This window comes from Antechinus flavipes, chromosome 1, assembly GCF_016432865.1.
Source record: "Antechinus flavipes isolate AdamAnt ecotype Samford, QLD, Australia chromosome 1, AdamAnt_v2, whole genome shotgun sequence".
In the NCBI taxonomy this organism is placed as follows: Eukaryota; Metazoa; Chordata; class Mammalia; order Dasyuromorphia; family Dasyuridae; genus Antechinus; species Antechinus flavipes.
This window is the reverse complement of record NC_067398.1, coordinates 308,406,258-308,510,568: the sequence shown is the minus strand read 5'-3', so window position 1 is coordinate 308,510,568 and position 104,311 is coordinate 308,406,258. Positions and strand designations below refer to the sequence as shown.

Here is a 104,311-nt window from a genome sequence, read left to right as displayed (position 1 = left end):
CATGGAGCTTATATTCTTTTTTTTTTTTTTTTTTTTTAATAACTTTTTGTTGACAGAACCCATGCCAGGGTAATTTTTTACAGCATTATCCCTTGCACTCACTTCTGTTCCGATTTTTCCCCTCCCTCCCTTTACCCCCTCCCCCAGATGGCAAGCAGTCCTTTACATGTTAAATAGGTTACAGTATATCCTAGATACAATATATGTGTGCAGAACCGAACAGTTCTCTTGTTGCACAGGGAGAATAGGATTCAGAAGTTATAAATAACCCGGGAAGAAAAACAAAAATGCAAACAGTTTATATTCATTTCCCAGTGTTCTTTCTTTGGGTGTAGCTGCTTCTGATGGAGCTTATATTCTATTGAAACAATATATACATATGTAAGTATATGTAGAATAAATAAATTCAAGATAGGCAATGGCTGGTAGAATAAGGAATGGCTTCACATAGAAGGGTTGTTTGATCAGAGTCTTGAAGGAAGAACTTTATGGATTCACCAACAATATCCTTGAAATTATTTAATAATTATTTTGTTATTTATTTAGGGAAGCCATTGGGGTTGAGTGACTTGCCCAGGATCACATGGCTAGCTGAATTTGAACTCAGGTCCTCCTGACTCTAGGGTCTATCCATTGTGCCACCTAGCTTCTCCTTAATAGCTATTTTCTATATATTTGGAATTCATTTACCATTGTAGAATTCATGTTTCTTGAGAGTATCCTCCTTGTTGCTCAATTAAATACAGGAAGTTATAATGACTTCCTTGCTGGGAGAGAAATAGGGTTTTATGAGATAGAGGTGAGGAGGAAATGTATTCTAGGCATGAGGTACATGTGACTGATGCAACATCACCAAACAGCAATATGGACTTTTGTGTACAAGGAATGGCAAGAATGCAGGTTTGGCTAAATTGTAGAATGTGGAAAAGAGAGCAGTGTATCAATAAGCTAGAAAGGTAGGTTGGGCCAAATCATGTGCTTTAAAAAGCAAACAGAGGAGTTTCCTTATATCTTATATTAGAGACAATACAGAACTACTGAAGTTTATTGAATAGGAGAGTAACCTAGTCAGCTCTGGGCACTTTGGCAATGGTATATAGAATGTGCCTCAGACCTGAGTCAGAGAGAGCAATTAGAAAGCTATTTTTGTTGTTCATTTGTTTTAGTCATGAACTACTTTTTGTGACCCCATTTAGGTTTTTCTTGGCAAAGATACTGGAGTGGTTTGCCATTTCCTCATCTAGTTCATTTTACAGATGAGGAAACTGAGGAACATAGGGTTATGTGACTTGTCCAGGGTCACACAACTTGTAAGTGTCAGAGGCCACATTTGAATTCAGGAAAAAGTCTTCCCCCCTCCAGACCTGGTACTCTATCCACAGTATCCCCTAGCTGTCATAGCAGGCTGTTATCATAGAACAAGTAAAGACTTGAACTAAGATAGAAGTTGTGTGAGTAGAGATATGGGATAGGTATGAGAGATATTGTGGATGAATAAATGGTAAGAAAAGGCAACTGGTTAGATATGTGGGGATTGAGAACTCGAGACTGTGAATCTAGGACGCTAGAAGAATGCCAGAAATAGGGAAGTTTGGGAGGGTGGAGGGATATGGGAAAAGATAATGAGTCCTGTTTCAGTCTGGTTAAATTTGAGATTTCTCTGGTACATCAAGTTGGAAATGTTCAATAAGCCATTGGTAATGTAGGACTAGAGCTCAGGAGAGAAAATCTTGCTGAATATATAGATCTGTGAGTCATCTGCATAAAGATGATAATTAAACATTTGGGAACTTATGAGGTCACCAAGGGAGAATGTGCAGAGATGGAAGAGATAAACTGGTGCTTTGCCTTTCTGGCTTCCTTTCCCATGTTCCTGCTAAACTGGCCTGTTTGATGTTTCACCTACATGACATTACTTTATTCCTTCTTTGCACTTGTGCAGATTGTCTTCCATGGTCTACATCCTCCTATACAGTTACCACAGAGTATATGCTCCTTCCTCACTTTTTTTTTTCTGAGGCAATTGGAGGTTAAATGCTTGCCCAGGGTCATACAACTAGGTAGTGTTAAGGGTCTGAGGTCAAATTTGCACTCAAGTCCTCCTGAATTCAGGGCTGCTACTCCATTCATTGCACCAACTCTCTCCTTTACGTATGTCACCTTCTTTAAAAAACTTTCCTGATTCCACCAGTTGTTAGTACTCACCCTCTGCATCCTCAAAGTTACTTAATATTTCTTTTGATATATTTGGATTTACTTATCATTATAGAATATGAGATTCCCTATTGCTCAGTCAACTGTAGGGAGTTAGAGTGATATGGTTACTAGAAGGGGAATTAGGACAAAAGTCATCAATTCCTTTTTGTTTTCTCCTTCTCTTTTGATTTGAGTGGATTTCATTGTCATCATGAGTATGGAAAAGAGTTAGAAAGCAATTTCTCACTGAAAGTCAATAAAGGTTTAAAAGGAAAGGACTTAGTAGGAGAAAAGGAATTCAGAAGATAGTTTTAAAGGGCAGTTAAGTGGCACAATGGATAGAGCAATGGTCTCAGAGTTAGAAGGACTTGTGTTCAAATCCAATCTTAGACACTATACTTACTAGCTGTGTGACCCTGAGCAAAATCACTTACCTCATCGCCTGGATTCCCCCCTTCCCCCAAAAAAGATAGATTTATAAAATCTTTGTTATCTAACTGGTTAAGTGCAACTGACTGGGGTATAGATCTTTAAAGAAGAAGAAAGCCATTAGGGTTATAAACTAAAGAGTTGACAGAATTTGTTTAAGAGGAGTCCACCCCTTGGTTGACCATAAGGTGATGATTTTTTGGGGGAAAGGAAAGGCACTGCTTCTATGGCAGAAATTTTGCTAAGCACTTTATAAAGGTAAAATAGGCACTATTTATCATCTCTATTTTACAATTGAAGAAATTGAGGCAGCCAAGGTTAAATGATTTGTCCACTCATTTAAGTATTTGAGATTGGATTTGAATCCAGGTTTTCCTGACTTCAGACTGAGTTCTATCTACTTTGCCACCCAGCTACCATGGGGCATAGGAACTCTTGAAAATCATTCACTAATTTGTAGAGAATTTATGATGTGTATTTTTTAAAAAATTTGGTATTTAAAAAAAATCTTTTATAAAGATTGCAGGTTGAATTGAAGGGAAGAGGGTAAAGGGGGTTCATTTACTCTTAATTTTCTGAATTACATATCTAATTCTGAGCATCTAATTCTGTTCTTTTACTTCAAGTCTTAAAGAATCAAAATGCAATGTTTTCATCTAGATTCTGCTACTTGTTAGCTGGCTAACTTTAGGCAATCCATTTTGTCTCTCAGGACCTTCTATTAAATGAGGGAATGGGATAGAAATGATCTGTAAGGTCCCTTTCAGCTCTGACATTATGTGAATTCTCCTTTGCTTCCCTTTCAGCCCTTCTGTTTGCATTCCCTCTCTTTGGCCTCCAGGTATCTAGGGACCCATGTTGCTCCTCTGACTGTGCAGGCCCCAGCAATCAGTTACTAGGTGTTCCTAGGCTTATCTTGCTCAAGCAATATCCCAAGAGAAGGATTAACCTTATGAAAGCTTGTTTCCAAGTTGCTGTCAGTTGGATAAAGTCTAATACAATATGTTCACCTTGAAACATTAATAACTGACGTTGCTTATGTATTATTTCTCCAGGTGCTTGGTTGAATAACATTAGCTTCTTTTCAACAGGGAAGAGTGCATTAACCCAAAGGCATAAATCCAGGTATCCAAAGTGACAAGTTTGTTGAAGACAGATTTTTTTTTTTTGGAGGGGACTCTCAAGGGTGGGGTTTTTTCCCCCTTTAAAGTTCACAACATAGCCTTATTTCACTAATGTTTCAAAGTAGACTCATTAAAAATCACACAAACCCCAGATCTTCAGGGCCTTTGAGTTCATCCTGACCATCATTGCTACCATGTAAGCAATATTTAGCACTCTATAAATGTTAAATACTAATAATAGTAAGGATTTTATCTTTATGTTTTAAAGAAGAGAAGAAGTATTTGTAAATAAAGGCCTGAAATGTGACAAAGCACCTGGATTGAGTGGTAATGAAGTCTACAAAGTCATCCATAAGTAGTAATATTCATTTCTGGTTAGAATTCCTAGGGAGGCATATCAATTTTGAAATGAAGAGCTAGTTCTTTGAGGTTTTGTACTTAAAGAGGAAAAAAAGAACTTTGTTTTATTTAAATAAATATTTTGTTGGATTTTAATTTCTATTTTAAATGGCAGAAGAGAAGGAACTAGGTGGACATTTAACAAGTGCCATGAGATTAGATGTATATATCACTATGCATGTTTCCTTTATTTTCTGGAATGAGGAGATTCTCAGAACATGAGCAACACAACTCTGATTCCCACTAATGACAAGTATGACATCATCTTTTTACATGCAGCTGATAGAGTCCTGTAAGGCTGACAGGTTCTCTTTAGTGTGTTTGATGTATACAGATCCTGCCTTTAGGCAAGAGGTCATGGGCCGACAAATGTGTCCTTTTGTTTTTGGGCTGTAATTGTGTTTCCTGGTACATAGTTTAATAAGTAATATTTGGAACGCTGGGTCTTAGTCTTTCCTGGAGCTTTACTCTCATATCCAATAGGCTGAAAGTTAAAGACTGAAAATAAGGACAAATGTTAGGACTGGATCTGAACATACAAAATGATCTTAAAAACATCTGATAGAGATGACAATTTAATCTGCTTCTCTGAATCCACAGGCTTTCTTTGGGCTTCTGAATATTTGAAGAAGACTTTCCCGATGGAATAGGCAGCTGCGAAGAATTTATTTCAATGGGCCATGAAGGTGGCTGAAGCTCAAAGACACCAAAATCATGTACCTGATGCCCTCCTGAGCCAACACGAGTCCTCTTGATCTTTGTCTTGCCGTTGGATTTTGATAACTCTAAAATATGCTATTTTCTCTTCTTTCTAGCCTTTGCTTTGGATACCAATTTCCTTGATAATTGTCCTTGATAATTGATAATAGTTCAAAAATCATTCTTAAGGATTATTTCCGTAAGATCCTTGACAGCTGGAACATACCTAGAGGTTGGTAATCAGAACAGTGAGGGGATTCAAAACTTGCCACAGAAGGATCCGTTGAAGGAACTGGAGGCATTTAGTCCTGAGTTGGAAAGGGTCAGAGTCAAAGACTTTTTGCCTCATGTCAGGCACCAGAAATATTGGGGTACATCAAAGATGTTGGGGTACTGGGCATGGGTTGTGTTGTCATTTTGGAAAGAATTTGGGCTCAATCTCCAAATCAAGCAAGGGCATTTATTGAAAGCTTTTAAGCAAAAGATGAGCCATGTTGAAAGTAGCTTTTTAAGAAGATTAATCTGGCAGTGCTGTGCAGAAGTGATGCAGAGGGTGTGTGTGTGTGTGTGTGTGTGTGTGTGTGTGTAAGAGGGAGACTCTTGTTAGGAGGGTGTTAAAATAGTATAGGTGTGAAGTGATAAAGGTTTAGGGGGATGGGGTGATGTCTTCTGGCTAGCTGTTTCCCTTTAAGCCTCGTTCCCATTATGATGTATATTAGGTGGAGAGAGAGTACTCACACAAAGAAACCTACAAATCTTTGAAGGATGGTTATCTAGATATGTCTCACATCACTTACTGTATCTACACTTATTAGAGTAGATTTTGTGTTTTGGCTAAACTTTGCTATTGCCCCTCCCCTCACTCCAGCACAATGGTTTATCATATAAAATCTTTAATAAACATTTATGTAATTGAATCGAGTTAGTTTTGAAGGACAGGAAAAAAAAATTTCTATTCCCAAGCAGGGGAACTGTCTGTAGCAAAAGCAGATAAGTAGAAAAGGGAAAGTTATGTTTGGGAAATGATGATAAAAGCAGTTTGATTGAAATGGTATAGTGACATTTACTAGTTGTGTGACTCTGGGCAAATCAGTGAACCCCTATTTATTTCAGCTCCTTTTTTATAAAATGGGGACATACTGGAAAAGGCAGTGGCATTTGCCAAGAAAACCCCATGGACAAAGCTGTGTTAGACATGATTGAATAAATAACAATGAAGGAGTTTTCAATTGGTTCTGCATCATGGACACCCTTGGCAGCCTCTGAACTTCTCAGAATAATTCTTATAAATGCATAAAGTAAAATACATAAGATTGTAAAGTAAAGCAATTATGTTAAATACAGTTATCAAAAATTTTTCCCATCCATGTCATAATCCCTATAAAATCTATTCATAGATCCCTTTGGAGTTCATGGACTCCAAACTGAGGACCCTTGGAATTCAGCTCACATACAGTAATTGGGGGGAGATAAAGCTGAAAAGGCAGGTTGGGGGTCAGAATTTGGAGGGTCTTGAATGCAAGGTGAAAGAATTTGTTACTGATGTTATAAGCAGTGGGGAATCATTTAAGCAAAAGATGTGACATGTTGAAAGTAGTTTTTAAAGAAGATTAATCTGGCAGCTCTATGAAGAATTGATGCTGAGGTGGTTTGTGGGTGTGTGTGGTACAGGTATGGAGATTAAAGGGGGACTAGTTAAGAGGGTGTTAAAATAGTATAGGTGTGAAGTGATAAGAGGCTGAATTAGGATTGTGGCAGTGATAATGGAAAGGGAGGAATGGATTTGGGAGAGGTTATGAAAAATCTATTGATTTGAATGTCGAGTGGAATAAGGGTAGAAGAATCAAAGATAACTTCAAGGTTAGGAGACTTGGTGACTAAGAGCATGATAGTATCATTAACAGAAATAGGGATGTCAGGAGGAGATGTCAGGTTTTTTCTGGGGGAAGATAATGTTTGGCTCTGTTTCTAATGCATGACATAACTTTGCCAGCTTCCTGTCCTCAGAACCTACGCATTCCCCTCTGGCCTCTGGATACTATGGGCAGAATTCCCAGTTCCTAAGCTTGGTCCAGGACCCATCTTGGACATCAATTTGCCGGCCTGGAGGGCCTTGACAATCTAGCTGGAGGAAGGTCCATTCACTAAGGACCACATTTTTTATGTCTTGAAGTTTGAATTGATAGGGACCCTGAGGTGTTGAAAACTTTTTCCTTATGGTTGATCAATAGGAGTTTTCCCATTTAAAATTCCTTGTGTTAACATGGTTAATATAGAAATATTTTGCATGATTGTACATGTATCAAATTGCTTATCTTTTTCAAAGAAAGGAGAAGGTAAGGAGGAAGGGAGAGACTTTGGAACTCAAATTTAAAAGATGAATTTTAAAAATTGTTTTTAAAGGCAAGTGGGAAAAATAAAACATTACTTAAAGCTGATAGAATTCCCTGTGTTCTGTGTTCCTTTTGCTAGATCATTCAGATCTTTGGTATCTCTTTTGGGAGTCCATCCTAGGAACAAGAGGTTGGGGGTAGTGAATATGGGGTTTGGAAGGTTTAGGTATTTGCTATGATATGAAATCTAGCTAAAGCATTTGTGCTATGTTGAGATAAAGTCTCTAGTACTTTGAAAGCCAGAAAAGAGAATTCCAAAGACTAACCTACAGAATAAGGCAGGATCCTGCTGCATGGGTAAACTGTCCTTCAAAAGCTAGTAATTACTGTTATCAGAGGATCATAGATTTAAATTTGATGGATGAATCAACATTGTTATTTAGCATTTAGCACTAGTATGAGCCAGCAGTATACTAGCCCAATGAGGAAAACAAAAGAAGCATGGTTTTTACTCAAAAAGACATTAGAATCTAGTTAGGGATTTATTATTTATTATATTATTATATATTATTTATTTAACACACATGAAATAATTAGAAAATCATTCACTGTTAAGCTTTGAATAACTATGTGCAATTTGGGATAGCAGTTTGATGTGATGTGACATCAAAGGGCACTGGACAGGGACTAAGGAGACCCAGGTTCTAGTCTCAGCTTTCCCACTAATTTGGTATGTCAATTTTTCTATCTGGGCCTCAATTACCTTATCTATAAAATGGGGGAAGTTGGATTAGAAGATTACCATAGTTCCTTCTAGTAGTAATTTAATTTAATGCCACTTAATTCAACAAACATTTATAGGCTGTGAACCAGGTCCACTTGAGGAAGAGAAGACAATTATAATTTATAACACTATCTACATATAATAGAGAATCATAGAACAAAGGGCTGTTTGGTCTAATGGAGAAGGTGATTACAACTAGGACTAAAGAAGTCATTTAGAAAGTGGCATTTGAGCTAGTATATAAGGATGGGTAGGAATTTAGCAGGCAAAGAAAGAGAGGTGAGAAAGTCTAGGGGACAGAGTAGTTAAATATACCTGGAGTGTAGAGTATAGCATGGAACTGGAGTTGTAGGCTGAAAAGATAGGTGCCATCCACATTGTGGAAGGCTTCAAATTCCAAGCAAAAGAGTTTAAATTGCACTTGAAAGATAAGGGAGAGTCACTGGAAATGTGTGAGCATGCTTAGACTGTGATTCAATAGTATTTTAGTATATCTCATTATTTTTGAATTATCTCATTGACACTATGTGAATTGGAATGTCATTTTATATCTCTGACTTTATTTTCCTCATTTGTAAAAGGGGAGTGTTAATATTTGCTTTATCTATTTCACAGGGTTGTTATGAAGATGAGAAAGAAAGCTTTAAGGTGATATGTAAGTAATTATTATTCTGGAATTCAGAGAAGAGATAGATCTCTTGGAATTATTATAATTGCAGAAGGCTTCACAAAAGAGATGGAATTCAAACAGGGCATTGAAGGAAAGCACTTTGTAAACCTTAAAGTAAGGATTCTTAATTTGGTCTTTGTGAACTTATGTTTCTTAAAAATATTTTGACAATTGTATTTCAGAAAAATGTTTCCTTTGTAATAATAACAATATATTGAATTTGGAAACTGAGAAGGGATCCACTTCATCAGAATGTCAAAGGAGTCCATGTCACATAGAATGTTAAGAATTCTTAACTTAAAGCAATTTGTAAATGCTAATTAATTAATGTTACGTAATAATAAGCTTAAAAATGGATGGAATGTTATATCTGCAGTCAGAAAGTCCCGAATTTAATTTGCATCCTATCTATTTGCCTCTGAGCAAAAATCTTTTAACCTTCTTCCTCATCTGTAAAATGGAGATAACAGCACTTTTCTCCCAGGATTGATATAAAGATAAAAGGAGATGTTCATAAAAGGAGATGTGTGGGCCTTAAAGCGATATAAATGACGGATACCTATGAATAATAAATCTATTACTATTCCTCCAATTCCTAATTAAAACACATATTTTTGTTAAATATTTACTCCTATGTTTCTATTTTCCCTCTTTGTTACAATTCGTCCTCCTACTAATTCAAATACATAGATCTAGTTTTCCACTGCTAAAATATTTTACTCCTATTCATATTCTATTTTTCTTTTTTCTCTTACAATTCGTCCTAATGCTAATACAAATAATGTTAAGAAATTGAATAGCCCTAACAGTTTGAAAGACAATTCGGAGGAACCCGTGCCCTGAAGGCTCGCGAAGCAGGCAGGCAGGAGTTTGCAGGTGCAGGACCCGGCAGGGCGCAAGTCGCTTGGAAGGCAGCTGGCTTCATCACCCACCAGCTCTCCAGTGACCTCTGGCGGTTGCGTGATGGGGTACAAGGAGGAGGAGCTGGGTAGAACGGAGAGATTCTGAACTAAGAGAGAGGTGGGGATGAAGGAGGTTCTGTAGGGGCAGGTCTAGGCGGAGTGCGGAGCAAAGAGCCAGCCTCTCTAGGCAGGAGAGAAAGCCAGCCTTGGAAGGGGGCGTGGATGTGTGTGCGTGTGTGTGGGGGGGATGAGAGTAGATTGGGGACCGGAGCTCTGGAAGCTGGATTGGATGGGGGTGTGGCTAGATTGAGGGTCTGGAGGGGCGGGGTTCTACTTTGGAACTCCATTCCTGCTGACTTCTGGGGCTGATTCCTTCCCCCTGTTGCCCCCAATACCCGCTTGCAATCTCCAAGAGTTTGTTTTAGGGTTCACGTCTTCCTTTGCCCCAAATGGGCGGACAGACTTGGGCGGGGGCGGAGGCGGAGGCGGAGGTAGAGTGGGGGCGGGGGCGGGAGCAGGGGGGCTGGGCTGGGGCGGGGTAGGGCGGTCCCAGCTGCAGCCGGGAGCGCAGCCTGGCTCCGCGCCTTCTGCCTCTCTGGGGCCGGGCCAGGCGCTGCTAGAAATAGCAGAAGCCGGGAGCGGAGCCGCGGATTTTCTCCGCGTGGAACTGGGCTCGGTGCCCGGCCGCGGGACCCGGTAGGAGGGATAGGGAGTTTGGGGGATCGGAGTTCGGGCGCCTCAGGCGCTGCTCACCTGCTTTCCGTGTCCCTCCCGGAGAACTTTGCTTTGTCGAGAGCCTTTCCCTGCCGCTGGGAACTGCCGCTGTCCAGGATCGTGGCGAGGGAAGCGTTCAGCCCGGGCTCTGGTCCCTCCAGGGAGGACGGCGGCCCGGGCAGAGCATTGAGCACAGGTGGAGGCTTGTGTGTGTGTGTGTGTGTGTGTGTGTGTGTATCAGTCCGTGCACGCGCGCTCGATCTTTCCGGGGTATGTGCTGGGGGCGTCTTGTGTGCAGGGACACGTGAGGGTTTCACTGAGGGGTGTTGTGAATGCATAGAGGCTTATATGAGACACGAGTATGCATGCGGTGATGTGTGTGTGTGCAGGGATATTTGAGAGTTTGAGGGGGGCTGTATATACATGCAGGCTTAATGTGATGTAGGCAAATAAGGAGAGGGTAGTTGTTCCTGTTTGGATTTGTAGGTGAGTAGTAATTTTTTTTTCTCCCTTGGAGATGGGATCCACACCTGTGATTTCATTGTTTAGGGACCATCTCCCAATCAGGAAACTATCAGTGTAGATAGGCAGCTGTTCTGCAAATTACAGTCTTAGAGAGCTGAGCCTGGGGCACCTAAAGATCAAGCCATCCCATAGTCACTAAGTCAGAGACCCCCTGGTTTTACAGATTCTGAGACCAGCTTTCTATTTACCCTATCCTAGCTGCCTCAGATTTAGAGCTAGAAATTCAGTTCAGTTACTTCATTTGTGACCCAAAGAGATGAAGTGGCGTGACTAAAGTCACAAAGATATAAGGGGAAGAAGTGAGCCTTGGACTCGAGTCCACTGACTCCTGAGCCGATCTTTTTCTCATTATCCCTGGATGCCTTACTATAGGTGTGAAAGGATTTGAATGCCTGTTTTATGGGCATGCTCATCCTTCAGGGTAAACATCCACCTTGGGGTAGTGACAAATTGATGGTTAGGTACAAGGGGCTCCAGAGCCCCATAAGTAGCTCAACATTTCAAGAAACTTACAATTTAATGCTAGTGTCTTCCCTTTAAGATCATCTCCAGTTTATCCTGTGTATCCATATTTTCCTATTGTCTCCCTCAGGAGACCGTGAGGTCCTTGAGATAAGGGATTTTTTTTTTTTTTTTTTTTGGTCTTTTTTTGTATCCCCATCACTTAGCACAGTGCCTGGCATATAACCAGTCCTCAATAAATGCTTGTTGACTTGATTTGAGTGGCTGGAGTCCAGTGTCTGTTGTTTCCATACCACTGCACAGCATTTAGAGTGTGAAACATCCTATTTTCAGAGTTAGGAAGCTACAACTTAATTTAATTAAAAATAATAAAACAGTTCTCTATGGTTTGGATTGCAGGTTCTAGGGGAAAATGGTCCAGAAATATCAATCTCCAGTTCGAGTCTACAAATATCCCTTTGAGCTGGTCATGGCGGTAAGTACAGACTTGGGTACATGTCAAGTGAAGAAAGGTGACCATCTCGGACTCCCTCTCTGGGAAGAGAAATCCTAGAAATCAGCTTTGGACATGCAATCTATTATTTATATATTTATTAAATCCCTGTCAGCTAAACCAAGAAGCTTAGCTGCCCTTGAGACTTTTTGTCCTCCCTGAGCATCCTAATGGAACTTGAGCTAGACTGTGGTGAAGGCAAGGTGGTCAGGTGATTTGGACATTGGTATTCAGTTTCCCGGTTTTAGTTACCATTTTAGGATCTTGAATAAATTGACTACTCTTTCCTCAGTTTTCTTGTCTTTGAAGTGGTGATAACAGGGTTAAAAATGAATATGTGGTGATTTTACAGGGGGATACACTAAGAATTGTTGCTTGGATGAGAGTTATAAGCTTTGCAGTGTTACAAGAGTTTTTAGGTGGAGTTTTTGACTCTTTGTATAGAAATACTCTTTGTTTTGTGTATGGGTGTATGTGGGAGGGGAGAAGAGGGAATAGGAGAGAAGGAGAGAAAGGGAAATGGAAGAGAGGGAAAAAAGAAGGGGAAAGGAAAAGGAGAGGGGGAGGGAGAGAGAGATGGAAGAAATGAGAGAGGAGTGAACAGGAGGGAGAGGGGAAAAGGAAGGATAAAGAGAAGTAAAAGGAGAGAGAAAGAGAAAGTGGGGTGAACAGGGAGAGAGGGAGGAAAAGTGAGAGGAGAGAGGGGAGGAAGAAGAAAAAATGAGAGGGAGGAAAGAGAAATGGAAGGAGAAGAGGGAAAGAGAAAGGTAGAAGAAGGAGAGAGAGAGAAGGGGAAGAAAGAAAGGAAGAAAGGAGGAAAATGAAGAAATGAAGCAGGAGGAAAAGAACATTATTTTGAGTAAATATCAAGACATCTCCTACCTACTTATCGCCTTCTCTTTCCTACTTGTTGCCCTATCTTGTGCACCAGAATTTTAGGGTGTGTGGTGTGGTGTGTGTGTGTGTGTGTGTGTGTGTGTGTGTATGTGTGTGTGCGCTTTGGGTAAAAGGGTGTTATTCTTAAACTTTGAAAGACATTATAACTTGTTATTCTAAGGGTTATAGATCTGGAAGTGGACCTTTGAGGTCTTATGGTTCATTCCTTTCATAGAATCATATAATTTCAGAATTGGAAAGGACCTTAGAAGAGCCAATTTGTTATGAACTAGAAATCTCCTCCGCAACTTGTTCAACAAATAATCAAAGAACCTTTGCTTGAAGACCTCCAAAGAAAGAAAACTTTGCTTTGTCCCAAGGCATAATATACTGTTTTTGAATAGATCTAATCATTAAGAAGTTCTCCCTTATGTTTGGCTAAAATTTGCTTCCATGTAATGTAATTGGTCTCAGTTTTGCCCTTTGGAACTAAGAAAAGCAAGTTTAATATCTTTTTCATCTGGTGGCACTTCAGATAGCTGAAGACAATTATATGTAATATATATACTCTCTCTCTCTCTCTCTCTCTCTCTCTCTCTCTCTCTCTCTCTCTCTCTCTCTCTCTATATATATATATATATATATATATTAAATGTCCCATTTCCTTCAGCAGATCCTTGTATGATGTGGTTTCAGAGTTCTTTATCATCCTAGTTATTTGCCTAAACATAATACTCCCAATGTGAGCTTAACAGGTTAGGATATAGTGAGACTATCAGTTCTTTTATTCTGGACCCTATAGCTCTAAAAAGGAAGACTAAGACAAATTGGGTTTTAGGGGCTCTGTTGTCACACTGCTGACATTGAGGAAAGAAGGAAGGAAAAAGCATTTATTGAGTGTCTACTATCTGCCTTGCACTAGGTTCATGTAGCACATTAACATTTGCAAAGCATTATATCTCACTTGATCCTTACCATGACCCTGGGAAGTAGGTATTATTTTGATCTGTATTTTATAGTTGAGGAAGCTGAGGCAATTAGAAATGAACTGACTTACCAAGTATCTGAGGCTGATTATGAAATTATCTGCTCCTAAACTGAGATTGTGGTCCACTAAACCTTTTGCATAAAAACCCCTCACACCCCTCATAAGAATGGTTTTCTAACAACTTCTCTATCCTATACTTCTGTAGGATATCTTTATCCAAGGGTAGAATTCTACATATTTCCATAAAGTCCTTCCCTGCTATATTTTCACTGCAGAGATGAAAGCGGCTGAATCTAAGTTTTGTCTGGTCCTACTAACCTGGAATGGTTTGGCTTATGATTCAGAGGCAGACTATGTCTATCTTCTGAGGACTAATCTAGTTAAGTTAGTACCAAAGGTTGGCCAGTGGGTGAGGAATATTTCTTGACCACAGCAATTCATTAGACCATCTCTGAAGTTATTGAGGGATTGTTATCTGCATTAATGCAGGAATAGCTACAAAAATGAAATCATAGAATCTTGAAATATATTTCATCTTATTCAATTTGGCTCTTTGTTCCAATCTATTTAGATAATTTTGGATCCCAGTTCTTTCATTTAATTTAGTAGCTACCCCTTTCAGTTTTTAGTCATCTGCAAATTAGATAAATATATCATCTATGCCTTCGTCCAAATCATTGATAAAAATGTTGAACAGAACATTTTTTTTTAAATTGTCTCTTTGATTTCATTGACATAGAAATCTCCAGGTGAGAAAATCCCCTCTCCCAAATTCATATTTAAAATTACTCTTCAATTTACAGTCTTAGAGAGCTTCTAGAACTTCTGTGAGTTTTAGTGATTTGCCCAGAACCACAAAGTGAGAATGTGTCAGTGGCAGGGCTTGAACTCAGGTCTTCCTGAAACTGGGGTTAGCTCTCTACACTGTGCCACACTGCCTCTTGTCAGGTTGATGGTGATCACTGTTCTTTAGGTCTGGTCATTCTTCTAGTTTGAATCTACCTAATGGTGGATCTCTACCATGTTTGTTATCTTTTTTACAAGGATAATGAGAAAGAAATTGCCACAAATCTTTCTAAAATCAAAACAAACTCAGCCTTTACCACATTCTCCTGATTGTACCAGTTTAGAAGCCAGGGAATATTGTGGAAAGAATATTGTATTTTGAGTTAGAATACTTGGGTCTGAATATCATTTTGGCTATAGATGACCTGTGTGACCTTGAAAGAAGCATAATCCAAAGGCCTCAATTTCCTTATCTGTAAAATGAAAGCTTTGAACACAGTAGTCCTCAAAACACCCTTACAAATAATCCATTCTAGTATTATTGACTAGGAATTAAGGTCAAACTCATTGACATATAGTTTTAAGAACCCAATTTTCCATTTTTGAAAATGGACACATCACCAATCTTGTGATGTCTCTTTCATTTTCATCTCCTTCCCTCCCCCATTTTTTTCTTAATTATCCCGGAGCGCAGTCACCTATTCAGTCCTTGATTCTCTTTTCTACAAAGATAAGGCATTGTCACATGTCTTTCTGAAATCTGGACATATTATGTCTGTACCACATTTCCCTGGTTGTTTTGGTTGTATTGATATTTTAGATTGTATTTTATCTGGACCTTTTAATTTGAATTCATTAAGCATGGTTAGGTGTTTTGATCTGAACTTCCTCTTAAATATTAGTTTCATTGTTCTCAGGTTGGAACTCATTCTTCTTGGTCAAGAAAAGAGAAGCAAAGCAATAATTGAGTAGTGATAGTACCATTTTCTTTCTGTCATCTATTTTCATTTTTCCATCCAGCTCAAATAATGCTATCTTTTCCTTTATTATCCTGATGTCTTTTTTTTTTTTTTTTTTGATCTTAGCATTCAACATAAACTCTAACTTCTTCTAGGCTTCAGTTTTTCTGACATATTCTTACAGGATCATGTCATTCTTTTGTCTATATTTGTTTTTGTTATCTACCCCTCTCTTTCTCTTGTACTTTCCTTCTCTTTCCCTCTTTCTTATCTTCATTTTCTATTTGTGTTTTAAAAAAAAATAAAATTGAGTGTACCAATGAGTTCCCTGTGTACCATATCAGCTTTTTTTTTTTTTTAAATGTAGTTCTCCTTTTCCTTCCTTATGGTGATTATTTGCATTTCTGTCTTTCTCTTTCATGCAAAAGCTGAATCTCAGTATGAGAATGAGGATTGGACTATCCTATAATTATTAAATTATCTGAAGATACTTCCTAGACCAAGAAGAAAAGTCTTATTTCCTTTTTTTCTTGTCTCAAAGGCCCTTGAGATCTAGCTTTCGTCCTCTTCCACTGCCATCAACTGACGTTGAAAAGTTGCTCCCTCCATCCAGTCTTGGGCCTGTGATAGTAACACCCCCTCCCTTCCCTATGAAAAATAAATACTTCAATGATCAGCTAAGAATTTAGGTTAAAAAGGCCACCATCTCCCATTGCATCCAAGGCCATCTCCAGTTCTAATAATCCATATCTTGCCACTGGACCCTTCGCTCTGGAGGAAAAAGTGAGGTTGATAATTTTGCACATCCTATGCTTATTTAAATCCAAGTCATATGGCCTCACCTTCTGGATGTCATGGTCCTCCTTGAGAACAAAGGACAAACAACAACAAATAAAAGCTTCAAGGGGCTACCCAAAAATATATCATAGGATGAAATTACCCCATGATGGATGTAAATCTGCATCTGAGAAATAAGTGGACCTTGTATTTGCTTGTGGTCAATGGAGAAAAACCTTTTAATATGAAATGGATAACATTTTCTTGTATTTGTATAGCATTATGTATTTGTATATGCATTATTCCATTTGATTTCTTAAAATCATACTATGAGGCAATTAGGCTAGATATTATTGTCCTTAGCTTACAGATGGAGAAACAGAAGCATAAAGACATTCAGGAATTAATCCAAGACCTTTGAACAAATCAGTGGTAGACTTAGCATTAATGTTCCTGAGTCCAAGTATTCAGTGTTTTTTTTTTCCTACTATATCACACTCTTTTTGTACATTATCATATTAAAAACATGTTTAAATTTATGAGATTTTAGTTGTATTTCTAGGAATAATTATGGATCAGAGTCCTGTGATAGTGGACTAGTAGCCATTTTTCATATGATAGTGTAAAGAAAGTACATACTATTTTTCACCAAGGGCATGTTTGCATTTCTGAGATGGCAGGCTTGGGCTGGCAATGTAGTCTGTGGTTGTGAAAATGGTTTATATGTGGATTAAAGACACCAGAGGCAGTTGGTGGCTCAATGGATAGAGTGTTGTTCTTGTATTCAGGAAGAATGGAGTTCAAACCTGGCCTTAGATGCCTACTAGCTTTGGGACCTCGGGCAGCCACACCTGTAAATGGGGATAATAATAGCACCTCCCTTGTAAGGCTATTGTGAGGATCAGGTGAGATAATGTTTGTAAAAAAATGCTTAACTTAGTGCCTGGAACATAATAGATGCTGTATAAATGTATTGTCCCCTTAAATTTTTGGCCTTCGTCTTCAAAATGTGAAATTAATGAGGCACAAACTTTTGTTTTTTGTTTTCTAAATTTAAAATGCTAATGGTTTTATCATCTTTATTTCTAAATATATCCCTTCTTCTAGTTATCCCTTATAACAAAGAATAAAAAAAAAGAAGAAAAAAGCTGTTCAATAAAGCTAATACACAGATCAATTGAGTATAAGTGATATTCCATACCTGTAGTCTCCTATCTCTCAAAGTAGGGATGGAGGTGTGTGTGTGTGTGTATGTGTATATATATATATATATATATATATATATTTTTTTTTTTTTTTTTAACGTTTTCTTTAGGGCTAAGCCTAGTCATAATTATGCAGCATTCAGTTGCTTTCTTCCCCTTCTTTCCATTTTCATTGTGTATTCTTTGTGTGTATGTGTGTGGGTGTGTCTACACATACATATATTTATATAATTCTGCTCCATTTTGTATCAATTCATATAAATAAGTTTTCCATACCTTTCTGAATTCTTCTATATTAATGTACCATCATTTGTTTAGCCATTTTTCAATAAATGCTGCTTTAGCTTTTAATGTTAGAAGAGGATTGTTCCACTATATTAATGTACCATCATTTGTTTAGCCATTTTTCAATAAATGCTGCTTTAGCTTTTAATGTTAGAAGAGGATTGTTTAACTCTGGGAAGGAAGTGACTTGACCTTTCTAGGCCTCAGTTCCCTGATTTGTAAAATGGAAGTTGGGTGAGGGTGATTTTTGTAATGTCATAATTCTTCAGCTCTTTGTAATACTGTGGAGAAATATATATAACTCTAGAATCTTCATATAATACCTAAATAAATCATTATGCTTGTAGTTTTGCTTAAGTCACTTAACTTCTTTCTCAGCTTCTCCATCTGCATAATGATGATAATAAAACCTGACCCACTTAGCTCGAAGGTTGGTTGTGATAAATCAAATAGAATAATGTATGTGAATTAAGTTATAACTATGTGAGTTAAATGTAAACTTAATTAACATTGACAAGGCACTAAAAATAATTTATGTAAAATTTCAAAAACGTGTGCTCTCAAAATTGAAAATGCCTGCTACTGCAAAATATATTAGAACATAATAATAATTAAAATGTTAATATATCATATTGCCTATGGTAACTTTTAAAAAAAGTTTTATTTATGCCTTTAAAAAATCAGTCATTGTGCAGTGTGTCTTCCCCTTTAATTTACTTGTAATAGAAAAAAAACAATTAAGATCATAGAATCGTGAAATTAGAGCTGGAGAGGCCCCTAGAAGTCATGTAGTCCCACTGCTTCATTTAACAGAAAAAGAAACTGAAGGTGTTTTCCAAGGTCACAGCAAGATGGTATTTAAAACTACAAGTTCTGCGTCCAAATACCAACTTTGTTTCTGAAGAACCTTATGTTCAGTATATATAAAGTGCGAGGTATTGACTTGACAACTTACAATTTATTTCTTGGTGTTTGTGAATTGAAGCTTGAACACTTAGTAAGGAATATTCCATTTATAAACTATAAAAAGTGTCCAAATGATTGTTGCTTTAACAATGAATATTTTTTTGAGCACCTGCTGTTCTTAAAGCACTGTGCTAGTTCAAGGAATCTGACTTGTTAATGCTTTTCTAAAAAGGAAGAAAAATAAAATGCTCTCAAGTATGCTAGTACAGTATTTCTCTGTCCACCAATCCCCTTCAGGAAAGTAACCCTGAGTCATATCAGTGTAATCATCAAACTAGTCTTCTAGCTGTTTACCCAATGCCATTGTCACCAAAATAATTCTTTAACTCCCCTAATGTGAAATTGCATGCTGTGTGTGCAGTGTGTTGTCATTTAAGGTCTTTTAGGGATTTCTAAATTAAGCATTTTTCTTCAGCTAGTTTTAGATGTTAGAGTATCAAGCTTACTATTGACTTTTTTTTTTTTAGTATTATCTGAGGAGCTAAAGGAAGACTTTAAAAATTCTATTTAGTATGAAAAAAAATCCGTCATCCTTCCAAAGTTTCCCTGTTCATAGCCACTCATTGATATTTTATGGAATATGTTGTGGGAGGACAGTCACAGTTGGAGCAGTGAATTGATCCAACTATTCTGGAAATCAATTTGGAATTATACCCATGAAGTCAATAAATTATGCATTCCTTTTGACACAATGATAACACTACTAGGAATATACTCCAAAGAGATCAGTGAAAGGGAAATAACTCATATGTATAAAACTATTTACAATAACCGTTTTTGTTGCAGCAAAAAATGGAAATTAAGGGCATATCCATGATTTGAGAAATAGTATGTTAGTAGAATAGAATAATTCTGAGCTGTAAGACATGATAAAAGAGGTATATTAATAGAAACCTGAGAGAATCTAAATAATGCAGCATATAACAATGTATAAAATGACTATAATACTGTAAAGTCAAGTCAAGGAGCATTTATTAAGTATTTACTATGATGCAGGCACTATGCTAAGTGCTGGGGATGCAAAATAAGTCAAAAACAGTTCCTGTCCTCGAGAGAGACAATGTGAAAACAACTATATAAAAGATAAGAACAGGAAAAATTGGAGGTGATCTCAGAGGAAAGGCAATAGAATTAAGGGAGATTAGGAGAGGCTTATTGTAGAAGGTGGAATTTTAGCTAAGACTTGAAGGAAACCAGGCTAGAGAGAAGGGAGAGAATTCTAGGCTTGGGAACATCCAGTGAAAATACACATTCAAAAGATAAGAGTGTCTTATGTGAAAAGCAAGGAAACCAGAGTTACTGGATCAGAACAGAATATATGTAACATGTAAGAAGACTGGAAAGGTAGAAAGACTCAATTTTATAAAGGATTTCTAAAGTCAAAAAGAGAATTTTATATTTAATCCTAGGGGTATTAAGGAGCAATGGGATTTATTGAATAGAAGAGTGATATGGTAGGAGCTGTACTTTAGAAAGGTCATTTTGATAACAGAGAAGGATGAAAGGGAGTGAGGAGTGACTTGAGACAGAGAGATTATTGTTGTCATTGAGGTATTTATTTTCAGTCACATCTGACTCTTTGTGATCCCATTTGGGGCTTTCTTGGCAAAGACACTGGAGAGGTTTGCCATTTCCTTTTCCAGGTCCTTTTATAGATGAAGAAACTGAGAAAAACAGGGTTAAGTCACTTGCCAGAGTCCACGCAGTAAGTGTCTGAGTCCAGATTTGAGCTCAGGAAGATATCTTCTTGACTCCAGGTCTGACACTTTCTCCACTACACTACCTCGCTGTCCCATGGGGAACTCAACAAGCTGTGATAGGGTTGCGAGGTTGCAGTGTAATGGCTTTGTCCAGGGAGAGAAGAGGGCATAATACAGGAGAAGTTATTAATATGGAACTGATGGGACTTTTGAGACTGGCTGACTGGGAGGATGATGGTACCCTGGACAGAATGGGAAAGTTTATAAAGGGGGAATTTTTTTTTTTTTTTTTTTGAGAATGAAGAAATCGTGGAAATGTTTGTAGGGGAAAGAGAAGAAACCAATATATATAGGGAGAGACTGAATATTACTAAGAGGGTGAGGATGATAGAGGGGGTAATCTGCTGAAGAAGATGGAGTGGATTGGGATCACTTGTCACACAGTGCGATTTTCCTTAGCAAGATCAAGGACCACTTCTTCATGTGAGATAGATGTTAAAGGAGAAGGTAGAGGGAGAAGATATCTGTGAGATAAGGAGGAGGGGAGAAGAGGGTGTTCTTCTTGACAAATGGTCTCAAGTCTTTTTTATTTTCAGGCAAAGTTTTTTTTTTTTTTTTTTTTTTTTTTTTTTTGAGGTAAAGTTCTCAACTGAGAGGATGAGGAAGTGTTGTCATGGAGGGTTGAATAGGTTTGTGGGTTAGCGAATTAGTTAGGAATGTGTGAAAAGCTTACCTTGCCATAGTGAAGGGCCTAGCTGAGATTATGTAATATAATTGTTAAAAGACTTAAAAACTCTAGTCAGTGATATGACCAATCATGATTTCAAAAGATTGATGAGGAATCATGTGTTTCACCTCTTGGCAGAGAGGTAATAGACTAGATGTGTAGTCTAGACTATATGGTGTAGAATGAGATATAAATTTTTAGATTTGGGAAATGTGTAGAATTATTTTACTTGGCTAAATATTTGTTATAGGGAGAGATCTTATTTATTTTTATTTGGGATATGTGTGTATGTGAGGGAAAATTAAGGGAATCCCTGGAGTAATAATAATAAAATAACACAAAAAAGAAAGAAAAGAATAGTAAAACTTTTAAAAAGAAGAAAATTCAGAAGAGAACAGGGCAAGCAGAGAGAGCAGTATTGAAATTACCACATTAAGTTTATTATATACTTTAAAAAACCAAGTAAGTAATAGAGATTCTGAGCTTTAAGCATATACAATATTTGTTTTTTATTCTTTTTTATATAAGGAAATGTTCAATGTAATGAAAAAGAAAATTAAAAATATTCTTTGGAAAAAAGGAAAAAAAAATTAGAATTAACAGTGAAATATATACCCCAAGTAATTTTTCTAGAATTGAATATCCTCACTTCTCCTCCCAAAGTCTCATTGCTTTTCCTTTAAAACAGCTAGCATTTAATAACATTTATATAGTTCTTTATGGTTATATATGTATATTTTTCTCTAAGGTAAATGGTTATGCATTAAAAATCTCATTGAAGGGAAGCACAATGTCCCGAGATGAAAGAGGTCCTTGGTTGCGTTCAACAATTAAATCTGTCAAGCATTGTGTACAATGCTAGAGATACCAAGACAAAACCAAAACTTCCTTCCCCTCAGTGGATTATGTTTTTCGGGGGGAAATAGAATTTCCTTGATTCCACATTCAGCCTGTTTTCCTTTAGACTCTTGCCATTCAAAGCATTCACCTCTTCTACCTGATTTGTATGTTGTGTTTTGTTTTTAATATTCCTATATGAAGAAAACAAAAGTTCCTTGTTTCTTGGGTTATAGAATTAGAAACCTATGAATAGTGTTTCTTTACCAGGCCTGGCACTATTGTTCCTAGAATTTAGGTTCTGAGTATAAATGATATATGATTTCAGACTGGGGAAATTGTAGTTGTAAACTCCCTAGCAATAACCAGTATTATTCTTGATACCAACTTCTCCAAAGAATTTTCCTTTTCCCTAAAGTACTTCCCCAACACAACTTTCTTTCAAATATTCAGAAGTAACTTTTCCTCTTAGAAGTCTCTGTGGAACAATTGAAATGATTAAATAAATTTCTGGGTAAAGCATCATTCTTGGGCAAATACTGTGAGGATTTATATTTTTACTGTTGGAGTACAAGCTACCCCCATGCTCCAGCCTTCTGTAAGAGAGACGGAATAGATTGACAGAAGCAGCTTGTAAGAAAAAGCTGCTGCCTACACATCCCTTGGGGACCAGAGAGTACTGTGATTTTTCAGATGATCTCTGGTTCAGCAAATTGAAAGAGCTTCTTGAGAAAGAAAGAAAAAGGGGGACAGATTTTTGTTAGGAGTAGTCTTTTCATAAGGATAGAGGAAGCAGAAGGAGTTATTCTTAAATGCAAAACTGTATAAAGGGATAGAAGTTTGTTCCACTCAAAGGTTTGTGGAGGCAACCTCCTATTCTCTTCCCTTGCCTTAGTTGATTGTTAAATTTTCAGTGGGTGCATTTACATGTTGGAAATTAGCAAATGTGACAAATCAGGATTTGATTTATTTGTTGATTGTATAAACTTTAAAAAGTCTGGAAGAATATGGTAACAATTTGGACTAAACTTATAGGTGTGTCAGATGTACATTTTTTATTTTTATTTTCTGGAAAGCTGATATTAAACATTTATCAGTACACTGCTGGTTACACAGAAAGGCATATTTTGACCCAAGTGCACTAACTATAGAGTATACAAATGGGTAGGGGATAGCAGACAAATGATATGTGCAAAAATGTGTATTCCATTTAAAAATTGGATATCTTTTGCTTCTATTCCACCTTCATTTCCTACATTCTCCTAAGTAATCTCAGTATATTCATGTTTCTCAGTATATGTCTATTCTCTCTGTCATCCAGAAAGCCTCCCTTATGACAAATAATAAAAAACAAAAAAAATCAGCTAATTCAGAAAAATTAATCAACATAATCAACCAAGTCCAACATTATACCTAGACCTTATTTCTGTTAAGAATCTCTTCTTTGGGGCCAAATTTATTTGTGACCCTGCATTTAGTTTTCATATTTATTGTTGTTGCTTATTGTCATTTCTATTTGCATTATCTTAGGATAGCTAGGTGGCTCAGCGAATAGCATGTCAGACCTGGTGTCAGGAAGACTCATGTTCCTGAGTTCCAATATAACATCTGATACTAGCTGTGTGACCCTGGGAAAGTCACTTTTCTTAGTTTCTTATCTGTAAATTGATTAGGAGAAGGAAATGGCAAACCATCCCAATATCTTTGCCAACAAAACCACGAATGGATCATAATGAGTCAGACAGTACTGAAATGACTGAACAAAAAGCTTGATTTATTGGATCAGTTCATTTACGTGTTTGCATGCTTCTCTATATTTTTCATATTCATCATTTCTTATAACAAAGTAAGAAGGCATCACATTTAAGTACAACAACTTGGTCATCTATTGCCTGGATGATGGACATTTTCTCTCTCTTTTTTTATTAAAGCTTTTTGATTTTCAAAAGATATGCATGGGTAATTTTTCAACATTAACTCTTACAAAAACCTTATGTTCCAATTCTCCTTCTTCCCCTCATCTCCTCCCCTAGATAGCAAGTAATCCAATATGACATTTTCTCTTTTTCCTTTTGCTACTTCAAAAAATATTGCTATGAAAATTTTGGTCTATATAGAATCTTTTTTCCCCCTCATTTTTGATTTCCTTGGTGGCATATGTCTAGGAGTGGGATCTCTGGGTAAAAAAGTAGAGACAAAAAATGTACATTGTTATTTTGTAGACTTCTAATAAAAAGACTGATTTGGTAATTGTTTTTTTTTATTATTTAATTTTATTTAATAATAACTTTATATTGACAGAACCCATGCCAGGGTAATTTTTTTACAACATTACCCTTGCACTCATTTCTGTTCCGATTTTTCCCCTTCCTCCCTCCACCCCCTCCCCTAGATGGCAAGCAGTCCTTTATATGTTAGATATGTTGCAGTATATCCTAGATACAATATATGTTTGCAGAACCGAACAGTTCTCTTGTTGCACAGGGAGAATTGGATTCAGAAGGTAAAAATAACCCGGGAAGAAAAACAAAGATGCAGATAGTTCACATTCGTTTCCCAGTGTTCTTTCTTTGGGTGTAGCTGCTTCTGTCCATCATTTATCAATTGAAACTCAGTTAGGTTCTTTGTCAAAGAAGTCCACTTCCATCAGAATACATCCTCAAACAGTATCGTTGTTGAGGTATATAATGATCTCCTGGTTCTGCTCATTTCACTTAGCATCAGTTCATGTAAGTCTTGCCAGTCCTCTCTGTATTCATCCTGCTGGTCATTTCTTACAGAACAATAATATTCCATAACATTCATATACCACAGTTTACTCAACCATTCTCCAATTGATGGGCATCCATTCAATTTCCAGTTTCTAGCCACTACTGATTTGGTAATTGTTGTCATTATTCTCTAATTTCATTGGATTAACTCAATGGTTCATGAAATCCAATCACCAACAGATTGAAGGAAACAATATTTTACAACCTAAAACTACTTGTATGTCCTGGATTTTTCTTGATTTGGAATGTAGATGCTGGGGTCAGGTACTGAACTCAGTAAAAGGCTCTGTGTCATAGTTGAAAAACTGGATTTGTAGTCAATCCAAACCTGGATTTAAATCTGGGCTTTTCCACTTACTAGATATATGGCTGTGAACTTCTGAGACTTTCCTCATCTGAAAAATGGGGATAACTATGCTCATTGTACTTCCTTCATAGGATTATGGTGAGAGATAATGTTTGTATAGTGCTTTACAAACCATTACAACCTATGTAGTTGTCACTTATATCTGGATTTTAGTGCAGTCAACATAAGTTTTTGTTCTTATGAATTGTTTTACTGAAATCATTGGGAAATTGAACAGCAATTCTCTTTGATCATACACGTCATGTAAGTGTCCAAGACCCTGGCTGGCTTGGTCCAGATTCATCCTGGATGCTGAGACCACCAGGGAGGGACAGCCGATTATTGCAATTTTCTGGCACTACTTTCATTCTTTGTAGAAGAAGAGAAATTCCTCCCCCTACTCCATGAGAGTGGGTGAGACTTAACAGCAGAGTTTCTGTATTCAGACACATGGAGACTAGGCAGCACTTTAGCTGACACATTCTGCTAATGCCAGGGCTGCCAGACAGCGCTATTGGAATGTCCTAAAGAGAGAGGACAGAGTACATAGGCTTCCTGAGCACAAGGGAATATGTGATTTAGTGTGAGGAGGCTGCTGTGGTTGGGATTCAGAGCATGAATGAATAATAGGTGAACCAGGGCTAACCTCTCCACCCTATTTTCAGTGTGGGAAGTGAAGCCCATTAAAAATAGGGTATCTGTTTCTTATCATTTTTGTTCATGATAGTCAGTAAATTCTGTGAATGTAAGTTTAATTTCCCCAAGTACTTTGGTCTTTACTGCTTGTAATATGATACCTGTGGTTTTCTTTCGTGGTTGTGTAGAGGAAAGAATAATAGATCTGGAGTCAGATGACTTAGATTTAAGTCCTTTCTCTTCTACTTATCTGAATGACTTTGGGAAAGTCATTTCAACTTAACTTTCCTCATCTATAAAATAAGAAGATTGGACTATGTTTGGGTTCTTTCCACAGAACAATCTTAGAAATGCCATCAGTAATGGCATGTTTCAAGACAATTTCAATAGACTTGGAAAATGCCATCCACATTCAGAGAGAACTATGGGCACTGAATATGGATCAAAGCATTGGGTTTTTATCTTTATTTGTTTTTTCTTTCTCATATTTTTTCCCTTCTGGTCTGCGTTTTCTTGTTCAATATGGAAATTTATTTAAAAGAATTGTACATGTTTTTGTTTTTTTTTTTTAAATTATAGCTTTTTATTTACAAATATGCATGGGTAATTTTTCAGCATTGACCCTTGCAAAACCCTCTGTTCCAACTTTTCCTCTCCTTCCCTACACTCACTCCCCTAGATGGCAGGTAGTCCAGTATATGTTAAATATGTTAAAGTATATATTAAAGGATTATACATGTTTAACCTATATCAAATTGTTTGCTCTCCTGGGGAGGGGGTGGTAAGGAAGAGAGGGGAAAAATTTTGGAATACAAAATCTTATAAAACTGAGTGTTGGAAACTATCTTTATGTATCTTTGGAAAAATAAGATATTATTGAGGAAAAAAGTGCTAATTTCAAAAACAAAACAAAACAAAACAAACAACTAAAAACAAACCAAAAAAAAAGTAAGAAGGAAGGAAGGAAGACCATTAATATCAGTCATGGACCAAGAATAGGCAGAAAGTTTCTGCAAATATTAGTTACCTTTGTGCTTTGGACTTACTTGGAAATAATCTTATTACTCACTTAATACTCACTGGGATGCAATAGACCTAGAATTATCTACCATTGGTTTGATTGGACTCAGAACTGCTCTGTGTTCTTTGACTTCCTGTCACCTCTTAGGCTGTGGTTCAGATTTCATTTCTCTGTAACCTGACTAGTAACTACTATATTACTGACTGACAGGAGTTATCTGAGTAAGTATAGCAAAAAGAAGGCTGGATTTGGAGTCACAGGCTGTGGTTTGTAAATACTATTGGACAAGTCATTATCCTCTGTTTCTTCATCTGTAAAACTGGGGTGGGATGGGAAGGATAAGTATTGGAGCAGATAGTCACTAGTTTCTGGTCCTTAATCTGTGATTCTTGATCCAAGTGTCTTGTATTTGGACTTCTGAACATTCTGCAGCAGTCTGGATAAAACTGGTTGCCATGATAATTCTGGTTTTGTCTCATGTGTATTGCAATCTGGCTTCTGCCTGAATATCAGAAGCTTCTTCAACCATTTGGGAATTAGGGTGCCTGTTAAGCCAGTTCTTATACAAGAAGCAAAGAATTGGATATAAAGTGAGGCAAATTTTCAGTCCTTCTTTTGGAGGAATTGGGAAACTGCCTCAGTATGTTCTTTCCTAAAACATATGTGTTGGATTTTATCAACATTTCTTCATTGTATTTGTATGGGAAATTGTCTTCAGCAAGACTAAATTATGATCTTTTTGAGGGCAGGGATTGTATCTTGCCTCTTTTTTTGTATTCCCTATACTTAGCACAATGCCTAGCACATTGTAGGTACTTAACAGAAATTTACTTATTGATTATGAATTCAATTCGATTCAACAATTATTTATTAATTATTAAAATGTGTCAGACACTGTGCTCTCACTGGAGAGGGAGGGAGAAAGAAGAAGGGAGAGAGGAAGGGATGAAGAGAAAGACAGAGAGAGAGAGAGAAGAAGAAGAAGAAGAAGGAGGAGGAGGAGGAGGAGGAGGAAGAGGAAGAAGGGAAGGAGGGAGGGAGGCAAGGAGGGAGGAAGGGAGGAAGGGAGGGAGAGAACATTTTTACCTTAAAGATCTTATATTCTAACAAGGGTAAAGAATATTAAAAAAATAGAAGTGAATACCAAATACATACAAAGGCATTTTGGGAAGAGGTGAGAGGAAGATAAGATGAGGAGAATCACCTTGAAAGACCTGGAACTTGAACTTGGTATTCCCAGAGACAGAAGTGAGGAGGGAGTACATTCCAGGCATAAGACTGGCCTGTGAAAATTCCTAGAGACTGGAGGTGGCTTGCTTAGCAAGGAAGCTACAAGGAGATCACTCCTACTAGAACATATAGATAGCATGAGGGGAAAGTAGTGTGATAGTTGGGAGCCAGGTCAGGAAAGGTTATAAATGTCAAACAGGAGTTTATTATGGAAATAACTGAGAGATGCTGAAGCATCATGAGAAGACCTCTGATCTAAAAATATCAGTTTAGCAGCTGTATGAAAGATGAATTAGAGAGAGGAAAGACTGGAAAGTGGGAAATCAGGAGATAATTGCACTGTTTCAGATAGAAGGTGATGAAGACCTAAGAGCCATGGTCTTAGGCTTCTTCTCTGGAACTTTACCCTGTTTTTGGTATGTGAAACTTTCCCCTCGCTTAAGATTTCATGTTTCATCACAATCTGATGGGAAGTTCTTAGCATTAAATTCATGTGTATGTGTGTATACCTATAAATGTGACATAGGTACATATATGTACCTATGTCTATCTTCTATAATTACATGAGACTCATGGGAATTGAGATTCAGCATATCTTTCTGAGAGATCTCAAAGATACTTTTGAATAGAGAGCTTGTCTTACATTTAACTCATCTCAAAATGCTTCCTGACTTAAAAGACCTAATTAGATTCAAACCTGATGTCAGTAACACATCTTTGAACTGAACAGGCAGAATCAGCAATGCTTTGGTATTCCTTAACCATTTACTGTGGCAGGGCTGTGTGCACATGAAGTCAAGCTTCCTTTAACTTGTACAAAAGGCTTCTAGAGATTGGCAGTGTGATGCTCTGTAGCCAGAAAGAGAAAGGAGGGTTTTTCTTTTCTTCTCTTTCTTTCTTTTCTTTTTTCTTTTTACAAATACAGCTTATCTGTATTTTATAAACCCATGAAAAGGCAGCATTTATCTCAGAAATACAATATCTTCTTGTCTGGGGACTTTTGGTGGAGAGAAATGAATGAATTTGGGCTTTTTTTTGGGGGGAGGGGTTATATCTGGATCCTTGGTTGGCATATAATATCTCAGTAGGAAGTACTAGAATATCACCATTATATGTGTAACTTTGAGGAATTTATTCAACTTCCTTAGGTCTTAGTTGTTCCCAACTGTAAAGTGGAGTTGTATGGCAGTGGAGTAGCTATACTCTGAGGTCCCTTTTAGCCGCTCCATTGTCCTAAGATTACCTGTATAACAAGTGAAAAAAAAAACCCTTATATATCACTGTGGAGGATGATCTCACGTGGAACCCTGCTTGTATTGCTGCCCTCACACCAGCTATTGCAACCCTGTTGTGACTTGTTCTGGAGTTTGTGCCAGATGCCTTTCTGGAGTGTAGGGAGAGGCTCATGTGTCCCTCTCAGATTTTATAGCAGGAGGGGCTGTAACCAAATACCCAGAGCTGCCTTCCAGCCCTGCAGGCACCGGACAGCTCCTGACTGAGCTGTTGCCCGCCTGTATTTAGACAGCATGAATAGGTTTGTGTCTTACTTGTGTTTAAAGCTTGGGTTGGGATCCCAATCACTGTGCTTACTATGAGGCAGACACTGCATAGAAAATAGGAGCATTCCTTCCTCATCCAGATTTTTTCTTGGATCCTTTTCTTTTTTTCCTTTCCTTTTCTTTTGCTTCTGTGATATCTCTCTTGGCCTGTTGAAATCATGTTATCACTCTTCAAATTTTCAGAGTATTTTGCCTAGGTCTCTTCTTTTTTCCACATTACAGAGTCACGGAATTTCAGAGTTGGAAGAGACCTCAGAGGCTAGCTAGTCTACTGGCAGTAGGTAACTCCTCTGTAAGAGAAGTTATTGAGGAGGTGTTCCCTCATGTCTGATCTTTTTCTCTGGAATAGTTACATGCTCTAGTTTCTTGTTGAAGGGCACAAACTTTGGGATGCCCCACTAATTCCTTAATAGTTTTTGTGACTGAGTGAGGGGCCACATGGAGGATGTCAGTCTACTGAGCTTAGAAGACCTCATTCAGTAGAGGCTATAAGAAAAAGTGGGGATAAACAGCTCATCTTCTCTCCTCTTTTGACGGCTTTAGCAACTCTTCCAAGTGTTCTTCATTTGTAGTGAAGTAGGAAGAAGGATTTTTTCTTCTCTTTCCTCCTCTCATCTTTGCTCCCTCAGCAGCAACGAGAGCTTTGTCTACCTTTATATTTCCTTTCTCCTTCCCTCTTTTCCCTCCTTCCTGCCTTCTCTTTTCTTACCTTCCTCCTACTCTCCTCCTCCCCTCCATCTTCCCCTTCCTCTTCCTCATTCTCCTCTCCCTCTTGGTCCTCTTGGTTCTCTTTCTTCTCCTTCTCTTCTTCCTCTTCCTTCTTCCTTTTTTCTTCTCCTCCTTTTTTTTCTCTCTGTCCCTCCCTTCCACTCTTCATCTCTCTCTCTCTCTCTCTCTCTCTCGCTCTCTCTTGCTCTCTCTCTCTCTCTCTCTCTCTTTCTCATTTTCTCTCTCCCCTCCTCTCTGTCTCTGCCTCTCCTTTTTCTAACTTGCCTTTTTATAACAAATAGATGTAGTCAAGGAAAGAAAATCATTATATTCACCACATTCTGAAAATGAATGTCTTTCATTGTGAGTTGTCACTCAATGCCCAGCATGGCATATTGCTTGTGGGCACTTTATAAATGTTTTTAGAATAATTGAATGGTTTAGTGAATGTGCAAAAGCAGTTGAGGAACACATACAATTAAAAAGAAATCAAACCTTTTTTTGAGGGTAAAAAAATCACTCCACAGCCCTCTTTTGAAAAGAAGTAGCGCAAATCTATTCAATATATACAAGAAATAATCTTTTAAAAACTCACAGTAGTTCCATATTTTGGAAAGAAAAGGAGGGGAAAAACAGTGGTAGTGTAGAGAAAATAAAGGAGAAGGCAGGAGTGAGGAACATGCATGAAGTGGGAAGAGACAAATAAATGGATGAGAGAAAGAAAAGGCAGGGGCCCTCCTTGGGTTTTAGAATTGAGTGTGTGGGTTGGAAAGGAAAGTGTTCTTTTCAAGCCCTACTGTTCACTGGTGCTGAGGACACTAAACTAAGCTATTACTTTCCTTTGAATTCTGATGAGTTTTCTGACAGTTCAAAATAGTTCTTTCTGCCTTTTTCTTTTTTTTCCCTTCAAATTTTCAAAGTTTTATTTTTGCTGTAAGAATTTCTTTTCCTATGGAATTCTGAAGACTTTATGTGTAGGAAGGAATGAGAATAAGAATCAGAAATTCTTTTTGGAATCCTGGAGATGCTGGCTAACTTCACTTACTGCGTGACTAGCACATGATATCTTATTGTCTTCTCTTTGTAATTTGAGAGATCAAGGCTGCCTCATTCTACAATGCCTGAAGGTTACATGGGAAAACAATATCTTTTGTTAGTACTGGTCTCAGGCTAGCAGGTCAGATGAAATTAAGCTGAGGGCTACAAGGCATAAACTATAGGCTCCCCTCCCAGTTCTAGAAATAAAACTCTAGTGGAGTGATGGGACTGGCCAGAGGCTGAGATCTATTGACTGACCTGGGGTTTTAGGAAAGAAATAATTGTCTTTGAACGTTTTGCTTTTATTAAAGGAATTCTGGGAGCTTTAGGATATTTTCCCCCCAATTTTTGTAGGTCTCCAGATGGTCCAGCATGTTGAATCTGGGATTGCCAAGTGGAATATATTACTATAATGGAAAAAACATGGGACTTAAAGGGTCAGAAGTTCTGTGATGTAGGCCCTATATAACCTTGTGATGTAGGCTCCAACTAAAATTTCATATTTGTTTTATGCTTCTATTATTCATCTCTTTCCATGACCATTACCCAAGCCTCTATCTGTATATCTTCACAGAGGCATTTATTTGATGATACTTCTTTCTGAATCAAGGGATATAAAGTGGCATGTCACCTTGGGGAACAAGATGGAGGACAGGAGCATCAATCAACTGGACAAAGTAGAGGTTTGAGATTCCTACTGTGGACTATATGAGGGAAACTTTAGCTCCAGGTCTCTTCTCAAGTCTACAAAGCTTAAATTGTGGATTGTGATCCCATATGGGGTCATATAATTGAATGTGGGGAGCCACAAAATTTGGCAACAGTAAAAGGTATCAAAAATTCCTCCAAGATTCAATTCTTTATGTAAAAATAAATAGGCTTATCTATTTTATTAGTATAAGTGGTAGAATTATTAATATATCAAATAATCATTTTAAAATAAAAATTTTTATGATTTATTATTAGTAAATGTTTCATTTGTGTACCTATTTTATATACCTATATTCCTGAGGTCATGTAAAATTTCCTCTAGTGAAAAGAGGTCCTGAGTGGAAAAAAGTTTAAGAAGCCCTGATTTAAACTAATTATTCACTCCCAACCATATCCGTGGATTTTAAATTACCCTAAGAGGGACAAATTTCCATATTATCAATATTTGTATTATAAAATCAAGTCATCCTTCATTAAATTATAAGAAATTAAATATTCCAAGGCTCTTAGAGACAAAGAAAGTGAAAGTAGTATGTGTCAGTCTACATCCAAACTCCATAAGTTCTTTGTCTGGATGTGGATAGCAGTTTTCATCATGAGCCCTTTGGAATTGTCTTGGATCATTGTATTGCTGTAAATAGCTAAGTCATTTATAGCTGATGGTACATCATTTACAATTGTATATGATGGTTTCCTAGTTCTGCTTACTTAACTTTGCATCAGTACATGTAAGTCTTTCCAGGTTTTTCTGAAATCTGCCTGCTTATCATTTCTTATAACACAGTAGTTTTCCATTACAATTATATACAACAACTTGTTTAGCCGTTCCCCACTTGATTAATTCTTTGATACTACATAAAGAAATACTATAAATATTTTTGTACATGAAGGTCATTTTCCATAAAAAAAAAAAAAAAATCTCTTTGGGATATAGACCTAATAGTGGTATTGCTGGATCAAAAGGTATGAACAATTTGATTGCCCTTTGAGCATAGTTCCAGATTTGTTTGCCAATTTCTGAGTTACAAATGCTCATGCTGGAAATTAAACAATCAGTTCTAGCTAGCTTCTGCATAGCCCTGCCTTGGACAATTCCTTAACTTCTGTGGGCCCCAGTTTTCTCATTTGTAAAATGGAAGGATGATGGTAGTGGACCAAATGACTTCCAAGGTCCTTTTTACTTCTAAACTGATGATCTTTTTTTTTCACTTAATAGTATTTTATTTTTTCTAATTATGTTTAAAGGTAGTTTTCAACATTCACTTCCATTGAAAATTCCTTGCCACCACAGAAAAAGGCTGCTACAAATGTTTTTGCACATATGGATCATTTCTTCTCTTCAAAATCAGTCAACATGTATTTATTGAGCGCTAGACATTGGAAGTTGTGACTTGTCCAAGGTCCAGTGAATTAGAGATGGGATTTGAATCCCAGTATTTCTGATTTCAAGTTCAGCATTCTATCCATTATGTCATTCTGCTTGCAGAATATTGTGGTTATTTTTTAATCAAAATGTAGTACAGGCTTCTTTGATTATAATCATTACTATATATCTTATACTACTGATGCTTTTTCTATGGACTAATTAGAGGCAGCCTTATGTGGTTGAAACAGAGCACTGACCTTAATGTCATATGACTTGAGTTCAAGGTTCTGCTACTTAACTGAACAGTATAATTCTTGGCAAATCAGTTCATTTTACCTCAATTTCCTTATTTGTGTAATAGGAAGTGATAATGCCTTTATTACTTTCCTCCAGGGTTATTATGAGGAAAATAGCTTTTTGAATCCTAAATTGCTATGTAAGTGTGAGATATTTAGTTTTTGTTGACCCTGAAAAATAACTTTTATTACCTTCTTAGCCTTTTCTTACCCAAATTATATATATTTCATGTTGTCTCTTGTTTTTTTTTTAAAGTCCCAGATAAAATCCCACCATCTACAGGAACCTTTTCATTATCCTGTGTAATGCTAGTGCCTTTCTTCTGTTGATTATTTCTAATTTATTCTATATTCATCTTGTTTGTTGTAGTTGTTTACATGTTGTCTTCCCCATTAGATTGTGAGCTTCTTGAGATGAGGTACTGTATTTTGCCTTTTTTTTTTTGTATTGCTAGCATTTTGCAGTGCTGATCACATGATTGGTGTTTAATAAATGTTTATTGACTAAACCCCAGGTGGCTATTTGTGTGGGAAGTTCATCCCAGGCTTAGCAGCTACTCATTATATTGAAAAGACTTCCTGCTAGATAGAACTCTGCCTCAGTGCCCATCACAACTCACAGTCCCATCTCTTGCTGATAGGTCAGTCCCATGCCATTTACTCTTATCTTGACACTACAGATGGGGCTCTCTTTTTAAGAGAGTTTTGTTATGAAAGGAAATGATTAAGCTAGAGAATGGGCCTTTAGATAGTATGATTATCTCAGAATGACAGCCCTTACTGGCTGTTCATTTCTTTAAATGTCCTTTTCCCCACATTGCTTCTATCATATAAATGTCTTTACTTATATTTTTATACCTCCTGTCCATCAATACAAGCTGGTCACTTAGTTCCTTTGAGACTTAATTCGGAGACTTAAGAGTATATAAAAGAATAAGGTCTTAGAATAAAATTGAAATACTGTTTTCTTTTGCCATGCTCCTATGGTATTGATGTTATGTGTTAATGCTAGTTAGAATCCTGGAATGTTAGACCTGAAGGGAGTTTTAGAGGCATCTAGGATGGCTCTTTTATTTTATTGATGAGTAAAATGACTTGTCTAAGTTAGTTATGGAATGAGTGAGTGTCAAAATCAGAATTAGAACCTAGAGTCTCCCAGTCCAATGCATTTCTCATTTTATTAGGTCATTTCTACTTAGTACCTTAACATGTATTACCTCTTCATGATCTCTTACTTGCTTTATATAGGAATGAGTTACTCTTCCCAAAAAGTTAAGTCCTTTAAGGGCAGGGACCATGTTTTTCCCAATCCAATCCTATAAACATTTATTAAGGACCTACTATGTTTCAGGCAGTATTTCAAGTCCTGGGGATACAATTAATTAAAAAGAAAGACAGTTTCTGCTGTCAAAGAGCTTACAATCTAATTGAAAGGGAGATATCATATAAAAGGAGGCTGGACAATGGGTGGGGGGATAACCCCAAAAGGTGCCCAACACAGCAGCATCTTCTTCCACAGAGCTGAAACAGTGTAGAACACAATAAAACCAAGAATCGAGTTTCTATATTCTACACAGGAAAGCATTTGGAAAGAGCATAGTACTCTATTCTTCAGCTTTCCAAAATGAGGGGAGAAGAGGCTGAGAGAAGTGGAGTAAGTCATGGCTTTTGTTGGGTTGGTAGTGAGATTAATGGTGATGAGTTTAACTTAGAAAGTGCATCTTCAGAATGGAATAAGCCAGTCTAGTTTTCTGTTCTCTTTTAAGGAAGGCATTGGGAGGAGTTTGGTTTTCCAATTTCCAGCAGTCCATATGGAGAGGAGAGAAATCCTTCATTCATTCAGTGGTGACTCCATGAACATGGCACACCATGTCCTTCTATGCTGTACTATCTCTAAAAGTCTGTCCAATCCATGTTCATTGTTTCCATGACACTATCTATCCATCTCATCTTCTGCCATCCCATTTTCCTTTTGCCTTCAATCCTTCCCAAAAACCTCAGGGTCTTTTTCAATGAGTTCCATCTTCTCAATATGTGACCAAAATATTTAGACTTCAGCTTTAATATTTGCCCTTCCAGTGAACAACATGAATTCATTTCTATAAGTATTGACTATTTTGATCTCCTTGCTCTCTAAGGGACTCTCAAAAGTTTTCTCTGATATTACAGTTTGATTATGTTCGTTCTGTGGCACTTGGCTTTCCTTACAATCCAACTCTCACAGCCATATATTGCTACTGGAAAAACCATAGCATTGACTATATAGACCTTTGTCGGTAAGGTGATTCTGCTGTTTGATGTGCTGTCCAGATCTGCCATAGCTTTTCTTCTAAGGAGCAAGTGACTTTTAATTTCATGGCTGCAGTCACTGTCTGCAGTGATCTTTGGGTCCAAGAATATAAAATCTGATGCTTTTTCCATTTCTTCTCCCATTATTTGCCAGGAAGTGATGGAACCAGTTGCCAAGATCTTAGGTTTTTTGATGGTATGCTTCACTCTCATCAAAAGGTTCTTAGTTTCTCTTCACTCTCTGAGGAGGCTAAGTGATGTGGTGTTAATCAAGCCTTGAGTTATCAGTATGGTTATAAGATCAGGGATGCTTAACCTGGAAAGGGCAAATTGCTCCATGGAATGGAAACCAGGCAGAGCAGTAGATGCTACATGGAGTGAATTAATTAATGAATATTTATTGATTGACTTATTGGTCAACTACAGAGAGAAGGAGAAAGAGAGTGGACATTTCTTTTTTTTAAAAGCCTGCTGAGTGGGCACTTCTTCCTGGTCAATTATCATTTATCTTCAATAGTTATCAAAGATAGACCATGAGGTCTAACCAGGATGTGGGTTGTTTTTATTCAATTATGTCTGACTCTTCGTGATCCCATTTGGGGTTTTCTTGGCAAAGATACTAGAGTGGTTTGCCATTTTCTTCTCCAGCTCATTTTACAAATGGGAAAAATGAGGCAAACAGGATTAAGTGACCTGCCCAGGGTCACACAACTAGTAAATACCTGAGGACAGATTTGAACTCAGTTCTTCCTGATTCCAGGCCCTGTTGCTCTGTCTGCTGAACCATGTACTATCTCTTGGCATTATTACCACCCAGGATATGGTCACATGTAGTTTAGCAAAAGCCAGAGTATAGTTCCAGTTCCATTCATTTTCTCTGGGATGAGTCTTGTCAGCCCAAGTCATTTACTGCTGAGTCAAAGTACGTCTTTCCCTATGGAGTCAGAGCACATGCTCCATAGTTTTGTCCCAGTTACATAGGATTAGAAAAGAAGGCTGACCAGGCATATGTGAAAATGAGAGATGATAAATGGAGAATCCAAGTAGTATATCCTTATCAATGAAATATATATATATTTTAAATTTTTATTTAATGATTATTTTATATTGACAGAATCCATGCCAGGGTAATTTTTTTGACAACATTATCCCTTGCACTCGTTTCTTTTCCGATTTTTTTCCCCTCCCTCCCTCCACCCCCTCCCCTAGATGGCAAGCAGTCCTTTATATGTTGGATATGTTGCAGTATATCCTAGATACAATATATGTTTGCAGAACCGAACAGTTCTCTTGTTGCATAGGGAGAATTGGATTCAGAAGGTATAAATAACTCGGGAAGAAAAACAAAAATGCAGATAGTTCACATTCGTTTCCCAGTGTTCTTTCTTTGGGTGTAGCTGCTTTTGTCCGTCATTTATCAATTGAAACTCAGTTAAGTCTCTTTGTCAAAGAAATCCACTTCCATCAAAATATGTCCTCATACAATATCATTGTCGAAGTGTATAATGATCTCCTGGTTCTGCTCATTTCACTTAGCATCAGTTCATGTAAGTCTCGCCAGGCCTCTCTGTATTCATCCTGCTGGTCATTTCTTACAGAACAATAATATTCCATAACATTCTCAATGAAATATTTTTAAAAGTTATATATTTTTTGTTTTGTACTTGAGAAATACAAATATCACTCACCTTTCCCAAATTACTACCCATTTTACACACACACACACACACACACACACACACACACACACTCCATTGGGTCAAATATATCCATTATGTGAGGCAAGGATTGTCTTTTGCCTTTTTTGATATCTTCAGCATTTAGTACATAGTAAACAACCAATAAATGTTTATGTATTGATTGAAATAGGCATATTTAAGGGGAAAAAACCCAAGCATTGGATGTGTACAAAAACACATTTCTCATTCTGTATTTCCTTTCATTACCTCTTTTTTAGGAGGCAGGTAACTTGCTTGAGTATCCAGATTAGTGATAAATCATTGAATTGATCAGTGTTATTAAAACTTTTAAAACTTTTTCTTTATAATTTTGTAGACAGGTATAAATTGTTCTCTTGATTCTGTGCATTTCATTATGCACATTATTCTGTGCATTTCATTATTTCAATATTTCATTATTTTCATCATTTCTTATAACACCATAAAATCCCATTTCATTCCCATAATCCATAATTTGTTTAGCTATTTCCCAATTGGTAGATCCCTTCTTTGTTTCCAGTTTTTATTTATATTTTTGCATAAAATAAGAAATGCTGCTATAAATGTTTTTGTAAATACCCATTCCTTATTTTTGAAATTTGATTTTTTTTTCAATTAACAAAAATTTATTGCCTCTCCTTTTCACCTTCCACCCACAGGGAAAAAGAAAAAGAAAACCAAAACTCTTCTAACGAATATATAGCATCAATTATAACAAATTGCCACATCCAAAAAATGATTTTGCAACTTGAATCGGTCACACAGTGGATGCTTTATTGTCAGTCCTCTGGTTTTTGTCATTGCTTTTATTGAAGTTCTTTTGTCTTTCAAAGCTATTTGTAATTACAGTATTATTTTTGCATTCATAAATTACTCTCTTGTTTCTTCTGTAGCAGTTCATATATCTATATATCTTCCCAGGTTTCTATAAAGCCATTCCTTTCATTGTTACACATGGTACAATAATATTCTATTATTTTCATATGCCATAATTTATTCAGCTATCCCCCAATTGATGGGCATACCTTTTCTTTCTAATTCTTTTTCACCACAAAAAAAGACTGCTAGAAATATTTTTGGATATTTCCCTTTGTCTTTGAACTCTTGAATTTAAAAGCCTAATAAAGATAAAGCTGGGTCTAAGTATGCCCACAGTTCATTCAGTGTTGCATGGGGTATAGTTCCAAAGTGCTTTCCAGAATGGCTATTTTATAGTTTCACTAGCATTGAATTGTTAGTGTGCTTGTTCCCATAACAACAGATGCTCCAACAACTGTTATTCTCCATTTTTACAACTTTGCCAGTCTGATAGCTATGTAATGAAATCTCTGAGTTGTTTTAATTTGCATTTCTATACTTAATAAGTTGGAGCTTTTTAAAATTTGGTTGTCAGTATTTTGAATTTTTTCCTTTTCAGTACTCACTGCCTGTTTATATCCTTTTATCTCTTATCTATTGGGAAATAGCTGTCATTGTTATACATTTGAATCAATTCCTTATGTATCTTATTATTAAGACTTTATCTGAAGAACTTGTGGCAGTTTTTCTTCTCAGTTACTATTTCCCTTTTAATGTTATCTACATTGATTTAATTTTATGTAATCAAAATTGCCCATTTAAATTTTTGTTATCATTTCTATCCCCTGCCTGGCCTTCCCAATTTAGAATTGTAAAGGCTATCTCATTTCCTTCTTTTCTTATTTGTTTATTTTATGACCTTTAACACCTAGTTCATGAATCTATTTGGAATTTATTGCAGTTTATGGTGTGAGATATTTGTCTGAACTTAATTTTTGGCAGAGACCTTTTGTGTTTTCCCAACCTTTTTTTTTTTTTTTTTTTTTTAAATAACTGGCACATAGCAAGTGCTATATAAATGTTAGTTATTATTGTTATTGCTGTTATTAATTTGCTAAAGAGTGAGTTCTTAATTTAATGCCTTTGGGTTTCTAGAACACAACGTTTATTTGCTTTTAGATCTGTTCTATTTTTCATTAGATTTTTTTTCTCTTTTTAAATTAATAGAAAAGAATGTTAATATTACAGCTTTGTAATATAATTCAATATATTGTACCACTAAGCCTATTTATTTCCCATATTTTAAAAATTATTTCCCTCGAATTTTTGACATTAAAATTTTTTTTCTAGTTAAGGTAATTACTTGGTTGCTTATTTAATATGTAATTAAATAAGCAGCTTAATTTAGATAGTAGTTGTTTAAGCAGGGCAATAAGGAAGAACTGAGTTCAAATATGGCTCCAGATATTTGTTAGCTATGTGACCTTAGGTAAGTCACTTACCTATTTGCCTGTAAAATGAGTATCATAATAGCACCTACCTTTCAGGATTATTGTGAGGATGAAATGAGATCATATTTGTAAAGGTACTTAATATTATGCCTGGCACATAGCAGGCACTATATAAATACTCAATCCCTTCCCCTTTTTTTCATTCCCTATTGGCATAGAGTTTGTAATTTGTCCAGTTGTCATGTCCAGCTCTTCATATCCTGTGGGCTTGTCTGTGGGATTTTCTTTGCAAGTATAGGAATGGTTTGCCATTTCCTTCTCTAGTGATATGAACATTTAATATTTCTTTAGTTATTTGAGTCCTTATTTCAGTAAGCAGTGTTTATAGTTTATTTATGTGATTGGTTCTTTCACTGAATCCCATCTCAATCCATTTAAATCTGAGTAGACAGTTTCATGAGTCGCTGTATCTAAAAAAAATCTTTAGGTGGTAGCCAATCTCTGGTGATGAGCCTCTCCAAATTTAGCTAGTCTGGTTCTCTGCCAACAGATGTGATCAGTCACTGGATCTAAATTTGAAGCTTTTCGGCATAGGTCAAACTTGTTTGAACATGTGATCTGTTGTTATACTATTTGAGAACCCAGGGTAACATCTATATCATGATAGAAATTGAACTTTTGTGTAAGGAAGAAAATAATAGTCAGCCTATACTTTCTTATTTAACTTTGCAATTATGACATAGTTTACATATATTATCTGATCTTCATAACAGCTCTTTCAGATATGCTGGACAGACTTTATCATTCATATGGATAAATGAAGAAACTGAGACTCAGTTTTCCAAGAGCTCATGTAAGGTCCAAGTTTTGGACTTAATAACCTGGGACTTTGAATGTCTTACCCAGTACTCTGCTTTATAATAAACTATCTTTGAATACTATGTACAGCAGTATCTTTCATGGTGCCTTCCAGCAAGAATTGGATCACAGCTTTCAATTCAATTGAATATGTATTTGTTAATTATTTGCTTCATGCAAGAAATGGTTTCAGGGGCTGGAATTACAGAGAAACATGGGAAAATAGTCTATTGCTTTTAAAGAATTTGTATTCTATCAGGGGAATTTTTTTTGTACCATACAGCTATTTGCTTCATGCTTTGTTGTCTCTTGTTCTTATGTGGAGCAGAAGGATCAAAAATCATTTGTTCTCTTTTTAAACCTGGCAACTAAAATAGTTTGCATGTTTATTTAGCATTGTAAGATGGTTCTAGCTGTGAAACAAGATTATTAAAAGCAGGCTAAGTGCTTGGTCTGTGATTCAGGCTTGCAAATTATCACTATGCTTTTAATTTGACCAACCTAAATAGGCTCTATTTTTCCACCACTCTAAGCATGAAATTTGGCCATTATCTTCCAAGGCTATGGAGAGCTGATAGTTTAGGAAAGTGGCTATCAAACTGAATAGACCATGGTTTTTAGTCTTTCTCTCCATTTGTGGACTGAATCTTGTGTTTTCCCTTTTCCTGGGAAAAGAGTGTAATGCAGTATATCCCTGGACTATGACTCTTTCCTACTCTGATTCTGGGAACCATTGTAAATATTGGGTCCCATAGTTAGTGTCCCACTTGCTCGCCGGCATTTCCTTATGTTTCTCACTATTTAGGTAGGGCAGTAGAGAGAGTATTGGAGTAGGAACCAGGAAGATATGAGTTCATATTGTGTCCCAGATGCATGACCATGGGCAAGTTCGTCTTTGTATTTCAGTTTTCTCATGTAAAATGAAGATAGAATAATAGCACCTGTCTTCCAAAGTTGTTGTAAGGATAAAGGATATGTTCTCTCATATGTAAAGCACGTTGCAAACCTTGAAACATTATGCAAATACCGGTTATTTTTATTATTACTAAGATTATTTGCTTTTGATCTTGATGATGAGTAAGGTTTTCAGACTTCATCACTTATCAGTGCCTTGCACATAGTATGCATTATATAAATGTTATTACTGTACTGCTGCTGATACTAGTACTACTAGTATTATTTCTACTATCACTACTACTACTATTTGGCTTTTGAAAAAGTATAGGTTAAATTTTAAAAAATGATGACAAAATTGCTCTATTTGTATTCTTTCTGATCTTCTTCCCTCCCTCCTTCCTTCCTTCCTTCCTTCCTTCCTTCTTTCCTTTCTTTCTTTCTTTTTCTCTCTTTCTCTCTTTCTTTGTTTCTTTCTCTCTCTCCCTCCTTCCCTCCCTCCTTCCTTCCTTCCTTCCTTTGTAGTCAAAACAAAGCATGTCAACATATTAGCAGTGTCTGGAAAATGTATACTTTATTCTACATATCTAATCCAGCACATATGCCAAGAGATAGGAGTCTTGTTTCATTATCAGTCTTTTGAAATCATAAATAGTCACTATTATCAGATTGCTGGTCTTTCAAAGTTATTTTCATAAATACTTGTTAATTAGCTAACCAAGAGTAAAGAATTAACTAAAGTGAATGGATGTAATTGTGTCCATAAGTAGGATCATAGGGTTGAACTATGGGTCAAGAGCAGGAAGGATTTCAGAGCACATCTCGTCCAATCATTTTTATTTTATAGATGAGGGAGAGAAGAGGAAACAAGTATTTATTCATTACCTACCTACCATGTGCCAGGCATTGTGCTAAGTCCTTTATAAATATTATCTTATTTGACTCTCCTATTAATCCTGAGACGTAGGTGAAATTGTGATCTTTGTTTTACAGATGAGAAAATTGAGGCAAACAGGATTGCACAGCTAGGAAGTATCTGAGGCCAGATTTGACTTAAGACCTTCCTGACTCCAAACTCAGGGTTATAGCTAGGGCCCACAGGTAGTCAGTAACAGTAGCTTTGAACCTAATTCCTCTGACTGCCTTCTTTAAAACTCTTTTCACTTCAGATATCTTCCTTCACTAGTTCAGTAAATATTATCCTTAAATATGAGGGTTTGTGGAGTTCTGTGGAATGATTACAAAAGATATCTCACAGCTGGATTATCTGTTCTCTTTCTGCTAAATTTTTTTTCAGGACCTGTGTACTGGGATTTGATTTGGCCTTGTTGTAGTTCTGGGTTTATCCTCTATAGACTAGGCTTTGATTCCTTGCTTAAGACATAAGCAATAGAACCTACTAATTAGTCTCTAGCAAATTCACTTTTTTACGAAAGCACTGTATTCCACAAACATTAGCCAATAAACAGTCTAAGAGTTACAAGTGAATAGGTCTTGAGAGCCATTTTGTATTAGTCTTTTAAATATTGAGTATTTTCAGCTTGTGAGTCTATTCAAGTTTTATGTGCTCCCTAACTCTGCTTTCTGATAGATTCTCTCATCTCAGAAGCTTCTTGTTCAGTCATTTCAGTCATTTTTAGCTCTTTGTGACCTGTAACAAACAAAATATCTTACCAAGAACTCCACTGACTCACTGAAGAATGCTGGAAGGATTTTACTTACATTCTTGCAAAAATGGGTGTACTTCAATTCCATAGAATGGGAGTGTACCATATAGAGATCAGATATAATCTTTTTATATTAGTCACTCAATTCTACTCCTCCGTTCCTCCTAATCAGATCCTGATTGGTCAAGATCCTTTCACGTTACAGTTCTTCCTTATATGGTAATAATATACCCAATTTTAAGCAAAATGTGATCAGAGCAACTCTTCCTTTTATTCTTTGACCTTGTGCTGTTGGTCATGGTCAGGTCTCCATTTTCCCAACTATTCCTTGTCCAAGAAGCAGCTTTTCCCTTCTGCTCCTTAACTGCATCCTATCACATTCCCTGGGGTATTCCCTTTTCTCAGGTATACCTATGAAAGCAAAACAGCTAAGATTGTAAAATCCCATTTCTCACAGGACTCCTCCCCCCACCCCTTTTTTTTTTTTTGACAAAGATACTGGAATGAGTTGGCCATTTCCTTGCCCAGCTCATTTTATAGATGAGGAGACCGAGACAAACAGGATTAAGTGACTTTCCCAGAGTCGCTCAGCTAGCAAATGTCTGAGGCCAAATTTAAATTCAGGTATTCCTGACTCCAGGCGTAGTGCTCTAGCCACTGTACAACTTTCCATACTAAGAGAAAGTAAGAAAATGTCAGAAAAAGGGAAAAAGAGAGTTATTGAAAGAGTGCTAGGTTTGAAGTCAGAGGACCTGGGTAATTGTCTTTTGGGAAAATCATTTCATTTGCTTGGGCCTCATTTTCCTCAACTGTAAAATGAGGTGATTGATCTAGATGATCTCTGTTCTAGCTTTATATCTATTGATATGAAAATAAAGGCACTAGAAGAAGTAATATCAAATAGAAATGTGAAGTAAATTAGGAAAGTATAGAAGTTAGTGACATGGACCAGCCATAACAAGACATCCATTATAGATAACAGAAGTTGGCCATTTATTTACACGAAATAGCTCTTGGGTTCAAACCAACCACAACTAGGCAGGGCTGGGTCGTAGATGATTGAGCATCTTGCTTTTGGAAGGACACAACTTTTGTTGCTCTAAAGAAGGAGGGGAATAAAGGTGAGATCTAGGGAGTGACAAAGTTGTGTATTGATATATTGAGACTGTTTTAAAGGTTGGGAAAACTGAATTCCCATCAAGGCTGTCTCAAATATGCTAATCAAGACAGTCTCAGAGATTGAAGACCAAATGGATGGATGAATGATAAACTTGGGCTTTATATCATTCTGTACAAACAGGAGAGTCTGGGAGAATTCTTCTGATTATACAAGTAATAGGAACAGGATGGGCTCATTTTTAGCAGTTCCTGAGAATAAGTTGGTTTGGGGTTCACATCATCTATGACTGCAAGATCCTATCTAGGTAGTAGAAAGTATTATTGAAACCTTTATTTTCCACACTGTAATCATCTAATTTCTCAAAAGGCTACACTCACTTTGGGCTCCTTTGATTTCCCTATGTCTTTTCCACCCCTGAAATTTGGTACCTTTTCCTTAACTTCTTCAATTTTCTTTTGAGTATTGTTTTCCTCAATTGGGAGCCCCTTGAAGGCAGGGCTTGTCTTTTTGTTGTTGTTTGTATCTTACAGGGCACTGAGGAAGCACTTTTGGTCCTTTTCGAGTAGAAGGACAACTACTAACCAACCAAGAAGGCACTTAATAAATGTTTATTGATTATTAATTAGTATTTTCCTTATATGCCTCTCCCCTATTGAACTCTTTATTATAATAAAGTAAGTAATAAAATAATTAAGCAAAATAGAAAGAATGAACTTGTGACATCACTTTGGCTGCTGCTCCCAAGATTCTGTCTAGTTGGCAGAGACAAAAAACCCAAAATAAAAAACACTGAAGGATGTCTGTATAATATTTTAAAAAGAGAAAATTGAAAAGCTTTTTTAAAAAAACTTGGGATTTTAAAATTTAATATTTTATTTTCCCCCATTATATATAAAAATAAAATTTAACATTTGTTTTAAACTTTGAGTTCCAGATTCTCTCTCTTCCTCCATCCCTAATACCTCTCATTGAGAATACAAGAAATTCAATATGGGTTGTCCATGTGTGATCATATAAAACATTTCCCTAATAGTCATGTTGTGAAAGAAAATATACACCAAAAAAAAACCCTCAAGAAAAATTAAAAAAAGTATGCTTCACTCTGCATTCAGATACCATCAGTTCTTTCTTGGGAAATGGATAGCATTTTTCATTCAAAGTCCTTCAGAGCTGTCTTAGATCATTGTATTGTTGAGAATAGTTATGTCATCCAAGATGATCATCTTACAATATTACTGTTACTTTGTACAAAGCACATTTTACTTTGTATCAGCTCATGGAAGTCTTTACAGGTTTTTCCTGAGAGCAACATGCTCATCATTTCTTATAGTACAATAGTATTCTATCTTCTTCACACATCACAGAAAATTGAAAATTTACTAAGAGAACAGGATAGAGCAGTGGGATGTGAATAAGAATAATAAAAACTGGCATTTACACGACACTTTACATACATTACTTTATTTGAGCCTATAGTAATCCTATGAGATAGATACTGTAGGGATTATTCCCATTTTATAGATGAGGAAACTGAGGTTTTTAGAAACTAAAGGATCCGTCCCTGTCACAAGCTAGTAAGCATCATCCAGTTTTCATAGAGTTCCAGTGCTGGAAGGATGAATTGAAACCATCATATCTGTGTTGGTGATATTATGGGGGTTTCAACACCGGAAACAACCAATGTTTTTTTTTTTTTTTTTCTTCTTCAATATATCACATTACCTTTCCTATAAAGGAAAGAAACTAGATGGCTGCTTTAGTAAGATCATCCTGGTTGACACCATGTTTATGTGGTTGCTAATAAACCAGCTCAGATGCTTCAAGAGAAAAAAGATGATGTGACAGGCAATGGTTTGGTGAAGATCTCAGGATTCATAAAGTGAATAGTAGAGACCAGGATGATGAAGCTAACCAGGATTAGCTGTGTTTTTTTTTTTTTTTAATTAAGAGATGAGGCTGGAGCATTTAGGTGATACAGGGGATAAGTGCTGGCCCTGGATTCAAGGACTTGAGTTCAGATTTGGCCACAAGACACTTATAATTATCCTTTCCACATCACCATAATTAAAACAGTCTCAATATATCAATTCTTTAATATAAGAAATTAAATGGAAATTTTGGGAGTGTTTCATGAAAGTTAAAAACAGCATAGAGCTTATGGGTAAGTACTTAACCTAAATTTTATAATAAGGTACTGTAAACATCCCATAAAATAAAAATAAAAATTCAGACTTTTCTGGTATGAAGGGAGTGCTAAAAAATTTAATACAAAATTTTCAGATTGCAGGGGCACTGTCATCTTAATCTCTATAATGTAGAAGAGATAATTATACTAGTTATATGATGCTGAACAAGTTACTTAACTCTGATTGCCTCCAAAAAAAAAAAAAAAAGATGAGGCTATTTACTTGTTATGAACTGATTGACAATGTGGAAGGGATAGGAAGTTTGAATGATAATGGGCATATTCTTTTGCAATTCTTAATAGCAAGGAAAGGAATTGCTAAGTATAGCTGGATATGTATTTTTGCAATTTAGGAAAACAACTTTTAAAACTTAAGAGATTTTTAGAGACAAGAGAACTTTAGATATTGCTCAGTGAACTAAAATGCTGTGGAATTCAGATGAGCATGGAATGATTTGTTTGAACTGATGTGTGGTAAAAGAAGCCTTAAAGGAAAAGAACAGTACACCATGAACTACACTAATGTAAACAAAAACATCACCAAAAGTTGGATTCAAAATCATTGCAAATCTTTGTCCCGTGATGCTGAAATATACCTCCTTTCTCATAGAGAGGTGGACAACTCTGGATATGGTGTGTTGAATATACTACCACACATGGTCACTCTGTTTATTTTGCATAATTATTTTGCTTTGCTATAAGAGATGGTTTAGTGATGGAAAACATATCAAGAGATTACTATGGTATAGAAAATAAAAGCATAATTAAAAGAAAATTCAGATTATAAAATAGTTTCGATCTTGTGATTAGAACTTTTTTAAAAAAGCATGTAAGGAAGATTCTAAAAAAAATTGACTCTATAAATCTTAAGTCCTCCTAAAGAGAAAGACAACAGAAGGAGGCATCTGTAAAAATCAATATGGCTCTACAGGGAGCACTTAAGTGAGCTTAGGTTTTAAAAGTAAATGTCCAGATGTGTGAGATATAATGGATCGGGAACTGTTTCCCTCAAGCCAAGAATACCTGAATTCAAGCCCTGTGGTTACCACATACTTGTTGTGTGACTCTGAAAAAAATTACTTAAATGCTCAATGCTCTCAGCAGCTTTCAAGGACTATAAAGTATCTACCTGTATGGATGGAGGACATGTCTCATTTGGAACTCTCTGTGAAACAATATCATAGTCCTAGTTCCTATTTCTAGCCCTATGCCTAAGTACAGAAGGAGAAGCATATGAGAAGGACAAATACAAAAATGGGACATGAGTTTGTGAGAATAGTATCTCAGAGGCCAATGCCCACAATCAGGTGAGACTTGTAAAAAATGCTAGAAGAGTTGTTTTAAAAACTATAGTGCAAAAAGAACAAAGACACATCCTTCTAGATACTCCTTTGTGGAGGAAATGGTCTGAGCTGTTATCAATAATGTCTGAGCAACCATGGAAAATAGAAGTGCCAGAAGATTGGAAATGACATGCCATCTTGATTTTCAGAAATGAGATGGATTAGAGCTACAGATTGATAAACTTCATGAAGATCACTTGCAAATTTCCAAAATAAAAAATTAAATATGATTTGTTAGCATTCAGAAATTTGTGATCACTAGATCAATATGATTCATTAAAAATTGGACATATTAGATTGATCTTATTTCCATTTTGAAATAAGGTTATTACCAGGTGAAAGCAATTTCACCAGAACTTTTAATAAAGTCTCCTGTGGTATCTCCATATTGAAATTTGGACTGGATTATACTACTTAATGCTATTTCTAACAAGTCGAACAATTTCTAAGAAAAGCCAGGGGGAAAATTCTAATTTGATATCACAGTGTTTTGTGTTTAATCCTGTCTAGTTCAAGATATCGATCAATGTTTGGTGTTTTGCTGTTTTCTCACTATTTAGATTTGCAGATGACGCAAAGCTAAGAGAGATGGATAATATAATAGATGACTGAACTGAAATTTAAAATGATTTGGGCTGATTGGAATGTGAAACCAAGAAGATTAAATAGAGCAGGAACAAACATAAAATCCTGGATTAAGGTCCAAGAAATTCAGTTGTACAAGTACAATATGGGAGTGTCCTGACTTGGTAACCATTCAAATGGAAAATATCTGGGGATTTCAGTGGCCCGTAAACTTAAGCTAACAATATTCTTTTTGAATGCTTACTCAAAAATCATGTTTAATGAACTGTTTTATTATTTTTTCCATGGAACTAGTCTTTAGTTATAGCTAATAAGACTAGAATAATAATTAATAGAATTGAAGTGCATCATGGGATGCACCTCTTTGTCAGTCTGCTCATATTAGGAATATTTTGATCCCTTCAGGTATTTCCATATTTTAAGAGAGCTATTGACAAATTAGAATATATCCAGAAATAGAGAGGGAGGAAGGAAAGGGAGTCAGAAATCAACCAAGGAGTCAGTCATTCAACTAGCATTTATTAAGCACCTACTGTGTTCTACAGCTTTTTTCTGTAGTAAAAGTTAAAATGAATGAGGAGAACTTGCCCAGGAGAAGTTAAGACGTGAAATGATAGCACATTCAAATATATGGAGGTCTATTGTGTACAAGAGAGAGTAAACTTATTCTGTTTTGTTGCAGAAGGACAGAACTAGGACCAATGGATGAATAATATCTTAATAGTAGGATCATTGGGTTATAGAATTAGAAATCAAAAGGGCTTCAGACTCTTTTTTATGGATTAAGCTCAGAAAAGTAAAGTTATTCATTAAGTGGCAGAATTGTAATTTGAATCCTGATCCTTTGACTCTCACTTCTGCATTAACTTGGATATATATAGCTCTTTTACTATTAAACAAAATGCTTTTATATATTGCATCCCCAAAATCTTAGTGCAGTTTTAGGCTTTAATTACGTCAGACCCCTAAACACTACAAACTTAGCAAAAACATCATTTGAAAAGCTGATTATTTAAAATTTTGAAGATACTGATGTGTTTCTTATTAAAATTCCACATAACCACAACACTCTTGTCAATTTTTGAACAGTGATTGTAAGGATTTGCATTTGTCATCTGGCCTTAGGAGTGAATGAAAAAAAGATCAAAACTAAAATGTGTTATTCAAAACTCATACAACTAAATAAGTACAAAGGAAATTTAATTCAATTTAAAATGATTTCTCATAGTAAGTTTATAGCATTTATGCTTCTAAAGTTTTTAAAGCTTAAAACTACACCAAGATTTTGGAGTGTGCTGCTTATTCTTTCTCTCTTTCTTTGGTGGCAATCAGGATTAAGTGATTTGCCCAGAGTCACACAACTCAAATCCTCCTGATTTCAGGGCTAATGATCTATCTACTATGCCTCCTAACTATCCCTATCTTGTTTATCTTTAAATCTGTACATGGTCAGAGTTATCTTATTAGAGTTATCCTTATTTTTATTGATGGGAAAACTTATGCTTCAGGAATTTAAATTATTTTTTTCAAGGTCATGTAGCAATTAAGGAGTGGATCCAAAATTCCAGGCATGGAAGATGGCCAGGAAAAGACATGGAGACAGGGGATGGAGATTCTTGAATGACCAACCAAGAGAAGGACAATGTGGCTGGATCAACAAAGTTAAGAGGGGGAGGAAGGTGCAACGAGTGTAGAAAAGCAAGTTGGGGACAGCTCTAGCTAAAAGGAAGGCATGGGAGTTTACATTTGTACTAGGGCCAATGTATTTGGTAGAAAAGGTGATGTCATGGTCAGATCTGTGTTTGAGGAAAACCATTTTCAAAGAAGCTTGCAGGATGGATTGCAGTGGGGAGGCACCTGACACAGGAAAGGCAAATGGAGGTAGTTGCCATAATTTAGCCTACAAGTAAAGAGGACCTGAGCTAAGGTGTGTTCTCTAACCTACTTCCTACTCAAGGGAGATAAACCTGAGTTGGAGCTCTGAAATGAAAAGAAATCTTGATTAGCCTTCCTTCTGCCCCTCCTCCCAAAAAAATTCAAAATAAAATAAAATTAAAAAAAAAAAAAGAATTCTCTCTGCCAGCTTTTGAGAGACCAGTGAACTTTGGATGTGTAGAGATGGTACAGCTGGGAGGTAGAAATTCACAGTTATGTTGTTTGAACCAAACTCAATAAATATTCAAGGAGGAGTCTAATTGAGTCCATCTAAAGCCACAGGCAGAAAAGAGCAGAGATGGTCAAGAAGATTATACCAGTGACTAGAACCTTCCACATTTCCCAGTTCAGGAAGCCTGAGCTCTGTGAGTGTAAGAGTTGCCCTTCCTCCTGGTAGCAGGTCTGGCTATAAAAGCAGGATGTGTCCTCAGATGCCTTAGCTATTTTCAGAGTGGGTGTTAAATCCCAATCCCAGGACATCTAAGGAGGTATGATAGATACTGGAGATGGTGTCTCTCTAGTAAATTCTGTTCTAATAAAGGTATACACAGATGCTGTTAAATTGCAGCTATCTGACCCTTGTACTGAATGGAGGCCTAAATGAGGCAGGAACTTTCTCCTTTTTGGGTCTAAAAAAATCACCTCTTTCATCAATAGCCTTTTTTTTTTTTTTTTTTTTTTTTTTTAGCATTAATAGCCTTTAAAAGATGGAGAATGTAATTCAGATTTACATTCCTCAACTGAGCACGTCCTCAGCTTTTCATGTGACCTTGTACCAAATGCAGGATCCCAACAGCAATGAACTGCTACGTAAAACACATTTGTTCTGAGGAAATCCTGCGTAAACAGTAAAGCCTTGGGGAGCCCTCTCTGTCCTGTGTGCCCTGGAGCCAGCTCTAGAGACTTCAGAGTTGACGCCTAGGGCAGTTTATCCTTTATTCTGAGGTTCTATTTATTTGGTTTTCTTTTAAAAGCTTTTTTAAAATTATACTTAATAACCACTTAAATATTCAGAATAAGGAATTGGGAGAGATTTTAGAGATTATCTCATATTATAGATGAAACAGTTACACTGACCAAGACAAATTAATGTACAAAATTAGGAATTACACCAAACCCTTAGCATTTAACAAAGTAGAACCAGATAAATTAAAATGACTGATAGACAAAAGATGCTTTACTCCTTTGGGAAATAGCCTGAAGTTCCATTGCCTTTGATTTTTTTTTCTCCTTTTATTTTTTCCTTTATTTCCTCATTCCTTCCTTTCCTTTCTCATGCTTCTTTCCCTTTCATTTTATCCTTCTTTCTTTAAATTTTTTTAAATATTCATTTATTCTTTTCAAACCAAGAGGCAAAGATTTTATTATGTTGCTAACAGATTATAACATAAATCCTTATGGATTTTAAAAAAATAATTAACAAGAAGAAATAAAATTTATTCATCCATCTTATAATTACTGGATGTATATGTTCTTGTGGAGTTTTTGTTTTGTTTGCTTTTTGTAACTGTACATAAAATAGCTATGTTTATTTTTGCAAAGATAAGTCCTGGTTTTTCTTTTTATGATTTTTTTAAAAGGTTAGAATCCTAATAATAGAATTATTTGGTCAAAAGGCATGATCAGTTGTCTATTGTAATTGTATATCTAAACAGTTTATTGTTATGGAACTTAAGCACTTAGTTGTTAGTTCTCTACCCTATCCAATCTTAAAACCAATCTTAAAATACTATGGTTGAAATTCATACCATGAACCCTGTCCTTAATGAATTTACAATCTAATTAATTATTCATAAAATAGAATAAGCTGAGAATGATAGGGACAAGGCTAAGTTAAATGTGAGATTTTCAAGTGGGGCTGCAAACTTAATGAAAAATTAATATAAAGCATTTGCAAGTGAAAATTGCTGTGTGTGTGTGTTGCATCCTTATCAAGTGGGAGTGTGTGTGTATGTGTGTGTGAAGGAATTACATAATTTAGTGTTCTTTTTCAACAGCAAAACTTAAAATTTCATTCTAGAAAGAGCTGACTCAAAAACTTAGAAGAATGCAACCTGATGTCTCAATTGGGCCACTTTGATAGTATGCAACTAGAAATAGGCTGTTTTTCTGTGTGGTTTTCTAAGAAAAATGGAGGCAACATATAGATTGACATCAATAGCCCTAAGTTTCCTGGTATAGTTAAGGAACTATTTCTCTTTTGCCAGAGAATGGATCTTCATTCATTCTTTGTTTGCTTAGTGAGTTGACAATATTATAGAATCCTAGAATTCTTGAGCTGGGAAGATCTTAAAGAACTTAAGGATCCCCAAGCTGGGAAGTTTCCCAAATTCACCCAGCTGGTACATGGTACCATCATGAGTTCATCAATGAACATTTATTAAGTGCTTGCTATGTGCTAGATACTATGTTAAACTCTGGGATAACAAAAAAAGGCAAATAGAAAGACAGTTCTTGCTCTTCTTGAGTTCATATGCAAAGAACTACATTAAAAAACCCAGCAACATCAATATGCAGAATAAATTGGACATAATCAACAGAGGAAAACACTGAGACTAATAGGGATTAGGAGTGGCTTCCTGTAGAAGGTGGGATTTTTATCTGGGACTTGAAGGAAATCAAGAAAGTCAGGGAGTAGAGGTATCTTATTAAATTTTACCCCCCAATACAGCATGTGTCTCCCAGTGTCAAACTTGTATCTAGAGTATTTACTCTAGTATTTAGAGTATTTACTGATTTTTTGCTTCTTGTAGGCCTATGAAAAACGTTTTCCAACATGCCCCCAGATACCCGTCTTCTTGGGCAGTGAGATCATTCATGAATCTAAGAGCCAGGATGGATCCATTCACGTTGTGGAGCGCAGCTGCAAATTGACTGTGGATGCCCCACGGTTATTGAAGAAGGTAGGCCTTTAAACTATTTTCCTTCCCCACATCATGAGATCGGAGGCTACAGAGTCACGGTTCCTTTCCTCTCTCTTAATTTCTCCATCATTCCTTTTCTCTTATAGATTGCTGGGGTCGAGTACGTTGTCTTTGTGCAGAAAAATGTTTTAAATCGGAAGGATCGAACTCTTCTTATTGAGGCTCACAATGAGACATTTGCCAATCGAGTCATTGTTCATGAGAACTGCAGCTATACTGTAAGGGGGCCGTGGTGCAGACTCTGTTTCTTTTCCTTGGGAAAGGTGTCATGTATGTGGGTCCGTTTCCCACCACCAATGGCCATTGTATGTGAAACTTTCTCAGGAAAGCTAGTCATAAAAGACTGAATATAAGATTAGGATTATAAATTTAGAGCATGAAGGGAGGAAAGGAGGGATAAGCATTTATTAAGTGCTCACTGCATGTTAGACACTGTCCTAAGCGTTTTGTAAATAGTATTTCATTTGATCATCTAGTTCAGTTTTATAGATGAAGAAACTGAGGATCTTACCCAAGAATCATACAAGATATAAGCTTTAAAGCGCAGGATTCAAATGCAGATCCTTTGCTTGAAATTTCCTCACTGTTTCCAGAAAGGCAATTGTCTGTTGTGTTGGTCCCCTGCAAAGTTCTAAAACACCCCCAAGATACAGTCAACAATTCCTCAGAACCCTATCATTTTTAGCCAATTATGATACCATTATGAGGAATGAGGCAGAGTAATGGGAATTAGTTTCTGCCAAGAAGTTTCCGTTAACAACCTATTCCTCTTCTGGCCTTGCTGTGCCATTAGCTCATCTTCATAACTTCCAAAATGATATTATTTCTATTACCTTATTACTGTAAAATTGCATTAACATGCCAATTAGATGGGATAAAGACTTAATTCTAGTATATTCCAGATGTTTCTATCTGGGCAGTGAGGAACACACTTTTTTAAGTTCCTGCAAAGACGTTGCTTCCTCTCTCGTTGTGTTAGTTGTTAATTTTTTTTTTTTTAACATTTTCTAATGGTAGCAGATTGTAACTTTGTTGATTTGGACTGTGCATAACTGTACAACCACTAACTAATAAGGCATTGATTAAGTGCTTACTATATACTAGTTACTTTGGGAATGTTATCAAAGAAAAGTGAAATAGATGATCCCTGCCCTGATCCTATCAATAACATAGATATTTTTTCTTCTCCCAGGCCAGAGAAGACCTGACCTGTCAGAGGCCTTCCTTTTCAAATAATCAAAAAACATTGCACAGCCTCATGGATGAATTTCTTATTTTACTCCTTGATATGTATGGGTTGCTGGCATATATATGCACAGACACATAGATACATGTATGTCTATATACACATATGTATATGTGTGTGTATCTATACATGTATACAGCCATACATGTGTGTGTGTGTGTGTGTGTACCAAAAGGCAGTTAATAAATACTTAAAAATGAGAATTAGGTTATTCTTAGAGGTTTTTAGAAAGAGCCTCACAACTGACACTGGCAACTAGATTATTTCTGAATGTAGGACAGTGTGACCCAGTCACTTTGACTTTTCAGAAGAAATTTCCTCAGAGTCCTCATGGAGCATTGTTTAGTCCCATGCCATCCTCAGAGCAAACCCAAAAGCTCAGAGTTATCCCCATTCACAGTGGTTAAATATTAATGGCAATTTAATGTCCAATATGGCTGTGTCTAGTTCACTTAGCGGGTCTCTTTGGTCTGCTTCCTAAAGTGTGAAAAGGGTACATTTGGCTCTATCCCTATGTGTTTTATGGTCTTATGACTTTGTAAATCGAGTCTGGACAATTGACATCTCTGGATTTTAGGTTCACCCAGAGAATGATGAGTGGACCTGCTTTGAGCAGTCAGCGTCTCTTGACATTAAATCATTCTTCGGCTTTGAAAATGCCGTGGAGAAAATTGCGATGAAGCAGTACACGGCCAATATTAAGAAGGTAAGAAATGGAACTACTCAGTATCAGGTATAACACACTGGGTATTTAGAAGAGATACTCACTTACTAAGAGTTCCCATTATAGTTATAATCTCCTGAATGTGGAGGGCCATTCTTTGGCTCCTTACCCTCATTGGAAAATCCCTTTTCTGGTCTGCAGAGCATAAAGCTCTTGTGAAATGAGGGATCTTATTGTAGTGGAGCCTGGTTTCCCCCATTTGGCTTTTCCCCCCTATGCAATTGGCTAACAACAGCTGGCTGGATGGCTTTACTGCTGCTTTTATGAAGTGATAGGCTGGAGTCCCCCAGGTGGTCTGCTAAGGGTGGTTCTGGGACCTATTCAGTTCATGGAGGATATGTCCTTGTCCTTTTTCTTGTCCTTAACTGTCTTGTATTCCAGGGGAAGGAAGTGATTGAGTATTATTTGAATGAGCTCATCTCTCAGGGCATTTCTCACATCCCTCGATGGACACCTTCCCCTGTCAGAGAAGAAGATCAGAGGAGCCTGGCAGGTAGGCAAGATCCAAGTACCCTCTGTGGGGGTTTTGGAATTATCCAATCTGCAAGAAAAACCACTGAAGCAGAGCTCTGAGCCAATATCACTTTATTAAAGCATCCCTAGTCCACTCTAATGAAGTAGATCTCAGATCTTCCTCATGATCTGAGATGCCCCTCATTTTTAGAATATTACTTTTATAGGGTTTAATACTTAAATACACAAAACAAGAATAATAAAATACAGAATCTCATTGGTTCAATAGACCTTGCTCTTGAGGACCAAAAATCAAGATGGGCAAGGTAAGAGTTATCTTTGGTGACCAGATGGTCAGCTGCTCATGTTGGGCAAGGGAGTGTGGTTTAGAGCTACAAAAATAAGTTGGAGGATATTTCAAAGAATCAAGGAATCCCACCTATGTTGGGTTTGGATATGGAATTTGAGTAAAACAGAATGGAGTTATCTTTGTCAGCATTTTGTGTTGTGCAAATGAGCTTTACAACTAAATTTGTTCACCACAAACAAGTAGTGAACACTACATTAAAATCTGAGGTCTACAATAAGGGCCTACTCTAAGAACTTATTTCATTTCGTTAACCCTGCGTGATTTATATAAACTATCAAACTGAATAATACTTTTTTGAATAGAGTAGGGGTACAAAGGAATTATTTCTCACACCTGGCAACAGATGGCTTGTTGCCTGCATAGACCTCCCTTCCTGTTCTCCACCTCCAAAGCAAACAAGATAGATATAAGGCCATTTTATCTGGAGAAGAAAAGTGTGTAGAAGAATGGAGTTCTGTCCTGAGACTCTTTGGGGATCCTTCTGAATTTCTTTTTTAGAAGCTAAGCTCTTTTGTTGCAAAGTCTTTATGGTAAAGACAAAGAAGAGTTACTGTTGGGTGGAAAGGAAGTACTTGTTGTTCTGAAATTATTTCAGCCTCTTTCCCTTTCCTTTCTGTATTTTTGCCCTTTCCCTAGGAAGGAGAATTATTTTGGCTCATCTCCCAACTGGGATGGGGAGCTGGCCAGGAAGGCTTCTGAATTTCCCATAATTCTGTCATGAATTCATAGATGACTGGTTAGTGTAATATAGCTAATATTTCTATAGCTCTTTAAGGTCTGCAAAGCAGTTTATAATAAGTTTTCTCCTTTGATTCTCCCAACAACCTCAGAAGGAACTACTGTTAATACTCTATTTTATAGATTAGGAAACTGAGTTTGAGAAAGAATCAGTGATTTGCCCAGTGTTTCACAGCTTGTTAGCATCAGGTAGAATTTGCCCCTTACTCTGGGGCAATTGGGTGGCACAGTGGATAGAGTACTAGTCCTCCAGTCAAGAAGACTTGAGTTCAAATAGCTGTGTGACCATGAGCAAGTCACTTAATCCTGTTTATCTCAGTTTCCTCATCTGTAAAATGAACTGGAGAAGGAAATGCCAAGAAAACCCCAATTGGGGTCATGAAGAGTTGGACACAATTGAATAACAACAAGATTTCTAATCCTAATATCTGTATTCTATCCGCAGTGCCACTTAGCTGCTCTAATTAATCAATCAACAAGAATTTTTGAAGTACTTACTATGTGCTACATCCTACTCAAGGTCTTCCTTGCCCTTAAGTGGCTTTTATTCCATAAAGGATCCACAAAGGATAATTGATGTCTCCTTTTGAATAATGAAATAGTTTTTCTTTTGTTATTGTTGAGCCAAGAGTCTGATTCTCCATGACCCTATTTGGGATTTTTGTAACAAAAATACTGGAGTGGTTTGCCATTTCCTTTTCTAGCTCATTTTACTGATGAGGAAACTGAGGCAAAGAGAGTTTATCCGTGTGCCAAATAGCTGCCCATTTCTCTTTTAATGCTGTTGACACTTAATGGGGTAGTTGTCCAACTTTGTGATGCTTGGATGACAGGATAACTAATCTCATGAAGGCATAGGGGGAGTCAGGGAAAGAGAGGAAAATTGCTCTGCCCTTACTTTTTCCTCAGGAACAGTATGAGCCTTGTGCCTGTACGCATATTCTGTAGCCTAGTTTCTTTTGCCTTTCTCATTCTGCTCCTGGAGTTTCTCTATCTGCTCAGTCTGATTTCTTCCATTGCCCAAGCAGCTAGCTTTTACCGTGGTCTGGCAGGAAGAGGAGCCTTGCTCCATCCATACCACTGTGGATCACTGAGTGCCTTTGTACTCAGGAGCAGAAAGGAGGCCTTCACACTTGCATGAGAGACCGGAAGGATTCTGGGATTTTTTTGTTTTGTCTTTTCCCCCTGTCCCTTCCCCTCCCCTTTTGCCTTTCCTTCTCCTGTCTCTGCCTGTCTCCAGTCCATCTGCTATGATTCTGCTGAGACAGTACAATGCTCCCAAGCTCAGCCTCTCTGCTTCCAGTTACACAGATGCCTCTTATTGCCTGTTTTTGGCAGAGTGGCTGCAGCTCTTGGCCTTATTGTACATAGGGGAGGCTTTGGATCATAATGTCCCAGGAGTTTATGTTCTAATGGGGTAAGAACTGAAAAATCAAGGGAAGGGAGAGAAATTATCCATGTGGAGGTCATGGTGGCAATGTCCTGAGAGTCAGAAGCCCAGGCAGAAGGGGAATAAAAAACTAAAGGCTCCCCAAAAGAACTCAGCAATGGGAGAAGGGGACTGCCATGGCAGAGGGAGGTAGTGTTTCATATTTCAGAATGAAAGTGTTCATACTGTGTATCACTACTTACATTTCAATTATCCCCAATACACAAATGATTCCAAATCTTTTAACCATCCCTAAACTCCTTTAAAATACAGTTTTATATCAGCAGATGCTTATTGGACATCTCTGCTTGGATTTCATATGACATGTAGAACCTGGGATGTCCAAAGTGAGGCTCATTATAATTTCCCTCCCTTTGTTTCAAAATATCATGCCTTATTTTCAACTGCCACTAGCCCATTTGTGTCGCGCTGGCTACAACAGTACTCTAGCTTAAAACATACTTGTTTCTTCTTTTTTTTTTCCCCTGAGACAATTGGGGGTTAAGTGACTTGCCCAGGGTCACACAGCCAGGAAGTGTTAAGTGTCTGAGACTAGATTTGAACTCAGATCCTCCTGACTTCAGGGCTGGTGCTCTCTCCACTGCACTACCTAGCTGCCCCAACTTACTTGTTTCTTTTGAGAGTATTTATTGAGAGTATTCCTTCCATTTACACAAGTTGGCATCCTTATTGATTCTTTATTCTCCCTTGTTGACCATGTCTCATTGGGTAATGAGATTTTTATCCAATGATTCTCATATTTGTTCTCTTCTCTCCATTTACATGTGTGCTATCTTGATTTAAGCACTCTACTGCTTAGGCTATTGTAGGGGCCTCTTAATTGCTTTTCCTGCCCTAAGACTCTCCTCTTCCCTGCGGTCAAGTAAATCTTCCTAAGGCAGAGAATCTTAGGTGCTTCCTTTTGCTTTAAGGTGGCATCTATTTAGGTTGTACTGACAGATGCTTGACAACTGACTCCCTAAAAAAAAATATTCATGCAGCATACTTTTAAGTTGACTCTGCTTTGGTAACATTTTCACTTTCTTAAGTTAAAAAAAACACAGAACAATAAATACAACCCTGGTTTTTGTAGCATTTGCTAATTTCCAAAGTATAAATGCTCACACACTAAAAATATAATAATTCTTGAGTTTGCTTGAGCTAGTTCCAGAACACCCTTGAATTTATGTCTGCAATCTGCCTCCCCTACCTTTCCAGACATACTTCATATTACTCCACTTAACACCAGCAAAGTAGACCACTAACTGCTTCCTGAACTCAATATTCTATCTTCTTTCTTTGTGCCTTTGACTAGGTTCTCTCCCATGTCTAGATTATAATACTTCTCTTACCAATACTTCTTAGAATTCTTAGCTTCCTTCAAGTCTCAGCTCAGGTGTCACCTCCTTCCCATCTATCTCCATGTTCTTTTCTTTTTAAAATATATTGCACTTGCCTATGTAAAACTGATTTATAATATTTGCTATCCACTTCTATTTTATAGATGAGTTCATCCCATCATCACAGTTATGATTGCTACCTGAATATTTTTCTCCATCTTAATTCTCTTCTGCTTTAGCATTCCCTCTCTCTTTTTAAACCCTATTTCTCATCAGAAGTCTGTTTTGCTTCTACTACCTCTCTTAATCTTCCCTTCTTCTTATCACCCCTCTAATTTCTTTTAGCTCCTCCTTCTCCTACTTTCTTTTTGGGCAATTTGGATTTGGATTTCTATACCCTGTTGAGTGTATACATTCCCTATATTTTCTCCTCAATTGTAAAAACTCTTCTATGTATACCTTCTTATGTGAGATAATTTCCCCCATTCTTCCTCTTCCTTCCTACTTCTCAATACACCTTTTTTGTCAGTTTCCATTTTTATTTTGAGAGCAACTCAACATAATAGTCTCAAATCCATGAATTTTGTTTTAAGAAGACTCCTAATTCCTCTAATGATGATAAAGTTCTTGGGGATTAGATATACCATCTTTCCATTTGAGGGAATATAAACATTTTGAACTTTTTAAACTTAAATTTTAAACTTTAAAAGTTCCTCATACTTTCTCATTCATGTTTATCTTCTTATGCTTCCCTTGATCCTTGGGTTGGAATACAAATTTTTCTATTCAGCTCTTGTCTTTTCATCTGGAATGCCTGGAAGTTTTCTATTTCATTAAATATCCATCTTTTTTCTTTGAAGGATTATATTCAGTCTGAATGGGTAGGTTATTCTTGGCTGTAATCCTATTTCTTTGGCCTTCAAGAATATCATATTCCAAGTTCTCTATACCATTAAGTATTGAGATCTTCCCACACTTCCTTGAGTCCCTCTCACTAGGGACACATGTGTCTAGATCCCTTGTTGCTGGTAAGCCATTTCCTGTACTTTGAAATTAAACTTCTATTTGATTCTTGACTCTTTGATCTCTAACCTGCTCTGTTCAGATCCAGCAATTCACACGTTAGAGGCTAATTTGGTCCAAATAACATTAATTGGTATCAGAAGTAGCACTGGACAAAGAAGCAGGCCACTGGACTCTGATACTCAGTTTATTTCTTGACTTCGGAATTTATGTTAGAATTGGGCTCTACTCCTCTGGGGATAAGGGATTGTTGTCCTAAGCTTCAGGCTTTTTTTAAACCCTGCTTGCTTTCATAGATAGGTCTGGGAGTCTATAAGTTTTCAGTGCTTACAAGGTGGTGTGACATGGGGAAAGGTTGGTCATTGCTCTCCTCCTTAAGACTGACTACAAATACTTCTTTCTCCTGGAACTGCCATCCAGAATTGGGTAATAGACAATGTTGTTGCAAATGGTGGCTAGCCCTGCATCTAATAAGTGCAAAGGGATCCCCTGTAATTTCTTTCTGACTAGATATTCAATACTCCTACCATCTCTGGGAAAATGAGTGCTCCTGGTATAGCTGTTGTTGCTACTGCAGTGTGCAAGGCCCAGAGCTGATATCATTGTCCTCTGTGCTTCCAGTCGACTCTTACCCTAGTCCAGAGGTAGAGAACCTTTTTCCTGCCAATGGCCATTTGGATATTTATAAAATGGTTCACAGGCCATACAAAATTACTAACTTATAGAACTCAAATAGTGGGAGTACCTAGCTTTCAGCTCATCATCACCTATGGTTGCTATAGCAAATGATTTCTTTTTTTTAATAACAGTTTTTAATTTTGAAAATGTATGCAAAGATAGTTTTCAATATTCACCCTTGCAAAACATTGGGTTCCATTTTTTTTCTTCCTCCTTTCCTCCCTGCCCTGCAGGTTGCCCTGCCCTAGAGAGCAAGTAATCCAACATATGTTAAATCTGTGCAATTCTTCTATATCATATTTCCATAATTATTATGCCACAGAAGAAAAATCAGATCAAAAAGAAAAAATGAGAAAGAAAATAAAAAGTAAGCAAACAACAGCAAAAAGGGTGGTATTGAGAAGGGAAAAGACTTGACCAAGATTATGCAGCTAGTTTGTGGTAGAATTGGAAATAGAAACTCAATCCCCTGTTTATAAGTCCAACCTGACTAAGGATAGGAGTGTGAAGAGGATAATGATGGTTGTTGGTGTTGATTTGTTTCATAGGCTGCTGAGGGATTTAATTTTGGTGATGTTTGAAAAGTTGAGAGTTAGAAATGTGGTTCGGGTGGCTATGATGTAGATGATTAGGTTTAGGAGGGTTGTGTTTTCTGCTATATTATGCTTGCCCCTTTCTTGTATCTTACTAACTGTCCTTTGATACTTATTTCTTCCTTTCAGCTGACAAGCTGGACACAGACTACATTGAGCGATATTTGGGGCAGCTCACCCCCATACAGGAGAGCTGCTTGATCAGACTCCGCCAGTGGTTACAGGAAACACATAAAGGAAAGGTGAGTTACTAAAGGACTTATTTTGCTCAGTGATCTTGGCTTTCCAGTATTCATGAAGGACCTGTGGTATGCAATGTACATACTCGAGGTGCTAAGGGTGCAAAAATGAACTAAGATAACAATCCCTGTCCTCAAGGATCTTATAGTCAGGTTGGGAGATAAGAAATGTGCACTAATCATAAAAACAGGGCATAGTGTAAATACAAAGGAGATGACTAAAGAAATTGTCTGAGAAATTTAAGGAGGAAGTGGTCACTGTTTACTAGAGGGTGATCTAATCTGAGACTCGAAGGAAAAGAGGGATTTCAATAGATGGATACTTAGGAGTCCATTTCAGACATAGAGATCAGGCAAGAACAAAGGCATAGAGATGAGAGTGAGCAGGAAGAAGGTAAATAGTTTAGTTTGACTGGAAATAGAATTCACAAAAAAGAGTAGAATTTGATAAGCCTAGAGACTTATGTTCAGGCCATGAGTATCAAACTTAGGAGTGTGAACTTGGTTTGGTAAGACATGATTTTTTTAGTTGTTAAAACTAACTTCCGTCAGGATGGTTGTGAGGCTTAAGAGGCTTACTACATGTAAAATGTTTATACACTTTAAAGCATATGTAAAATTCCATTATTATTGTTACTGTTGCTGTTGTTATTGACTGCAGTATTATTATATAATGGGGATTTATCAAGATTTTTGTATATTTTAATATTATTATTCAAAGCATATGAGGAACATTGTTTAGGCAGCAGTATACAAGTTTCAGAAAAATACATCTTGAGTAAATAGAATATGATTTGAAAACCCACAGTCTAAGAACTGGACTATAGAAAGTCTGTAACATAGAAATTCACACTTACATTGTACCTTGGATCTTTCTGAAATGTAAGGATGAGCATGATATCTTTATTTATATAACACCTACTGTGTGCTAGACACTGTGCTGCAATTATCTTATTTGATCCTTTTGGTCAATAGTCAGAAGTAGAAGAAAGAAAATCAGGAAAATCAGGCTTTTTGTTTTCTTTCCTTTTTAAAAAAATTCAACTTTATTTTATTTTTAGGTAAATATTCTCTCTCTCCTATGCCTCACATTCATTATGAAAGCAAGAAAAACCAAACCTTTTATAAACATATTGTCTTCTTTTTTATTTGTATTCCTAGAATTTGGCATAGTACTTGGTACATAGTAAGTTTTAAATAAGTGCTTTTCTTTTTATTCATCCCTCTAGTCTTCATTCATTCACTTATTCCCTTCCCTTCTCCTTCAAGAAATGGTCCTAAATTATTCTTTTCAGGGAATAATTTTTTTTCTTTGTCAGTAAATGAATGAGGAGAGATATTCTTTTGGAAAGCATCAAAGAATCAGTCTACATGCTCAAAACCACTTCAGAGCTATTTAGCCCAATCCCTGTATTCAACAGAATACTTTCTTTATCCCCCAATACTTGTCAATCAGCCTCCTCTTGAAGACCTCTGAGAGGGGAAGCTATTACTTTCTGAGGCAGCCTATTTTGCTTTTGGCTAGCATTCATTATTAGGAAGTTTTTCTTAAGTTGATCCTAAATTTGTCTCTGCAATTTCCACTCATTGTTCTTAGTTTTTCCCTAGGGGTTGGGGTAGGAGGAGAAGGAGGGAGGTAAACATACCACAGTTCTTTGAATACTTAAACAGCTGTCATGTCCTCTCTGAGGCTAAACCTGTACTCTCTTTTTTGGAGATTAATCACCTTTATAAATATCAAATAGTTTCTTTTCTAGTCTTCTCACCACATAAGGTACCTCTTTTTTAAGCATCTTATTAATAAACATTTCCTGAAATTCATTTCCCAGCCTCCAACCCTAACTTGTAAGAAAAACAGTTAACCAAAACTCACCCACAAAATGAATGGACAGATGAAACATTCTATTCCCATAACCCCCACCACCACTTTACTGAGAGGAAGGAAGTGTGTTTCCTCATCTAGGACTGAAATTGTATTAATTCAATTCTATTCAGCTGCTCTTTGGTGCTGTCTTGTTTACATTATTGTAGAGTAATCATTATGCTTTTTATTCTCCTGTTTTGCTTTCTTTGGGCCTTCCTCCTTGAGACATTTGCCAATTTTCTCTCTTTTTCTCTCTCTTTTTTTAAAGACTGGGTCTCCCCAAGAGCTGTGTGGAAGTTAGGTAGCCATTCAATCCTACTACTGAGCAGCATAGAAACTTTGACTTACTCTATTTTTGACCTAGGTCAGTCCATCCTCCTAAGATAGCCTGGTGAGATTACCATATTTGTCTTGGACTTGGAATGGATATCTGATTGGCTTGGCCCATGTCACCTCAGTACCTCACCAACCTCCTCCAGTCATTAGAGGTGTTTGTCACCATAATCAGTCTAATATCTTTTTTAAAATCTGCCCAATTTTTTGAGCACAGTACTTAAAATATGGCCTGATCAGGGCCAAGAAAGTAGAGCTGTTATCTCCTCATCCTAGCCATTGTGCCTCTCTTTATATAAATTAGAATAACATGGCTTTTTTAACGCCATATTACACTCAAGATTGATGTGGAGTTGGCAGTACACTAAAACCTCTAGATTTTTTCCCTATAGGAACCAACTATTCCTTCTCCTACATCTTTTCCTCCTTCTACCAAGTTGCTTTTTTGAATCCAGGTATATAATACAGACATATGTAACTCAAATAAATTTTGTATGCTTTGGGCCCATTGTTTTATCCTGTTGCCATCTTTTAAGAAAGATAATCTGCTACCTAAAATCATTAGCAAGCATTATCTGTACTGGGGATAAGCCAGAAACCTTGCCAATAAGACCAAAGTAAAACAAGGATGCCCATTATCACCAATATTATTTAATATGGTACTAAAAATTTTAGATATAGTGATAAGAAGAGGAAAAGAAATTTGAAAAGTCAGAATGACCCATACAAAATCAAATTATTTCTTTTTGCAAATTATATGATGCCAGCTATATGTAGCTGGAAAATCCTAGAGATTCAGCTAAAAATTAATTAAAGGAATGAATAATTTTGTCAAAGTAGCAGAATATAAAATTAATCCACATAAGTCATCAGCATTTCTATACATGACTAACAAAGATCTGTGAAAAGAAATAGGGAAAGATAAATTATTTGAAATAACCATAGACACTATAAATACCTGGAAGTATTCTTACCAAGATGAACTCAAGAACTATATGAACATAATGATAAAACACTTTTTATAAAGTCAGATTTAAATAATTGGAGATGTATTGATTGTTCATGTTAAATTGGGCCAAGCCCATTTAAAAAAATGACAATTCTATCTAAACAAATCTATGTATTTATAAAGTGCCATACAAATTAAACTTCCACAAATTATTTGATTGAACTAGAAAAAACAATAAAATTCATTTGAAAAAACAAAAGAAGATAAAAAGAATTAATGAAAAAATGTAAAAAAAATTAAACCATATTATAAGACAGTAACTATCCAAACTACTTGGAAATGGTTAAGAAATAGAATGGTGAATCAGTGGAACAGAATAGGGTATATAAAACACAGTAGTAAATAATTATAATAACTTTATGTCTGATGAATGTAAAGATCTAGGATTTTAGGATAAGAATGCATGATTTAATTTTTAAAAAATTGCTAAGGGGCAGCTAGGTGGCCAGTGGATAGAGCACCAACCCTGAAATCAGGAGGACCTGAGTTCAAAGCCAACCTCAGACATTTAGTACTTCCTAGCTGTGTGACCCTGGGCAAGTCACTTAATCCCAATTTCCTCAGGAAAAAAAAAGATTTCTGTGAAAATTGGAAAGTAGTCTACCATAAACTATATATAGACTTATTATCTTGTACCATTTACCAAGATAAGGTCAAAATGGATACATGACTTATTCATAAAAGGAGATATTATTACAAGTAAGTTAGAACATGGACCATACTATTTATCAGATTTATGGATAGGTGAAGAATTTTTGAACAAACAAGATGTGAGATGTCAGATAACTAACTTTGCATTAAATTAAAAAGATTTTGACCAAATGAAACTAATGCAACCAACATTAGAAAGAAATAAGAAAATTGATAAAAAAATTTTATAGACATTTTCCGTGGATAGAGACCTTATATTTTAATATATCAACATTGAAATACCATCAGATTGGCTAAAATGATAATGGGGGAAATGACAAATGTTAAAGAGGATATGGAAAAATTGGGATACTGTTTGTGTCCCAAAATTGGTAGAGCTGTGAACTGTTCCAACCATTTTGGAGAACAATCAGGTATTATGCCCAGAAAGTTATATCCTTTGATCCAACAATATCACTATTAGATCTGCTTTTAAAAGTGATGAGGGAAAAAGGAAAATAAACTTATATATTCAAAAATATTTATATAAATTGAGGGCCTATCAATTGAGGAAAGACTGTATGGTATATAATTGTGATGGAATACTACTGTGCTGTAAGAAATAAGGAGATTGTTTTTGAAAAACATGGAAAAATTTGCATGAAATAATGCAAAGTGAGAGAAAGAGAAACACAACTCTCTGATTGTATAAGGCCCTCAAAATCACTTATTAAGGCAAACTAAGGCAATTGCAGGCGATGATAACTGAAAGCTAGATATAACAATCTCCCACCTCTTGAGTTATATAAATTGATAATTTTGTATGGCCCTTGGCATAAAAAAGTTCCCCATATCTGGTACAGAGTAACAATAATGATGTTCAAAGAGTAACTGTGCATGACTATCCTAGTCTGAGTAATATGAATTTTCAAATCAACTTTAAAGGAGTTATGAAGAAAAAAATGCAATCTACCTCCAGAGAAAGAACTGATATAAGGAAGTATATATTATATGATTACACATATATATTTATATGAAATGCTGACATTCTTTAATGTGGGATTCAAAGGGAATAAAGGAGCCAACTCAGAATGGTTTTTTAAAAGTTTGTCAACCAACACATAAGCTATAAAAGGATATAAATGTGTATGTGTGTATTGCCACACAAGTCAAGCTTTGTGCCATTTTTATATTTGAGAGAATTGCCCTCTATTTTTTAATCTAAATCATCAATTAAAATTCTTGAACAGTACTAGGCTGAGGATGAATCCCTGGTTGGGTCCTCTACATTAGAGTTCTAAATTGATGTCAATTCCTTTAAAGGTTATATTTTAGATCCCATCGTCCAAGCAATTCTAAATCCATTTATCCTGGTCATCTAGATTTATTTCTCTATTTTAACCACAAGAATAACTTGAGGGACTTTATCAGATATTTTGTATGTAATATCTATAGCATTTCCTTGATTTATTAGTAGTTTTAACTGTAAAAAAGCAAATAGTCTGAAATTATGCTAACTTTTAATAATCATAGTTTCTCTTTCTCAATGCTCACAAAGCCATCTGCTCAATAATGGGTTCTAAAATTTTTCCAGGTATAGAAGTCAAGCTCATTGACTTACCATCTGTAGACTGACAATCTTGGAGCATTTAACACCATTCTTAGAGAGGATTCTGGGAAAATGGTGGACTAGGTCAGCCTTCCAGATTTTCTCCACAAAAAAAGACAGAAGAGAGTGGACTTTTCCCTCAGAGGAAATGTAGAGCAGCTGAAATAAACAAAAGTCAGGATAAAGTAGTTATTTACCTAAGGCTACTTGAGAAGATCTCTGGAAAGACCTGGGAGGATATGCCTGAGTAAAACTCAAACACCTCTAGATCAACTCTGCAGAATCAATAAACAAACTAAAGGCAGTTAGTTTGAGGGACATCCTTAGCCTTAGAACCTTGGATGAATGGGAGAAGATTGAAGGACCTTCCATTATTGAGTGACATATAGCACACCTGTATTGACCAGGTATGTCCCTGGGCTGTGGCTGCTGGGGAGGAGTTAGCACATACCTGGTGAGTACAATGGAAGAGGGGTAGGGACTTTGCTGGCTGTGGTACTTGCAGGAGAGCAGAGTCCCTGGAGTCAGTTCCAGAGTAGAGAGGATAGCTGTAATTTATAGCCACCAGAGGGACCACAGGGAACAACATTACTTGTAGGACTGCATGGCTAGGAGCCCTCTAGTTGTGATTTAGGGGAGCCCAATGTTGAGCCTTGGGATAAATCAAAAAATAACAGTAAGAAGGCTTGAAGCTTGGGGCATCATCTGACATGCTTTGGACCTAGAACTTGATTACACTAATAACTACTAAAAACAAAATAAAACAAAAATGAGTAAGTAACAGAGAAAGAAACCTAGCTACCGTGAGGATAGAGAAGATATGGGTTCATATTCAGAGGAAGATAATGGCACTAAAAAAAGCCACTTATTTTTCAAGGAGTAATGTCAAATGATTCCAGTTATAAAAAGAGTTGTTGGAAGAATTTTAAACGGATTTTAAAATCAAACAAGAGAGATCAAGGAAAAATTAGAAGAAAAAAAAGAGCAACCCAAGAAAATCATTAAAAGAAAATCAACCAACTTGAAAAAAGGAATTAAAAATTTAAGGAAAAAAATAATTCTTTGAAAATTAGAATTGGACAAAAGGAAGTTGATGATATACTATGACACCAAGAAATAATAAAACAATCAAAAGAATAAAAAAACAGAAGAGAATGTGAAACATCTCATCAGAAAAATAACTGATCTAGAGAACAGATAAGGAAAAATAATACAGAAATACATGACTATCTGAAAATTACGATTTAAAAAATCTTAATAAAATATTACAATAAATTATGAAGAGAAATTGCCCTGAAGTTCTAAAACTAGAAGACAAAGCAGAAATAGAAAAAACTCATTAATCTCCATTTGAAAGAACTCCCAGGAGGAAAACTTACAGGAATATCACAGCCAAATTTCAGAGCTCCCAAGTTAAAGAGAAAATATTGAAAGCAGCAAGGGAAAAAAAAAATTTAAATATCACGAAGCTACAATAAGAATTATAGAAGACCTAGCAGCTACTACATTGAAGAACTGTGGGTATTGAAATATTGTATTTCATAGAGCAAAAGAACTGGGATTGTGATTAAGGGTAATTTACCCAGCAAAGTTAAGCATAATCGTGAATGGGGGGAAAAATTGGAAATTTAATGAACTGAAAAACTTTCAGAGAGCAGAATTCACTTTTTAAATAATAGCTTTTTATTTTTCAAAATGTTGAAAGACAGTTTTCCACATTCCCATCCTTGCAAAACCTCATGTTCTAAATTTTTCTCCTCTCCCCTCCCCTAAACAGCAAGTAGTCCAATATAGGTTAAACATGTTAAATTCTTCTAAATATATTTACACATTTGTCATACTGCAAAAGAAAAATCAGAACAAAAGGGGCAAAATGAGAAAGAAAAAAACAAGAAACAAACAATAAAACAAAAAAGGTGAAAATACTATGTTGTGATCCACATTCAGTCCTGATGGAACTCTCAGATGACTCTTTCCATCACAAGTCTAATGGACTGCCTTGAATCATCTCATTGTTGAAAGATCCAAGTCCATCACAGTTGTTCATCACATTATTTTGTTGTTGCTGTATATGATGTTCTCTTGGTTCTCACTTCACCTAGCATCAATTCATGTGTCTTTCCAGGCTTTTCTAAAGTTAGTTTACTCATCATTTCTTATAAAACAATAATATCCCATTGTCTTGTATACCAAAACTTATTTAGGCATTCCTCGACTGAAGGGCATCTACTTACTTTTCAGTTCTTTGCCACTACAAAAAAGGCTGCTACAAACTTTTTTGCACATAGGGTTCTTTCCCCTTTTTTATGATCTCTTTGGGATACAGACCCATTATAAACATTGCTAAATGAAAAGGTACTTACTGTACAGTTTGATAGTCCTTTAGATATAGTTCCAAATTGCTCTCCAGAATGATTAGATTCACAGCTTCACCAAAAATGTATGTGTCCTACTTTTTCCACATCTCCTCCAACATTTATCATAATCTTTTTCTCAGATAGCAGAACTTAAGGGAAAAGATAGATATAACATCCAGGGGAACTACAAGGTAAAGATCAAAGGCCAATCATAAGTGACTCAATAAGGTCAAATTGTTGTAATTTGGGTAGTTTGAAAGAAAGGCTTGGGCTAAACACTGTATGATGGGGTGAGTCTTTAAAAAACTGTAGGGAGAGAAAAAGGAATAATTCATACAAATGACATATAAAAAGAAAATGAACACAGAAGAAGCTAGTATGTAGGAGGGTTGATAGTACTGGAACCTCACTCTAATCGGAATGGATTAAAGAAGGAAAAACATATATATCTAGAAGGATATAAAGGTCTTCTAAATTTAGAAGGAAATAAGAGGACAAAAGGATAGGACAAGAGAAGGGATAAGGGAAGGACTCGGGGGTATGGGTAGCTTAAGGAATAAGAAGGCAAAATAGTAGGTAGAAGTAAAGCAGAGGAGTGAGGAAGGATAGGCCTAAGATGAGAAGGATAACAAGTAATTAAAGAACATGGATGGAATGAATTTGTATAGACAAATAAAACAAAGTGATAGCAGATTAAAAATAAACATTCAACAACATGTTGCTTTTAGGAAATGCTATAAAAATGAGAGACACACAAAGATAATAAAAGGCTGGAGTAGAATTTATTACATACAAAATGCAGAGTTAGGAGTCATGATCTTAGATAAAGTTAAAACTAAGAGTTAATCAGAAGAGAAAAAAATGGGGAATTATATTGTATCAACAATATTATTCCATATTATTTTAGATAATTTAAAATAAAACTATAAAATAAAAAACATATATAGAAACTATGTGAATACAAACATAAAATGTTTTTTACACAAAGTCAGATCTAAATAATTGAAGTAATATTTATTGTTTATAAGCAAGTAAAGCTAACATAGTAAAAATGACAATTTTACCTAGCTAATCTATGTCATCCCAATTACATGACTAAAAAATTATCTTAGAAAAAAATAACAAAAACTCATTTGGAAAAATAAAAGACCAGGAACTTCAAGGAAAAAAGATATAAAGGAAGTAGATTGAACAGCATCAGAGCTATATATAGTATAAGATGAGAGTGTTGTTGAATTGTAAAACGGATAATTCACTTATTCTAAATTAAAAATTTCTTGTACAAGTAAAACATATGCACCCAAGAATAAAAGAAATGCAGAAAATAGAGGGGGAAAAACTTTTTCTTTGGATTTGGTGAAAGAGGAGATTGTTTGCCTCAATTTCTATCTAATCTTAATCACTGAATGAGTGCAACTTCAGTCAAACTGAGACCTGTTGAAACCTTAGCTTAAAAAGGTCAAGGTATAATATTCTTCTCTAAAATGTAATATTCTCTGGAAGCAGGTTTCTTGGGGGGGCTTCTGGAAGCAGCCTTCCTTTCAGTTCAATGTAATCACCCCCTAATGCAGCCAGGAGTTAAAGTCCAAATCCTTTATTGTCTCCTTCAAAGTCTATTCTCTTTTCCTTGGGGCTCGGCTAGTTTTTCCTTAGAGGCCTATCTGTAGTCTTGGTTCTGAGAGCTTAAGCTGCCTTCTCTGGCTTCTGAATCTCCTCGACTGAATCCTGGCTGAGGCTCCGAGAGCTTCTAGTGGGCTTGTCCTTTCTGGCCCTGAGAGCTCTTCCTTATATGTTCCATAACCGAGTATACACCAATCATTATTTCACTAGGAAACCATTATTTGTTGTAGGATTAAATCAATGCTAAACTAGATTTAACCACTGTCTGTTGCAATCTTCACAAACTGCTAATTTATTAGAGTTGATGTTTTGCGCCAGAACCTGAAACAAGATACTAAGTAGAACTAATTGATACAATGCTTGTGTTTACACCTTTACTCATTGGAATTCACATGTATGGGAGATTCACAAAGTAAACTGTGTAACTCTGTGAATTCACACCTCCCTTGAAGCTCTTAGGGCCAGAGAGCACTCTGGGAGAAACCCATAATCCGCTCTCTGACATATAAGAAGAAAGCAGAGGCCCAATTGGGGAGAGATTCATTCCATTTTCCACTTGGCTGGCTGGTGGCAGAAGAGAGTTCAGCTGAATTACATTGGAGAGCACCACTCTGGGCCAGACACAGAGCACTCTGGGAGAGCCAGAAGCTTCTCTCAGAGGCAAGAAAGATTCATTACAACTTTTACCTTGGTGCTGGCTGGAGGCAGAGGCAGAAGCAAAGGGCAAAGCTGCAAGGGCTCTTAGAACCAAGGAGTGAGAGAGGTCTCTAAGAAAAGCTAACCGGGCTATATTGGAGGCAATAAAAGATCTGAACTTTTAATACCTGGCTGTGTTTTGAGGTGATTATTACTTTCAACTGACACTAAGGCTGCCTCCAGAAAACCTCCCTGAGAAACCTACTCTCCCCCAGAGAGAACTATTATTTTAAAGAAGAAAATCATCACAACTGTATCCTCAGTTCCATTTAGTTCCTTGTTTCAAGTTCTAGCCCATAACATCAAAGTCTCCCAATGCATTCAGGGCCGTCTCCAGTCATCCTAATCTGTATCTTGTCACTGGACCCAGAAGGCTCTGGAGGGAAAGTGAGACAGGTGACCTTGCTCAGCCTTCCTCACTTAAGTCCAATTCACTTGCATGTCATGGCATCACCTCTTTGATGTTAAGGTCCTCTTCGAGAATGGAAGGACAGACAATACTATGCACATGTATATACCTTTGTTTAATTATAGCCTCTTTGGGAATTGGGTATGGGAGGGGGAAAAGTAAAATAAAAAGTACACAGCAGAGGACAAAAGAAAACCTAGAAGGAAGCAAAGAAAAGCTTGGCAGCTTTGAAAACAATGTGTATTATTTGTTAATATTATGTTTTCTTGAAATAGAAATTTGTTTTATGCTGAATCCTCTCTTGTATTCTGTTGTGTATGTGGCAACATTCTGCTTTTTCATTTTGTATTTAAGTTTAAAATAAATTTAAAAATTTACAATCTCCTGTCCCATCACCTCTCCTGTTCACCAGTTCACACAGGAATCATACTAGTCACATAAAGATATAAGTCTATTGAGCCTGGCTCTCTTGTCCATTCCCTGCTAAACATTTTTGTTTTGTCCTTTCCCCTTTTTTTGAAAAGGAGAATGAGCTTTGAACTCCAAAAGAAGGCTTCCCCTTCCTCATCTCCTGCTAAGCCAGAGAAATCACCAATTGTGCCACATGTAGTTCTAAGTTTTCTAGTGTTTTTATAATCTAGAGTGGTATTAGTAAGTTCCTCATCTATCTCTTCGAATTGAGTGAGAAAACAATGGGTGGGTTAGGGAATTCTAGGATCATAGATTTAGAATTGGAAGAAATCATTGAGATAAGCCTCCTTTTTTTTTTTTTTTCCTAAACGAGGCAATTTGATTGCTTAAAGAAAACAGAACTTCTTGCCTTCGAGTCCAATACTTTTACCACCACTACACCATGAGGCTCCTTCAGTTCTTAAAGGAGGCTGAAAGGTTTGTGTTTGGGTAGCTTTCTCTGCTGTGTCAGGAAAGAAAGCTCCATGGATTCATCTCTTCTTCTGTCCTCTTACAGATTCCCAAAGATGAGCACATTCTTCGATTCCTCAGGGCTCGAGACTTTCACTTCGAAAAGGCCCGGGAGATGCTGTGCCAGTCGTTGAACTGGCGAAAGCAGCACCAAGTGGACTATATCCTTCAGACATGGAGGCCCCCACCTCTTCTGGAGGAATTCTATGCAGGTGGCTGGCATTACCAGGATAGAGGTTTGCCTTTTTACATGTCTTCCAGCCCTTCAGTTTTCCCTGACAGTACAGCAAAGAGAGAGAAAACATGGCATTCTGGCATGGTGAACTTGACTCCAGGTCCCCCAGTGGTAGTCCCCAAGCCATTCTGTTAGCCTCAGAAGAATTGCTGAGTGGAAATGGATTGGTTCTTGACTTTCTGATTTTGTAGGATTTGAGACGCTCTTCATATTATCAACTTATCTTTTTTTTTTTTCTTTCTTCCCTTCCCCCAGAACCCTTACGAGGGAGTTGTGAAATGGCAAAGATGCTCTGAAAAAGGGAAATAAGATACAGAAAAAAGAAGAGCAGAGTTGGGATTAAAATCCCTCTTCTTTGGTTCAGGGTCAAAACTTTCTTAATTAGTATAGATTATTTCTTAGGAGCTTAAGATTGGTCAGGCTCTGTGACTTATTCCAAACTTTTAGCAGTCTCTATAGGTAGAACCTGGAGGTTATATTAATAGTAGAGTCTTTTGTTTCTCATCAGTGTCCTAGTCTCCTAAATTTGAGAGATGGAGGAGTAAGAGAGAACGGAGAAGTGTTACTGACTTATTTTCCTTTCTCATTACATGGTCTCTTACAAAGATGGCCGCCCTCTCTATATTCTGCGTCTTGGCCAGATGGATACAAAGGGTTTGATGAAGGCAGTGGGAGAGGAGGCACTCCTTCGGCATGTGAGTTGTAGCCCTCTCATTTTTATTTTCAAAACATTGTCTCAATTAATAAGCAGTTATTTTTCCCTTCCACCTCCCCTCCTGGAGGACAAAAAAGAAAAACACAACCTTTGTAACAAATGTGCATCAAGACAAACAAATTCCCAAATTGGTCATGTCTAGAAATATGTGTTTCATTCTGTATCCTATGTCTATTTCCTTCTCATCTGAGGATGGGTAACCTATTCTTCACTGGTCCTCTGGAATTGTGGATGGACACTGAGCTAATTGGAGTTCTTAAGTTTTTCAATTATTTTCCTTTACATTGCTGTTATTATATTTTTTTATTTTATATATAAATGTATATATATACATACATATATATACAAATGTATATAAAAACATATATGTTATTATGTTTTATATTGTTATTATGAATTGTTTTCCAGGTACTGTTCATTTCACTTTGCATCAGTTCATACAAACCTTCCTAGGTTTCTCTGAAACTACCCCTTTCATCATTTCTTAAGGCCCTACCATTTCCTGAGTACTTCCGATGGGCCAAGTTACTGAGGCCATCTTTATGGCTTGTGGAAGGTACACTTGTAAGTGGACCAGAAGAGGGCATAGGATGTGGTGAAATATTGACTTAGTTCCTGTCAAGACTATTTCTGCCTTTCAGATTCTTTCAGTTAATGAAGAGGGACAGAAGAGATGTGAAGAGCACACAAATCAGCTTGGCCGCCCTATTAGGCAAGTGTTTGGGCAAATTGCTATTTCTCCTTGACAGTAAGAACTGTATCTTGAGAATGCATCATTTGGCAATTTTCTCTGCCTTTTCTTTTCTATCCTAGTTTCCTCCTCTCCATACTCACAGAGCCTTTTTAGCTTGCTTCCTTTAACTGTAGGCCACTTTGATCCACTTTGATCTGGGGAACCACTGTATTTTGGAGATGTGGATTTTTGGGTTTTAGTCAGCTCTGCCCCGCCAGCCTAGGCTGAGACGGAGGGAAGTCCTAATGCAATGGGTCACTCTTTGGTGTTCTTTGTTCAGTTCCTGGACGTGCCTTGTGGATCTGGAAGGGCTGAATATGCGGCATCTCTGGCGACCTGGGGTGAAGGCCCTGTTGCGGATGATTGAAGTGGTTGAGGACAATTATCCGGAGACATTGGGGCGGCTGCTCATAGTGCGGGCTCCTCGTGTTTTTCCTGTATTGTGGACATTGGTGAGTGGAAAATAGGAATTAGGGCCAAGACTGAGCCAAATCTTTCCAGACTTTGGGGATTTTCTCTATGAGCTTTTTGCCAACTTGCCCTCTTCCCTCTGATGTAAAAGATGAAGATGGTAACCATGATAGTATTTATAGAGCACTTTAAGTTTTGCAAAATGCAAAATATCATTTTATTTCATATGATATCATATATAATTTTATATATCATATTCATGTAACATTTATCACTGAATCATGTGATTCCTGACATCCTCAGAGGAGACCATTTGGTGAGAATGGTCTTAGCATTGCTGGACTGTGTGGTCTTTATGAGAGGGATACCATATATCATATATCTCATAGCAATCCTGTGAGATAGATGCTATTTTTAATTCCCATTTTACACAGAGGAAATTAGTCTGAGTGAATTTAGATGACATAGTTACTAAGTGTCTGAAACAAGTCAACTAATATTTTTTAAGAACCTACTATATATCAGGGTCTGTATTAAGTGCTGGCAAAAGACTCTGAAGGAGCTCAGTTAATAGGGGAGACACAATGCAAACAACTATGTATAAACAAAATATCAAATTATAAACTGGAGATAATCAACTAAAGTAAGGCTTTAGCCTTAAGGAAGATTGCAGATGAAATTTAAACTCAGATCTTCCTGACTCCAAATGTAGCCCTCTATCTACTCTGCCAAACACTTTAGGTAAGGCAGTGTAAAACAATGGGAAAGGTGTTGGACTTGCAGCAGAGATCTTGAATTTAAATAACGGCTCTTCTGCTTATTATCAGTATGCCCATGAGCATGTCAGTTTGGTCTTCAGCTTTAGTCTAAATGGCATAGGAGGTCCCATCTGGCTCTAAATCTATAATCCTCTCTTTTTTTTTTTGGAAGCAATGCAAAACTCTGGAAGTGTTCAAAACTTCTATTCTCTTCTCCTGCCATTACTTTTCAGGTGAGCCCCTTTATCAATGAAAATACCAGGCAGAAATTCCTCATCTACAGTGGCAGCAACTACCAGGGCCCTGGAGGACTTGTAGATTATTTGAATAAAGATGTAATTCCTGACTTTCTAGGAGGAGAATGTTTGGTAAGAATGGTTTTTAGCATTGCTGGACCATGGTCCTTATGAGTGGGATAGCATTTGGGAATATAGCATTTTGAGGATTATTTTCTGATTGCAAGATTTGGTCCTAGGGTTGTTGGGTTGGGGTTCTATTGAAGAATTATTGATGAGGAAGTAGGGCAGATTCCCTCAAGCATGTTAGAAAGAAAGTGGAGTGACACACTTGTCCAATCTGTTCTAGGATGGTTTCATCTTCCCAGGTAGAATAAAATGACTGAATTCTGATCCTTGAAGAAGGGGGTCTCAAGATGCCTTTGGTCATGCTGAACCTGTAAATTGAACAAATTGCTTTCAAAGAGCATCCTAAAGTTCCAAGGGAATTTGAGAGTGATCTGGAAGGAGTACAAAGTGTTTGGGTAGTAGAGATAGGGGAGAATGGCATAATGCATGCTCTAAGACATGCTTTCTGAGTAATATGGAGACAGTGGGTTCTGACGCTGCTGAACTTGGTCTTTGGCTTACAGTGCAATGTCCCTGAAGGGGGCATTATCCCAAAAGCTCTCTATCAGATTGAAGAGGATCAAGAGAATGCAGATAGGGTCCAACTGTGGACTGAAACTGTATACCAGTCTGCAAGCGTGTTCCAAGGGGCCCCCCATGAGGTACTCTTCTGTTTTTGGATTTATTGTTTACAGTTTTTCTACATTTAAGAAAGTGATGGAAAAAATTTAATAATACAGATTAAACCTAAAAGTTTGTTCTGTGTTCATTTCCCTCCAGGGAGCTAGTTTTTTAAAAAAAATTTATAATAGCTTTTTATACATGCAAAAATAGTTTTCAATATTCACCCTTGTAAAACCTTGTGTTCTAAATTTTTCTTCCTCTCTCCTTACCTCTGCCATCCCCAAGACAGCAAGCAATTTGAATAGATTAAACACGTGCAATTCTTTTAAACATATTTCCACATTTAATATGCTCTGCAAGAAAAATCAGATCAAATGGGAAAAAAAATTAGAAAGGAAGAAAAAAATAAGCAAGCAAACAAACAAAAACAACAAAAAAGGAGAAAATACCATTCTGTGATCCAGCCTCAGTCTCTATAGTTCTCTCTCTGGATGCAGATGGCTCTCTACATCACAAATCTATTGGAATTGTCTTGAAGCACCTCATTATTGAAAAGAGCCAAGTCCATCACAATTGATTATCATATAATCTTGTTACTGTGTACCATGTTCTTGGCCTCTATTCACTTCACTTAGCATGAGTTCATGTAAGTCTTTCCAAGCTTTTCTGAAGTCAGCTTGCTTATCATTTCTTATAGAATAATAATATTCCATAACATTCATGTACTATAACCTGTTCATCCATTCCCCAACTGATGGGTATCCACTCAGTTTCTAGTTCTTTGTTAATACAAAAATGGCTGCTACAAACATTTTTGCACATGTAGGTCCTTTTCTTCCTTTTTTATGAGCTCTTTGGGATCCAGTAGACCAGACCCAGTAGAGACAATGCTGGATCAATGGGTATGGACAGTTTTACAGCCCTTTGGGCATAATTCCAAATCACAGAGAGCTGGATGTTAGATTTACAGTGCATCACTGGATGTACCTATCTCCTTGGAGAATCAGAAGGGTTGGGCCGTTATATTTCAAACCACTTTTCTCTTTTTCTAGGTAGCTGTTTTGGGGGGAGGAGAGGATGAATCTTTGCTTGTTCTGTTCCTTATACCTGACCTGTTTTATATCTAGATAGCAGTGGAGATTCTGGAGGGTGAGTCAGTGATCACCTGGGACTTTGACATCCTGAGGGGCGATGTGGTATTTAACCTCTTTCACTCCAAGCAAGCACCTGAACCAAGACCCAGGGAGGCCAGGGCCGGGAGCAGCGTGCAGCTCATTGACCAAAGCTGGGTCCTGGGAGTGGATTACAGCCGTGTGGAATCTTCCCTGCTCTGCCGGGAAGGCGAGAGCATCCAGGTGAGATAGTCTTTTACTGTAACAGCTAAATAATTCGGGAGCTGTTATGGCTCTTGGGAACTCTGGAAATTGGCTCACTGGGATCCAAATCCTCCCCAGTCCTGAAATACTTTCCAAGCTCCCTTGTTCAAGGAATTAAAATGGCTTAGATGTGGATGTCAACTTACCCCTGGAAGGTAGAAGGCAGCAGCAATGTAGTACTTCTTTTAACTTTGGTGTCTAGTTCTCCTTTTATAGTTTGTTGAGATCTCATCCTCCCAGTGTTAAGTGGAGAAAATTAATAACTTCCTAGACTTGCTGCCTGAACCTCATCTTGATTCTTCCTTTCTAATTGCTCCAGACAATGTGATACATTCCTATGTTTCCCAGTGCTTCATTTCATTTGGTTAAAAAAACAAACAACTTTGAGTGCTATGTGTTGTATATGGTATATAAAAGAATAATTAAACATGACAGGAACTCACAGAGGCTTTGGAGAGCTGCCAACATACCCCTGGGATCAATAAATCTGCCTATAGTCATTAATGAAGCATCTGTTATGTGTTAGGCACTGAGATGATACAAAAATAAAAGTGAGATAGACCCTATCCTTTTTTTTTTTCCATTTCTGGATGTAGATGGCATTTTTCATCAAAAGTTTATTGGGATTGCCTTGGAGCAATGTATTGCTGAAAAGAAGCAAGTCTTTCATAGTTGATCATCATTCATGCTTATTATCATATTTTCCTAGTTCTGTTTGTTTCACTCAGCATCAGTTCATTCACATCCTTCCAGGCTTTTCTAAAATCAGACTGTTCATCATTTTTTATAAAACAGTAATATTCCATTATTTCCATATCTACAACTTATTCAGCTATTCTTCAATTAATGGGCATCTACTCATTTTCCAATTCTTCGCCACCACAAAAAGAGCTGCTACATGTTTGCACAGATGGGATAGGCCCTATCCTTAAAAAGTTTATGTTTCACTGGGAAGGACACAATATAGTCACATGCTATTGCCATTTTTGGTAATGGTCCTTTGTTTTCAGAGAGGACTAATGGCTTCATAGGGGAAGGTGATTTTCGAGTGAATTGGATTTAAATGCCCAGGGTCATACAGTGTGTGTCTGAGGTTGGATGTGAACTTTGTCCTCCTGACTCCAGGGCCTGCACTCTATTTCCTGTGTCACCTAACCAGAATGGGGATCCAGCACGGTAAACAAAGGACCTAACAGAAGAATAGGAAAAAAAACAATTACAGAACCAAGAAAGGAAAGATTATTAAGGAATGGACAATGAGCTATATTAAATGTGGATGTGTAGGTGAGAATGAAGATTGACTAGAATGACAGTGGAGGTAGATTGAAAGGACACAGCAAAGGGAAGATGCCCATGCTAAGTTGGCTGGAGATTGTTCAGAATGCCCTGAAATATTTTCAAGTGGTATGATAGTTGTGTGATATTCTTCAGCTCCAGAAATGCCAAAGTTGGAGCATAATTTGCCAAATGTTTAAAACCTTTATGTAACCGAAGCCTTATTTTTTTTGTAATTTTTAAAAGTTTTTAATAATAGCCTTTTATTTCCAAAATACATGCAAAGATTTTTCAACATTTATCATTGCAAAATCTTGTGTTCCAAATTTTTCTCCTTCCTTCCTCCCCACTCCCTCCCCTAAATAGCAAATAATCCAATGTAGATTAAACATGTACAATTCTTCTAAACACATTACCATACTTATTATGCTGCACAAAAATGATCAAAAAGGAAAAAAGAGAAAGAAAAAAAGCAAGCCAACTACAACAACAACAACAAAAGGTGAAAATACTATGTTGTGATCCACATTCTTTCCCCATAGTCCACTTTTTGGATGTAGATGAGCCTTATTTCTTTTAAATCTCAAGCTAATTTTTACAGATTATGTAAATTATACAAATTCCTTTCACATTTTAGCTCATGGTTATATAGCAATTTATGATTTACAAAGCAGTTTTCTAACAACAATCCTGTGAGGTAGGTAGTGCACGTATTATCATCATTTCATAGAAGGGAAAACTGAGGCTCAAAGGTATGAGGAGCTTCCCTCATGGTCAAACAGCTAGAAAAGTGTCAGAGCTAGAATTCAAGCTCAGAGCTCCAAGTCCAAGTGGTATTTTCACTATTTCATTCAGTCTTTTAGAAGCTGCTTATTCTGGCTTTGGGAGACCTCAAGTACCCTTAGGTATCAATCCATTCACAAGCATTTATTAAGCACCTTTTATTTGCCATGTACTGTGCTAGGTTTTGGAGACCATACAAAGACAAATGTGAGGAATCTAGAATCTTCCCTCAAGGAACTTATATTTTGCTGGTGGGAAACAATGAATTCACAGATAAGAAAATATAAAATTATTATAGAACAAGTATCAATAATTTTGGTGATGGGGAACCTGTAAAAACCAGACAAATTAGGAGAGACCTCCTGAAGGATTTGGGCTGAGCCTTGAGTAAAGTTATGTATTCCAAGAGGTGGAGGTGATGAAGAAGTGTTCCAAGAGGTAGATGGAATTCCATCCAGGTAGAATAGACTGGAGACTGGAGATTAGTTGGGTATTGTGTATGGGGAATCTCAAGTTAAAACAGCAAGTTTGACTGTAGTGTGAAACATGTTGGGGAGACCAATGTCTAACCAGCCTAGAAAGATGGGTTAGAATCAGACTCTGAGGGGCTCGATGCCAAACAATGCAGTGTGCATTTTAGGATCATAGATCTAGAGTTTGGGAAGACCTAAGAGGCCAACTAGGCAATCTGTTTTACTGATGAAGAACTGGGGGAACCTTAAATGGCTTTCTAAGGTGGCATGGGTAGGAAGCATCAAGGATAGGACTTGGATCTTAGAATTCGGACTCCAGAATCAGTGCTCTCTCCAGATACCTTGCCCTACTAGCCAGGGAGAGCTCCTTTACACTAACAATCAGCGGAACTACATGGTCAGACCTGTGCTTTTATCAGTTAGCTGTATGGAGGGGTTGAATGGAAAGGAACCTCACTGGGACACAAATTAGAGTTCACAGTGGAAGCTTTCTCTGTTTCAGGGCTCTCACGTCACTCGTTGGCCAGGTTTCTACCTGCTTCAGTGGAAGATGGCCACTCCTTTAGCCTGTGCAGCTAGCAGCCTCCCTCGGGTGGACGATGGCCTGATATCTGTGCAAAGTCCTGGTCACAAATGTAAACTCCTGTACTACTATGAAGTCCTTGCATCTGTAGACTTCAGGTAGGAACCATGGGATTGGGTTATCTGGAAAGGGAAGGGATTTAGTTGAGGAGGACAAAGTTGATGAGAATTATCACTAATAAATCACATTCAAAAATTACTTAAGCTTTATAAAAATGTTTTATATCCATATCATTTTATTCTCAAAACAATCCTGTGTGATAGATATCACTATTATTATTCCCATTTTATAGAGGGGAAAATTGAGGCTCAAGATATTTAGCGTCTTTTTACTCTATCCACTATGCCTTATAGTCTCATAAGTTACTGATGCATTTAAACCACTACCATAAGTAAGGACCTTTTTTTTTTTTTTTTGTTAAGGTTTTGATGAAGGGGTTAGGAAAAACTGCTTAGCAATAACTGGCAGGTAGACACAGTAATCATAGTCTCAGGAGAAAAGAGGGTGGATCAGGGAATTGAAGAGAGGCTTCCAGCTTTTGGAGGAACCTGTCTGCCTGAAATAATTTTTAAAAAGAGAGAGAACTGAACAACTCAAGCAAGGCAAAGCCTTTTGGCAAAATTCAACAATTATTTCTTCAAAACATTTCTTCAATACCTACTATGTACATTGTGCTTTGGGAACATTGAGGCTACAAAGTGAAAAAAGCAACACTACTCCCTGCTTTCAAATACCATTATAATTTATTAGGGAGAGAAAGGATGTGCAAACAGATGAACAACTCTTTTAAAAGTTGGAGCTATGTGATGGATGCATGGTTGGGGGAACAGATCAAAGATAGGAAACCAATTGAGATGCTATTTTTATAATCCAGGCAAAAGTGATAAAGCAGTAGACCAGGGTGGCTGAACAAACAGTGGGGGATAGATGAGAGATATGGTGGATTTGGTACCTGATTTAATTTGGGGAATGAGAAAAAGAGAAGGCAAATGGGATACTCAGGTTATGAGCTAGAGTTAAATTCATTTCAAGAAGCATTTATACAGCATTTAATATTGCCAGGTAAGGTGCTATATGTGGAATATAGAGACACACCACAAAACTGTCTCTGTCCTGTTTGAGGAATGGTAAAAACCATAAGAAGAACAGATAAATTGGGAGGAAATACAAGTTTAGAAGTAAAATGGAAACTGAATTTAGGATATAGGAGCATAAATTTAGAATTGTAAAGGATCTGGAAGAAAAATCAAACCAAGTCAAGAAGCCTTGATTAAGCACTTGCTATCTGCCAGATGTGGAGTCTAGTCTATTGGAGCTTATTTCCTTCATTTCACAGATGAGGAGATTGAGTTTCAGAGAAATCAAGTGACTTGTATGTGGTCACTAGGATATGCAGAAGAATCAAGATTTGAATCTAGGTCCTCTAAATTCAAGATACATATTTTTTTCACTGAATTGAAAATACTAGGTAGGACTTTTTAGTGGAGATAGCCATCAGTAGGTGAGATGTGACAAATCAGGAGCTGTATACTAGAGCTCAGGAGAGAAATGGGGATTTCCTTCCTCCTTTCTTCTGGGCTCAATTCTTCTTTATCTTCTCCTCCTCTTCCTCCCTCTAAGTACAGATAATATATTAGTGCCATACATAAAAAGATACAAACTTCATTGCCTTATTTTTGGTTTGTTTTTTAATTAGCAAGCATTTATTATCTCTCTCTCCCACCCCACCCAGAATTGAGGATATTGAGGGAAAAAAAAGAAAATCAAAACCCTTATAAAAGATGTACATATCAAAGAAAAAAATTCTCACGTTGGTCATATCCAAAAACATGTCTCATTCTGTATATTCATTATTCCTTTGCCTTCTAAATTGGTAGGGGTTGCCTTAAAACAAATCCCAGCACAAAACACTCCCAAAACAGTTAGCATTTCAATCCTTAAGTGACTTCAAAGAGCTCTTCTAAGAAAAAATTTTTTAAAAATCTTTTAAAATGTCCTTCAAGAAGACTTCTGGGAAAATGATCCAAAGAGGAAAATCTATAGCACTATTTAAAAGTTAGTTCTATTCCCCATCTTCTAGTTTTGCTGGTTTAATATGGAGAAAACCCACAGAGGGAGCTTCTGAGACAGGTATTTCCCCTTTGGGGAAATGTTCCCATTAACTTTAGCATGAAATGTCCTGGGATTAGAAAGGATGGGAGGATTCAGGAGACTGAATTACTCAATGCTTAACTGATTTGCAAGATCACATCACAGGGTAATTGTGAGTTGTTTTAATGGAGCAGTCAGTGTTCTGCAGCTTGTGCTTAGATTGTATTCTTTACTTCTATTTTCTGGCCTATTAGTCTAGAATCTACAATCATTGCTTTGATTCTTTATTGGTTTCTTAGCAATATGACTCTCCCAGAATAGATACATTATTTTCATTTGCCTTTCCCCTTGATAGTTGGTGTGGGGATTAGTGTAGTTCTCAGCGATGTTAAAGGTATTTTGGAGTCTCATTTCTAACGATAAGATTTTTCCCTCAACTTCATTATTCAGCAAGCATTTACTTGCTCACCTACTAGGTGCCAAGTACTGTGCTAGGTGCTGGAGACACAAAAACAAAAATGAAATAATCCCCACTTTGAAGGAATTGACATCATGAGGAAGAATATGGACACAGAAAAACAAAAACAAAATATCTGCTAAGTAATTATTGGCAAGTGAAGGAATCAGAAAAGGAAGTTAGGGTTCTTCTGGGTGGACATAAAAAGGGAGTACCTTCCAGGATTGGAGGAATAATGTGTTCAAAGGCACAAAGATAGGAGATGTCTTGGGCACGGGGCCACGTGACCATGAAGATGTAATGAGTAGCTCTGGGCTCTTCCTTCCCAGGGGATCCATGTCCAGTCTGGAGTCCTGTACCAGTGGTTTCTCACAGCTCAGTGCCACCACAACTTCTTCCAACCAGTCCCAGAGTGGCTCCCTCATCTCCAGATAGCCGGGTCTGAGTCACGTTGGGGATCGTGCTGTACTCCGGCGCCTGGAAGTGTCCAGAGCCAGAAATCCTGCCTAAGCTGAGAGCCAAGACCATAAGGACTGATGGCCTCAGTTCCGAGGCTGCCAGAATTGGGGGCTCTCTGCAATCTACCATGATAATCAGCTCATGTTTTGGTTTTATAGTAGATGCATCTGAATTTAGAGCAGATGCCTCATTAACAAGACTTAATAATTCTAACTTAGCCATTTTGAATTAGCCCATTCTAGTCTCCACTACTTCCATCCCCCCAAATCTGGACCTGTAGGGAGTTCCTAGTATGGAAGCTTCTTCCACTGATGCTCATCACTGGAGACACTGAGAAGTTGGGTAACTTGCTCATGATTGCACACCTGGTATGTGTCAGAGGCAGGACTTCAACACACATCTTTCTGACTACAAAGCTGGCATTTTCTCTCCACTATCCCCTGCTGCTTCTTACTCCTATGTGTATATTATCTTATCCTGCAGTTAATGGCCATTTCCCCAGGCCCAGCCTTCCAGTGGCAAGCTTGGGATTTAAACAAGGCTAGGCCTGATGAGGATATTTGGGAAGCCAGGACAGTTTTGTTACACACCTACAAGTTCTTCTCTACTAAAACATAGTGGTCCTGGACTTCAAAACTAAAATATGGCACCAGCTCTGTTCTAGAACAGATCTGATCCCAGAACTGACTCTAGGGCTGATCTGGTCTTCTGAGGATCCCTAAGAGATAATTTCTGAACCAGAGAAAAATCATTTCCTTCCTCTATGAAGAAGGTTCTCGCCAAATTCACTCTTTTATCAATCCATATTCTGCCTTGGGTGATGAAGTAGATAGGGATGAGTATAAGGTTGGAGAGAATATAATATTTATTTAGCCATTAGGATTTATTCACAGGAAGATAAGTATTTCCTCTATAGCCATAGCCTTAACTGAGCCTTTTCCAAGTGGTGGGTTATGTAACCATCAGAATTGTACAGACCACAAATATATTCACCTCAATGTAGGAACTGCATTTCGGGGCATGGAGCAAGAAGATTTCCAGACTAATTCAAAACCTGGAGAAGAGGGGGAATTGGCTATCCTTCCTCGAACATCCTTTCTCCCACCTGTCCTGCAGAGAGTTGGGCTGTCCTGGGCCTCTGATGATGAGTACCTGTTGGCTCTTCTCTTTCCTTCTCAGGTATATGAGCAATAAGTCGTGTCAAAGGGCTAAAGAAAAGCAGATACCTTTTCCTGAAATACTTAAGGTACATTTTTGTACTTCAGGGCCTACCTCTCTTGGAGAGCTGCTCTGTGTGTGTGTGTGTGTGTGTGTGTGTGTGTGTGTGTGTGTATGTGTATATGTGTGTGTATACACTTGTAAGTGTGTGGGATTGAAGGGAAAGGGTTCTTAAAATTTTTAATCCCAAGATTTATTTATTATTGAGGATGGACTGCATGTTGTAAACAATATTTGAACATATTTATTTCTATTTTGACTAAAAACTATTAAGTTATGAACATACCTGTCTTTTGGAATAAGCCAACTTTTTTAAAAATTCACCTAACTCTGAAAATCTAATGTAACACTCAGGAGGATTAGATTTCTGCTTCTAGGTCCATTTGAGGAGCAAAGGGACAACTTAGTACCTGCTCCTTCTATAAGACACGCAACCTTGCTTTTTCATGGCTTGTGAGATCAGAGATGGTCTAATCCATCTCTGCAAGCCCTACATGAGGTATTGTGTCATGATAGAGTATAAAAGGAGACCATTTTATTCTCTTGCAATACCAGAGATAGTCTTAATGTGTGAAAGTTGAACGATCCAATTAGACAAAGATTCTGTGAGTGTGAATGGATGAGGAAAATCCTTCTTTAAATGGGATTGTAAATACAAGGTAGGGGAAAAGGATAAAGAGGGAAGGAAAATATGTTTTTGGGATTAAGGCCCAAAGACTCTCTTCAGTACACTTCATTGTGTGGTTTTGGTTCTGTATTCCAGAGAAGTATACTTGGCATGGAGAATTCAGGCTACCTCTACTTTGTTCCATTTCTTGATGATAGCCAGTGGGAGCTATAAGGATGGGAGGGCTTGGACATCAGGGGCTCTCCAAGGTCAATACTCACAATCTGATTGCAATTGATGGGCACATGCTTTTACTTTTGGGAAACTACGATATCAAAGCTCAGGGGATGCTTCAATAAAAGAATCCCAGGCTTTTGCTTTCCAACATTACCCTTGCTCTGGGACTCTGAGGGGGCTGGGAACCATCCTTGGGTTGAACCTTTTTTTTTTTTTTTTTGGCCCAGTGGAATCAGGGCTAAAGACACTAAAAGAGCTGTTCACAAGAGCACTTTGTATTTTTAACATTTGCACTTCTAATGCTTTTCATCCAAAGATTAGATGGCATTCCTCCAGTGTACTCATCACTTTGTTCCTGGGGCAGGGGTATGTTGAGATGCAGAACACCAGAGCATTGGGTCCTGAAAAAACCAGGAACTCTGCCAGGAACTAGGATAATGTTTTCCTTGGGATTTTTAATGATGAGAAATACTATAACATTTTGGCCAGGCATCTCATAATCCCCCTTTACCCCTTAGATATCTTTAATCCCTTCTCCCTTTTCCTATCCAGCAGGGAAACCAACTGAGACATTTTTTTCTTCCTCCAATTAAGAGAATATTTCCTCCTGTAAACTACTCACAGATTGGAAATTGGTCAAGTAATGTGAGACAAGAGTTACCTTTACTAGTGTTTTGTCTGGATCTCCCCTCATCCCTCTTCTTTGAGGCTTTGTTTCTTTCTAGAGCCAGGTATCATTGCTTCTGGAGTCTTATCAGCCTAGAGCTATAACTGTGAAGGGATTAATTTCTATATGTCTAAATCTTAACCAAGTGGGAGATCCTAAGTTTCTAAGTAGAATCTACTTGTAGAGAGGCCTCAAAAGAGACAGATCAGGGAACTCTGGTTTGTAGTCAGGTACCTAACTACATTTTTCTGAAAAAAAGTTTTCTTGTCTCAAGAGTAATATAATTATAGTTAGGGATCAGAGAGTTATTTTTTGGCTGTATGCAAAAGGATTCGTTTCTACTTGTCTGTGATGGCACAAGTAAATCCCAGATATTAAATAACCTATCCATCATTTTGGTTTATAGGAATCAGGGTTTCATTTCCCATTTAGTATGGAACTAGGGTAGAAAAGTTCTGTTACCAGTCTGACAGCAGCAACCATGGTCTGCTAGTTTTAATTACTTTGCTAAAATACAATATGTGCTTAACTTGATTGAAACTATTTTCTCAATTTCTTTTTATCTTTGGGTGGGTATAACTAGTTTGGTATAATGGAAAGAACAGTGTGACCTCAGGGACATCACTAATTCTCTTGACGCCTCAGGTTACTTTTCTGAAAATGAGGGGGTTAGATTTAGATAATCTCAAGATTTTTTTTTTCCTTGGCTTATTATCCAATGAAATAAAAAAAAATTCATGATTAAAATTTTTTTTTCTTGAAAAGTGGACCTGCCTCAGGAAAGTTATAGGATCGTTTTTTAGAGGTAGTAAGGGTGAAGAACAAAGCAGGACATTTTATGCTGCCTGTCTCTAATTTGTTATTCTTAGATATGTTGATCTCTACTGTAAGAAACCTACCTGCTTTCTGGATAAATAAGTCTCAGTGACAAAGCTGGCTCCCTTGTGTTTTCTTGAAACTGAGAAAGAACTAGGGCTAACTCTTCCTTCTATGGTTGGTTTGAACACAAGTCTTTTGAGGCCTTCTTTCTTCATCAGCTTCAATAGATCCTGAGGGAGGCAGTGTCTCAATGTTGTCACCCTGCTTTTGTGGAAGTTTTAGAAATTGGAGGGTAAAAGATAAATGTCACAATGTACAGTCCTCTGACTGTACTTTTAAGGAAATTTATTAAACAAACATGTAATAAGTGCCTACCATGTGCCAGGTACTATCCTAGGCATTAAGAATACAAAGACAAAGACAATAGTTCTTGCTCTCAAAAAGCTTACATTCAAATGGGAGAGGGAAGAGATAGGAAGACAATATTATTCAAAAAAGTAAATACAAAATAAAGATGAATAATTTTTTTTGGCAGGGACAGACATGAGTAATTGAGAGGATCAGCAATGATCTTATGTAGGAGGTAGCACTTTAAACTTAGCCTTGAAGGATGTGAGGGATTCTGCAAAGCAGAGAGGAGGAAGAGGGACGGCATTACAGGTATGAGAAAAACAACCTTTGTGAAACCAAGGAAACAAAAGGGTTCTTTTCCAAAATAACACAATTTTATAAATAATGTGCATGAGATAACTTGTAAATGCTTATATGACTAGTAATATCTATACTGCAAACAGAAGTGTCAAGTTACTTTATGCTCTGGTTACAAATTTGGGCATGATAAACTCCACAGATGTATTTTGGGGCTTGCTTTAGTAGCATAGCAGTTAGCAGTATAGAGGGCAACCCACACATCTTCAAAACTGAGATTTCACAGGAACAAAACCATCACTGGCTAGTTCTCTCCCATAAGTTCTCTGCTTAATAAGGATAGTTGATGATTATTTTTTCCTGAAATGTATTGGAGTTCTCTAGGAACATTTTATTCCCATTTTCTCTACCCTTATCCCATTACTTTGAATCTAAGATCTACAAATGAATAAATCTAAAATGTACCAGTATACTAGGATATTCTACTGGTTTCAGAGAGTAATTAATGTCATTGCTTTTAAAAATAAATCAGGTAGGTCTCTGGTGAGTAGGTGACTGTCAGATTGGGTGCCAGACATAAGTTCTCAGGCTTGAGGGTATATTCTTGATCTATCAGAGTATGTAGGTATATAATGTGGACAGGATTGAATTCTCAGTGCTGGGAGAGTATCATTCAGTCTACCAGAACGTTATAGCTGCAAGCATGGTGATCACTAAAGATGGTTGTTGATTAAGAATGGAAATGTAAAGTTCCCACCCACTTTTGCTTGGGATGTTCCTCTGGCTGCTCTGCATGTGGTTTCTTCTAAGCTCTTGGAATGTTGACCCTAATATTGTACCTGTATCCAAGTTTATAGAATAAAAGAAATATTTTCTGAGTATAAAGACCTGGCATCATTATTGCATGTCTAACCAATTTCCCTTTCTCCATTAATCATGGCAAAATGCTTTAGGGTAGCCCCATGGATCAAGTAGATTGATTAATATAAAACAAAATGTGTTATATAAAAATGTTCATTATGACTTGAGCACCTGATATTTGGAAAACTACATCAACAAGATTAATGTTTACATTTCCATAAGAACCGATTAAAATTTTAAATACTGTTTTGGCTCCTTTTCTTCCTTAATAAATGTATTTTATTTTTGTCTGTATCTGGAATTTCGTTGAAAGAGGGGATGTCTATACATATCACCTCAGAGAGGTCTGAGAGGTGACCACATATTTTCTCTGGATTCACAAAGCTAGTGTAGAGTACTGGCAGATCTTGAATGCAGGTCTTCATGACTCTGAGCCCAGCTTTCAGTAAGAGCATTACTAATACAAAGTGATGCTGTGAAATACTTGCTAGATAACACAAACTCCAGGGTTGGTACTCTATCTTCTGCACCACCTAACTGTCCATACGTAAGGGAATAATTCCTTTAAAATGGAAGGTATAATTCAGAGGGCAAGTTTGTAGTGTTCAGCTTTCCAGTCATTTGGAACCTTGAGGGGAAACTGGATTTTTCTGGATAAACTTCAGACAGTCTCAGGATCAAGAACATAGGAGCAGATAGGAGTTACGAATGTGACTAAAGTTAAGAAGGGGCACACTTTCCAAAGTACGGGTTACTTTTTTGCCACTATGAAAGATATGGAGTTATAAATTGGATCAGCCATTCTGAAAACCAATTTATAATTATACCCCAAAATTTACTAAACTGTATCTATCCATTGATAATTATATTAATACTAGACCTCTGCCCAAGGATATCAAATAAAGAGGAAAATCGTCTACATAAAAACAAGAATATTCATAATAGCTCTTTTTGTAGTGGCAAAGAAATGGAAACTAAGGGAATGCTCATCAATGGGCATAGAAATGGATGAACCAGTTATGGTATGTAGATGCAATGAAATACTGTTGTTCTGTTAATGAATGATGAAACAAATTATTTCAGAGAAATCTGGGGATAGACTTAGGCAGAATGGAGAGCAGAACTAGGAGAATAATTTATAGTGCAACATCAATATTGTATAAATGAACAATTTTGAAACACATAAGCATTTTGGTCAATGCAAAACTTCATCTGTTGACGATGAATAATTCTCCTTACCTTCTGGCAGAGAGGTGATGCATTAATAAGTAGAATGGGACATCTCTTTTTTTTGCCCCTGTACTTACTTTTTAGAAGGGTTGTATTTTTATTTTGACTTTTTCCCATGGCGGGGGGATATCTGGAAGTAGAAAAAACAAATGCTTTGTAATTAAAAAAATAAAATTTTATTATAAAAAAAGTTAATACAAGTCTTCTCTCCAAGTCTCCTTTGGTCTTTTGGTCACATTGAATCTCCACTTTCATTAATGTTTATACGGCAAGCTCTCACTAGTCAAGACACTCTGTTCACCAGCTGCACAAATAAATGGCTTCTTTATTTTTAGCATCTCCTCATCAAACAGGTAATTGGAATAGTTCTCACCCCACACACAGTGGAAGAGTAAACATTTTTTTCTACCAGTCATGGCAATTACTTCTCCAGAAGGAAGTATAGCAATTGATGGATGGGGTTTCAACCTCTGTTCAAGGTTCTAGTGTTGTCCTTCCATTTTAGGAAGACATTTACATTGACAAAGATAATTATGAGACATAACTTAAAGCTCTCTGGACATACTTTTCCTCCTCTGGATGAAGACAAAGACATCTTGGGACAGAAGGTACCCAAGTTCTGATCCTAAGAATGCCCTTTTCAGTTTCTGGCCTTTTCAGGAATAATTTATTCACTTTAATTCTCTTACTTGTCTAACTATAGTAGAGTCCTCCATTCAAATGAAGCATATTACCCAGTTCTCTGTATCTCTAGGGTCCATTGTTGCATTCTGAATTGGGCATTCTGCAGCCTTTTGAAACTGCTCACTATACTTGCTGTTCATTATATTCCTTCAGATATTCTATATTTATGTAAAAGATGGTGTGAATTGATAGTTAACTTATGAAATTATGAAACAGGGGCTGATATACTTGGTTCTTTGGGTATTCCCTGGGAAAGACCACGATTGACAGTGGGAAACAGGATAGTAATTATACTTTTTTTTTTATTTTAAATTTTATTTTATTTAATAATAACTTTGTATTGACAGAATCCATGCCAGGATAATTTTTTTTACATTATCCCTTGCACTCGCTTATGTTTCGTTTTTTCCCCTCCCTCCCTCCACCCCCCCACCCCAAGATGGCAAGCAGTCCTATATATGTTAAATATGTTGCAGTATATCCTAGATACAATACATATTTGCAGAACCGAACAGTTCTCCCGCTGCACAGGGAGAATTGGATTCAGAAGGTAAAAATAACTCGGGAAGAAAATCAAAAATGCAAATAGTTCACATTCATTTCCCAGTGTTCCTTCTTTGGATGTAGCTGTTTCTGTCCATCATTTATCCATTGAAACTCAGTTAGGTCTCTTTGTCATAGAAATCCACTTCCATCAGAATACATCCTCATACAATATTGTTGTCGAAGTGTATAATGATCTCCTGGTTCTGCTCATCTCACTTAGCATCAGTTCATGTAAGTCTCTCCAAGCCTCTCTGTATTCATCCTGCTGGTCATTCCTTACAGAGCAATAATATTCCATAACATTCATATACCACAATTTACCCAGCCATTCTCCAATTGATGGGCATCCATTCATTTTCCAGTTTCTAGCCACTACAAACAGGGCTGCTACAAACATTTTGGCACATACAGGTCCCTTTCCCTTTTTTAGTATCTCTTTGGGATATAAGCCCAATAGAAACACTGCTGGATTAAAGGGTATGCACGTTTTGATAACTTTTTGGGCATAATTCCAGATTGCTCTCCAGAATGGCTGGATTCGTTCACAACTCCACCAACAATGCATCAGTGTCCCCGTTTTCCCGCATCCCCTCCAACATTCATCATTATTTTTTCCTGTCATCTTAGCCAATCTGACAGGTGTGTAGTGATATCTCAGAGTTGTCTTAATTTGCATTTCTCTGATCAATAGTGATTTGGAACACTCTTTCATGTGAGTGGTAATAGTTTCAGTTTCATCATCTGAAAATTGTCTGTTCATATCTTTTGACCAGTAATTATATTTTAAACCCAAAGTAATTATACTTTAAACTTTATGGGGGCAAGAAGCCCATAAAAGCAAAGGCAAGCAGTGAAAAGGTACTTAGGCATACTGTGTGGCTCTGGATGGGGGAGTGGGATATGAAAGGAAGGCAGAGGGAGGAAGAAGATGGGAATGCAGGGGAGGCAGAGAACATCACTCACAGTCACAGATTAGAGTTGAGAGCATTAAGTGGCAAAAACTTGATGGAGATGGAAGAATGTGGGATAAGGGTGTGGAGAAATTTGAAGTTTCATTTTTATAGTTTTTTGGGGGGAGGAAGAGGGGACAAAACAACTCCTATCTAAGTCACCTTGGGATAAGCTCATTAATATATCCAAATTTTCTTAAAGTTGTCAGTAAAATTCCAAAATTACATCTCAAAGTTAAGGATCTTTTTTGATGTTCTGCTGATCTGGAGCTGTGGAAATCTGGATTTTTTTTTTTTGGAATTTCCATATCATAAAACCAAAAGGTCTTGACAGCAGTACCTAGATGGCTTCTGTTGATTCATCACTTATACCAGGATGTGAATTTTGTAATGCAAAGTTTGCAAATTATACTCCTTTGATCTTTGAGACAGTTTGTACATGACTTCAGGTTCCCCCTTGTAGTCTTATTCCTACTATTGCTCTTTTGTCCTGGTTATTTATAAGCATATTGTACTGACTAGAATAGTGATGATGGTGGTATTCAGGGAGACCAGATTAAGATCCAATCTTAATTTATGGGTCTACTAAGCAGCTAGCAAATAGAGCTGTCTTTTCTAATGTCATATGCCTGCTTGAAGTGCAACATCAAGTTCCCCAAGCTCCAGTGTTAGGAAACTACACAGTTATATCTTAGATGTGATGTGACCAGAAACTGCTCTATCCAAACTATTCCGGGATCTGGGGAGTAAATGAAATAGCATTTGATGTCCTCTACACTGAAGCGTGGAGTGGCAGGCAGTATTAGCAGCTATGTTGGAGCCCTGACCATGATACAGGGATATACATAAAACGAGGGAGACATATAAAGACTACTGCCTACTCCCCAGCCAGACAGGAATAACTTTCATCCTCATAATTCTAGTTTTAAAGTTTGACAACCCCCTCTAAGGTTGTGTTCAGTTCTAAATCTATGATCCTATGACTTATGGCATGCCCTTACTGGAAACTAAAGGAGTGACCATAAATCAGAGATTGACAACAAACTGTAGTGTGTGAATGGCATACTATTATGCTATAAGAAATGATGAAAGGGATCATTTCAGAGAAGCCTGGGAAGACTTAGACTGGTGCAGAATAAAAAGAGTAGAAGTAGAAGAACATATTGCAACACAATATTGTATAAATGAACAGTTTTGAAAGACTAAGAATTCTGATCCATGCAATGCTTAATCATTATTCCTGAGGACTGATGATGAAGAATTCTGCCCACCTTCTGGCAAAGAAGTGATAGACTAATAAGTAGAACAAGACTCCCTGTTTTGTTTTTATCTTGGTGTGATTTTTTAAAAAAACAACCAATATGGGCACTGGTTTTGCCTGACTATGCTTTCTTGTTACAAAGCTTTCATTTTGATTTTTTTCTCATTTTGAGGGGGAAAACTGGAGGGAGAAACTATACGGGTATACCACAAGTCATAGGGTCATAGATGTAGAACTAAATGCAACTTTAGAGCCTGTCAAGTCAACCTCTTATTTTGAAGCATGGAGCCATTAAGTGACTTGTCTAAGGTGATCTTAACTGGTATCTGAGGCTAGTATTGCATGAATTTTGTTTGGGTTCACTGACTAGCTACTGCCAATAAGCCAGCATAGGAGACAGAGATAAGAAAACTTCAGTTCATTCAGAGTGAGAAACATTCTGACAGCAGTTAATAGATATGTATGTCTCTAATAATTCGGCTGATTAATATTTATGCCATTGTGACAATCTATTGTTTACAGAACGTGAAGCGAAGAGAATGCTTGTTACAAATTAGCTTGGTCACATAGGAGGGAAACCATACTTGTTTATCAATGCTTTTATCAATTATTACAGAAAGAAGATGCTTATCAATTACAAAAGAAGGAATGTGTCTTTATTCACATTAAAGTCTTTTTTTTAGCTTCTTATTTTCAAAATATATGCACAGATAGTTCTCAACATTTGTCCTTGCAAAATCTTGTTTTCCAAATTTTTTCTTCTTCCTTTCCTCCCACCCCCTCCCTTAGACAATAAATAATCCAATATATGTTAAACATATGCGATTCTTCTAAACATTTCCACAATTATGATGCTGCACAAGAAAAATCAGATCAAAAAGGAAAAAAAAAAGAAAAAAACCAAAAAGCAAGCAAACAACAAAAAAGGTCAAAATACTATGCTGTGATTCACATTCAGTCTTTATAGTTCTCTCTCTGGATGCAGATGGCTCTCTCCATCACAAGTCTATTGGAATTGGTCTGAATCATCTCATTGTTGAAAAGAGGCATGTCCATCAGAATTGATCATCACATAATTTTGTTGTTGCTAAGTACAATGTTCTCTTGTTTCTACTCACTTAGCATCAGTTCATGGAAGTCTCTCCAGGCCTTTCTGAAATTTCCCTGCTAATTGTTTCTTAAAGAACAATAATATTCCATAACATTCAGATACCATAAGTTATTCAGCCATTCTCCAAATGATGGGCATCCACTTAGTTTACAGTTTCTTGCCACTACAGAAAGGACTGCTACAAACATCTTTGCACATATGGGTCCAAAATCTTCCTTTGCAATCATAAAAACCTTTTGTAGGCTGAAAGGATATCTCAAAGAAAGCAAGCACTATTGCAAGCTGATCCTTCAGTAAATGCTAAAACAGTTTATATCAAAATGGTGAATATAGAACAAAATAGTTGTGTCAATTCTTAACAACACTCTTAGCCCTTAAAAATTCACTTTAAGTACAAATTTTTAGCTCATATCTTCTTTACTCCTGACCCATACTTTACAGATTACACCATTAGCTGCATAACTAGAACTGTTGGCTTCTTCAGAAAAGCTTTGGTCCTCTATTCTATTCACATCTGGGGAACTGAGGTGCTAGGGATGGAATCTCCAGCCTTGAGATGACCCATTTGGAACTAATGCCTTCTTTGGATGTGAACTTGTTGGGACCAATGTTATGTATGAACTCAATTAAATTATGATTATATCTCTTCCCAACAAATACACACTGAGGTGCTATAAGGAGGATTTTGCTCTTGAGATGTTAGAGAAAATGTGTTTATTCTTGGTATATCTTTCTTTCCCTTTGTAAGTAAATTTCCCTTTGTAAATGTTACCCTTTGTTAAACGATTAAATAGAACTAGAGTGCTAGTAACTGTTCTAATAAATGGGAAGGGACTTTCAAGCCAGTGGCAAAGAATAGGAATTATCCACAAATCCACCGGGATGCCCAAGGAGCGTCAGGAAGATGGAATAGCCCTGAGAGAGGACCTGGGTTATACATGCTACATAAGTCATAAATTACTCTTCTGCTTTTGTCGTCACAGTTCTTAAAAAAACAACAACACAAGAACCCTGTCTCTAGCTGCTGATTCCATTAAGCCAATTGACTTTCATTTTTCTCACTCTTCTATCCTGTTTGTTTTTTCTCCTAGGACTATTAACTACTACCAGAGAATTCTCTACCTGCCATGATATTTATGCTTTCAGCCTCTTTTAGCACTCAATAAGCTAATCACTTTGAGTCACTGGGTGCCTTCTTTTTGTTTCACTGAAAGGACTCTATATGTCCTCACTATAAGAGGGCTCTTACTACGGTATGACATGACATATGACATGGTTATATATGGCCACCCAATCATCCCAATCCTCCATATTTGCGTCATCCATCTCCCACTTCAACCAACATATGAGCCACAGTTCTATTTTTATCTAAACCTGCCTTCTGCAACAAAATGTTCTGGGTCAGAATTGACTCAGGCTGTTCTTACTGACTCAGGCTCAAGATGGGGACAAAATGGGAAGCTTGTAGTTCTAACACTTAACAAAAGGAGGCTTACTTGCCATGGCTGGGAGATACTGCACTGGTTCAGCTAAATGTGGATTCTCTTGTCTCCCTATAGAAATGCATTTCATGAACAGAGCAAAATGTGATGAGTTACATGCAATCAATTTTTCAAGTCTGAAAGACATATACTCCTTATGGAATGGCTCTTTTATGTTTTTAGGTAGTTGAATTGGCATGTTAACAGCTCAAGACCTAGTCTCCTGGGCTAAGCAATTCTTGGGAACCTTCCTAGCTTTTATTTTTTAAGAAAACAATGAGCCTCTGTTACATGATGAATGATATGGTAGATACTTTCCCTACCATAGAGAGGCAAACCACAGAAGGAAATGGCATTATTAGCTACTGGGAGTTTTTACCTGTCTGGGTACTTACAACAGTCCCTTCTTGGTTATTATTGGTAGAACCATATGGAAACTCTTGCAATAGAGTAATCCCTGTAGTTACATAAATGTTAGCTATTATTAGTGATAATGCCTTCTTAGTCATTGTGATAAAGGAGGTTAGTATACTTCTTTACAGAAAATATCCTTGTGTAGTTGATAAGAAGGCAGATGGCACTTGGAGGTTTCTGTGGAAAGTGGAAAGCTGAAGAAAAATGTCCCATCAATCTTTGAAGCCATTTCTGCCCTCTCATCTGTATGTTGGACCAGATAGTTTAGGAAGGTATATGTAGAACAGAGTTACTAACATTGCTGATAAGTATTTATAAGTACTTATTATGTGTCAATCATTTTTTCTGTGCTAGGGCTACAAAGAAAGACAAAAACAGTCTCTTGTCTCATGGAGCTCTCATGTTAATGTGGTATATAAGGAGACATGTAGCTCATAGGGCTGTCCCTCAGCAAACTTTACCCGAGGGTTTTAGATATATATATATACATATATATATATATACATATATATATATATATATATATATGATACATTATAGTGGATAAAAGGTAATCTCAGATAGGAAGGCTTTAACAACTGGAAGATTGAGGAAAGGCCTCCTGCAGGAGGTTGAATTTGAGCTGAATCTTGAAGAAAACTACAAGAACTAAGAGACAGACTAAGAAAAGCGTCCCGGGCATGAGGATTTATAAAGGCCTAACCATTTTCTTTTACAAAAAACTCACATTCCCCATATTTCTTCATTTTCCTTCTTGGCTTTGACTAGACAGATCAACATGTGCTGGGCACTTCCATACCCCAAACACATGCTCACTTTTCAGCTTCCTTTTATGTGTTGTCTTCTCCTATCAGATTATGAACAACCCTAGGGCAGGGACTATCCCTTTTTCTTATTTCTATTTCTAGTGCTTAATACAGTGCCTGGCACATAGTAGGCACTTAATAAATCATTATTGAGTTGAATTGAACATCCTGTTTAAATTTGCAGGATAGGGCATACTGGGCTGCAGCTTGAACTCCACTGCTTTTTAAAACACATTTTTTTTTCTATTTTATACTTTTTCTAGTTGGTAAAGAATAGCTTTCAGTTCTTTAACTGTCCTTTGCTTTGTATTTGAATCTCCTGATTGCCTGTAGAACTTAATGTTTTTAATTAATTAAGTTAATTAACGTTGATTTTAACCCCTATGTGGCTTGGAGTTTTTAGTCTTCTTTTCCCCTCTAGAGCCATAGTATGAATTCTTTCCATTGGATTTTCATTTTTTATGTTTAGCTATTCTAGGCAGTTCTCTTCTATTATTTCCTTTATTACGATGTTAAGATTTTTTTATTCTGTCATGTTCTTTGGGAGACCTGTGATGCTTAGGTTGTCCTAATGCATTCTGTTTTCGATATCAATATGTTTTGCTTGCATAATGAGCATATTTTAATGTTTTTGCATTTTGCTTTTGTTCTTCTAAATTGTATTTTCATCTGTGTATTTGCATCCCCAATCTATTGTTCTCCTTTTTGTTTTTTTGGAGAGTCTTAGGCTTCAGACTGGTTTTTTTGGAGGGCTGGATATCCAAGTTTCTCACCTCCTCCTATATTGGGCAATTCATGACTAGCTGGCCTAAATCTGTCTCAGCTGATTTTTTTGAATAGTCAGATCTAGGCCCAGATGGATGCTGTTCCTGCAGGCTTGGTGAAATGCAGCACAGCCACTACCCCCATCACCTTTCATTTGGATCATTGCAATGGCTTCCTGTTTTGTCTCCCCTGCTCCCCCTAATCAATTCTTTATACAAATGCCAAAATAATTTTCCTTAGGGACAGTTATGACCAAGACTTATTTATTTAATAAACTAAAGTGGTTCAGGATCTTCAGGATTAGATATAAAAAATCCTCTGATTTTTGATGGTATTCACAACTAGACCTCAACCTTTTCAACTTTATTATATATGACTTTTTCCCTACACTCTATGTTCCAACCAAAATGGATTTCTTTCCATTTCTTGTCCATGTCATTTCATTTCTCATTTTTGCATTGTTTCATACCTAAAATGTGTTCCCTCCTAACCCCTACCTTAACACCTTTCTTTCAGACCTTTAGAGCTCAAAAACCAACTCCTACAAGAGGTCTTTATATCCCTCTTGATAGAGTTGCTTTTCAATAAGGACTTTTACTGAATTACTTACTGTTTGTTTTGCACATATTCATGTCATACTTTGTATACTTTTTTTGTTATTCTTTTTATTTATTTCTGTATATACTTCTTAGCTTCTCTGAGAGAACACAAGCTCCCTGAGAAAATAGATTATTTCATTTTTTTTCTTTTTTGGTCTTTATATCCCTAGCATCTAGCAGAATATTTGGCACATGGTAGGAGTTTAATAAATGCTTACTGATTGACCAACTTGAACAAAACTCAGAATACATTCAAGAAAACTCCTATAGCAGATCCAACATATTTATGTGGCAATCCATGCTCAAAAAGATAGTGATTAATGAATTTGAGACACAAATTTAGTTCTTTTTTGCTTTTCAATGCAATAAATCTATAGATGAGGAGAGAGAGTTCTTTTTCATCACTTCCCTGTGAGTAGCCAGATCATAATACAAAGATAAAACTATATCCACTAAAAATTTATAAACTTCCAACTAAGAACTACCACTCCTTTTACCTATTAGTTATTACCTATTATTTACCTAAGAGAAACCATCTTTCTCTGGAATATCATGAAATTGAGAGAAAGGAGTTCTGCCTACCTAAACAAACAAAATAAAAACAGACACTTTTGATAGCATTTATCAGTTCTAATTCATAAAAAAAATAGCCAATTAAAGAAAAATTAGCTTGGAAAACTGTCCTTGTTTAGAGAGAGGGGTAGGGTAGCTGCTTAGGCTCTTTTTGCATCAAAAAACTGAGTGAAGGTTTCAAAATTAGTGGGAGATTTTTCCTGTATCAAACCAATATAATGCCTTTTACTTTGGGAAACATACAAAAATTGCATGTATTTTTAGTAGATTTAGTAGCTATGAAAAGTGATAGCTATTTTAATGAACTTTTGGGGGCATGTTGAGAAGGGGAGAACTTCATATTTAACAGTGTACTAAGTAAGACTATAAATTGCTATGAATAAAAGTATATAGTTAAAAAAAACAAATCTTGAGCAAGTTAAGACTCAGAAAACTATTCTTCCTCAGAAATTATAGGTGGTAAAGTTCCCAAGGTAGCTCATGTTTCACCCATAATGTTATATTGGGAGAGAGAGTGATCAGTAGCAAAACATTTTTGAGGAGGGACAGGATAAAAGGAGAGAGAAAATAAATAGGGAGGGGGAATATAATTAACAATAATAATTGTAAAAAAAAATTTGAAGCAAGTTTCTCTGATGGAATATTATTGTTCTATGGAAAATGATGAGCAGGATGCTCCCAAGGAAAAAGAAAACCTGGAAAGTCCTCCATGAACAAAGTGAAATGTACTTTGTACAAAGTAATATCAATGTTCTGGGATGACCAGTTGTAAATTACTTTGTTATTCTCAGTAGTACAATCATCCACAATCCATCTGAAGAACTTATGATGAAAAATCCTATCCATATACAGAGAAGAAAGTGATTGATTTTGAATATAAATCTAAACATTGTCTATTACTCTATCTCTCTTTCTTTTTAACTTAATTTTTCTTGCGGATTTTTATTTTCATTAGAGTGATAGCTATGTTTTCTTTTACAACTTGACTTTTATGGAAATGCTTTGAATAACTTCATATGTACTTTCTTAATTGTGAGTGGGGATAAGAGAGAAACTAGAATTCAAAAATCTTAAAAACAAATGTACAAAAATATTTTTAGTGTAACTGGGGAAAATATTAAATAAATGAATTTAAAGAGGGGAAAAAAATAATATAACTGACTTATGGTCCCAATAGCACTTGCTACTGTTCAGTTCTGGGAACAGAGAAGAGTGGATAGGAGAATTTCTTTGCCTTTTCCTGAGTGCAGGACAAGTTTGAGTTAAAATTTTAATGAAATCTCTTAGTCTCTCCCTTCCATTTCTGTATTTTTCTCAAGAAATCTTTGTGTTTTAACTGCCTATGATGAAGCAATTTTTTTTGGCTATGTAATAGCTTATTATGTATATCTCTTCTAGAAATTCTATCTACCATAGGGCTTGCTCCCTTCTTTGTCAGGTACAGTCCTGATAATGGCCTACTGCACATGGTCATAATGATCCCATAGGAAGATTATTTTGACAGGTATATAAAGAATGAAATGGCGGGGGGAGGGGGAGGAGGAGTGGAGGTTAGGAACAGAAAAATCAATTAAAAGGCTCAGTGTTACAAACCTGAACTTGGATGGCTGGTGACCATGTGAACTGACAGCAGGGCTGCATTGTGAGAAATATTGTTGGAATAGAATTAACAAAGCTTGATTCTAAATAGCTGATAAAGGACTGGGAAATAAGAAACAGGAAATTCATAGTCCTAAAACTATATTATAAAGCAGCAGTCATCAAAAACATTTGGTACTGGCTAAGAAATAAAAGTTATTCAGTAGGATAGGTTAGGTTCACAAGACACAATAATTAATGACTATAGTAATCTAGTGTTTGATAAACCCAAAGACCCAGTTTCTGGGATAAGAACTCACTATTTGACAAATATTATTGGGAAGATTGGAAATTAGTATGGCAGAAACTAGGCATTGACCTGTACCTAACACTCTATACCTAGACAAGATCAAAATAGGTCTATGCTTTAGACATAAAGATTGATATTATAAGCAAATTAGAAGAACAAAGGATAGTCTACCTCTCAGATCTGTAGAAAAGGAAGGAATTTGTGGCCAAAGAAGAACTAGAATGATACATTATAGAATGCAAAATGAATACTTTTGATTATATTAAGTTAAAAAATTTTTGCACAAACAAAATCAATGCAAGATTAGAAGGGAAACAATAAACTGGGAAACAATTTCTGATAAAGGCCTTATTTCTAATTGACTCAGATTTATAAGAATTCAAGCCATTCTTCAACTGATAAATGGTCAAAGGATATGAATAGACAATTCTTGGATAAAGAAATTAAAAACATTTCTGGTCATATGAAAAAATGCTCTAAATAATTATCAGAGAAATGCAAATTAAGACAATTCTGAGATACCACTACATACCTCTCAAATTGGCTAGAGTGACAGGAAAAGATAATGCTGAATGTTGGAAGAGATATGGGAAAACTGGGACATTGATACATTGTTGGTGGAGTTGTGAACAGATCCAACCATTCTGGAGAGCAATTTGGAGCTAGGTCCAAAGTGCTATCAAATTGTGCATATCCTTTGATCCATCAATGCCTCTACTCACTCTGTATCCCAGAGGACCTAGATGTGCAAGAATGTTTGTGGCAGCCCTTTTTGTAGTGGCAAGAAACTGGAACCTGAGTGGATGCCCAACAGCAGGAGAATAGCTAAAAAAAATGTGGCAGATGAATGTAATAGAATATTATTGTTCTATAAGAAACGATCAGCAAGATGATTTCAGAGAGACCTGGAGAGATTACATGAATTGATACTGAGTGAAGTGAGCAGAACCAGGAGATTATTATATACTTCAACAACAAGATTATGTGATGGTCAACTCTGATGGACTTGGCTCTTTTCAAGAATGAGATGATTTAGGCCAATTCCGATAGACTTGTGATGAAGAGAAGAATCTGCATCCAATAACAGGATCAGGGGGAAGTATTGTCATCCTTTTGTTGTTTTTTTTTTTTTTTGCTTGCTTTTTCCCTTTTTCATTTGTTTTCTTTTAGATCTGATTTTTCTTGTGCAACATGATAAATGTGGAAATATGTATAGAAGAATTTCATGTCTGACATATTGGATTACTTACCTTCTAGGGGAGAAGGTGGGAATAAGGGAAGGAAAAAAATTTGGAACACAAGGTTTGCAAAGTTAAATGTTGAAAAGTATCTCTATATATGTTTTGAAAATAAAAAGCTTTAATAAAATAAAAAAAAAAGAAATTATTTGGTCAGAAGAAACTACAAAACATGAATGTTGAGAGAGAATAAGCCTTCTTTCCCTTCTTTCTCCTACTATCCTCTCATCAGGCTGTGTCTAAAGATTTCCAATTCCAGGGACAACAGTGTATTCCTAACCAGGGCTACCACTTAATCCAGGCATGCTGACCTTCTCCCCACTCTCACTATGGGGCCCTAATCCATAGGCAAAGTCATACCCCACATTTCTTCTACTCTCTACTTAAGACCAGCTGCCCTAAGAATGCAGAATTGGCATTCATCATCTTGTCTACAGTAATAGAAATTTTTGCTCCTCCTTTTGATCAGTGAGGAGTAAAGGGGTTGGAGTGTGGGGGAGCTAGACTTAAGGGAGGGTAGTGTGTGACGCCCAGCACAGGAGCTGCTGCAAACTACTTGTCTGAGTGGAAAGGATTGAGACATGTACCTACCTGGGTTTCTGCTGCTAATGCTGCTGTTACCACCCCTGTCTCTCCAAGATTCACACCAGTCAGAGAGCAAGATTGCCATGGGAGAAAAGATCCTTCCTGTCCTGGAGAAAGCTACCTCCTATTTGGAGAATAGATACAGGGAATTTGATCTGGATTCATTGGTAGGATTTTTGATGCTAAAAGGTAGGGTAACTTTTTCTTATACAGAAGTTGGCTAACAACTGAAATTGTTTT

The 104,311-nt window shown here is 36.8% G+C and overlaps 1 protein-coding gene across 2 annotated transcripts; it reads left to right on the top strand.

Moving 5' to 3' along the window:
* The first annotated feature begins 10,095 nt into the window (after positions 1–10,095).
* SEC14L5 (SEC14 like lipid binding 5) lies at positions 10,096–86,198 on the top strand. 2 transcript variants are annotated; one of them, XM_051964256.1, is made up of 16 exons: positions 10,096–10,446; positions 11,637–11,712; positions 53,115–53,264; positions 53,372–53,503; positions 55,109–55,237; positions 55,637–55,748; positions 62,009–62,121; positions 73,613–73,802; positions 74,408–74,496; positions 75,158–75,228; positions 75,530–75,701; positions 76,652–76,786; positions 77,287–77,424; positions 78,514–78,741; positions 81,796–81,974; positions 85,887–86,198. In XM_051964256.1, the coding sequence occupies exons 2-16, from the start codon at positions 11,650–11,652 to the stop codon at positions 85,927–85,929; spliced, it is 1,944 nt and encodes a 647-aa protein (XP_051820216.1). In that variant the 5' UTR covers positions 10,096–10,446; positions 11,637–11,649; the 3' UTR covers positions 85,930–86,198. The 2 variants fall into 2 exon arrangements, with proteins under 2 accessions (XP_051820216.1, XP_051820207.1); XM_051964247.1 differs by lacking the exon at positions 85,887–86,198 and adding an exon at positions 84,754–85,317 and having other exon boundaries at positions 10,097–10,446.
* Positions 86,199–104,311: the final 18,113 nt, after the last annotated feature.

Bases quoted from the DNA above. Each gene is read 5' to 3' on its own strand.
- SEC14L5 (XM_051964247.1), top strand. From the start codon at position 11,650: ATGGTCCAGAAATATCAATCTCCAGTTCGAGTCTACAAATATCCCTTT. The intron at 55,238-55,636 runs GTAAGAAATGGA...CTTGTATTCCAG, and splicing joins ACACGGCCAATATTAAGAAG to GGGAAGGAAGTGATTGAGTA. The intron at 74,497-75,157 runs GTGAGTTGTAGC...TCTGCCTTTCAG, and splicing joins AGGAGGCACTCCTTCGGCAT to ATTCTTTCAGTTAATGAAGA.